The 115,800-nt window shown below is 37.5% G+C and overlaps 2 protein-coding genes across 9 annotated transcripts in view; both read left to right on the forward strand.

Annotated features, from left to right (window-relative positions):
• Positions 1-2,920, forward strand: part of LOC134661338 (medium-chain specific acyl-CoA dehydrogenase, mitochondrial) — a 26,452-nt gene extending 23,532 nt beyond the window's left edge. For all 3 annotated transcript variants that reach the window (XM_063517373.1, XM_063517371.1, XM_063517372.1), the window contains exons 9-10: positions 1,250-1,439; positions 2,468-2,920. In XM_063517373.1, the coding sequence (XP_063373443.1) occupies positions 1,250-1,439; positions 2,468-2,700 (423 nt within the window). In that variant the 3' untranslated portion in view covers positions 2,701-2,920. The remainder of the gene's footprint in view (positions 1-1,249; positions 1,440-2,467) is intronic.
• Positions 2,921-6,731: 3,811 nt separating this feature from the next.
• On the forward strand, positions 6,732-111,205 carry LOC134661331 (nuclear hormone receptor FTZ-F1). 6 transcript variants are annotated; one of them, XM_063517348.1, is made up of 9 exons: positions 6,740-7,237; positions 74,756-75,049; positions 97,602-98,224; positions 102,527-102,785; positions 102,983-103,083; positions 103,576-103,718; positions 103,847-103,906; positions 106,501-106,550; positions 110,783-111,205. In XM_063517348.1, exons 1-8 carry the CDS (start codon positions 7,060-7,062, stop codon positions 106,547-106,549), a joined length of 1,707 nt encoding a protein of 568 aa, XP_063373418.1. In that variant the 5' UTR covers positions 6,740-7,059; the 3' UTR covers position 106,550; positions 110,783-111,205. The 6 variants fall into 6 exon arrangements, with proteins under 6 accessions (XP_063373423.1, XP_063373418.1, XP_063373417.1 ...); XM_063517353.1 differs by lacking the exon at positions 74,756-75,049 and having other exon boundaries at positions 6,732-7,237; XM_063517347.1 differs by lacking the exon at positions 6,740-7,237 and having other exon boundaries at positions 73,794-75,049.
• The last annotated feature ends 4,595 nt before the right edge of the window (positions 111,206-115,800 follow it).

Here is a 115,800-nt window from a genome sequence, read left to right on the forward strand (position 1 = left end):
ATACGTAAGTCACCAGAGACCATAGAGAATATTTAAAATCCTCTGCATTTATTTTATTTATAGAAATTGAGATTCTTATTATCAGATTGTGTATAATGGCCCTAATAAGGTCTATTCGAACACTGCACACGCGAAATACGGACGACATCCGCAAAAAAAAACAATTATGGCGGGATTGGAAGGAAAATTAAAAAACTTTTGTTGTGAAGTTAGATTTTTATTATAAAGATTATAAATTTGTTTTTTTGAGTGGTGTATTTTTTTATTTCATTGCATGTTTGAGAAAAGCACTATACATGCCTAGCCGTGAAAAGGTCTTGCCGGCTTCGTATCACTATCCGGCCTCCCTACGGTCGGCCGGCTATACCTACTCACCCGGCAAGCCCTTCTCTCCCGGCGTCTGCAGTAATGTACTAATTCGAAAATGCACAGAATGAACCAATCATTATCTTTTTTCACTTTAAGCAATTTTTTGTTTAAATAAGAATAGTGTATTCTTGAAATAAGACACACACATTGGTTTAATCTTTGGTTTGGTTTGGATTACTGAATTAAATTAAGTCATAAGCAACTCACTGAGGAACCGTGCTGACATGTAGAAAAAGCGGCCAAGTGCGAGTCGGACTAGCCCATGAAGGGTTCCGTATTTAGGCGATTTATGTCGTATTAAAAAAAAACTACTTACTAGATCTCGTTCAAACCAATTTTCGGTGGATGTTTACATGGTAATGTACATCATATATTTTTTTTAGTTTTATCATTCTGTTATTTTAGAAGTTACAGGGGGGGGGGACACACATTTTACCACTTTGGAAGTGTCTCTCGCGCAAACTATTCAGTTTAGAAAAAAATGATATTAGAAACCTCAATATCATTTTTGAAGACCTATCCAAAGATACCCCACACGTATGGGTTTGATGAAAAAAAAATTTTGAGTTTCGGTTCTTAAGTATGGGGAACCCCAAAAATTTATTGTTTTTTTTCTATTTTTGTGTGAAAATCTTAATGCGGTTCACAGAATACATCTACTTACCAAGTTTCAACAGTATAGTTCTTATAGTTTCGGAGAAAAGTGACTGTGACATACGGACGGACAGACGGACAGACAGACAGACATGACGAATCTATAAGGGTTCCGTTTTTTGCCATTTGGCTACGGAACTCTAAAAAGTATGGAACTGTTTTGTTGACTTGGCTGTCCTATCTAAAAAAAAACACGAAAAGTAAACAATTCATTATAAAATTGCAGGTAGCTTCAGGTGCCACGGGGCTGGCTAACCGCGCGCTGCACGAGGCCACGAAGTACGCGCTGGAGCGGAAGACGTTCGGCGTGCCCATCGCCAAGCACCAGGCCGTGGCGTTCATGCTCGCCGACATGGCCATGGGCGTGGAGACCTCCCGTCTGGCGTGGCAGCGGGCGGCGTGGCTTGTCGACCATGGTATGGGAACCAAACATGTACTCATTGCACTAGCCGCTCTGAACTGTGAACTGTACACATACTTGACGTTTACACTCCTGATCAATGAGCAAGTGCTGCCACCAACATTTCACGCACGCTCCCCCATAAGACTTAACACTTAATGCTCCTGCTGGGGCCGATTTCTCGAACGATATTGGACTATAGTAGTTTGTGTTACAAGGGATCAAAATGATATATTTCCGTCAAGGGCGTACATTGAATCCTGAGCGTAATGAGGGATTCAAGTGTTAACGCCCAAGACGAAATAATTTTGATACCGTGTGACACATACTGCTTTTCACATCAACTATGAGGAAAATAAAAAAATCATAGTGTTGACACAATCTGATGCTTAAACAGATTATTTAAGCTAAAAAAAATTAAAATTGTGTGTTAGAACAGAAAAGATTTACTTTGATCCCTCCTAGCAGGGAGGAAAAGTGCCACTTTGATCCCTCCTAGCAGGGAAGAAAAAGCTCTTTTCCGAATAGGTGGTGTGAAAATATTATTAGTCTACGAACTGTCAAATCGTATAGGTTGCCATGACAACACACTAATAATGTTAGATTAATATCGTCCACAAATAACCTCCGACAAATAGGCCCCTGGTCACATTATTCCTGACTGTATGAGTTTCACATATCGACCCAGCTCGTGCCAGGTAATACGTTGTTCAGTTATACATTCGCGGAACACTTCAGGTGCTTCCTGTGACCTGGGCACAGACAATCCAACCTCTAGACATAGCATAGTCGCGCTACCCCCTCTGCCACACATACGGTAGCGTTACTCCATCTTCGAGTCAATCCCGTGCCGTGATTGGTCCGTGTCTTTGAACGGACCAATCACGGCACGGGATTCGCTCACCTCGTCCCCCCGCACCCCCGTATTTTTGGCAGCGTCGGTTTCATGAAAGAATTGGCCTAAGCTCAGTCTAGAGGTTGGATTGTCAGTGGACCTGGGTTAGGTGGAAATATAAAACACTAATAATTAATACTGTCCAACAGGTTTTAGGAACACGGTAATCGCGTCAGTCGCCAAATGCCACGCATCCGAAGTCGCCAACAAGAACGCCACCGACGCCGTCCAGATATTCGGCGGGAACGGCTTCAACACCGAGTACCCCGTGGAGAAGCTCATGCGGGACGCCAAGATCTACCAGATATACGAGGGAACCTCACAGATCCAAAGGCTAATCATTTCCAGGGAGATCCTGACCGCGGCCAAGGAACAGGCCTGAACATTGCATTGAACAGATAAACACCCACAATCTTATTACTAGAGTCATGTTCAATTTTCCCTTTAGTTAGCCACGATGGATTTAGATGTGGTGTTAATTGTGTACCTATATCATGTATCTTTTTTTCAATGGACTGTATTTATAATGAGCACTGAATATAATTGTTAAACGGTTTCTTGGAAGAGCATTTTTTTTATATAAATTGTTATTTACTGAAGAATCGTTTTTTGTCTTTTTTTTCTAAGGTCGTCCTTTGTGATTTAGCATAAATATAAACACAAAATGCACTACGTGTTTACCGTCCTAAGGGTGGTATTCCACCTGTCCAATTTCTTGGCCAATGTGCATTGCGTCTCACTCTCTCACTAAGCAAAATGTGAGACGCAAATATATATTGGAACAAGAAATTGGACAGATGGAATACCACCCAAGCAGCACCCAAGATCTGTTTCATATCCCAAATACTAAAAGTAAACCCGCAGTTAGATTTATCAATCTACTACCCAATCCGTCTGGTTTCGTACTAAAAATAACAGTTTGATGGCAGAAGCTGGCCATCAAACTATCAATTTAGTTTCTGGAACAGCTTGAAAAAAGTTTATCCATTGTGTAAATAAAAGTTTATAAAAAGTGAACTTTTACTCGATCACGTGGTAATCCAGATATGTATATACACAATGGACTGATTAGATCATTTTCCCAAACTCATAATTTACCTGTAGCATAATTTCTATTCGCATTTTTTCCTATTCTTAATTTACACCAGACGCATTAATTCCTAACATGATTTTTCCATTAGGCCGGTCACACACACTAGGTTTTGCGTGTCGGTTTTGCTTGTGCAAGCAAAGCCAACAGGCACGACCGAGTTTCATAGGGCATACACACGTAACGACAAACCTGCACAAACTCTCAGTTCAAACCATCATGGCACCGGTAGCGGTGGTTGACGTCGACGCAATAGCGCTATTAGGTTTATATTTCGTCAGCCACGCACGCATACAAACCATGAATCCACTCCACACATAAAAAATAATAAAACTGACCAAGTGCGAGTCGGACTCGCGCACGAAAGGTACCGTACCATTATCTATAAAAAGCGTTGCGAAGGGTTCCGTATTTAGGCGATTTATGACGTATAAAAAAAAACTACTTACTAGATCTCGTTCAAACCAATTTTCGGTGGAAGTTTACATGGTAATGTACATCATATATTTTTTTTAGTTTTATCATTCTCTTATTTTAGAAGTTACAGGGGGGGGGGGGGACACACATTTTACCACTTTGGAAGTGTCTCTCGCGCAAACTATTCAGTTTAGAAAAAAATTATATTAGAAACCTCAATATCATTTTTGAAGACCTATCCATAGATATTAGATACCCTACACGTATGGGTTTGATGAAAAAAAAAATTTCGAGTTTCAGTTCAAAGTATGGGGAACCCCAAAAATTTATTGTTTTTTTTCTATTTTTGTGTGAAAATCTTAATGCGGTTCACAGAATACATCTACTTACCAAGTTTCAACAGTATAGTTCTTATAGTTTCGGAGAAAAGTGGCTGTGACATACGGACGGACAGACAGACGGACAGACAGACAGACAGACAGACATGACGAATCTATAAGGGTTCCGTTTTTTGCCATTTGGCTACGGAACCCTAAAAACGGCAAAAAAATCACGTGTTGTATGGGGAGCCCCACTCCGACTCGCACTTGGCCGGTTTTTTAGTATTTGTTGTACTAGCGGCAACAGAAATACATCATTTGTAAACATTTCAACTGTCTAACTAGCATGGTTCATGAGATACAGCCTAGTGACAGACGGACGGACGGATTGTAGTCTTTTAGTAATAGGGTCCCGTTTTACCCTTTGGGTACGGAACCATAAAAATCTACTAATAATCCCTTAAATTCTTCTCATTTCGTTTGCGAGACGATATTGTTGCGCAGTGACATGCGACCTATCCCGTCCGCAATCACTGGATGATTAAAGCCTATCAACCCTGCCAGCCACACACGTTCAGTTATGCCTGCGCAAGCGAAGTGCGCAAGCACAACCGAGCGGCACAAAATATAAATTTTCATATTTTCAATTTTGCTTGCGCAGGGAAGGAGTCATGTCATACACACGTTCAGTTATGCCTGCACAAGTAAACTGTGCAGGCATAACCATCGGTTATGACCTAGTGTGTGTGGCCGGCTTTAGACAATTTAGCCACTCACACATATTTCTTACGGCGTTTATTCTATAATCAATAAATCGATTACCCCACCCCACTTTCTTTTCAAAAAACATTTAGTAGGTACACAACTTAGCAAGACTTCGCGGGGCTCCTATTTCTGGGCGGTTTGCCCTTCGAGCATCTGAAGCTACCGAACGAACCTAACAAACCTAACCTACCTAACCTATTAATTTAGTGTGACGTCCATGAAAACATTACACTTTGGGGAAAAAAGTGTAGGTAGGTTAGGTTCGTTAGGTTCGTTTTTGAAAAGAAACAGTGCGGTGGGACCATGGTAATACGAGTATTATCGCCTAAGAAATAAAAAGAATGCGAATAAAACGACTTGGAAAGTATTAATTATGAGAAAAATTTAACCTAGGAATTAATGCGGCTGGTGTAAATTAAGAATAGGAAAAAATGCGAATAGAAATTATGCTACAGGTAAATTATGATTTTGGGAAAATGATCTAACCAGTCTTGAGACTTACTACACTTACTACGAAATAACTCGCGTTTTGGTAAGAAAACTGATATATGGAGTTACCACTCCTTCTTTGCTTATATTTCTCTATGAGCCAACGTTAACCTTCTAAGGTTATGCTTCTGCCGTCGCAAATATCAGTCTAGTTCACGGTTAATAATATACATATTTTTCATGCCATTTTCCCATGATTAAAACATGTAAACATTCAATACAAAAATGTCAATTTTGCGTTAGTCCCGCAAAACATGACATGTACAGTAAGCAGCAGAAGTTGCTAAGCGGGCGAGGTGTTCAAAATTACCTTAACACGCACTTAGCTATAAAGTCGCGTCAAGATCATTTTAAACTTCTGCTGCTGACTGTAAACAAATTATGAGTGTTTTTTTACCGTGAGCCGTGAGCAACGATTTCTGAATAACTCCATAACTATTAGGGTCGGTTGCACCAAACTGTTCGTATCGTTAAAGAGTTCGCTACATTTTTATGTATGAAAAGTTTCATAGTAAAGGTACCGGGGCGCGCCGGCTAACGTTGATCAGTCTGTCAAATGTGGTTGGTGCAACTGGCCCTAAATCTGCCAATTATTTTTTATCGGCACTTAGTTTAGCACGTTTGCGCTCATTTGTATGGAGAGAACGCTATGCGCGTATTATATTATAGCGACATCCCGCAGGACATCGGAGCGACGTACGAATCGCATCCCGAGTATTATAAGATAATCGCCTATAATCGCTTAGGTGCTTACGCTGAAATTATATTCTCGGTTGAAAATACGAGAATCAATTAATTTTATTAGCCTAGATATGCATTTTTTTATCCACCTCACGGTGAATCAAGTTGGACTAAGAACTAGGTTTAATAAAAGCGCCATCTTGTGGGTTTCGCTCGTACCTTATTGAACAAGACACAGATACGCGAAGATCGCTGACATGGGCCAGATGGCGACACTGAAACCGGATGCTATTGAACAAAATAGTATCTTTAAAATTTATATTCCATTATTTATTTGGCTCAACTACCTTCAGTATATGTTATAAAATATGTTTTTGTAAAAGTAAACTACCTACTATTGTTTTAAGTAATGAAATCATTCGATGCCGGTTTGCTATGCAAGTCATAAAGAATGACCTACATTCGGAGCCCTTGTGAAAGGATTGTGCAATAGAAACGGTCATTTATTACACAACGCAGCGTATTCATAAGCAAACCCAGTAATTTTGTCTGTATTATAAATTGGTTTTAAGTTACAAGGAGTACGATAAAACAAAATTAATTTACACACATTTTTTATTATTTTCGTAATTATAAAAGCAATAAATACATTTTACTGTTAAAACAGATACTTACATTTTTAATTCCTGATTTATAACCTTTTTTTCTTGTAAATAGGTCATGACACACTTTTGCTCAAAATTAGGTTAATTTCCTACTGCCCTTTACCGATTTATTTCAATGTCAGTCATGAGTACGGTAGCTCCATTGAATTGTATCAAGTTATGTCGGAATACTAAAGTATAAGTGAAGTGGCCCAGAGACCTACATTTCGTTTATAAGCGATTTTAAAACATAGAATATACTATTTTATGCTGTGAGTGGAGTAAATAAATTACTTAGATAGAATTCGGTGGCCTCGTTGTGTCGTTCTTTTACGATGCACGAAGACGCTCCGAAAATGAGTGTTACGCAGAGTTTGGCCTCCACGAGCCAGCCGAAAAGCGAGCTCGTGACGGAAGTGCCAGTGGAGTACGATATTATGAGCTCCACAGACGCCAAACCTCCGGAGCATTTAGATATAGACATTCAGGTCGCGTATGTGGACCCTTCTACCGGTAAGTACGTTTTATCTTATAAGTATCTGTTGAGAAAACAATCTCATTCGTTCGAGCCGGATGTAATATGTATTGCCATTTCTGTGTATACAATATCAAGAAACCAAACCAACACTTATCTGATAGTCATGATTCTTTATCTTTAAGTTTATCCCGTATCCCAATTGGAATCTGATCGTAGTGATCAGAATCATTTTTTTCTGTAACTTTGTAGAAGTTCAAAGTGACGCATGTTTGGGGTTCATGAGGCCTGAGAGAAAATTATTTATATATGATAGTCTTTATTCAAAAGAGACAAGTGTTGTATAATAATACATACATCTACATAATGTTGTATGCAATGTGGTGGCTACCTGCTCGTACGCTCGGTTGCACGATGTGGCAACGTCGCGCCGTATTGTTTTTTCGCGCTATCCTGCCATGGAATTGGCCGACTGGTCGTGTGAAATAGTGTTTAACTAAATTGTATGTCGTAGACGTAGATAATGGCAAGCAGAACGTGTTTCGAGAAGTTTACCAGCAGTCCTAAATAGGCTATAATTACGTCGTAATAATGCATCACACTATACTGAAACCGTCGAGCAGTGATGTGATGTGACGTCGTTTGTATTCAGTTGGTGGTCGGCAACGTTTTTGATTTCGTTCGGTGTCAGTAGGGCAGGTTAGCGCGATGTGGAGTGGAGCGCTGCAGTCTGCAGCCGCTGACGCTAACTGCTGCTCTGGTGTGAAGTAACTGCCTGCCTGCCTGCCTGCCTGACGTAAGATCGTAGAGTGAACCGCCGCAGGGCCAAACAGATCGAACTCGTTTGGATTCGTTCTAGATGATATTACGCAGACTCTGTCAATGACGCGTTGTTGCAAGTGTTCATAAGTATTTATGGAAGTAGGGCGAACGCTGATTCTGTTTGGATTCCGACAAGTGGGCTTTTGAATTAGATTTTCACTAGTTAATCTGTTTGATAAAGTTGTTTCTTTCCTTTGTCGTTTCCTAATTAACCCACCTACGTACAGTATACTCGGGTTAAGTACCTACCTACGCATTGAGATTATGAGATATTGATATTCTATTTCTGAGCTCAAACGCGTGTATTATTCTTTTTGTTACGGTTTAGATCAGATACTTAAGATAAAGATAAGATTTGAAAATCACTTTGTGGAATGCCCATCATGCGCATTGCGTTCTTATCAAGTACAGTTAAATAGGTAGGGGCAGTGCCGGCCCGAGCCCTTGATCAGGGTAGAGCGAAATCGGGTTTTGGCGCCCTTCGTTAAGCTTTTTACCCAAAAGCAAAACAAAAGCGTTACCTAGGGCCAGAGATGTACAAAATGGTTTTAAAAAAGCATTTAAATACAAAATGCAAAATAGGTATTTTCAAAATACTTTTTCTAAATAAAATACCTTTTGACCAAATCTCGGATATTTTTATTTATTTTAGGTATTTATCATGAGAAATAGAGACACAATGCCGAGCCGAACAAAAACGTCTAATAACATGGCACCTTATGCATGACATTTTGGTCATAATAACCGGTTTAGACTCTCGCGCGAGCCACGAGACGAGCCGCGAGCCGCGCCACGAGACGCGAGTGTAAGCGGTGGGCTCGCGACTCGTCTCGTGGCTCGCAAGCTCGTCGAGCTAATATAATTTAAACACTAACGGCACGGCATAAGGTTTATAACCAATTGACAAGCCGAAGCCGAGTGTGTCGCGGCGAGCCACGAGACGCGCCGCGAGCCGAGTCGCGAGTCTAAACGGCTATAAGGCGCAGGCGCGCACTCTGACCAAAGAAGAAAAAAAAACCGGCCAAGTGCGAGTCGAACTCGCGCACGGAGGGTTCCGCACCATCAACAAAAAATAGAGCAAAACAAGCAAAAAAACGGTCACCCATCCAAGTACTGTCCCCGCCCGACGTTGCTTAACTTCGGTCAAAAATCACGTTTGTTGTATGGGAGCCCCACTTAAATCTTTATTTTATTCTGTTTTTAGTATTTGTTGTTATAGCGGCAACAGAAATACATCATCTGTGAAAATTTCAACTGTCTAGCTATCACGGTTCGTGAGATACAGCCTGGTGACAGACGGACGGACGGACGGACGGACAGCGGAGTCTTAGTAATAGGGTCCCGTTTTTACCCTTTGGGTACGGAACCCTAAAAAGGGCGCGCATGGCTAGCAGGCGCCTCTATCGGTCAAATTCGGCAATACATGCGTCATTCGTTCATTTCATTTTGTTTGACTGGTAATGTTGGCTAAACTTAATCGCAAAGTATTTTGCATTTTGAAATGAATATTAAAAATGCAAAATACATCTCGAAAAGTATTTCAAATAAAATACAAAATGTTTTTTACTAAAAGGCATTTAAATGCAAAATACAAAATAGGTATTTTGCATTTTGTATTTGCATTTTAAATAGAAGTATTTCAAATAAATCGCATCTCTATTAATATATTATTTAGTAATGAAATTTTTTTTTTATCAAAATCAACGTCTATTTCAAATAATAATCATTAGAGTCACTGGAAGGTCTGGGCCGGTCATTATTAATGATTTATCGTACAAAAGCAGAAAAAAACGCGAACGCGAAATTTTTTGTGAAAGCGTGTTATTAAAAAGGCCTGGCCGGGGCCAAAAATCCGAAGTTCTCCAGTGAGGCGAGGTCAAAGACGTGCTGATATTGAACATTAGGTATAAGTAAGTAGGTACCATAAAAAAAATAACAAATATATATAAATAATACCTATTTTATTAATTCTTTTTTATCGCGCGCGGTGCGGCCGGGGCCGGTGGTTCGAAAAACAGAATCTTGAGCGTTACGAGGATTTCAAAGCACGAGGGTTAAACAAAATTTGCCCCCGAGTGAAGCACAAAAATTTTCACCACACCAACCCGAAGAAAATATTAACTGTATGATATCAAACCAAATCAATTCCAAATGAATGTTATTAAATATTTATCATTCCAAATCATTATTTAAAAGTCAATTCTACCAGCAAACATAAGAAAACAACTCAAAATTTGATTTGTCTCACATGTGAATAAAATGCAACTTTGCTATCCGTTTTTGAACAATCAAGAGAGCCTATATCAGTTGGTGTGGTGAAAAATCACTACTATCCTTGTATTGAACTATCCTGAATAATCCTGATGTCATCAAAGGCTTAGAAAATTAGGAAGAACGTTACGTTTTCGGCGCCTTTATCAGGCTTTGTTTCGCGCCTTTCATGATGAAAACCAACGATTTAAAAGATAAGTACATAATAGGTAAAAGGTAATCTTTTTAAAAACAAATAATAAACAAAATAAAATAACTTATTCGGCGCCTTTATCACTCTTTATTTCGCGCCTTTCAAGATCAAAAGCAGCGATTAAAAATAAATAAACTAAAATGCAATCCTGATAAACCCATCAATCGCTTAGAAAATTATGAATACTTAACGTAACTTTTCGGCACCTTTATCAGGCTTTAGCGAGTCACGCCTGATAAAACAGGTTGAAATAGCAAACATCCCAAAAAAATATATGTACAAAAAGGTAAATAGGTACTTACACCATTCTTTAGTCGATTTAACTCCAAGTGTAATTTGGGCCCGCGCCGAACTCGCGATTTTTTTTTTCCTCAAGCCATTTTGGCGCCCCCCTTGCTATCCAGCGCCTAGAGCGGCCGCTCCACTCGCTCTACCCTAGATCCGACCCTGGGTAGGGGTCTAGGGGTAGGTATTATGAATTACCAATCAATATGAAGATTTATTGCTAGCTAATTTATTTGCTTAGTTTCATAAAAAAAGGTACATAGGTATGTATATTTTTGCCCGTCCGAATTAGCAAGGTTCTAATTTTAATTTTTAACAAGCAGAAACTTCTATTTTAACTACCATGTTGGCAAAAACCACATCGACTACAAGTACAGAGATCTTAAAATAGTTTGCTAGTTAAGTTTTGCTTTAGCTTAAAAAATCGTTTTTCTAAGAACAATGAAAAACTAAAATAGGACACAGACGTGGAAAATACCCACTTGAGAAGTTGCCTCTCCTTTTATTTACCTATTTTTTAGGGTTCCGTACCCAAAGGGTAAAAACGGGACCCTATTACTAAAACTCCGCTGTCCGTCCGTCCGTCCGTCCATCCGTCCGACCGTCCGTCCGTCCGTCTGTCACCAGGCTGTATCTCACGAACCGTGATAGCTAGACAGATGAAATTTTCACAGATGATGTATTTCTGTTGCCGCTATAACAACAAATACTAAAAACAGAATAAAATAAAGATTTAAGTGGGGCTCCCATACAACAAACGTGATTTTTGACCGAAGTTAAGCAACGTCGGGCGGGGTCAGTACTTGGATGGGTGACCGTTTTTTTGCTTGTTTTTTTTTTGTTTTGGCTCTATTTTTTGTTGATGGTGCGGAACCCTCCGTGCGCGAGTCCGACTCGCACTTGGCCGGTTTTTTCTTACCTACACAAGTTGTATGCCCATGCATGCCAAGTTGTATGCCTTCTTCCGGTTGGGGGTGTATGTACTTTGAGCTTAAATACGAGTAGGACTACTAGGCATATTGACGAATGACGACTTTCACGAGACGTTAATTAAACTTAATTACGTAAATCATTGCGGCTTCGTCCCTAATATTACCCTATTTTTAGGCCTAAATATATACATAGGTAGCTTTTTTGCCGGAACATAAGAAAATAATCGCTGGAAGCGCTTGTGGCCTAGCGGTATTAAGAGCGTACTACTTGCAATCCGGAGGTCGTGGGTTCAAACCCTGGTTCGTACCAATGAGTTTTTCGAAACTTATGTACAACATATTATTTGATATTTACCAGTCGCTTTTCGGTGAAGGAAATCCTAATCCCAATAAGGCCTAGTTAACCCTCTGGGTTGGAAGGTCAGATGGCAGTCGCTTTCGTAAAATCTAGTGCCTTCGCCAATTCTTGGGATTAGTTGCCAAGCGGACCCCTAGGCTCCCATGAGCCTTGGCAAAATGCGGGGACAACGCGAGGAAGATGATAAGAAAATAATTAAGTATGGATGCATACTTGCATTTTAATAATAATAATATTCTTTTGGATTGCTTACAACGTTACTATTCGTAGCCACGCAAACATCATCAGTATCATCACGATCAAGTTTATTTAACCTGACATAAACTTGCACCATATACATGTAGGTAGGTGTATGTGTATATCGTGTTAAAAAGCCAGTCCTTATAAATTTGGTTATAAAGTGTTAACATTAAGTCATTATTGTCTACCTAGTTATTCCACAGCAAAGTGAAAACATAATTTAAACGAGGGCAAGAAGGCTGCATTTTGTGTGTACTTTTTTATTTTAATTGTAATCTTGAATGTAGGGCAAGGTTGGTGCGTTCGAGTAACATTAAAATAGAACAAATAACTTGAGGCACGCACACTTAAGTGTTTGTTGAGCGCTCGTAGCCTTACAGATTGCTGTTTTTTTACCTAGCTAGTTAATTAACCAGGCTTTAATGACATGGCAGTAAGGCTTATCACGATGATTTTATGAAGTCTATCATCAATAATTGTACAATAATAGTATTTACCCTTAAACCATTTGACATTCCTTTCTAGTCATACTCATTTTAGAACCGTAATTCTTATTGTAGAGATGCGTTTTAGTTTTATGTATGTATATTGCCGCTATGGACTTAGGGTTAATGTAATTTAACAATGCTTCTACTTAGTTATAAATTTGATTTACCTAACAAAATGTGTATTAAATTATTAATATAAAAAATATATATTATAAACTTAATAGAATACGTGGAGATATTGCAAAAAGTGTCACTTATTTATGAAATAGGGACCAATTATTCACGTAAAATACAGGAGTAGTTCAAGGAAATACGAGTATTACAATGGAAAAATATATGTAGGTAGTTCGAGGAACGACATTAGCAGTCGGTGCTATCAATGGACCTCGCCTCTGACCCACTGACCCAGTTTCGCGGGAGACTTATATCGTCAAGCGCCGCCATTACACGCACGTAACCAACAACTACCATCTACATATAAATCAGCAAAGGAAACCTTTATAGGATGGCTTTATGTATCTTAAAAACTCTTATAATTTACCACTTATTCGTTTCCAGTTATAATTATTTGGTGCTGTGGCATGTTAGTTACGCCCAGAGAGGGGCCAAATATCACTCGATTGTTCGATTAATCATCCACAAAAATTCTTAAGCTATAGAGATAAATCGCACTAGGGGTAGGGGTAGGGTTTTAAGTAGTCACACTATACTGTATATTACCGTACACGGCGGGAAGAAGTTGAAGAAATTTGAACCTTATGTCATTTTATTTTAAGTTCATATTTCTCCAATAAAATATCTCGAGTTATCAACTTCTTCCCGCTGTGTACCTATATATGTATAATATGACATCTATTTCAGTTTGGATCATGCTAGTTCAAGGGAAAATTATAACCGTAGGTGTAAATGATGTAATACTTACCTATGTACAGTCACGCTCCGTGATGGTTACGCCATTTAGGGTTCTAGCTAAATAGGACATTCCATAGCGTAAGTATGGAACAACCAATTTAGCTAGGACCTTAGCGTGGTGACAGTACCTAACCAATATTTATTTTACTGTGTTTTTTATTTACCTACTGTTATGACAAAAGTAAAGCAAAAAAAACCATGTAAAGTCTATTTTTTAATTCGGTAGACTGAAATGACAGTTCTTAGTATGAAATGACATTTTATGTTCATACTAAGAACTGTCATTTCAGTCTACCGAATTAAAAAATAGACTTTAGGTAAGCCTACGAACTAGTAATCTAGTCGAAAAAAAATCCGCACTTATCCCAACATACGAAGAATTAGTGTTTCTAAGCGGTTGTGAAGAAAAGAAACCTCTGGCTTCAAATCTGCGACTTGTTTTAATTAATTGCACCCAAGTATCTAAGTATCTTACCGAATTGGCGCAGACCGGGCAACGTGGTGTTATTAAACATCAATTGTTGATTAGAATTGATTGAAGTTATTGAAACCGACGTAGTTCACCTTTCTGACGTTAGAATGGTTAGCCACTTTCTTCGTGGCATTTATCCGGGTACCTACAATCATTTCATTTCTTCTCTTACTGAGCGTACGCGTGAGCGAGATGGATGTGCGTGCCCGGAATCGGGAATATCACATTTTTGAATTTAAATTTTCTGTACCCAAATTTAAATAAAAAAGCAATTGATGAGTTCGATCAAACATAACATTGTTAATTTTTAGAAGCAAACTTATATTTTTAGCTTATGTGCTGAATTTGTTAAATTTTTTTAAGATACGCATTAGACCTATGTATTATATATTTTTTCTATATAGCTAGTCAAAAATCAGGATTTGAATCGATGAAATTACTTCCAAGAAATTACCTACTAGAGAAAGGCCTCAAGATAGCGCATTGATTTTTCAAAAACTCCGCTCTCTGAACCTCATCATCATCTTCCTCGCGTTGTCCCGGCATTTTGCCACGGCTCATAGGAGCCTGGGGTCCGCTTGGCAACTAATCCCAGTAATTGGCGTGGGCACTAGTTTTACGAAAGCGACTGCCATCTGACCTTCCAACCCAGAGGGTAAACTAGGCCCGTATTAGGATTAGTCCGGTTTCCTCACGATGTTTTCCTTCACCGAAAAGCGACTGGTAAATATCAAATGATATTTCGTACATAAGTTCCGAAAAACTCATTGGTACGAGCCGGGGTTCGAACCCGCGACCTTCGAATTGCAAGTCGCACGCTCTTACCGCTAGGCCACCAGACTCCGCTCTCTGAACCTACGGCGCCTTAATGTTTTGTACCAATTAGTATGCTAGGTACTGTCTTATATTATACTCTATATTTCAGGTAGGTAACTAATGAAAAATACTGCTGAGCTTGCTCGAAAGCTAATGTAGTAATTCAATAAGTATTAAAGTGCAAATGAAAGACCGCACAGAACGGCGTTAAATGGAAATACGAAATAACAATCAGTCCAGTGACCAACACATGTACTTACATCTCGGGATAATTTATTGTATAAAACCCTATTTTAAGGCGAGCTACATTCTGATGTTTCAATAAAATTAATTCGGATGACGACCAGTCGCTGTGACCTGACACAAATCGGTTGGCGTCAACAACTGCGGCATACTTTGACGCTGAAATTACCTAATTTACGCTGAGCATGGAACGTTTAGAAGAGGTACGTTAAATTAACACGCGAAATGTGGCAAGATACCAAAATATTATGCCGCGACATATTCTAAATATTCCGAGACAAAGTATTTAAAAAAAAAAATTTCCTTAAACAACCTTAAAAAGGTTGTTTAAGGAAACATCAGGTTGGGACATCTTTTTTTAATGGTAGGATGGAGAGTGCTGTTGATTCTGAGCTGAGTAGAATGAGCCCAAGAACGTCCAGATTTGAAAGAATCGGGTTTTCGATATTTATTTTAGAAAAAGCCCACCTACTCTTTTGTAAGCCCCAAGATACAGGCTCAGCCTAGTTTGGGGCTTACCGGACACCTTTGTGATTGCGTACCTATTTTATTATAAATAAATTATTCTTATTCTTATATCAAATCCAAAGTCTGTTTATTTGTTTAACATAGGTGAAGCTTATAGTGTTGTATAAAATTAACAATTCGGTATCACACTATTAAATATTTATCATTCTAAATTATAACTTAAAATGTAAATTCTACCAGTCAACGTGGGAAAACTACTCCAAATTTTCGTTTTATTACTTTGCCACTCTAGTGGACAAAATGCAACTACTCGTAAGTTTTTACAGAATAACGAGAGCCATTACAAACTGATACAATATTTCATTTATGTGGTATGCGTATTTTTGTTTCATAATATATTTGTATTACCGGAAAACAATATAAGGGCTTATGAGCCCTTATTCCTTAGAGCGTTCACCGATTTCGCGAAATAACACTCGATAGATGGCGTTGGCGCTCGGTTCGCGAGCGCTGGCAACGTTAAGGGCGTTTCAACGCAGGCAAGAATAATATTGATACTTTTCAATTTAATTGCAAAGTAACATTATTTTTAGCGTTATACTGGCACTCTTTATTTTATTTTATAAGCATGGAACTCATGGAAGTAGTCTTATTATTATTATTCTTATTAGTGGCGGATAATTCCGAAAGCTGACTCTTACTACAACGGAATATGAGTGATTTTACAATGATTTTCGGAACTACCCAATTTTTGGAATTACCCGAATAAACCTTACTACTAATATTCGTCATTGTAGTAGTGTTGTATTTTCAAACTTAGCGGCGCTGTGCACTTTTTGAGGTTGGGAAAAAATATTAAACTCGCGACAGATCACGTGACCGTAAGACGGACACGTGACCTGATCGAAAAACTGTTACAATGTCATTGAGTTTTTCTTTATTGATTTAAATGCCATCTAGTGAGTTTCCCTCTAACTGGTATTAATATAACTCGAATACTAACAGTGATGTGCTTAGGGGTTTCAAGTAATGCGACGAAATAACGCTAAATGGCATTAACATCAATTGTTGTGTGTGATTATACATAGTGATATTAGTGCTGCAGACATTTTGCACTAGTCATTGAGTTTTCACTTCTGCCGGCACTCCCGGAGTGCAACCCGTTGTTTTTTTTATTACAAACCATGACAAACCATGAGTTTTGTTTACATTTTTGCTGCCCACAAATTGTCGTCTTTTTGTAATATTTCTGTTTTTAGGGGATAGTCGGGCCGTCCATACTGCAAATAAACATGTTTCTTTATTTGTGATATGCAACTGGCCCTGTATCTGTTAAAACCAGTCATTGTTTTTATTTAAAACCATGATACCATTGACTACCTTCCACATATTTTTTTTGTTTGATGGCCTCGTCGGGGTCAATACCGAAATCCGATTATTTATATTATGCCATCTTCGCTCCACTCCATCAAGATACCCTGGACAGGCCTATGGAACTCTCTGCGCGAGCTCGGATTTATACCTACGAATCTCTTCCCGTTCACCGTAGAAAATCAAGCTAGTTGGTCGCCGGCGCTCGAATATGCCAAAATGTATGCGAAAGAAATGTCTTCTTCACGAACAAATAACACATGTTGTAGTGTGGATGGATGCAGAAACAAAAAAAAACTAATAAAAAAATCCGTGTTTGCTCTACCGATTGATAGGAAAAGTAACTATTAGACATTCTCAATATAAGTACTTATACCAATTTTTTTTACGATAGTTGCAAGCTACGTAGTACGCCGTTTTGAAAACGGCGTAAACACTACGGTTACTGTAGGGAGATATGACCTTTTAAAATATTTCGCAGTCACTCATAATAAATAATAAAATAAGAAAAAAAACCCTAACTAAGACAAAAGATAAATAAAGAGAATAATAAAATAAATTTATAAGTAATTAATAATGATAAAAGGAATATTATTATTATTATTAATTACTTATTGCAACTTATCTTGCTCATATAGTTATTTTACAATTAATAAAACTTATATTTGTACCTACCTAAGTAGGTAGGTATCTTTCATACAATCTATAGTTTAGGTAAGTAGGTAGGTACTTCTTTGTAAAATCATTTTTAAGCGTCGGCAACCCTAGCTTTGTGCCGGTGCGCGCGGTGCGGGGAGCGGTGCGTTGAAGGTCATTCCATTGTATTTTTGTGTATTAGAGTTTTCTTTGAGAGTTAAGTATCTGTTCGTAAGAAAGAACTATAATATTATCTGTGCCCTGGACCTCATCTAGATCGATGGTGCTCGTCAGGGCAAAGCTATTGAGCCCAAACACGATATAGTTATGATGAGTAGATAAGGAGTTCTGGTGACCAACTCCTGACTCCATCATGAGAACCTGGACCTCATCTAGATAGATGGTACTCGTCAAGGCAAATCTAATGCGCCCAAACACGATGGAGTTATGATAAGTAGATTAGGAGTTCTGGTTAACAACTCCTGACTCCATCATGAGACCCTGGACCTCATCTAGATAGGTGGTGCTCGTCAGAGCAAATCTAATCCTAAATACGATGGAGTTATGATGAGTAGATTAGGAGTTCTGGTGACCGACTCCTGACTCCATCATGAGACCCTGGACCTCCTCAAGATATATAGTGCTCCTCAGGGCAAATCTAATGAGCCCAAACACGATGGAGTGATAATATGTAGATTAGGAGTTCTGGTGACCAACTCCTGACTCCATCATGAGAACCTGGACCTCATCTAGATCGACGGTGCTCGTGAAGGCAAATCTATTGAGCCCAAACACGATGGAGTTATGATGAGTAGATCAGGAGTTCGGTGACCAACTCCTGACTCCATCATGAGAACCTGGACATTATCCAGGTCGTCCGGGTATAATAATAATGCAAAACCTAACCAGTATTCAAGTAACACTGAAAAACTATAACCTAGCGAGAGTCGACTGTTGTTGAAATTAAATATGTTGTAAAAAATGTACTTATTTGTATCAAGATTTTCTAGTCGCAGTATACAGCACTTCTCGGAACTCTCTGGCAGTTTACGAACGCACCATAGTCACCGAACGCCTGACGGTGACGATCGAGCACAGGTCCGTCCCCTAAGCGCGATCGGCCGAGACTGAGGCTCAGGCTCAGGGCAAGGTAGGTCCTATAGTTATGATTTTTTTTTATGGGTTAACTAACGTATAGTTACAGTTTGCTATAATATTATTTTTAGGGCAAAATATAAGTACAATTTGCGATAACAAAATATAATGTAACCCTGTTTTCACCAAAAAAATGAAGAAAACTCGGAAGGTTAAATATCCATTTTTTAGGGTTCCGTACCCAAAGGGTAAAAACGGCACCCTATTACTAAGACTCCGCTGTCCGTCCGTCCGTCCGTCCGTCCGTTCGTCCGTCTGTCACCAGGCTGTATCTCACGAACCGTGATAGCTAGACAGTTGAAATTTTCACAGATGATGTATTTCTGTTGCCGCTATAACAACAAATACTATAATTTTTAAGAAAAAAAAACCGACTTCTATGCGGCCCGGTGAAAGATTATTGTAGATGGTGCGCTATGTAGAAAAGGAAGCATTTCGTTTCTGTAAGGCTCGCAGTTCTAACCTAACCTAACCCACTTTTGTTCGGTTCTGTGAGGATAGCAGTTCAAACCTAACCTAACCCACTTAACGGCGCATGCGGTGCGGTGTACGGGGGTTTGAGCGGGAGGGGTTTGGCCTCATCATACTTTATACCTACATTTTATGGTAGGTAATCAATAATCATAGTGGTTTATTTAGTTTAGGTATCATAGTGGTTTTCCGGGTCAAGGTCCGGGTCTGTGTCCGAGTCCGGGTCCGAGTCCGGGTATAGTCCAGGTCCGAGTCCGAATCCGAGTCCAGGTCCGGGTCCGGGTCCGAACCGGATCCGGGTACGAGTCCGGATCTGGATCCGAGTCCGGGTCCCAGTCCAAGTCAAAGTCGAAATTCGAAATCACCAAACATGTACTATGCGTCGTTGAAGAGTTCTGTTCTGATCATCATCAGCAGTTCCAGTTCATCAAATGCGACAGTTTTTAATGTTAATGCTTTATTTTTTGATGAAAATACAGAAAATTCTATACGTGTGCCTTTAAGATTTGAGGAGTTCCCTCGATTTCTCATGGATCCCATGTTCAGAACTTGAGCGTGACATAAATATGGCTTAAAAACCTAACTTGCTTAAAAAACATAACGAAAAGCAAAAATCGCCAAACGCGAGCTATGCGTCGTTAAAGAGTTTCGTTCTGGTCATCATCAGCAGTTACACTTCCTCAAATGTTACTTTTTAAATGTATATGCTTGATTTGTTGATTAAAACACAACAATCACTATATGTATGCCTTTAAGATTTGAGGAGTTCCCTCGAATCCTTATGGATTTCATCATCAGAACTCGAGCTTGACAGAAATGTGGCTTAAAAACTAAACTTGCTTAACAAACATAACGAAGAGGACAAATCGCCAAACGTGAACTATGGGTCGTTGAAGAGTTCTGTTCTGATATCATCAGCAGTTCCACTTCATCAAATGCGACAGTTTTTAATAAAAATGCTTGATTTTCTGATGAAAATACAAAAATCTCTATACGCACACCTTTAAGATTTGAGGAGTTCCCTCGATTCCTCATGGATCCCATCATCAGAACTCGAGCTTGACAAAAATGTGGCTTAAAAACTTAACTTGCTTAACAAACATAACGAAGAGGACAAATCGCCAAACGTGAACTATGCGTCGATGAAGAGTTCTGTTCTGATCATCATCAGCAGTTCCACTTCATCAAATGTCACGTTTCTGAATGTATATGCTTGATTTGTTGATAAAAACACAAAAATCACTATATGTATGCCTTTAAGATTTGAGGAGTTCCCTCGATTCCTCATGGATCCCATCATCAGAACTGGGTTTTGACAAAAACGGGACCAATCTGTATGCATATACATACAATCAAAAAAAGAATTTTCAAAATCGGTAATGACGGAGATATGGAGTAACAAACATAAAAAAAAAACAAAAAAAAACATACAACCGAATTGATAACCTCCTTTGAGATTTGGAAGTCGGTTAAAAAACAGAATAAAATAAAGATTTAAGTGGGGCTCCCATACAACAAACGTGATTTTTGACCGAAGTTAAGCAACGTCGGGCGGGGTCAGTACTTGGATGAGTGACCGTTTTTTTGCTTGTTTTGCTCTATTTTTTGTTGATGGTGCGGAGCCCTCCGTGCGCGAGTCCGACTCGCACTTGGCCGGTTTTTTTAAATGAATCTTGGATTTTCAATAGTGTTAGCCGCTCGTAAAAGATATGGTGAATTGAATTGTGATCATTTATGTATCAAATGATTCTTGTTTACTGCATAATTGAGAACCGAAACGACAGTTGTCACTGCAAATTTTGAAAAAGCCTCCCAAGAAAACTCATTTATTTTAGGTTTAAAAAGAGAAAATTTCAACTTGAACGGTGTTACTTGCTAGATTAAGAAATGAATATCTGGGTGACCGAGCTTCGCTCGGAAAACATATAATAACTCGGAAATGCGCGTTTTCCCAGAGATAAGACCTACCTAGATCGATTTTTCGCCCCCGAAAACCCCTATATACCAAATTTCATCGAAATCGTTAGAGCCGTTTCCGAGATCCCCGAAATATATATATATATATATTAATAAATAAATCAATAAACAAGAATTGCTCGTTTAAAGGTATTAGATTATTTAAGTACGTTATCAGTTTTTGAATGAATACTAATAGTTACGTCGTAATCTTGAATGAAAAAGGTAGCAGATTGCAAAAAACGCTCGCTTGTAGGAATAAGGAGTCTTATGATTTGTGCAGCCTACTTCTACATATTAACGATGAGGAAACCAAGAGATTACTGAAACCAAAAGAAGAAAAAAATGTTTATATGAGTTTTGGTCAATTCGGGAAAAAAATATTTATTTAGTCAGTTCAGGAATATACTGCTAAAATCTCTCAGGTTCCTCGTGAGCACGTTGTAGGTATACTTATTGTGGGTTGGGTTGGTAGTTGGCGATTCGGTTTTATGGTCTGGTTGAGGGTGACACATAGGATACATTTTACTGATTTCTAAAAAAGACAAGGTACCTAACCTACCTACAGATATTATATACGAAATTAAAAACTACAATTGGGTAAAAGTTTCTAAACATTTTCTTGCTTTATAAAATGCGGTTATATTTCTTCGTGGTTTCAAACTGTATGTGGCTTCATTGTGTTATTTCAGTTATTTGTGTTAATTAACATGCTCTCATGCCCCCACTGACAAAAATAAACAGACGCGTGAACATTTGCATATACAGTAGAACCTCGATAGCACGAATCTGGAAACGCCAAAAACTTCGTCTTAAAGAGGTTTCGAGTTACAGAGGTAAAACGCATAAAAAAATCGTGCTAGAGAGGTAATTATAGAAACGCATAACGCACTTATTGTTTTTTTCGAGTTACATTAGTAAATAACTTCGAGTTATAGAGGTGATAAAACAAAACGATTATTTTTTCGAGTTGTAGAGGTCAAATTTCATTTTTCAAGTTATAGAGCTAAAAAATGTACTGAATAGTCGTGAAGGGAATCATTGGTTACTTCGTCTTAATGAGGTTAAATATTTCGCGTTATGGAGGTTTTGGGCTCTGAAGGGAAGGGAATAGCATTTTATTTCGTGTTAACGAGGATTTCGTCTTATCGAGGTTAGAGTTAGCGAGGTTTCACTGTAATACCTATAATCCATGGGAGAAATCTAGAAGTACAAATGAAAAACATCAAACATTAGTCATTCACATATTTATTGTATAGGTAGGTACACAAGGACAGTATAATATGTCACAATAACAGGTGACCATATTGTTCAATAATTTAATTAGCTTAGCGCCCCTTGCACCATCCCACCAACCCGGGATTAACCGGTTAAACCTGCGGTTACCATGGTTACCACTACAGTTTGACACTGAGTTAACGGTTTAACCGGGTTAGTGGGATGGTGCAAGTGCACACTGCTGAGCAGAGATTAGCCGTCTATTCCTTCATTTGGCCCTACCGGTTTCAATGAGGGCTACCGTTTTTGTGCTCACCAGTTGGCGCCACTGTAGATGGAGGTCCAGAAAACAGATCTCAAAATTCTATGCTTATCTAATATACACAAATTTAGCATATATTATATTTGGCACATTTTTAAACCACTAACATTTATTGAGCTATATCTATTGTTTACCATGCTGTCCATGCTTATATTATAATCAAAGATTGACAAAGATTTACCACCACCATTATGAATAAGGAGTGAAATAAGCGATAAAAAGCTTGAAATCTTCAAAACTTCTATGCATTTGACATTTTGAAAGACCTCCACTAGAGCCCCTAGCGGTGAAATTATACGCGGTAGACCTAATTCCCTGCCATTCTACACAGAAAGCATCCAATCCCGCCATTTGAATCCATCGCTTATTAGACAAACGTAAAAAGCACAGCAACAAAGCTCTATTATAAGTAAACGATTGCAGTGGATGGTAGCGTTACGTAACTCTACTCGTTGACTCGCTTGTACGGGTTGTACGGGCGCCCTTTGTCCAGCCCACACGGTGGTTGCGAGATCTACGGTACGGTACGTATAAAAAATCGAGTTCTAGTTTGCATTGGTATAAGTAAGTCCTAATGTTTGCGTGCGAAATGTCAAAGCGTAAATGGTATTGCGTGATGTGATGGCACTGGCACCGCTGCCTACCTTTCATATTCGTCTACTAGAAGTACGGAAAGGTTATACTTAATATTAGCAGCGTTTATGGGTAGATTAGTTTGTATTTATGGTGGGTAGATTTGTTTGCTCTGTTTGTAGTTAGAACTTATAACGAGCCAAATTTGATCAATTTATTTCCATTTTCACCCTTTCACCCTCTTTAGGGATGACTTTTGACATAAAAACTATACTATGTCCTTTCCGAGACTCAAACTCTCTATGCCAAATTTAAACTAAATCCGTTCAGCGGTTTAAGCGTAAAGAGGTAACAGACAGACAGAAAGACACAGACAGAAGACACTTTCGCGTTTATATTATTAGTATGGACTTATTTTATTTTCAAGGCGCCGATCGAATACTCTGAACTAGCATTTTTTGCAATAGTAAAGATTTTAAATTTACCGGACTTTCATAAACGTGAGATATAAAATTATAGTTGTATAATAGGTAGGTACATCTATTGTCTAAAAATTTTTTGGTAGCTTGGTACTCGTACAAATCAATTTAAAATAGTCGAGATGGCGTCCGGTTTTTGTGTATTCAAAACGACAGCACCGCTATCTGTGTCAAGGTGCGGATCGGCTCTTGCGCAAGCCGTTTTTAATGCTCCGCCCGGTTGCGAGGTAATTAATTCGTTTCGGAGTGTCGTAACAAGCTATACTCGATGTAGTTTTCGTTTATTTTAATTATGAGATTTTTAAACAAGTCAATATTTATACATGTACTTGTAGTAATATTATTTTTAAAGTATTTATAGAATCAAAAATTGCGCACTTTAAGCTCTGTAAATACCTGCACATCGTGTTATGATTCCAACACTCCTTGCATTCTATAGAAACATCGGGTAAATGCAAGGGGTGCATACTTATTAACCGTATTTCAATAAAAAACAATAACTACTGATGTATATTTCATTTAGAATTATACTCAAACTTACAAGTAAGTTCTACTTTCTGATGAAATATAATAAGAAAATGCTATACTACCAAATTATATTTTTATTCAGGCCACGAGACAAAACGTTATTAATAAAAGAAACAGCAACAATGTACCTTAAGAGCCCGGTGGCCATGCTCTCGATAGCTCTCCTTAGATGGCTCAGCAGCAGACTAGGTCGAGGAGAACCACTACGATGTCAGTGTCATAACGTCATGCTCCGCGGCGCGAATGCACTCGCCGTTTATTATACATTACTCCTTTTAACTACACTTCAATTATGTTTAGCGAATGTAAGCTGTATTGGAACTGTTTTTGAACATGTAGTCATTAATATATGAGTAGTTAGCGTATATATGGTACCAGTCATGCTGTGTGGTCACCCGCACTGTTTGCTTGCAGTTAAATGATTATTTAAGGTCAGGTATAAGAGTGTTTTCGAATGCGTTGGGCTATGCTTCGAGTGTCTTTTATAATTAAAAACTCATCATTTGGTAGCCTGACGTCCATTAATTAATAACTTATCTCATAATTTTTAAAAGTTGTTTAACAAAAGTTTTATAGTTTGAGGAGTATAATATATGTTTTAATTAACCCTGTATATACGGTTTTTTACATCAATATTCTTCTTTCTTGGTCTTAATTACTAACTTGTAGCTCGATTCCTTCTACCTTAACTGTTTGTTACAAAATAAATGTGAGCAATATATTTTTGTCTAAAAGTAAGCAATATCCCATCACAAACATAAATGTGAAATGAGAGCCAAGTTCGTGTTTCGATGTTTGGGAACGACTTACTATTGTTTCCAACAAGACGCGCGGAGCTCCATCCCACAATTCCCACATGGCAAACTCAGTTCAAGCGTGTAACAGGCGAATTTAACGGATTTTTAGCCAAAAAAGGAATTGCCCCCAAGTTCTCCGGATTTAAACGTACTGGACTATAAAATCAAAATTTGAACAAAAAGTTAAATAGTAAGGGACGCAATGCTGATGGAAGCAGTGCGTGCCGCGTGTGACGGATTCGAAAAAGTTTGAAGTTGCTGATGAAGGTTAAAGGTAAAGTTATTTATTTGACGACTGGTCTGGCCTAATAGGTAGTGACCCTGCCTATGGTCCTGGGTTCGAATCCCGGTAAGGGCATTTATTTGTGGCAGGGGTGTTTTCTATGTATATTGTATGTATTTATCTATATCGTCGCCTAGCACCCATAGCACAAGCTTTGCTCAGTTTGAGACTATAGACTGATCTGTGTAAGATGTACCCTAATATTGATTTATTTTATTTATAGCATTACTGCTGCATCATACCTGGCTGCCAACCGTGGATGCCGTAGTCTTTTTATTTACTTTGGCTTTCTGAGGGAGCCGTTCGGGTCGAGTCATGGTTCTGACGTTCCAACGTCCTATCCTAGTCCGCTGTTTCATGCCAAAAGTTGTCGTTAAAGGAGTCCGGTTATTTTGCGATTTGGAAGGTTTCCGGCGCTTATGTTAAAAAAATTGCAAAGCCCGTTAGCGGACTATAACATTGCCCCGGAGGGACGATAAGGACGTGTTTGCAGGACTTAATTGGTGTGCGATACTTAAGTCTAACTTTGCATACTTAAACCTACGCAAACTTGTAATCTCAGATTTTGTTCGAAGAGCCGCCTAGTACAGTAAAGTCCACCGACCCGAGGCCTGTCTACCACCAATTCTTTCCTCCCCCAGCGTTTCCCGAACCAAACATAAAACAGTCCTTTCAAGTCTGGTATTAGGTGAAACGTTACGAAATGAATGCGAAGTTAAAATGCTACAAAGAAAATTTCTTAACTAAATTTATAGGTTTCCTTTTGATTGCAAAAACTTTAAAACAATGTCACGTTTTCGACATTTATAGGGGTGCTGCAAAAGTTTCGAAGAAACAATTAAGCAAGCCAGAATCCTAATTTACTTGATTGTGATTTCTACGTAACGCGAACTTTCATATTTGGGCGTTTTCTAAAATAAATATCGAAAACCTGATTCTTTCAAATCTGGACATTCTTGGGCTCATTCTACTCAGAATCGACAGCACTCTCCACCCTTCCATTAAGAAAAGTTGTCCCAAAATGTCTATTCCATTACGTCACGTTTTATTATGAAAAAAAATTTCACTTGTATGGATGGACGTGACGTAGTGGAGTGGAGTGTACAATTTTCATACAAATTTATGGGACATTTTTTTTTATCCTCAGGATTGAATATGCTAGTGAGTTTGAGTTGAAAGAACCCAAAAACACCAGGATCCGTGAGAATCGGGTTTTTAATATTTATTTTAGAAAACGCCCATTTGCAGACGAGAACTTTACAAGGTCTAAGTAAAAATCTATTCGGGGCATGGTATCTCTACGTCAAAGAGAAAAGTAATTGGAACTTAAGAGCACTCTTTCGTATTTAGGACTGCTACCTCTTATGGTGCCGTAGACTCAAGAGATCAGAGAGCAGAGTTTTTGAAAAATCGTACCGCTTTTTTAGATCACAATACGGTTGCCAAAAAATTAATTAGCTATCTTGAGGATTTTTTCTAGTGAGTCCATTGATTCCTGCACTGCATAGACCTGTCCGGTATTCAGCCACAATAGGGTATTTGACAATTTTTTATGAATGGTATCAGTCGATCAGGTTTGTTTTGAGGATCAAATGTCTGTATGGGTCCCATTGTCTTAAAAAAGCAATACAAAAGTCACAAATGATGGTCAGACTGGCACCCGCACTTTACTGACGAAACACTTCATAGAAAATGGCAATACATCGTGACGTCATCATGGAACGTTAGAAGCCGTTTCAATGTATGGAAAACAAGGAAATTGCGATTTTGTCGGTGAAATATTGCGTGTATGTATATGTTTGCCATACAATATTAATTTAAATAAAATGTAAGGAATCGAATGGTATCATATTTTATTTTCCTATTAGGAAGTAAAAAATTTTTTTTAACTTTAAGGCCTTGTATATTTTTATTAATCCCATATATTATTTAAATTTCCAATGTATTGTGAAAAATGCTCATTTTCTATCTATTTAACTAGATTTAGTTATAAAATTCAACATGTGTCAAATACCCTATTGATAATTGTGTATTAAATATTAATAAATATTTAAAAACGGCTATTAAATTAATCAACCAAAACCTCAAACATGGACAATAAAATTATAAACGTCAGTATTTTAAAAGTAAAACTCATTCATAAAAAAAGCTGTAAGTCCCTCAGGTGTTACTCCCGCGTCCATAACTCCCGCGGGAATAATATAGGCCCTTGTTCTTCAGTACCCCTGTATGAAATAAGACTTTTTTCGAGCAAGTGTCACCTAGGTAAAGCTTATTACTGTAGCTATCCTAGAGCCGTTCTATGTCTTTAGGTAATAAAATTGGTGCTAAGTGTCGCCCTCAATTTTTTTTAAATAATTCTTCAAGTGTCAAATGAAATAAAAACTTTACGAATTGTGATCGGTTGATAGCTTTTATTAATTACCCTTGCCAAGTTGTTAAGTTGTACGTGGTTATAAATGAAAATTAAACGAACCAACAAATCAAAACTGTTTCGCAAGAGCTGCCTATGAAAAAAGCTTAATTTTGTAGAGGTAAGACAGCGTTGCTCAGTATGTTCACGCCGCCTACAATGGTCTTTTGACCTTCACCTACTTATTCGCTCACTCGTAGCGAGGTGCTGCCTACCTAGAGAATCTTTTCATTGTACATACAAGAATATATTATTATAATATTATTATTACCCTTGTAAAGTTTCCAATTTACACACATAATATTAAAAGTTTACAGGCTTTCTAGATTTACTTATCTTCAACGACCACTTCTACATGCAAATTGGGGATGTTTTTTTTCGTTTCAACTTTATAGTGTGGGGTGTCGTCAGATAGGTCTTTTAAAACGAATAAGGGTCTTCAGGATCCATTTTTTGGTCAAACTTAATATTTTCGGAAAAAATCGATTTGAAAGAAAGAAACGTTTGTTTTTCCCTATAGTTCCCCTAACTTTTGAACCATGTTTTTTTTAAAGCCACACAAATACCTACTACTAATATGTACTTGAAACTGATCATTTCTTATGTTTAGAACACTCAACAGTATAGAAAGCGGGTAATTTTAAGGGCCACCCCACATCTAGCGTCTTTCGAGCGTCGGCGTCGGTCAGCGCTATGGAAAATGACGTCGCTGCGCAGTTGCGTCGACGTTGCGTCGAGCAGGGCCATTGAGTTGTAGACGCCGACGAGACGCCGACGCTCGAAAGACGCTAGATGTGGGGTGGCCCTTAATGGATATTTCCATGCACATAGATCGTGCCAGTCATGCGAGTGTGGGTAGTTCAATGATTACCTATATACTCGTAGTATAGGAGTTAAGGCTATGAAATAACTGTAAACGATGGCTATCAGAATAAAAAATATTTAAATGCCTTATAAAATTACTGTTTTCATAGTTATATTAAATATTTGACTATAAACATAGGTTATGAATAACCTTACCTTTAAATGATAACCGTAATACTCGTCATTAAATATTGTAAGTTGTTGTGTAACTACATTTAAGTGTGTCACACATATAAAGCAACAACTGCAAATCTGTTATTCTCCGTCCTAGCTGTTCGTAAACTTGACCCAGTTGTCACTGACGATGTATTAGCTGATCTGAGTACCGAGTACATACGTGGCGTAATTTATTAAAATATACATTTGTCACGCCTATTCCTGTCATTTTTTTTTACTACATAAAACCCTGGACATAACATAAGAAACATAATCACATAACATTATAGGGCCTATAAGAACAAAACCATAACATTTGCCCAAAGTCAGAACAAAGTAATTTGTTCTTGAATTAATATCGCCAGGAAAATGTACGAGGGGTGTTCAAAATATTCTCGGTATGAGAATGAAAACAAACAAGTACGAAAAGTTTGATATTTTTATTTTTCAATATACTCCCCCCCTATGTTCATAGACTTAAAAGATCGATCAATTTTTTTTTTAATCCTGCATAAAAATATTTTTTATCTTTGGTGTAAAAATGCTCCTCCACTGCCGCCTTCAATGCTTCATCATCGGAAAATTTATTTCCACGCAGATCCTTTTTAAGATTGGGGAACAAAAAGAAGTCGCTGGGGGCTAAGTCCGGACTATACGGTGGGTGAGTAACAGTTTCAAACCCACATTCAACAATAGCTGCCTGGGCAATATGAGCAGTATGAACGGGGGCGTTGTCATGCAGAAGCATAACACCTTTGGTTAACTTTCCTCGCCTCTTTTCTTTGATTGCATCCTTTAATTGACGTAGAATGTTAGCGTAGTACTGTCCTGTGATATTTACACCTTTTTCTTTTCTAATCGATCAGTAATACTCCTTCACAATCCCAAAATATCGTGGCCATGACCTTGCCAGCTGAAGGGATGACCTTGAACTTCTTGGGATGAGCTGAACCCTTAATGTGCCACTGCATGGACTCTTGTTTACTCTCTGGGTCATAATGATGAACCCAGGTTTCATCTCCAGTAACTATTTGCAGCACCTCATCAGGATTTTCACCGCACAGGTCAATAAAATCGGAACAACAAGCTACACGCATGTCTTTTTGAAGCCGAGTCAGCATTCGCGGAACCCATCTTGCACTTACTTTTGACATATTAAGATGGTCATGGATAATATCATGTACGGTACCAATAGAGAGATTGGTTACTTGTGCTATAGATTTTACCTTCACTCGACCATCTTCCAATATAAGTTTTTCCACTTTATCAATATTTTCTTGTGAAGTAGCTACTACAGGCCGGCCAGGTCTAGGGTCGTCTTCAACACACTCCCTTCCACGTTTAAACTCGCTTGACCACTTTTGAATGGTAGATAAAGAAGGAGCAGACTCACGGTAAACACAATCCATTTCCTCTTTTATGGTTTTTTGATTTTTACCCTGTTTTGTCAAGAATTTTATCACGCATCGATGTTCTAATTTAGTTAACATTGTCAATTCCCACATGATGTTCATGTTTGTTCAGCAATTGCAGAAAAACAAAAGAACATCTCGGTTCGAATTATACTTTTTTTTAATGTCAATGAATAAACCTTAGCGGCCAGTAACGAAAGAAATTTTAGAAGAGGTTGTAAGATATCAATACCGAGAATATTTTGAACGCCCCTCGTATATAAATTTACTTATTCTACAAAATATACATATTATCTATTTTGTTAGATAATTAGGCCCCCATGAAGTCGAATGTAACACGTAAACTATATATATTATAATTGAAACTTTAGGTATCATTTCTAGATTGAATCTAAACATGAACCTGTTACGAGAACCATTTAACTCCCCGATCCAATAATATTTTGATACTTTTTTTTTGGGGTAAGGGTTACACCACGATACACACGACAGATGATTCGGTCATGTTGTGTTTTTCGAAAAACAAGTTATAGCTAGCTTGAATGTGCGTGTGCTAGCTTAAAAAAACTGACAACCAGGACATATTTCATACTAAAAGGTGGGGGGGGGGGTTGCGTTAGGGGGAGGGGAGGGGATGCTAATGTGCGTAAAGCACCATACCCAAAGGTACACGTATCATAGTATATTCATTTCATGCTGGCAATAATTTGTTTGTCTTCCCCCTACATTAGAACATAACTTAAACTCGCAAGTAAAAATGAGAGATGGGTGCGTAACGGTCCATATAACAACTTTGATATATTTTTAGTCGATATAACGATTTAGGGACATAATGCACTTTTGCTATAACAATACATGGTATATTCTTAGAGAGTCTAACTATCGTCAAGTATAATGAACTTGTAATATAACAACTTCTAATCTAACATTAACAGCGTATAACGTATATGTGATATAATTATGTTCGATATAACGCTCAGTTGGCATAATGTAGTACTGGTATAATTTGTAATATTTACTACTATTATAACAACCTACGTATTCGAACTTAAGGCAGGTCTCAGTTAGGTACGACGACGAGCGAAGCGAGGAGGAGTGTTAGGTAGAACTGCGACCCTACAGCGCGCGAGCCGAGCGAGCGAAGCGAGCGTGCCGCGGTAGCGGCCATCGAAGCGCCAGAACCGACTTTTTTATTACTTTACTTTTTTTAGGAATAAGTAATGGAAATCCTCGACAGTACTGACAAACCTCAACTTATTTTTATACATTAGAATACATTATACCATAAATACTTATAACAATTATTTATTATATCCAGTAAACGTTATATCGAATAGCTTTTTTATCGATTAAGCATTATACCCCATGAAAATAGTTATTTGGTTGTTATATCAAAAGTTCATTATACCGCTTAAGTGATTATACACCATGAAATTATATCAAAAGTTGTTATATTTATCTTTTGAAAATATATCAAAAATTGTTATACGGATCATTACACACCCCCGAATGTTGCCTACTATTCGGCCGAATACCGAATATCTGTTGCACCTACTTAAGAAGAAAAATTGCACAATAAAAATAACCAAAAACTATGTAGGTATATTTAGAATGTGTTCTTGGAAAGTTGTTAAATACGAAGACCCTTGTTTGAGCATTTGGTAATTAAAAAACATTTTATTTTTATCATGATATCTGTGTTGTTTGGCTCTATTCATTAATGCTGTTCAACAAAAATACATCTTAGCTAACGTCATCTAACGTTGAGCTTTATTGTTAGCGATCAGTTTTCATAATAATTGTGACTCAAAATGTTCGCGTGTCATGCCGAATATTCCCGAGTCCCGGGCGAGGCAAGCGAGTTTTATAAAATCTTTGAATGCAGTTATGTTTCTTTTTAAACATAAAGGAATGTCTCCTTTAAGTAAAATGAGCCAGCTTAAGGATTTAAGGTAGTTTCCCTCCAGGGCCCGACTTATCTTTCCATACTGTATAAATGCAAGTGTCCTGACTGACTTGACTGATTTATCAACGCAGAGCCGAAACTACAAAAGCTAGAAAGGTGAAATTTGCACACTAGGTTGCATTTATAAAGTGTACAAGAGATAAGAAGCGATTTTGAAAAATTCAACCCCTAAGGGGGTTAAAAAGGGGATGAAAGGTTGTATGGGGTACAAGTTTTATTTTAAGCTAGGAATTTGAAACTTTGTAAAAATGCATTATATTAAAAAACAAGAAAACTAATTTCTGCGTTTTTGAAAATTCATCCCCCAAGGTGGTGAAAAAGGGGTTGAAAGTTTGTATGGAGATCAAATATTTTTGTGAGTGCGGGACTTGAATCTTTGTATAAAGCCATATTATTAGAGCTCAAGAAAAGTACTTTCAGCGTTTTTAAAAATTCATCTCTTAAAAGGGTTACAAAAGGGGTTGAAATATTGTATAGGGTTTAAATTTTATTTTAAGCTACGAATTTGTAATAGGGATGACCCTAACAGGGTTAAAAAGGAGTTGAAAGTTTGAATCCATTACAAATGCTTTGAAACTTATTAGAAAGGCATAATAGTCGATTAAAAAAAAGTGATTGCGACGTTTTAGGAAATTCAACTCCTAAAAGGGGATGAAACTTTGTCTTGGGGTGCAAATTTTATTTTAAGCCAAGACCTTGAAACTTCGCAAAATGGTATTAAATTAAAAAAAGAGAAAACTAATTTCAGCGTTTTTAAAAAATCATCCCCCGAGGTGGTGAAAAAGAGGTTGAAAGTTTGTATGGAGATCAAATATTTTTGAGAGTGCGGGACTTGAATCTTTGTATAAAGCCATATTATTAGAGCTCAAGAAAAGTAATTTCAGCGTTTTTAAAAATTCATCTCTTAAAAGGGTTAAAAAGTTTGTATAATGACATATTATTAGAATACCAGAAAAGTGATTTCAGCGTTTTTAAAAATTCATCCCGTATAAGGGTCCAAAAAATATTCTTAATAAAAGGGGTTGAAAATTTATAGGGTTCAAATTTTATTTAATGCTAGGAACTTGAAACTTCGTAAAAAGGTATTTTATTGAAGAACAAGAAAACCTATTCAGCAAGTTTAAAAATTCATCCCCGAGGAGTTGAAAAATGGGTTGAATGTTTGTATGGAGATCAAATATTTTTGAGAAAGCGGGACTTAAATCTTTGTATAAATCCATATTATTAGAACACAAGAAAAGTAATTTCAGTGTTTTTAAAAATTCATCCCTTAAAAGGGTTAAAAAGGGGTTGAATGTTTGTAAAGGTTTTAAATTTATTTAAAGCTGGGAACTTGAAGCTTCGTAAAAAGGTATTTTATTAAGAGAAAAGAAAACTAATTTCAGAGTCTTTGATAATTCATCCCCCAAGGTAATTCATCCCCCAATAAGGGGGTTGAAAATTTGTATGGAACCCAAATATTTATTTGAGTGCGGGACTTGAATCGTTGTATAAAGGCATATTATTAGAATACGAGAAAAGTAATTTCAGCGTTTTTAAAAATTCATCCCCCAAAGGTTTAAACAGGGGTTGAGAGTTGGTAGAGGGTATAATAATTAACAAATGATTAACCGTCCCTACTGTTATCTTTTGCTGCATAATATTCTAAGCTAATGTAGAGTTTATAACCACCAATATACAAATCCACGCGTACGAAGTCGCGGGCAACAGCTAGTCTAAGTATAATAATTTCGGACTTAAAAAAAAAGAATATACATTTATGGGTTAACATAAACCATTAGGAGTACGCCACCTCTTGCACGTCTTTATTGATTTCTACGAATAGCAGGAAATAGTTATTTGTACAACAAGAGATCAAAGTTTGATATTTCTTCGAGTGCTTATTTTGAGTCCGCGAGTGAATCTAATTTAGAATCTTGAGCGTAGTAAGGGACTCAAAAGCGCACGAGATGTAAATAACTTTGATCTCGTGTAGTTCACAAAACTTTTCACTTCAGCAGTGAGAACATATTAGAGAACCCGAAAAATGTATTCCTTCTTCATCACTTACCTCTATTCACTCATGTTTTCGTAAGATATACCAACAATTAAGTTTTCACCTCAGCAGCTCGAACAAGGGTACTTTGCTACTTAAAAACAGTGAGCAAAATCGCATTTTGCTCATTTTGTCTCACTCAGTGAGCAAAATTCGATTTTGCTTACTGTTTTTAAGTAGCAAAGTACCCTTGTTCGAGCTGCTGAGGTGAAAATAATATTTTCCCTTGCACTGTAGTCACTGTACCTTACTCTACATTTCTTATTCATGAAAACGTATGTAGGTATTTATCGGCGCAACTAGGCCACCACCATAACAGTGCATTGCTGTATTTCAATGCGATCGATTTCAATCAGGCTTATGGCTAAGCTTTAAAATGAAACTGTTGGTTTGAACGAGTACCTGTCGATGCGGTGGGGCAAGGACGTGGCAGTGAATACCACCCCAGCGCCCGCCCCGCGGAGGGTGGCGGCGGATGCGACGCTGACCCATTTCCAAGCGTGATCTTGACCTGACCTGGCCTAGATCACCATTGTGTACTCATAGGGAAGAAAGGCTTTAATGTCAGTGCCAAATAGTTTACAACTGCGACTGATAATCTTCATAGCTGCTGTTCACTGTTGCTCTGACACTATAAAGGTAGACCTCGTAAGGTTTACAACAATCAAATGAATTAAACTTTTGTAGAAATAATGAAAATTGTTTAGTACTTAGGTATTTAATATTACTAATATTTTTAATAGTAAAACTTATCCTTACTGCACCAAAAGAAAGATTTAAACACTAGAAAAGTTTACAACTAATGAAGGTAACTACAGGCGGTCTTTCGCTATAAAGCGATCTCTTCTAGAATACCTTTAAGTGTGGCATGAGAATCAGTAATAAAAGCTCAGAAATTGCTAGTGCATTTTTTAAACATACTAAGATAACACACTTCTTAAATATTGTTTAACGAAATACTTACACCAATCATCATCAAATAATAAAGTATTCAATACATTAAAGCATGGAAAACAGACTGCTTGGTAAACTCCACTAGATACTCCATGTGCGTCTCTGTCAAGGACCGGAAAACCCCTCTTTACGCTTAATCCTATCCATTCGGTAACCCAATCAATTCGGTTACCGTATCATTCGGTAACCCTATCATACTGTTACCTGATTGTAACGGTAAGCTTATTGAAACGGTAACCTTAACCTTTAACCGAGTTAATCTCAAAACCCCATCGCATTAGGGTTTTTGTTAGGGGTTTTTAACCGGTTTTTATTCAGTTATGGTAACCTTTATTATCGGTTGCTTATTGGTTTGCTACATTCGTATTTAGTGATGTGCCGTCAGTCAAATACCTACTAAAAGAAAAATTTAATTTATTAATAGAACATTATTAGTTTATTTTGTTATTTTTGTATTTTTTTTTAAATTTTGCTTATTTTAATGTTTTTGTTTATTTTAATGTTTTTGTTTATTTTACTTACTTTGTCTATTTTTTTATTTTGTTTATTTTACTTATTTCATTTATTTTATTTGTCATTAATTTTGTTAATTTTATTTATATAATTTATTTTGATTATTTTATTTATTTTGTTTATTTTTTTTTATTTTTTATTTTATGTATTTTATGTATTTGATTTACTTTATTTACTATATTTACTTTATTTACTTTATTTACTTTATTTACTTTATTTACTTTATTTACTTTATTTACTTTATTTACTTTATTTACTTTATTTACTTTATTTACTTTATTTACTTTATTTACTTTATTTACTTTATTTACTTTATTTACTTTATTTACTTTATTTACTTTATTTACTTTATTTACTTTATTTACTTTATTTATTTTATGTATTTTATTTATTTTATTTATTTTATTTATTTTATTTATTTTATTTATTTTATTTATTTTATTTATTTTATTTATTTTATTTATTTTATTTATTTTATTTATTTTATTTATTTTATTTATTTTATTTATTTTATTTATTTTATTTATTTTATTTGTTTTATTTGTTTTATTTGTTTTATTTATTTTATTTATTTTATTTATTTTATTTGTTTTATTTGTTTTATTTGTTTTATTTATTTTATTTATTTTATTTATTTTATTTAATTTATTTTATTTATTTAATTTATTTAATTTATTTAATTTATTTAATTTATTTAATTTATTTAATTTATTTAATTTATTTAATTTATTTAATTTATTTAATTTATTTATTTTATTTATTTTATTTATTTTATTTATTTATTTTATTTATTTTATTTATTTTATTTATTTTATTTATTTTATTTATTTTATTTATTTTATTTTATTTATCTTATTTATTTTATTTATTTTATTTATTTTGTTTATTTTATTTATCTTATTTATTTTATTAGGATAAAGTTCATTTATTTAACTTAAAAGGTAATAATAAAAAAAGTTACAACTAACTATGAAATTATGAATTAAAAATTTAAAACCTAAACTAAAATTAAAATAAACCTACTTAAAAACTAAACTAATACTTATAATATTATATAAAAACTAAAATGCAATACTAATAAAATAGATGTAAATAATATAATTTATTTGTTTTTTTTTTATTTATTTCATTTATTTTATTTGTTTTATCTATTTTATTTGTTTTATTTATTTTAGAAACTTACAAAATTAAAAGTAGTAGTATGTAACTACAAAAGTTAAATTAATTCAGAATAACATTCTAATTGAATAAAACGTTATTTAGTATAATCCTACATCTGGAATAAATATTCCGTTTTGTCTTTTTCATTTAAAATAAAAGTGTCATGATTTATTCACTTTCTATTTATTCTAAAATAACGAGTGCAAGAATTATTCTTATTCAAATCGATTGGAATAAGAATGAAATTTCTGTTTTTATTCTTATTCTTATTCAAGTTATTTTTTGCCCAACTCTGCTCTAGATTACTCTCGTGTTGTTGAAGGTGACTATTGAACAAAATCTGCAAAATATCTTTCATGTATGAAGTCAATTATTTGCACTTCCTAGTACCTAATAACATGAAGATAATAAATATACCTACACAGGCGAAGCAACATGCGTATTTAAATCGAAACGCTGCGCTCCGCTGGCACGCGCTACATACAACGCAAGTGCACCGAATGTTTAAAGGTCGTGGTATTTTCTATTGTATTAGGATATTTAGGATTAAGCAGAATGCGGTGAGAGTCATAGTGACAACAATAAAGCCTTATTATTGTACTACACTACAGTATTGTTATCAGTACTCTGCCGTGTCATGACTAATTGATGTAATTGTAGATACATGAGTTAGTGGTAACAAGGTTAAATGGCATTTATTTGGTCATATTATACGTCATATTATATGTAGTACAATGTATATAGATAGTAAAATGAATTTCACCCCTCTTTTCAATGGTTGGATTGATTTGAATTTTTTGAAGCCTTCGAAACGGTGATGATAATTTTATAATGAAGCTACATAGAAAATAAACTGCGAAATTATAATTATGATGGTTCAATGTATATTTCTTTGCGTATTAAGTATGTATTTTGTTTATTATTCCTACCAGCCTTGAGGTCTTACGTATGCTATCTCTTTCACACCTACGGAAAGTGAATGAGATAGTAAATTACTGCAGGTAAGAAAAGAGTCCTACGCTTATCACTATAATTAAATAGATTTGCAGAAAGTTGCAGGCGTGTTTGCACTTGAGACCGTCATTTATTACTCATTGGCAATAACAATAGGATTAAGTCGTGGCGTGGTGAATTCTTTGTCAGCATTTGCTAAACACGTGCGGCAAGCGTTGTGTCAAACGATATACCTGTTAATTTCCGTCTAAATAATAAATGCAAATTTTAAATATCAGAAGAGCTTTTAAAAACACCATAAGTCTTGGTAGTAACTCGGATACTGAAACCACATATTATAGTTCGTTTTTTTTTAGCATTAGAAATAAGGTAAACAATCTTGATGTCTCTTTTAATTGAAAAGCACATTTTAAAAATAAGTTACGGTAAATATGTAACAATTATGAATCTAATACGATCTTTTATAGTCTTCTGCTTTCATAAGTAATAGTTATGGTTTTTAAAAAGTGTTTTTCAATTAAAAGACATGTCAAAATCGCTTACCTTCTTTCAAGTTCTTTCTAATGCTAAAAAAAACGAATTATAAACATAATTCGAAAACAGAAAAAAATCATGAGTATTTTCCCCATTTGTTCCTGCCCAACGTGATCGCCGCGATACATGAGGCGGGGACATATGGGAATGATTTAAATGAAGCGCCTATTCCCATCTGTGCCCGGCGGGGAGAAATAGGAATACACCATATCAAGCCATTCCTTATCCTACCTTTAAAAACATCTTTTTCAGGGTTCCGTACCCAAAGGGTATAAACGGGACCCTATTACTAAGACTCCTCTATCCGTCTGTCTGTCACCAGGCTGTATCTCATGAACCGTGATAGCTAGGCAGTTGAAATTTTCACAAATAATTAATTTCTGTTGCTGCTATTACAACAAATACTAAAAACAGCATATAATAAATATCTAAGTGGGGCTCCCATACAACAAACGTGATTTATTTGCTAATTTTTGCATAATGGTGCGGAACCCTTCCTGCGCGAGTCAGACTCGCACTTGGCCGGTTTTTTATTTTTTACATTAATTTAGGCACAGCCATTGAAGAGTTTCGCTATCCACCATCCGTTCAGAGCAGCTGAATTGTACCTGATGATTTAGTTATCACATTAAAATAAATACGGGTATCGTCCAATGCACTATGCGGCAGTAAATTAAATTTGTAAGATTTTATTGCATAAAATCAGGTATAAATTAGTCAAGAAACATAATAGTTTCTTGTCTAATTTACTTCTATCTATACGTAACGCCTATACGGCACCCATACTACATGTTTAATCCAGGAATATTATTTAGAATATAAAATCATGATTATATTTATTTGATTAAGAATGAGATTATTCTTATTCAATTTTTTCACATACGAATTATTTCCGATCAAAATTATTTGAATAATTTTGACGGGAATAAAATCAACATGATTTTATTCTTAGGAATTCTTATTTAAATAATGATTTTATTCTTGAATGCCCAACACTGCTTACTAAGTATGTATGTAATTATGTATCTATTTAATTTAATCAAAACTATTTCACCTACCAATGTTATAGATACCCAATTAATATGTATAATGAATTCTGCCCTAGTAGCACGGTCGCATTTTTATCGTTTATCACCATGCCTGTCACGGAAGTGACAGTGCGAAAGTGACGGGCATAGTGATAGTCGATAAAAATGGAACCGTGCTGAGCCCCCTGGTATTAATGAAAGATTTGTAGTATTAAAATAAGTTTATAACTGCTATAGATATATATTTTCTGATCGCTGCATTAAGCGGTACAAGGTAAATTACGACTTAGCTCATACAACTCACCGCATCTGAAAACATTTTAAACTAAAGTCTATTTTTTATTCGGTAGACTAAAATGACATTTCGTAGTATGAACATCATGTGTCATTTCATTTCATACTATGAAATGTCATTTTAGTCTACCGAATAAAAAAATAGACTTTAATTGCTTATTATAAAATAAGCTCATAATAACTAGTACATATGTCATTTGTTAACAATGGTAAAATATCTACCACAATCCGCTAGCGCATGTATCTTTATCACAAAGTGTTTTTTTTTTAAATCCCTTTAGATAAATTATACCTAACTAGGTACCAGTAAAATTACTAGTTAGGTGAAAAATTTTCTTTAAATCAGTCTTTAATCTGTAGGTACAGGTCAAGTGTGAACCCAAAAATAAAAATAATAATCTAAGTAGCATAAAATATATCTAAATAATAGCAGATATTACTAGGATAGGATGTTGTTTACTTGCAACCCCTTTTCTAAAAATTTCTAAACTAGAATTGACAAAAACAATAGGAACACACAGGTATAAAGATAAACAAAGGAATGGCCGCGCTGCGCCGCGGCTGTCGCTCTAAAAATAATACTGTAATCGCTCACTTGTTTTCAATTTTAGCTTAAGGACTCAAAGTGCAATATTGTTTGAATTGACAATAAGCGAAGTTACCGGCAAAAAAACTTGTTTGTGCTGGAGGCTTCATAGACCGCCCATGCCAACCACGGTTATTCAATAATAAGTTGAATTTAAGTCTGCGTAAAGTTTACAATCGTTTGAACTGGTTCAAAACCTTATTATGAGGTAACAGCATAGACGGGGTTTTTATTTCGGTTACCGGTAACAGGGGTTAACTCGATCTGATACGGTTACCGAATCAAAGTGTTACCTTATCAGACGGTTACCGTTATGGTAGGGGTTTTTATAACCACTTCTAAAATAACCCTATGAAAAACCCCGGTTAAGGTAACCGGTTCCGGTCCCTGGTCTCTGTCCGTCCGCGGCTTTACGGTTTACCCCGTCGCGTCGTGGCTGTTCTTGCTAGAAAGCTGCAATTTGGCATGGATACCTACATCAATCAATCATGGCGACGAAGTGTTAAATTAAAAATAATTGGGGTACCTTCCCTACAAAGTAAAGTGGGGATGATTTATTTACGTCGAAAGAACGAGGTCGGTCGCGCTGCACCTTGCAAAACTTAACACGCTATTTTATGCTGTATAATAATTAATAATCTAGCTAATATAATTATTAGAGATGAGACGAATATTCAGTAATTATTCCGTATTCAGCATATTCGGATAGTAATTAATTCTGGTACTATCCCAAGCATACAATGGCAAAGTAAATGTTGCGTTTTGTTAAATACTCACCCTATACCAAATAATAATAACGTACGGTTAAAGCTATTATTTCGTAATAAAAAAAGAATATACCTAGTAAGATTGTTTAATTTAGCTCCCAGCAGTTATTCAAATCCCCCTGACCTAGTTTCGTATGAACTTGGCCCATATTCCTGGCGACCCTCGACCGTGCTCGCGACGACGCTCGGCTCGGCGCAACCAACTACCTATGCAATACGAATCTTGTTTACAATCCTATTTATTTTTAGACGCAAGCAAAGGTCTTCTGTACAGCTCATAAAGACTAACGTAACTATTATGAGTTATACAATAATACGTAACAAAAATCAAAACAAAGCATTATTTGATCTTAGGGATGCTTTAAATAAAATAACCTTCCATAAAATTAAACATTTCGCTAGTCTAAACAATAGTAATATTAAATTTAGATCGAGTCTATTGAATTACTTCTTCCACGGTTATTTAATGAGGCATAGATTTCGCCTTGACATAGTCTTAATGAATACAGATTACAGAATGCAAGGGAAGTACGTACCGCTGCAAGGAAATTCTACTTTACCTACAATGGAAAAGTGAGATAACAAACAAACCTTGGTTTGTGCCCATTGTGTACGTAAACCTTGGCTGGAACGACTTGTAAATAAGCTATTAAAATAGGTATTTAATTTTTTTTATTTGTTAGTTGTTACCATAATATTAGTAATTAACTCTCTTTAATGAAGTAGCCGAGGAGACTTTAGCAGAGTAGGTAATAACTATATGGATATATTGACATATTGACCTCATAGACTCGTATACAGATATGCAGTAGGAATGATTTCGAAATTCCACATAAAATAATTTTAGACATTCACATTTTTGTATCGGGATCGAAAATGTCCACTTTCCTAATGATAGTTATACCCTTCTCCCTTAAGTATAGTCGTTTTTTTTTCATTTATTTATTATTTTCTTCAAAAGCTTAAATCGATTCAATTCAATCTGAGACACTATTTGCAGATAAGTAAAATGACCATGAAACCTTCGAGACCAATTTATATATTTATAATTATTAGACCACAGTTTGTGCTCCTTCTAGTGGTGTTCCTAGGCTTCAAGAAACTCCTTGAATTTCACTCTTACAATTCTCATACATTCGAAAACATCACTAATACCGCGAAACTCGTAGTGGAATTTTACTACCTGATTGATTGGTATTAATTGAAAGTAGTACGAAACAAATAAATGCAAAGGTAATTAAACATTGGTACGTTTATTATGCAAACAAAATATAGGTATATATATTGGGTTTAAGATTAAAAAAAAATTTAAAGCAATAGTTCAAAGGATCGCGCGTTAGTGTAAGGCCTGAGTGGACGCTCGAAGCGGAGCGTTCGGCGTGGCGTGCAGCGTGGCGTCGAGCTCCCAAGTGATTTGAGCAGCGTGCACTAAGGCCGCTCCTATAGGCTTGCATTTGTTTAACATGCACGCCGCACGCCCCGCCCCGCTGCACGCCCAACTCGAGCGTCCACTCAGGCCTTACACTTATGCTTATTTCTAAGGCGTTTCCATTAATACTTACCCTGTTGCCAGATGTTAAAACAATAATGTATTCACTAAGAATTCTGATGTCCATAACTTTAACACTAGAAATAAAAATAAGCTTGCTATCAGAAAGTTTCGTGTCCTTAAAGTACAAAAGTCATTCGTTGGGCAATGCATTCATTTTTATAACAAGTTACCTGAGGATGCTTTAAGATTACCCTTTCCAGCTCTTAAGAATTACTTAAAAAAGTCATTGATGTTGAAGGCTTATTACAGAGTCGAGGACTACTTGACAGACAAACATGCATGGTCCAAACCAGAAACTAATAAAAACTAGTAGCAATTAAAAACATTGTATTATGTATAGAGTTATAGGTGACACAGCTCAGTTAAGAAAGCACATCAAATATTTTATGTTGGTACTTAATTCATAAGAATCAATCAGATTTATATAATTATGTTTTCCCATTTTTTTAATAACTATATTTTCTTTTCCTTTTGTAAGAATTTCATATGTTTTCTGAAAGAGCTACGTATTTGTATGATTCCATGTACATATGTATATATTTTTAAATCTAATTTCTATTACACCTTATGTGTATAATTGCATGAATTCTATAGTAATTTAAATTGTATTTCTTTTTCCTTATTTTCTCGTAATGCATGTTAATTATAAGATGTAATTTTTTTTTAAAGATGTGTCCCGCCGAGTTTGTTGCCGGTCCCATATTGGGATACCCTCCTCCAATTGAGGGGGGATTTAAATCTTTTTGGGGCAGAGGTGTAGGGTTGGAGCCGGTCTACCTAGCTTTATTTGACGTTCATAAGCGCATTGTAATTATGCCTACTTGAATAAACTATGTTTTATCTTATCTTATCTTATCTTTATTTAATGCACGTTTAATAAGACAAGCCAGAAAATGATCACTTAGGGCCGGTACCGACGGACTGCAACCCGACTGCGACGTTGCAGTTGGCGTGCAGTTCCCATACAAATTGCAGTCCGTCTGTATCGGCCCTTAGAATGGAAATTACGGTTGCTGTACTAGCTAAAATGGTATACTAGTTCTAATAAAAGTTGAGTCGTGCAAATGCCAAGAAAATTCAGCAATTTTGCCATTTACCAGGTTTTTCTTGGACCACAAAGAAATGCAAAACTCAATTTCAAGCGTCTCTTCAAATGTGTATTTACAATTTTTTCATCTGTCTCACTCGTACAAATAATATTTATTGTAAATACAAAATAAAACATTTATAATGGTAACTAAACGAACTTCAAATGCATACCAATATTAATCAGGTGGTTCAACTGGCTACAAAATGTGCGATTATTTTGACGGCGAATGTATGACAATTGTAAGGGGGAAATTCAAGGGGCTGGTGGGGGTAACGACATCAACATCACTTTTCAACCTGGCAATGTCGGGTTCTTTCTACACTCCACTCCACTATAAAAAGGAATAGACGTCAAACTGCGGTTTATTAATTTTGCAATTTTTGCATACGACACAGTCCTTGAGATCCTAGTCCATTGATGCAATCCTCTGTCATATATAGGTATAGGGTCTAGGTATACTTCGTTTTTTTATCATTAAAAAGGATTAACAATGTGTCTTTTTATTGATATTTTTTCTAATGCTCAAAAACGAAGTATAGCAATTTTTCTGAGTCATACAATAGGTTGAGTAGATATATTGTCAAATCTATGTTTGTATTTTTATTCCATAAAAAAACTGAAAAAATATACAATAAATAGTTTATCTTGTCAGTGTTGTCATCGAGGATGACTCACGCGGTTATCCAATAGGTCTTCTCTCTGAAGCAATCCTTAATATTGACGGTGGCCATTTTTAGGGTTCCGTAGCCAAATGGCAAAAAACGGAACCCTTATAGATTCGTCATGTCTGTCTGTCTGTCTGTCCGTCTGTCTGTCCGTCCGTATGTCACAGCCACTTTTCTCCGAAACTATAAGAACTATACTGTTGAAACTTGGTAAGTAGATGTATTCTGTGAACCGCATTAAGATTTTCACACAAAAATAGAAAAAAAACAATAAATTTTTGGGGTTCCCCATACTTCGAACTGAAACTCAAAATTTTTTTTTTCATCAAACCCATACGTGTGGGGTATCTATGGATAGGTCTTCAAAAATGATATTGAGGTTTCTAATATCATTTTTTTCTAAACTGAATAGTTTGCGCGAGAGACACTTCCAAAGTGGTAAAATGTGTGTCCCCCCCCCCCCTAACTTCTAAAATAAGAGAATGATAAAACTAAAAAAAATATATGATGTACATTACCATGTAAACTTCCACCGAAAATTGGTTTGAACGAGATCTAGCAAGTAGTTTTTTTTTAATACGTTATAAATCGCCTAAATACGGAACCCTTCATGGGCGAGTCCGACTCGCACTTGGCCGCTTTTTATTTATAACCTCTTGCATACTTCCAGCTTCTCCAAAAAGAATATCTTGCTGTCTGGCGTCATAACTGTCATAGGCTACATTATTTTTATAAATTGCTAACAATTTTCCTTTCATGGCCAATTACGGAAGCGGATATACTCGTGGGATTAAAGCGTAGGTCACCATATGATAGCTCCATTATTAGCCCCTCCCCGGAGAACATCGAGATAATGACGAATTACGGCGAAATTGACGACTATGGCTCTGCTAAATCATTTAGTAAGATAATTTATCGAAAATAAGAACAAATCATACGGAATCTTGCTTTATAAATACCTAGGTAAGTACTTACCTACTTTTTTATACTTAGTAATAATAATAAATTACATAGAGGGCAACCGACATCATATTGAAGTTTAGATTTTTCCCTCGATATAAAAGCATTCATATATTCCTATTCCTAGAAATGACTCGTAGTTAGGCCGGTATCGCATTATGCCACTATAAATATAATTAATTCTCACCGGTATTTGATTTCAGGTAGGTAGTCTCTGATGCAAGCTTTATAAAAACATGATCATATATCGTGCTAGTCGGCTTTTAAATCCGGCAGACTTAGAGTATAAGCAAGTCCACAAACACACACTTGGAATAAACAAAGTTTGTTTATGACGAGTGTTCTCCCTGACACCATACTATTTATAGCAATGTCTTGTAGAGCTTATCATATACATATATAAGTACATTATCGTACACGTAGGACGCACCGTGGCGACCTCGTCGAACCAAAAGCAGTACCACTGTCAGTGGGTAAGTGTGTCAGTGTGCCAGTAGGACGCGCGTCATCCACGACCGTGCCCCCCTCCCCCCGGCGGCGACCCTCTCCAGCACCAAGGCTCCGAGACACTGCAGTTGAGTTTATTCTATAATTTATATTTTCCTACCTCCTGATTAGGGTTGCTTTTAATATAAATCGTCAGATGTCGTTTGCACTCGATAATAATTCATTGGTCCTTATCTGGCCTCTTACTCTTAAGATGAAGGTTAAATTGTATCGAGTCCTGTGGTAACTGTCAGACTTTGATTATTAAATTCCTACTGGAAACGTGGAAAGTTTTGACCAAACCAAGGTACTAGTTCTCTCCACGGAGTTTAAACTACTTACGAATTGGGCCAACTTGTAACTAATAACGGTCTTGCTACCCAGGTCATGCCGGTCGTATATCCCATTTCAGTTCAGACGTTATCCTGTCCAAATGACAATAAATGTTACTATTTTAAATTTAGTGAATAATAAAATTAATAAAGAAGCGAAACATAAAATTTCAGGCCCTTAGTCAAAATGACAATCGTTTATCAACAAATGCCAATCGAAACATAGAGAAAAAAATACATAGAGTGCTCACTCCATACATCAGTTTTAGTACCAAAAAGACTATTAGCATCTAGCATCGAGTAGCGGAACTATCAGTACTGCTACATCTATTGTCAAGTAGCAGTACTGATAGTTCCGCTACTCGAAGCTAGATGTAGACACTGAAATTAATAGTCTGAACTGATGTATGGAGTGAGCACTCTTGTCTTACTATATTTCTCTATGATCGAAAGGTAAAAATATATCGGGATGATAGATGTGACGGAAAACCACGACATCATATCCATACACTATTTTAAGTTTCAATTTGTGTTTTCTATAGAGTCTATAGACGATTGTCACTTGGCTAGGCCGCGAATGGATAAAACTAAATTTTAAGAACTACTCTTCAAGTGAATCTGAGTAAACGTTCTCTCTGTGTTGAGGTCACCTTTGCTGTTAATTTGGAGTGTGAATGATGAAGAATGAAAATACCCAACATTGTGGGATCGTTTCACTAATGCATCCATTCTGCATTTTGGGTTCACTTTGTATTCACATTTGTCACTTTTAGTGAAAGATGAAACACGAAACACAAAAATGATCATAAAATGAAACGTCTGATATCACCTTTATCACCAATATAAACCCTTTGTTAATTTTTGGCTAATGATCATGTCTCAATACGCCAGACCAACTAGTTTTACGGATATTTATTTCACTAGTGGCTTGGTTTCTGACGACCACCCAAGGGCTTTTGTCCGCAACTGCCGCATACTCGTAATTATTTAGGTATCAAAAATGCGCACTTGCGACACTTAGCAGTTTGATCGACGTCTGCGGCTACACCTGGCTTTCTAGCACAGCGCTTTACATGGGACGGGGCTACTAGGTAAGGTACCAATACCATCTACTTAGACCAGCCAGTCGGTACATATTCTTTGGAAAATTTCAAACATCAAAATTTTACATGAATACCATTGGTACTATGACACTGGTATGATAAAATTATACATGGTGTCGCCTTCAATGCGGGTCAAGCGTAAGCCAATGATAGAGGACGTTAAGAGCTACCAATTTGATCGAATTATATTTTTTTTGTTTGATACCTAGGTACACGTGAGGAAAGGTGATTTCTGATTTTCACTCGTCTCCAGACTTAGATAAAACCTATTTGGACTAGTGTTTAGTAAAGTTAATGGGTCAGTTATTCAGTACCCGTACTTCTTAATCCAATGAGGCCTGATAAGGCTTCGGTCACACGGGCGCGTATCCGCTGCGTGCGCGAGACAGCGCTATGAACATTATATAGCGATGTCTTGTTTCCACACCGCCACGGCTCGCGTATCCGCGCCCGTATAACCGAACCATAAATAATTAACTTATACATAGGTATATATTTACTTGGTTTCAATTCTAATTGTCAAATACTAGTATAAATAAAGATTGATCTTGTTCCGTCATATCCCTCGCGTGGTCCCGGTTTTTTGCCAAAGCTCATGGGAGCCTGGGGTCCGCTTGACTAGTAATCCACCGAATATTATGATTATACATTTGCTTGTTTGCGTGCTTGATATATTTTCACTGTATGTATCATTTAATAACAGGACTGGCCATTTTCAGAAATTGGTCCGTTTACTTTTTTTGGGTAACTCACAGCTTTTGGGTTAATATCGATAGATCTTGAATGGAAATATAAGGAAACCCTTTTGCTTTATTTTAAATGTATAGCCCATGCAATTCAGAGGCGCAATAACTTAAAAAAAGTTTTTAATTTGTGGAAAAAAGTTAACCATACGTTATTTTCTGAAAATGTATGCAATACTTATATATTTTAATCGTTTACCTTTTGACAAAAAAGGCGCGATCCGCGTAGCTGCTGACACTCGCTTCCAATATGGCCGCCAACGTGGGCCGTGCATGCGTTTCTTTTCCTTTTCGAAGGTTACGTCAGTTGTGCAACAACATTTGACTCAACAACCCGTCCAGAAGAACTTTCAATATGATGGCCAATGATTTAAGTCTGCAGTTGATAATTGTTATAACTAGTTATTGCTGTGAATCAGCAAATAATCTAAGCATTTTGGATGTTAGGCATCGGGCTGGTCTTCGGCGACTTTTAATTTCAATTGGTCTTAGTAAGTGGGACACGACGCGGGTGCACGCGGGTGTTGCAATGTTGCGCACTAATGAATGCATTACATGGAGACAGCACTGTTGACGTGAAATATTGAAATGAATAGCGAGAAAACTCGGGAAATTGAAATTTTAAACTACAGTTTGAAATCTTTTGTTCAAATAAATCTGTTCGGTGACTCCTTAATGCTGTAATGTAATAGTGTTGCGTAATCAGTAACTCATCACGATTTCGATTTTACAAAGTTACAATGTCAACTAAAGGTATTGTTGCAGTCCTTACCTTAGTTAAGGCCCTCAGAGAAACAATACTATAGAGGTGACATGAGGGAGGACGAGTGTAGTGGAGAATGTGTAAACAGGCCCTTAGGGTCTCTTTTGACAATGATTAGTGTTTAGTGCCACTAAACAAACAAAAAACACCTATTTTTGGGTACTTACAACGTTTTTTTGCTACCTTTCGGAATCGGAAATAGGTGTAATTAAAATTGCGTTTAATCCACGTAGGTACTTATACAAAAAATAATAATTTTGAGTAATTTGTAAAAATATCGTACAACTCTCGGGATATTCCCTGTACCTACCTAAGTAAAATACCAGTTTGACCTTCTTTGAACAAGACCCCAAAATCACACAGGCTCGTTAATATTTCAACAATATTCTGAAGCCTATGCTCATTGCTCAACCGCAGAGACCTTGCTTTGCCGAGTTGGGCAACTCTAACAAGAGCGCCGAATTTGACAAGCATTCAGCTCAGAGAGTAGGCATGCTTTTTGTTATTGCATTGCGTGCCTCTCTGTGTTTTGATGCAGAATTTAATAAAAATAAATAAAATTATTGAAATATCAAAATCTTTTATTTTCCAGTCTTAGCGGTCGTCCAGAAATCATGTGTTTAAGGGGGGAAGAGGTTAGAAAAATATCACGAATGGTCACGATTTTGGTGTCAGAGAAGATATCACATGTAAGTAATTTTATTTCAAAGCGGGAAACCTAAAATATTACTCAATATTATCAAAAACGAATGAATACATAATTATAAAAGTATGTATATATTTAGAGTGATAAGCAGATTTTTACAAAGCCTGTTTTGAGAGATAGCATCTTGAAAAATAGGCCAAACATGATCACATGATTTCTGGACGACCCCTTAGATACATTTTAATGCAGTTGTTAGGTAGGCTGCATTTAATGGGGTTATTAAGATCCCTCGACAATCAAACCCCCGTTAGAGTTAGTAGGCTGTAAAAATAGGTACAATCATTTCATTACCTACGTACTTACCAAACTCACAAAGCTTGTATTGTGATTCTTGTGAATCAGCAGTATGGCATTGGTAAAAAAAAAAGAGTAATTAGTACCTATTATTCAAATAATTTCATTACGGGTACTCCAGTTACTCCACGTAAATGATCTCCACTACCTATAACATACAGTACTCATTTCATTTAGTCAGTGGTCAACCTTGTGCCACTTATCTGTTAGGTACCTAGTACCTACGACCTAACTACATATCTCGGCATCAAATAAAAAAACCGGGCCGAGGGTTCCGTACTTTTTAGTATTTGTTGCTATATAGCGGCAACAGTATAATACATCATCTGTGAAAATTTCAACTTGTCTAGCTATCACGGTTCATGAGATACAGCCTGGTGACAGACAGACAGACGGACAGAGGAGTCTTAGTAATAGGGTCCCGTTTTTACCCTTTGGGTACGGAACCCTAAAACAATTATGCCAATATCGGCAATATCCATTGCACTGAAAAGTTTGAAATGAATGGTTTACTCGCTGCGCCAGGCTTCTGCAGTGAACAAGACTAGCGGTGTAGCGTCATGGTACCTACCTACCTAGGTACACGCATTGGCAAGTGGCAACCCACTCCAGCACAGCGCCGCATCGCTCGACTATTTTGTAATACTGCTAAAATCGTGGTAACCAGGCCAAGGCTGCCTTTATTTACATATGCACGTGAGAAATAGCATTCTCACCACATAAATACTGCCTTTAGTTTGATGTTACATTAGGTAGGAGATTTTTTTTATTTATAATGACATACCTATTTATCTCGCTAGCCTTTTTGGTCCGTCCCAGCGGGCTCAGCACGGTTCCATTTTTATCGACTATCAAGAGCACATCGTCGTGCTATCGAGTAGCACGGTCGCATTTTTATCGTTTATCACATAGGGCATAGGCCCGTCACTTTCGCACTTACATACTTGTTAGAACGTGACAGGCATGGTGATAAACGATAAAAATGCGACCGTGCTACTAGGGCAGAAGATGTTAGCCACTTGACCCTATTTAGTTAGTTTAGTTTATTTATCTCAATTATACAATTTTCACACAGGTAAAATATACTTACATACATTTCAGCTTGTACTACTTATCATAAATAAAGATTTTTGTAATAAAAATAAAAATTATATCCGAGCAGAATATAAAATATAATCTTTAATAGAAAAAAACCGACTTCTCTAACTACTAGCCTGGACCCACTTAACGGCGCTTATACTTTATTTGGTAATATGTATACATTTTATGGTAATCATAGTGTTTGTTTAGTTTAGGTATCATAGTGGTTTTCCGGATCAAGGTCCGGGTCCGTGTCCGGATCCGGGTCCGAGTCCGAGTACGGGTCCGAGTCCGGAGTACGGGGCCCAGTCCAAGTCAAAATCGAAATTCAGAATCACAAAACGTGTACTATGCGTCGTTGAAGAGTTCTGTTCTGATCATCATCAGCAGTTCCGCTTCATCAAATGCGACAGTTTTTAATGAAAATGCTTAATTTTTTGATGAAAATACAAAAATCTATATGCATGCCTTTAAGATTTGAGGAGTTCCCTCGATTCCTCATGGATCCCATCATCAGAACTCGAGCTTGACAAAAATGTGGCTTAAAAACTTAACTTGCTTAACAAACATAACGAAGAGGACAAATCGTCAAACGTGTACTATGCGTCGTTGAAGAGTTCCGTTCTGATCATCATCAGCAGTTCCACTTCATCAAATGTCACTTTTTTAAATGTATATGCTTGATTTGTTGATAAAAACACAAAAATCACTATATGTATGCCTTTAAGATTTGAGGAGTTCCCTCGATTACTCATGGATCCCATCATCAGAACTGGGTTTTGACAAAAACGGGACCAATCTGTATGCATATACATACAATCAAAAAAAAATTTCAAAATCGGTCCAGTAATGACGGAGATATGGAGTAACAAACAAAAAAAAATAAAAAAAAAATAAAAAAAAACATACAACGGAATTGATAACCTCCTCCAAGTCAGTTAAAAACTACAATTAAAATTAGTAATTTACAAACCAAAACAATGCAAATAGAACTAAATTGCAAACGCCAAAATGTCACAATAGTAAAAATATGAAAATAAAACAATGTCAATACAAAAATTAAATCAGTTTCAGTACTAGAAAGTACAAATCATAGTAAATGATGTCAATAAAAAAATATGTACAAAAATAATACAACTCTAAAAAAAATTACATAACATATGTATTGCTGAGGGATACATTTCTGTGTTGGGTGTTATACCCGCTACGTAGAACCTACCACTAAGATGGACTTATGCACCCGGTTTGATCCTGCATTCGGAAATGACGCCTTATAGTTCGTTTTTTTTAGCATTAGAATTAGAAATAAGGTAAACAATCTTGATGTGTCTTTTAATTGAAAAACACATTTTAAAATAAGTTACGGTAAATATGTAAAAATTATGAATCTAATACGATCTTTTATAGTCTTCTGCTTTCATAAGTAATAGTTATTGATTTTAAAAAAATGTTTTTAATTTAAAAGACATGTCAAAATCGCTTACCTTACTAACTAGAGCGGTAGAAAATGAAACTAGGTTCATATAGTAAAACAATATATTATTAAAAATATGTACAATAAAATAAAGTAATTTTCGTCAGTACGTAAGCCTAAACAAATAAAATATCGTCACTGGCCTTAACGGTCTTGCATCCCGATCTTTGTCGAACCAAACGATCAATTCTGGCCGCGGGTGCTACCGCATCAGCAAGGTCCACGCAGAGAAAAACTTCAGCAGCAAATATCCATCAAAAGAAACAGCAACAGTAATAAGTACCTCTTCAGTTTTAAGGCAGAAGTAAAGGCTGCAACAATCGTACGTTCTTAGACGTCGGGTCGGAACCTAACCCAAGCCTCATTTCGTTATAGTGTTGAGTCGCTCACTCGTGAGGTACCTCATTTGTACCACTCATTTTGTTAATTTGTCGCAGTACTTCGTACCGCAAAAATGTCTTACTTCACTCCTCTATTCATTTTATAGGTGAACCAGGATCTATTGAGGGTGCGCCATGTTGCGGAATTTCACTGGAACTAATTTTTTCATACTACACTGAATTGTCTAACACAACAATTGAATAACAGCGCCCTCTTGACAATTATCATATATTACTGGTCAGGCTATACTCATTTACTCGCGCGCATCACAAACACCTCTTGCCACACAAATCATTCACACACTTCAAATTTCAAAAAAACTCTTATCCGTTCAAATTCACTCGCGAGTTTCGCGACCCTCAAAACTCATACACTCCTCACAAGTCGCAACAGAGTCCCTGGATCGCGCGAGGCGCTAGGTGCTCGCCTGCTCGCCGACACTCAAAACTCAAATGTCTCAAATGAAGAAACTAGTAATGATCCACACTGTCAACTGCCGAACTACAAACCTTATTGCAACGACAAAAGGTCCACCGAGAAATGCGTTGAGTTTGTACCACTCACCGCCTCTCTGTGACATGAACCCCTCAAAAATCCTTTCAAAATGAAACAATGAATTCGAAATACCCAAAGAGGGAGTGAGACCGACACGCGACGTACTTCAATATCGCTTCGCGTCACCACCAAAAATACGTTAACAATTAAACACGAAAGACAACAAGCGTAAGCACTGCAAGCTTTCATACATCTTAAAAAAATTGTCGCTGTTGGAATTAATGGAATAGTTGACGCTGAAAATATGCTAGTACCTCACCTCATTTGAAGTAAGACATTGTAACTCCTCATTTTAGAAAATGAGGTACTCATACAAACTCATTTTAAATTGATGTCCTACCCATCACTATTTCGTTACAGGAAACCAGTGACGTACAAATAAGACTTGGATTAGGTTTAATTTAAACATAAACAGAAACTTAATACTATATATACAATTATACCAATATTACCTGCATTAGTGGCAGCCTTCGTAGGTATATAGTTTTTAGTACAAATCATAAGCATCGAGTCTCATTTAATAAATAAAATCAAAGTTGTGCAATTTGCAACAGAATTCCAATTGAATATTGATGAGAAAAAACAAAAGACGGGCAAATGGCTTAGTTTTTATTTTACAACCGGCCAGTGCGCGCGGTGGCTGCACTATGCAGGTTTGCCATGTTACAACCTTCTTTCAAGTTCTTTCTAATGCTAAAAAAAACGAACTATAGCTTTTGACCACCACGACTATTTTACGGCACGTATTTAACCGGTCAACTAATTAATCGAATTTGGGTAGTTTAATAAAATAGAAATGGCTACTAAAATTAATAGTTTGGCAACAAAAACGGAGCCTTAAAATATGTCAATATATGAGTTGGATTTTAATGCCGTTACAGCTTTTGATTATTTTTAGGCATGTACCAAGTATTTATTTGGCAACTGAATTAATATATTGGAAACCATTTATGAAGCACATTTTAAAAAGAAAACGGCTATCTATTAATTAAAAAAAAAAGCGGCCAAGTGCGAGTCGGACTCGCCCACGAAGGGTTCCGTATTTAGGCGATTTATGACGTATAAAAAAAAACTACTTACTAGATCTCGCTCAAACCAATTTTTGGTGGAAGTTTACATGGTAATCTACATCATATATTTTTTTTAGTTTTATCATTCTCTTATTTTAGAAGTTACAGGGGGGGGGACACACATTTTACCACTTTGGAAGTGTCTCTCGCGCAAACTATTCAGTTTAGAAAAAAATGATATTAGAAACCTCAATATCATTTTTGAAGACCTATCCATAGATACCCCACACGTATGGGTTTGATGAAAAAAAAATTTTTGAGTTTCAGTTCGAAGTATGGGGAACCCCAAAAATTTATTGTTTTTTTTCTATTTTTGTGTAAAAATCTTAATGCGGTTCACAGAATACATCTACTTACCAAGTTTCAACAGTATAGTTCTTATAGTTTCGGAGAAAAGTGGCTGTGACATACGGACGGACAGACAGACGGACAGACGGACAGACGGACAGACAGACAGACAGACAGACAGACAGACATGACGAATCTATAAGGGTTCCGTTTTTTGCCATTTGGCTACGGAACCCTAAAAATGAAGTCCTTTTAAAATATTTTGTTTGGTCATTACACGGTCAACCTAACATGCTCCTCCTCGCTTCGCTCGTCGTCGCACCTATCTGTTGACTCTAGCAGAACCAGCGAACGCATAGCAGAACACAGTGGTAACTATTGAAATGAGTAATTAAAAATTTAAAGATCTAATGGTATAATGGCCATTAGGCGTTTCATGATTAGAAATTTCGACTATAAATATACTGACCATTGCGTATTGGTAAATTAATTTGAGGTGTTTTGTGTAAAAAGTGACCTATATTCATTAAATTTAACTGCTTTCGTATTAAAATACTACCTAGCTGAAACGATATGCTCAGTTATGATTAGTTGATTACTTAGGTGTGAACAACTAGATGACAACTAAATTTTATGATCGCTTTACAATATTAGTTGCCAATTTATTATTTTAGTCGCCAATCTATCACTTTAAGTTCCCTATAATTTTTTTGGGTGGTTGATTTTGCTGCCAGTTTTTTTAATAATATAATGCTTATATTTGAGGCTAAAATATATTTTTTGGCGCTAAAATATTAATTCACAGCCAAATTATATTATTATATGCCCAATGAAAGCTCCTGTTTAATATTTTAGTTGCCCGGTTAATAATAAGCCCTATATATAATATTAAATATATAATATTAAACCTTATTGGAACGCATGGTCATCGGCGATGGCAGGCTGTGTGCGGTCAAACTCTCTATAAGGGCCACTGGCGCTATCCCATTATAACCCAGGCTTAAGCGGTTAAACAGTTAACCCAGTGTCAAATTGTACCGGGTTAGTGGAATAGTGCAAGTGGCGCTAAAGGGTAAAAAGCCGTATCTTAGCGAAAATCGAAGTTCGTCAATTGCGGGCATTTTTCTCTGTCACTCTAATTACGTCTCAATGAGAGTGAAAGAGAAAGATCCCCGCAATTTGCGAACTTCGATTTTCGCGGTTATACCCCAGGTCCTATCAAAATTCTAATCTAAAGTATGAGTGGTTCCACTTCCAAGGGGCAGAAAGCATGAAACTTGTCATGGAACAAAAAAATGGTTGTTTAATCTTGTGTACTTAGAGATTTATTTTATGTCTAAGTTTATTAGACATTAAACTAGATATAGTTAAAAGTTAAAAAAAAAACTAAATTTCCGATATTAACGAATAAATCAGTTACACTAATTAATAAACAAGGGCGAATATTGTAATGTGTACTACATCCATTGTTTCGTCACTCAATGAAACAGTATTGACGATAAGTAGGTATTATACATACATCTCCAACTAAATCTTCAATCTTATCGTTATTAAAGTGTTGATAACTTGATAAGTTAAATTTGTAACCACAATTGTGTGTAAATGTTTATTTGTAGCGCATAGTTGTGTGTGTGATTGCACAGGTGTATTGTGTGAAGTAGTACTCTAAACCGACATAAATGTACTACGGTACTGTAATACATATGACCTATTGTTTCGCACGACAGTGTTCTCGTAGGTACGCGCTGCGCGTGTGTGCCATGTGTTCGCGTCGTATCAACACCAGCTTTGATAAAAAAGTAGGTCAGCACCTAAATATGCTTAATGTTGTGCAAAGTTATGCGTATCGCATCTGATGGATTTATGCTAATTCATACTACTGTGCAATTGTGTTCGGGCTTAACAGTAGGTATGTTTTTGTTTTCACAACGAACGAATATTGATTGACACTTGACAGTCACATGATTCACGCCGGGCGCACACTGCGACGTGGATATATGCTTTTGTCGTTATAGCTTAAGAGGAAACATTAGTGGTCATTTTTCCATACAAACGTTCTCGACATTTTCCTCTCTGGATTTTGGCTCTTGATGAATATTTTTTCATAAATGAGTTCAATATTACCATTACCTATACATTTTGTCTGTACATTTTGCTTTTTTATAAGAACTAGGTAACTTCAAACAGCGCTAAAAACGGCCAAAAAATGCGCCGTAAACAGACGCCTAGCATACAAAATCGGCCACAATAGGTGCAATAATCAAAACGATCGTACACAGATAATTTCTTCCTCATTTCGTTCCCAAAATTTTGTTACGATTGGTTAGGATTTGGAGGAGGAAAATGTCACGAACGAACCGATTACTGAGATTTTTACGCAGGGATTTTGCCTAAGCTGCAGTTGTTATCGCAATAATTTAAGTTTTGCTTAACTTCTTAAATTAAAACCAATATATCTACGTCAGCTACCACGCTTGGCTAAATAATTAACTTTGCAAAGTTTGTTGCGATTGATACACTGTCGCATAGTTTCACTGTCGTCAGTCGTCAGTCTGTCATATTGTAAATGCAATGGACACACCCAAGAAAACTTGTGTGAATCTCGTATAGTCCGTACAGTCCAGTGAGGCGACCGATGTGACCGATGTCGTATGAGCATGACCTCAATAAATAAAGGTTTTTTAGTTCTCCCCGACTGACTTGATGTATCTTGTAAGATGAACAGCAATAAGAATGTGACTGATAGTAATGATAACAAATAAATATCTTATTTAAATTTGCAGATACACGACGGTACAAAGGTTTTTCATTTCATTTTCTTTATACATACCATGTGGGGTATGAAATTAAAGGGCTTTGTGAGTACCTAGATTACAAATAAATAACATACTATAACAAATTATTATAAAACGTTCATGAAAAGATTTCACAATCCAGAGTTGACTTTGAACTGCTCTAAATTAATAATGAGTAAAATGACTATTATTATTCAAAATTGTATAGCAAAATGACTGTCATTTATATGTTCAATATCAATATCTTCTTTATTATGTAAGTATAAAAATAATTAACCAGATACATATATAAAAAAATAAGAAAAGTACACACATCAAGTTGAATACCAGTATATTTATAATATGTATTTGTGTTCAGGCCATCATAATTCATACTGAATTCACTGATACCAAATATACCCATACCCGATTATGACTTGAGCGAAAATCTATTTCTAGAAGACTATTAGACAAAATGCCGATCTACTAATAGGTCACGTAACTTTTTCAGTTTACAGGGAAAATAACAAGTTTACTGACATGTGGGTACACGTACCGTATCTATCTTGCCTTGAAGGATATCAATACCATATCCAAGTTGGAACGACAACAGCCTCGCGTAGAAACATTGCATTGTGAAACGCAGCTACGCAACTGTGACCTATTTCCAAAGAGAAAACACTGCTGAAACTTCATTTAATATTCTGAATAAGAACAAAGCCTCTGGGCAGTTTCACGTTAAAATATTCAGGACTTTTAAAATACAATGTAGACACATAGAATTTCCATTCATGATTATTTAATAGTTATGTGCGAAATCGGTATCTATAGTTTTTGTTAAGAGTACGTTTTGCTGGCATGCAGTAATGTTTCAGATCAGCACATTTTGATATTTTATTTGTAAGTATACGCAAATATGATTTAAGAACTAGGACTCAACCTTTAGAGTAGTAATAGTACATTACTGCAGACGCCGGGAAAGAAGGGCTTGCCGGGTGAGTAGGTATAGCCGGCCGACCGTAGGGAGGCCGGATAGTGATACGAAGCCGGCAAGACCTTTTCACGGCTAGGCATGTATAGTGCTTTTCTCAAACATGCAATGAAATAAAAAAATACACCACTCAAAAAAACAAATTTATAATCTTTATAATAAAAATCCAACTTCACAACAAAAGTTTTTTAATTTTTCTTCCAATCACGCCATAATTGTTTTTTTTTACGGAAGTCGTCCGTATTTCGCGTGTGTAGTGTTCGAATAGACCTTATTAGGGCCATTATACACAATCTGATAATAAGAATCTCAATTTCTATAAATAAAATAAATGCAGAGGATTTTAAATATTGTCTATGGTCTCTGGTGACTTACGTATAGACAAAATTTTAAATTTATTCATCTACACATTGAATCATACAGATTCGTATTCTTAATATCAGGACGTTCGTGTATAACAGGCGTTAACACGGATATTTTGGTCCGATAACCATTCATTCACCAAAAATATAAAAAAAAAATATAATTCGGCTGTTTAGTCTGTTCATGGACACAGACCCCATGTTTACATTAGAATTTTAAAAAAAATTACTTCCCGGCCTAGGCCTTCAATTTCGTATGAAATTCCTTTACAGTTCTCTGGAGTTGCTCCGCCCTAAACGTGATACTTCGAAGCCTGATATAACGCCCGGAGCGACGACATTTCATTGCATGTTTGAGAAAAATAAATTACCTATTCTCACGTGTATTGTACAATATTTTACAGTACATATGGCCCTTTTAATTTTTTACATACGCACGTATAGTGCTAGTTACCGCACTAGGGCGGTAAATTAGCACCATATGTACTTACTGTAAAAAAAGTTCAAATATAATCAGCAAAACTTAGCTTATGATAATAAATATGTACTTACTACGTAAGCCATATTTATTTAAAGTGATAGTGACACATGGACTGCTTTTACGTCTCTAAAGTAAATATTTACGATTATATTCTGTTGTTAATTAGGTACATTTAAAAATAAAGTATTTAATATTTTTATAATATTTTGTAATATTTATATATCAAGTACCTACATTATATTTTTTTATTTCACGCTAAAGGATAATATTCTGGTCACAGAAAGCGGAGCGGTATTGAGGCTTTAATGTAGGTATGTTATTGTTTTAATATTGATATGATACGATCGCTTGCGCTTATTGGTACACACGAATTGCACTCTACGAGTCAAAACTTTAACAAATAGTAAAAATCACCGCTCTTCAATTCTTTGCAAGAATTTCTAATTATAAATAACGTATACCTCCGATTCGATAGTCGAGCTACGTACGACTCTTCTTTATACCTACTTCTATTTTTTTTTCGGATTATGTTATAGAATAATAGCATTCTATGCAACTGGTGCAGTGAGCTGCGAAATTGCATGGAGAAATTATGAATGAATTCAATGATAAATTTGCCATGCACTTTTACAGCTGATGGCATCAAAAAAAAAGTTAAAATTCGAGGGTTTAATTTTACAAGTCTCATATAGTAGATTATTAACTAAGGGGTGAAAGGCACTAATTTCTGCCGTGGTAGTTTGGTGCTCGAACATAGTGAAAGCGCCAATAGTCCGAGGCTGAAATGATGCCTTTCACCCGAGTTAAACACTCTACTTTTCTTTTCGAATGCGAGGAAAGTAAAATGCATGTCATTTTAAAAAAACATGACCTAGTATAAGTTTTTATACTGTTTCTCGAGGGTACTTTCAATTAACCATTTAGGTAAAAAAATCGTTATTTATGAAATGGGGACACATCCATTTAAAACCAAATTTCAATTGATATCTTTAAAAACTGAAAATAATCGCTCTTGGAAAGTTAAATGCACACCTTTTAGAACAACAATGATCGGGTTCTTTCAGGGCACGAGAAATGAAATAGTACATTACATATCTAGGGAGGTGAATTCGTGAAATCTCTAGATCGCAGGTGTTATAAATATATGCGATCTGGGGCTTTACGAATGACCGCCCGTGGTTTGTCTAAAGTTTTACGTCTTGCCTTGGCCAGGAAGAGCGGGGAGAAAATCCCACTTACGGGCCTAGCTAGGGTGACGTAAAATATTTTCTCAAAAATGGACGGCAAAGTCGACGTTGACGGTTAAAAAATAGGTCGCGAAGTGCGTAGTTTATGGTCATTCAAAAAATTAAAAAGTTAAAAACATTGCAGTCTCGATTTCGGGACTGCAATGTTGCATACAAATTCCATTATTTAACGAATTCTAAACTTTTTAAATTTTTAAATGGCCATATCAAATGAAGGCATAGGTCCATTAAACAGCCAAAAAGATGATCAGCACTTATTATTATAATGTTGGTACCGCGACTATTTAGGTGTCTCAAATACGTTGGCGTATTTTCAGCAGAAAAATACACTTTTTTTAAAGGCGGCAAGCATGGTTTTACTTTTTTCTGTGAAAATTAGAACGTTGCTTGTGTAAAATATTTCTATTTCTTGCACCATTTTAAAGAAAAGCACTATATATGACTCGGCTGGAAGGCTACTTGCTGGCTTCGGATTCAATTAAACGGACTCCCAAGGTCGTCCGTTTAAAACGAATCCTCAGCCTGCAAGTAGCTACTACCGAACCTCGACAATAATGTACTATTAAAATAACAGGCTAAATAATAATTGGCTAAATAAATAAAATTATCTTTACGTCTTGAGGGTTAGACTTGCATGCAAGCCCACTGGTTGCCATGGTTACCATCATATACGTAGAGCTCAAGTTACAGTGGATGTTCTCTTTTCCCTTGTACCGAAACCTATAAATCCGAGCAATAGACGTAGGTACTAAATCTCGATATCTATGTCAATGGTCTAATAGGATTTTGCGCACGAGTTTATAAACTAGAAATAGAAAACGTGGATTGTGGGTTTATGTTCATGTACATATACATACGTTACATACATACTCGTATACATAATATATTTACAGTTTAGTTACAAGGGTAATCTTTCCGCGTTTTCGAGGAGAATTGTCATCATCATCATCAGGCCTTTAACATCTTGACAGATGATTTATGCAGCGTCTGTAAGCGATGAACGTCTCTCGTGGGCATTTGTGGCAGCTGAAGCAGGGAGCCATGTCGGCAGTACCAACAGGTGGATTGTGTCTCTGCGCGTTTTCGGGCAAGGTCTTGGAACCATGCGTTGTCGTGAATTTCGCGACCTTTCGCGATGGCATCCCTCCATCCTCCATCCATCGCGATCGGAGGCGGGCTCTCCGCGATCGGAAGGAAGGGATGCCGAATTGCCGAACTCAGGCAACTGTCAAAAACGTGTAACCTCTGAGGAGAAGAGGATAGGATACCAATTACCAAGATGCTACACAAACCTCAAATATATAGGGAAGCGGTTCTCAATCTTTTTTTTGGACGGAACTGCTTTTGGAAAGCGAAATACTTGATGGAACCCTACAATAAAACAATAGTTTTTAGAAGTGTATTTTTTTAGTAATAAGCATGATTCTAAATTCTTGCCGAACCCCTAGAGGGGTGTCGCGGAACCCTAGGGTTCCGCGGAACACACTTTGAGAATGGCTGATATAGGCCCTATAGTTTATATACCCTATATTATAGGGTATAGAAACTACTTATAGAAAAATACACGATTCCTTAATCGTATAGATTCGCATAGTTAGTTTACTCATTAGTAGAGATGCCACAAATATTCGGCAACTATTCGGCCTCTGCCGAATATTCGGTATTCGGCCGAATGTTGCCTGCTATTCGCTATTCGGCCGAATACCGAATATCTGTTGCCCCTAACTAAAAAGAAAATTAACACAAAAAAAACAAAAATTAGGTATATTTAATACTACATTATTGTCGAGGTTCGGAAGTAGCAGTAGTAGCAAGTATGCAGGCTGAGGATTCGTTTTAAACGGACGACCTTGGGAGTCCGTTTAATTGAATCCGAAGCCAGCAAGTAGCCTTCCAGCCGAGTCATATATAGTGCTTTTCTCAAAAATGGTGCAAGAAATAGAAATATTTTACAGAAGCAACGTTCTAGTTTTCACAGAAAAAAGTAAATCCATTAAAAAGATATGCTTGCCGCCTTTAAAAAAAAGTGTATTTTTTTTCTGCCGAAAATACGCAAACGTATTTGAGACACCTAAATAGTCGCGGTACCAACATTATAATAATAAGTGCTGATCATCTGTTTGGCTGTTTAATGGACCTATGCCTTCATTTGATATGGCCATTTAAAGTTTTAAAAAGTTTGTAACTCGTTAAATAATGGTATTTGTATGCAACATTGCAGTCCCGAAATCGAGACTGCAATGTTTTTAACTTTTTAATTTATTGAGTGACCATAAACTACGCACTTCGTGGCCTATTTTTTAACCGGCAACGTCGACTTTGCCGTCCATTTTTGAGAAAAAAGTATTATTGGAGAGTTGTTATATAGGAAGGGGTACTTTTTAAAACATTTGTTGATTATGAAATATTTTATTTTTATCATGGGTCTGATTTGACTGACTCTAACTACATTCATTAGTTTTGTTTTACAAAAAATATATCTTGGCAAACATTGTGCTTTGTAGGCGAATAGTTTTCATAATAATTGTGACCCCACAATGTTCGCATCTCATGCCGAATATTCGGTATTCGGCCGAGAGAGTGGCCGAATATTCGGTATTCGGCCAAAACCACTATTCGGGGCATCTCTACTCATTAGCGTCACCGCATGTCCGTTTCCTATTATACTGACATATTGTAGTGATTGCTGACTGTAAATAGTCCACTGTGAGAAACTACTCGGTCAATTTAAATTATGTGTTACCACGGCACGGCTAACAGATTTTTAAGTAATACATACGAGGGGCGTTCAAAATATTCTCGGTATTGATATCTTACGACCTCTTCTAAAATTTCTTTCGTTACTGGCCGCTAAGGTTTATTCATTGACATTAAAAAAAAGTATAATTCGAACCGAGATAGTCTTTTGTTTTTCTGCAATTGCTGAACAAACATGAACATCCTGTGCGAATTGACAATGTTAACTAAATTAGAACATCGATGCGTGATAAAATTCTTGACAAAACAGGGTAAAAATCAAAAAACCATAAAAGAGGAAATGGATTGTGTTTACCGTGAGTCTGCTCCTTCTTTATCTACCATTCAAAAGTGGTCAAGCGAGTTTAAACGCGGAAGGGAGAGTATTGAAGATGACCCTAGACCTGGCCGGCCTGTAGTAGCTACTTCACAAGAAAATATTGATAAAGTGGAAAAACTTATATTGGAAGATGGTCGAGTGAAGGTAAAATCTATAGCACAAGTAACCAATCTCTCTATTGGTACCGTACATGATATTATACATGACCATCTTAATATGTCAAAAGTAAGTGCAAGATGGGTTCCGCGAATGCTGACTCGGCTTCAAAAAGACATGCGTGTAGCTTGTTGTTCCGATTTTATTGACCTGTGCGGTGAAAATCCTGATGAGGTGCTGCAAAGAATAGTTACTGGAGATGAAACCTGGGTTCATCATTATGACCCAGAGAGTAAACAAGAGTCCATGCAGTGGCACATTAAGGGTTCAGCTCATCCCAAGAAGTTGAAGGTCATCCCTTCAGCTGGCAAGGTCATGGCCACGATATTTTGGGATTGTGAAGGAGTATTACTAATCGATTATAAAGAAAAAGGTGTAAATATCACAGGACAGTACTACGCTAACATTCTACGTCAATTAAAGGATGTAATGTAATTAAAGAAAAGAGGCGAGGAAAGTTAACCAAAGGTATTCTGCTTCTGCATGACAACGCCCCCGTCCATACTGCTCATATTGCCAAGGCAGCTATTGTTGAACGTGGGTTTAAAACTGTTACTCACCCACCGTATAGTCCGGACTTAGCCCCCAGCGACTTCTTTTTGCTCCCCAATCTTAAAAAGGATCTGCGTGGAAATAAATTTTCTGACGATGAAGCATTGAAGGCGGCAGTGGAGGAGCATTTTTACACGAAAGATAAAAAATATTTTTACGAGGGATTAAAAAAAATAATTGATCGATCTTTTAAGTGTATGAACATAGGGGGGGAGTATATTGAAAAATAAAAATATCAAACTTTTCGTACTTGTTTGTTTTCATTCTCATACCGAGAATATTTTGAATACCCCTCGTATATAAGTATTTTAAATACTAAATAGGTTAGGATGGGGCACGTTAACCAGTCGGAAATAAAGGACAAATAATGAGTTAGTTACCTACGAATCACCGTAGACGCCTAAACGAGTATGGCCTTTTTAACGTTCGCTCGATGAAAGATAATATCGATCCTTCAATTAGGACGAACTGGGTTAACTCTTAACTCGACAAATTCGTACAGGCAAAGATTTTTTTCTTATTATGATTTTATGAAAGTAACAATATTTAGGAATTTTTCAACAAAAAAAAAAAAAAAAAAAAAAAAAAAAATCGTTTATTCAGATGAAATAAACCCTAACATACATATTTTTTTCTTCTGCCAAACTGCAGGACAGTTTGTTGGCAGAGGGAACTCCCTTAAAACATAGATGGGTAAACTTAGCTACTTAGGCAATTGCTTAATTAATTGTTAACAGTAGGTACATCTTATTGCTTATGATGGTATCTTTAATTTAATTTAATTTAATTTAATTTTGTCAAAAACCGGCCAAGTGCGAGTCGGTTCGCGTTCCAAGGGTTCCGTACATTAAGTCCGACTTACGCTTGACTGCACATTTCTAATACGTTTTCCTGTCATCTAATAGGTAAATAACTATTTTGTGTATTTTTTTCTGAATTTTAGACCCGTTCGTTTCGGAGATAAAGGGGGGTCGGACAGACAGACGCACGAGTGATCCTATAGGGAGCGTGCATGAACTGTAGACGGCGGCACAGAAGCCTCCTATTTATTAGCGCGAAGCATTATGTCAAGTTTCTATTTTTAGATTTAAGCTACTGGATGGCAGACACTACTATGTGAAAAAGTGTCAGTGTGATGTGTTGGGGGCAGCACCTGCTTAGAAGCGTGAATTGTTTTCGCTTTCGATTCAGGTCACGAGATGGCAGTCCCTCCAACACGCACGGTCTCAAGGGTATTATAAAAAGTAATCGAGTAGTCCCTTCCCTCTAAAATAATATAACCCATTTTTAGAAGCAATTTTCATATATTGGTTTTGTGCATAAATTGTAAAAAGTCCTTTTTAGTTTAGAACTAAGTTCTTGATTTCTTCTATATTGCGCGAAAGTCAAAAATCTGTATTCCAATCGATGAGGTCACTAGAGAAAATCCTCAAGATTGCTAATTAAAATTTTGGCAACCGTTTAGTGATATTTGTGATCTTTAGATCACGGTACGGTTCAAAAACTCCGCTCTCTGAACCTAAGGCACCTTAATACGACATGGCACCAAATATGAATGACATGCATGGTGCATCATGGCGGTTTGTTTACTGTTTGTGGTATTGGCATCTACAAATTCTACTCACTTAGTGCCACTTGCACCATTCCACTAACCCGGGGTTAAACCTGGAGTTACCATGGTTACCAGTACAATTTTACATTGGGTTAAAGGTTTAACCGCTTAACCCCGGGTTAAGGATGACTCACGTTAGACCGGGCCGGAGCTTCCGGCGCTTACTTTTCTATGACAGATGACGGGTAATCACGTGATGCTTTCTAAAGAAAACGAAGCTCCGGAAGCTCCGGCCCGGACACGGCCTGGTTTAACGTGAGTCATCCTTTAGTGGGATGGTGCAAGTGGCCCTTAAATGCGAAAAAAGTAAGTGAATCAATCAACTATTACAACATGTTATTAGTCCTTAGTTGAAAATATTGGGTACAAAATTAAGTAAATTTGCCTTCATAAACGTATGTGTATTGCATATTTCATAATATTCAAAGCCACGACCATTAAAAATAATGCTATGCGACTTTCAGCACAAAAATATCAAGGGTCAAGATTGTATGAAGCAATCCACTTGCAATTTATTGGCTTACGTATATTATGAAAAGAATACTCTTAATTAATAACAGGTATAGGTTACTCGTCATCTCGTGTTTAGTACAGTCATACCCAACGTTGTTTGTTATTTATTTTTGGCGTTGTTCATAAACGCACTACAAGCCACAATTAACTATAAATCATTTGTTGTAATCTGTCATTTTGATTAGGGTACGTATTTATACCTTAAACATAAATTGACTAATTGAGGCTTATAAAGTTTTATAGGTGAGTACTTGCAGTAAAAAGGCGCATTTTTTACAACACTGAAAAATAACACTTACCTAAATACCTAGTTATTAAAAAACTACCAAGTGCGAGTTAGATTCGTGCTCCGAGGGTTTCGTACGAACTCACCTATGTACTGTAAATAGTTAAATTCTCTACCCTAACCTAACCTAATCCTCATTTTGATCTTGGCGGGATCAAGTTGATAGTATCCCACATAAATCGTACAAAAAACCTTGACCTGTGTATCTATCACGGAAGCGAGGGATTCCTACTGACCCAGTTGCCTACTGCACTTGACCCGAAATCCAAAAACACCCCTCGGACTTCGCTCAACGAGAGGGCTAGGCCGCCCGCCGCCGCCGGTGCCCTGCCCTGCCCCTACAGATGCAGCTGCACTGAATGATTAAACGTTATCGTTCTGATAACTAACAAGATCAGTTGCGGGAGTCGTACCTATCCAAGACGTACTTATTATAGGCTCATTAGGTATGTACCGCTGCCAGGACCGTTTACGTGACATCACAAAAAGTGTATCATAACTAATTGTATATATTTAATGATATGAACGGGTCTACCGCGATATAATTTCATAATTTATTATCTTAAATCCGACTTTTGCACCAGCTGTGGTCAGTGGTCATGGTCACGGATGACTGACGTCCCGTCCCAGCAGAAAGTCAAGGGAGATTTATAGGTATATGGTGACCTACGAGTATAACTATACGTACACAGTTACACACTAAATTACCCGAAATTAATTTAAGAAATGTTCAGGGTAGACAAAGAAATTGAGTCTGCTTGTTTACGAGTATGTTTAATGCTTATTGTAATGTGCACGACACACAACTCTCACAATATCCGTGCACTGGTCCGAAGATAGATTGATTTGATTCCTGGTTTCAACATTTGACGTGGTTGACGATAATTTGTACCCGTCCTCTCTCTTGACATTTTTAGGGTGTTTTTTAGGGTTCCGTACCCAAAGGGTAACGTACGCTCTCGCGTGTTTAGATACAAATACAACGCACATGTTGGATTATTTTTCAAGGCTAGCTGGCAGAACGCTGATTTTAAATGTAATACGTAAATAATGTTATTAATTTTAATCCGTTAAAACTTGCAACGCTATGATTTTCAGTTTAAGACTTTATGATAAATAATTAGTGATTAAATAAGTTAGAAATGAGCACCGATAAAAATATACGAAAATCTTTTTAATATTCGGCGAATAGAGTTAGACCAAGAAAAGTGTGCAGCGATTTTGATATCCTACGCAGTGCAAGTGTTATTTACACGTCATAAATTCATAGAAGTTTGACGTTTAAAATGACACTTGCACTGCGTGGGCTATCAAAATCGCTGCAGACTTCTCGGTCTGACTCTACGAATATTGGTATTTGATGCATCACTAATCATTTAATAAATACACATATTCAAAAAACAACACAATTACAAAATGTTTTTGACGTGCCAGTGAACACTTACTGTTTGTTTAGTCCTGAATGTCCTGATAACTCGCAAGTTTCTCTGCTTAGCTCGAGTGTAATCTGCTCGCATGAGTGGGCACACCTATTACTGTTCTATTACGAGTATTACGACCCATTACATCAAGGCGCGTCACCGGGCGTGGCGAAAGTGTGACGTCGTAGCCGTGCAAAGAAAGCTGCGCGTGCGGCTCCGAGTACTCTTACTTTCGATGGAGGCCGAGGCGTCTGGGTGATAGCGAAAATGACATACTTTGTGCATATCGCTTTTTCACTCCATATTCAAGTCACGGTTATGAAATCGAAACTCATTGAGTCATTAACCATAACCGCCACAAGTAAGAATGTGGTTTTCTTCTTCACTCTTTTCGTGGGCGACCTCAATTTTTTTATCTCCAAATCTGTTAGGTATTTCAACTTTAACTCTTTAAAGTCTTTAACTGCATTAAACACATGTTTGTGTGTCTGTGTTTTACAAGGCTATCGTAGACAGTCACTTCGTTCGTTCATGGCCCGTTGACTAAATTTTGGTCTGAACCGGGTCAAGATCGTAATTTCGTTTAAAAATTGAATGACGGCATCGTGGCTTTGTTTTCTAGATACTAACGCGGTCATTCAGTTTTTCAATTTTAAAATTTTGATAACATACGTAGCCTACATCAATAACATGAGTTTCACTTAGACCTGACCATCATTGAGAGTAACGAATCGTTTCCGAATAGTCTTGACTTTAAGCTACTTGCATCAAATCGTATGCAGTATGCACCATTATAACATTCGATAGGTAATTTTTATTGTAAGTGAACTATGAAGTTCACTGCTGAATGACGATCGATGAAGAGTTCGTTAATTGTGATGGGTGAAACTGGCCCTTATACTTTGATGAGTTGTTTAACGGTAGGGTACCTAAGCTTTGTCGGTGATCACCAGCCAGCAGCGGCAGCAGCCTTAATGTAACTAAACAAGTACCTACTAAAGCTTAAAATGTCAACCATGCAAGTTGCAGCACATAAAAAAACCAGGCATATTTTTTTCTATTCACGTGTAAGGTTTAGTATTTCTTCCGACCTTTCTTCCCCAAACAAGGTGTATAACGGAACTGGCCCAGAAGGGCGGTTCCTTTACTACGGTTTTATGACTTCTAGATAAAGTCGTACGAACCAACCATATTCCAAAACACTAAATATGGGTCAAACGTTCCGAGTACTGATGATGTGATGAAACTGATGAACCTCCTCTACGTAAGTGTACCTACTCTTGAACATTTGTAGGTCCTATCCATGGTCTAATAAAACATGGTCTTCTCTTCCCAGAGTGTCACTTGCCTACGTCACAATAACATTGCCACTTTATGTCAACATAACATGTTACATGGGTACATTATATCTATGGTTAATAAGTTAAAATATTTCTTTATAATTTTATAATTTTCATTTATATGTATTTTATCTTAAATTTTACAATAACACGTCATTTTTAATTATTCGTTAGCAATATCTTCCGATTCACTAAAGAAATTTCAGACGTTCGGGTAATTCTGTTTACACTACTGGCAACACAGGATAGCGCTGTCACATTTGACAATCCGCCATTTTGTCCCTGACCGTCATCCTTGTCGAACGCGTGTTAATTGTTATTTCCTTCTCGCTCAGTGTCAGCAGTCGCAGTGTTTTCCAAACTTTTCACGTCCTAAGCTTGGTAATTAATGTTTTGTTACGAAAATGGTTGGCTGCTCTATTCGGAACTGTAAGAGTAGGAGTGAAAAGTGCAGTATAGATTTGTTTTATTTTACTATGTTTCTACATGAATAACTTAAAATTAATGCCGTTAAAATAATTTTCATCGTTGATTAAAATTCTCCCACATTTTAAAGTTTGAGAACCTGTAAACAGGATGATTACGTAGGCAAGTGACAGTTAGGTCATTCGCGAATCTCGGAAGAGAGTACCAGGCGGAGTATATTATTATACCATGGTCCTATCCCATTAAAATATTGGAAGGACGTCAGTTTTCCAAAGCTCTGGGATACCTAAATTTGAACTAAAGTAAGGTACGTAGGTAGAAATTTGCAGGATGTTCATACTCGTACTTGTAGCATGTGGAAAATGTAGTCCAATTTATTTTCATTCGATGGAACCGTTCCCGGCTTCTAGATTATTAAGGTCTTTCGTTAATGTTGTCTTACTTTAAAGGTCGTACGGGTAGTAGAGTCGGTTGCACCAAACCGCCTGTATCATTTATTGAAGTCTGTTAAAATGAGTAGGACAGTGTAGGTACGTAGTGCCTACCTGCCTACCTACACAAAGGTCTTGAACCAAGTAGTATTATAAGTTTTAAGATCTTTTTCGAATTTTGTATATAGGGAAACACGAAAATGTCGTTTTCCAAGAAATAAAATGTCTTGTATTTCTGAACGATCTTGGGCCAAGATACTTCTCTTGTATCAAATAACACATTATTTAAAAAAAAGTTTTGACCCAAGTAGGTAATAAAATTCTTGTCACAAGTCTTACTTGAATCTTGAATTTCGAGAATTTAATATTCTTTAACCGTTAGTGAGATTATCTTAGTCCAAGGTATACTTTGGAGCAAGATACATATATGAGATGATACATTGGTACTAGTGATGTACCGACTATGGTTTTGGCCGACTAGCCGACTTGCCGACTAATCGGCGCTCGGATGGCCGATTAGTCGGCCAAGTTCATAATCGTTACTTCCCGATAAAGATTATATTCGTATGGCAACTGTAGTAGTTTTATACAAGTTCGGATGCATTAGAAAAACATTTTTTTTGCTCCTTGCGTCGTCGCGCTTTCAATATCAACTGAAAGATGTTCCGTGCTACTGCGACGATACACCCACATAATTACCTATGCATGAATTTAATATGAACAAAAGCTCATTTTGTACCCTAAATACGTATTAGAGTAAAATTGGGCATGTAACATTTGATTAATATTGGCATTTTATTTTATTTATGTCATGCTTTCTGTAATTAACAATAGGCCGACTAATCGGCCTTTTTTGCCGACTAGTCGCCGACTAATCGCCGACTACAAATGTGGCCGGATAGTCGGCTTTCCCGACTAGTCGGCGACTAGTCGGTACATCCCTAATTGGTACCTATCAGAGATGTACAAAATGGTTTTAAAAAAGCATTTAAATACAAAATGCAAAATACTTTTCAGATTTACTATTTCAAATGCAAAATACCAAATAGTTTTGAGTTTTGTATTTCAAATGCTAAATGCAAAATAGGTATTTTCAAAATACTTTTTCAAAATAAAATACCTTTTGACCAAATCTCAGATATTTTTATTTATGTTAGGTATTTATAATGAGAAATAGAGACACAATGCCGAGCCGAACAAAAACGTCTAATAACATGGCACCTTATGCATGACATTTTGGTCATATTTATCATTACGCGTATCAATAAATTCTGTTATGTTATTAATAATAGTCCGTCGGATCCTCTCTCTGCGGCCCTGACCACCGGCAGCTTGGGCCTTGCCCCGCTGCTGGCGGCACCCTAGGTTAGATTTTTAGGGTTCCGTAGTCAAATGGCAAAAAACGGAACCCTTATAGATTCGTCATGTCTGTCTGTCTGTCTGTCTGTCTGTCCGTCTGTCCGTCTGTCTGTCCGTCCGTATGTCACAGCCACTTTTCTCCGAAACTATAAGAACTATACTGTTGAAACTTGGTAAGTAGTGTATTCTGTGAACCGCATTAAGATTTTCACACAAAAATAGAAAAAAAAACAATAAATTTTTGGGGTTCCCCATACTTCGAACTGAAACTCAAAAATTTTTTTTTCATCAAACCCATACGTGTGGGGTATCTATGGATAGGTCTTCAAAAATGATATTGAGGTTTCTAATATCATTTTTTTCTAAACTGAATAGTTTGCGCGAGAGACACTTCCAAAGTGGTAAAATGTGTGTCCCCCCCCCCTGTAACTTCTAAAATAAGAGAATGATAAAACTAAAAAAAATATATGATGTACATTACCATGTAAACTTCCACCGAAAATTGGTTTGAACGAGATCTAGTAAGTAGTTTTTTTTTATATGTCTTAAATCGCCTAAATACGGAACCCTTCATGGGCGAGTCCGACTCGCACTTGGCTGCTTTTTTTTATAATGTGTTTATAATATTTTTTATATTGTTTTTGTAAGTGATTTTATATTTTAATTTTATATACATATTGTAAAAAACCAACCTAAGAAGAGAAATAAATAAAGGAAATAATACTCATTTAAAATAATGTAAAAAAACCGGCCAAGTGCGAGTCGGACTCGCGCACGGAGGGTTCCGCACCATCAACAAAAAATAGAGCAAAACAAGCAAAAAAACGGTCACCCATCCAAGTACTGACCCCGGGCGTTGCTTAACTTCGGTTAAAAATCACGTTTGTTGTATGGGAGCCCCACTTAAATCTTTATTTTATTCTGTTTTTAGTATTTGTTGTTATAGCGGCAACAGAAATACATCATCTGTGAAAATTTCAACTGTCTAATATAGCTATCACGGTTCGTGAGATACAGTCAGGTGACAGACGGACGGACGGACGGACGGACGGACGGACGGACGGATAGCGGAGTCTTAGTAATAGGGTCCCGTTTTTACCCTTTGGGTACGGAACCCTAAAAACTATACTAACGAAAAGAGAGCCATGGCTCCATTTTGTGACTTGTGTGGCCATTTATTTCGGTTGATTGTGCATCTAGTTCTTATTTTATTATTATTACACTTTTCTTTTATTAATAACAACTGGACTGGTATTGTTAAAAAGTGAAAAAAAAAACATCTGTCTTTATTTATTACTTATTACGCTTTTTAACAATACCAGGGGCCGATTTTTGAATTTCGATCGCTCGATTTCGTCACTCGAAAATCGGTGGAAAACAGCGAGATGCTGATTTTTGAAATACGAGCGATATAAATTGTGAATTTAGTGGTATTGACCACTCGTTTTTGATTCTATTAGTAGAATTTACATGCCTAGTAGTGGAGATATTGCTGAACGAAATACACGAAATCGAGCGGCCGACTTTCAAAAATCGGCCCCCTGGCGCTGGCGCCAGGCGCTAGCAGGCGCCTCTATCGGTCAAATTCGGCAATACAAGCGTCATTCGTTCATTTCATTTTGTTTGACTGGTAATGTTGGCTAACGGCTAAACTTAATCACAAAGTATTTTGCATTTTGAAATGAATATTAAAAATGCAAAATACATCTCGAAAAGTATTTCAAATAAAATACAAAATGTTTTTTACTAAAAGGCATTTAAATGCAAAATACAAAATAGGTATTTTGCATTTTGTATTTGCATTTTAAATAGAAGTATTTCAAATAAATCGCATCTCTGGTACCTATATGGTTCTTGTTTAAAAAAATGGCATGCATAACTATTGTGTAAAATATTCAGACGTTTTTAAACATCTACTTACAACGTATTAGACAGACGTACTAACAGCGTAAACTTTAAGTGTGACGCTGTCGTCATTGGACGACAAACAGAGAAATAGAACCTTATACCTAAAGCAACATTTAAGTTTTCTCGTGTCGTAAGCATAGTTCTTTAAATGTTAGTTACATACTTTAAATACTTATATTAAGGTTTTTTTTTCGGAGTTGAGGTAGTATAGTTATGCAGGTTTCCCATAAATCGGATCCTCTCAAGACCCTTATGGCATGTGATGTTTGGGCAGATTGCGCCGGCGCTGATACTTTTCAGTAGACATGCTGCAAGCGAGAGCGATTACGATGCGAACATAAACACAAGCTCGCTCACAGCAACCCTGCCCTGCTGCGGCACCGCGCGCAACTGGGTCAGTGGGCCGCCCCCCGCGCCCCTCCCCGCCCGCCTGGTGGCGCAACCGCGCGAACGCGCACTAACATAGACCTGGATCGCGGGAAAGTGGGTCACCGACTCACTTTCACTTATTACATGGGCTCCTAATCGTTTTCCATTGTGCGAGCGGGCGGGGGCTCGCGGGTAGCGGCGGGGCGCGCATGCGGGAGGCGCCGGCACGCGCGACGTTGTCGCCGGCTGCCAGTCGATCGCGGGACGTCCACGGCGTGGCACGCGTGTCGCCGTCTGTACTTACACTTGCGACGATCGTAATTGAGCGCGCGCCTTCAAACTTGCGAACGGTTACCACACACACCGGCGCCCGGCGCCAAAAGGACTTTTGACCAGACTCGCGTACGACAACATGTGCTGGATTAACGTGCCTCTACCTATAGTGTTCGAACAGGTGCAGCCCGCAAACGGCAGATAGTGTTGCGGCTAGACCGCTAGTGAACTCGGTGACTGTGTAAACGTTGTTGCGGTTGAACGCCGGTAGGATTTGCAATAAACAGCCGCTACGTGCGGCCGAGTATGACGATGGACCAGCAGACAGGCCTCATGTCCCTCAACATGTCCCCGTTCGATCTGAGCCCGGGACCCGAAGGCTCGGGTTCGGGCGGCGGGCCCTCGGGAACTTCCCAACAGTATGTTCCACAAGGCGCCGCCTACCAGTGCGGGCCGGAGCAGCAATCTTTCGGATACGCCAATTTGGATCCTTCTTATCTATTTCCCACAGGCGCCGGCGGCGAGGCTGGGGCCTACCTCCCGGCCACCGGCGCGGTGTGCGACCAGACCGACACCAAGGATGTCATCGAAGAACTGTGTCCCGTGTGCGGAGACAAAGTCAGTGGATACCACTACGGCCTGCTCACATGCGAGTCATGTAAAGGATTTTTCAAGCGGACCGTACAAAATAAGAAGGTGTACACATGCGTCGCAGAACGAGCTTGTCATATAGACAAGACACAGAGGAAGCGCTGTCCCTTTTGCCGATTTCAGAAGTGTCTGGATGTCGGCATGAAACTTGAAGGTGAGTGATAGATTACTTCTAAAATTGTAGCTGTAGCATTTAACTTTATACCTACTCTGTCCTTTCCTAACACCATTGACAGACTAAAGCTTCAGAAAATCCATACGCCTGCCTACGTAATGTAGTAGGTATATATCCAAGTATAGTATGTAATGTACGTACGGCTGCAGCGTATTCAGCCACAATACTTGCATTTCCGCCGCTTGCGAGGTGTAGGTATACCTTTTTATTTATGTAGCTGTAATACAACTAGTCCTTCCAATTGGAGATATTCATAGCTATCAAACTTCAATTATTATTTAGTCGGGTACCTGTTGCCAAAATTTTACATTCTTCAACGTTCCAGTTAAGCATAGGAATTCGTTGTAGTAATCAACCTTATAACTTATAATCTTAAAGATTGGTCGGTATAATTGTAGGTACAGTGTACAGTCGACGTCAAAAATTACTGTTTACATTTTTCGCCTTATTACAAAGGAGCAAGGTGCAAAAGTGCAACTGTACTAAATACAATTTTCTCAAATTCCTTTTGAAATGTGTTCCTTATGACTATCGATATCCATAGGTACGTAGGTAAGACAAAGTCAATGATTGTGGGTCCCTTTGTAAAAGTGATTAGACATCGCAGATCGCGCCATGTCAGTGCCAGACGAGACGCCCCGCTATAGCTAGACACGTAGAGCCGTAACATCGGCATCCTGGTCGACCTTCACCCATTTACGCTTAACTGGTTGCTAATTTACATCGCAACTGGTTATCCCGGCGTTAACTTTTATACGAATAAGGAAATGGTGTACATTTGCATCATACGAGTATAACATTACTTAGCTATTCAATATTTTAAAGTTTATTAGGTATAATAGTATAGTAGTTAAAGTAAACCTGCTTAACATACTTATCTACTATTACCTACCTACTCTAACTGGATTTTTTTCTCTCCCAAACGTTCACTTAAGACGAAAGTGGAGGACCCTCGCGGAATCGCCTTTTCATACAATCGTAGTCCTCATTTTCCTCTCTAGATATTAACATGATTGAAAATATTTTGACCCAATTTGTTCTATATTAATTATCAACCACAGGCACCACAGCTATGCCCCTACATTTAATTATAAAATTAAATTTTATTTTCCATAATGTTTCGTTCCGTTTGTATGGAGAACCTGTCGTCCCCTTTCCTCTTAATTGTAAGTAATTCAGAAAGCGCTGGTGGCCTAGTGGTAAGAGCGTGCGACTTTCAATCCGGAGGTCGCGGGTTCAAACCCTGGCTTGTACCAATGAGTTCTTCGGAACTTATGTACGAAATATCATTAGATATTTGCTAGTTAGTCGCTTTTCGATGAAGAAAACATCGTGAGGAAACCGAACTAATCCCAATAAGGCCTAGTTTACTCTTTGGGTTGGAAGGTCAGATGGTTGTCGCTTTCGTAAAAAACTAGCGTCTGCGCCAATTCTTGGGACTAGTTGCCAAGCTTGGCAACTGGCAAAAAGCCGGGATAACGCAAGGAAGATGAGTATATGTAGTTCCAAATTACATTGGTAGGTACAGGTAGTCAGATACCTTACCTGACGATCTACTCGATCTACTAGTAAATTGGTACGATCCTACGAACTCTTGAAAGAAATAAGGATCTTAATCTGTGTATGATAGAATACGACTAGATACTACATACCTAACTTCAACTCACTACTGAGAAATGTAGGTATGGTCAGGTATGGTACACACCGTACACAGGTATCGCTCCGTTAGTGTTAGCTGTCCTTTATCCTAACTAACTAGCGACCCGCCCCGGCTTCGCGCGGGTAAATCTTAAATTATACACCTAAACCTTTTTCAAGAATCACTCTATTGATAAATGAAAACCGCATGAAAATCCGTTCAGTAGTTTTTGAGCTTATCGCGAACATGCAGACAGACAGACGCGGCGAGAGTTTTATTTTATGAGGTGTAGTGAATTAGTGATGTATACGCGTTCTTATAGTAAAGTTGGAGCAAATCCGACATAGACATCTCTAACAATTAGTACGTACGTATGTTCGTACGTTTGTCATCATCCTCAACCTTGGCCATTATGCACTATTAGGTCAGTTGGTTGAAAATACCTAATCGTACGAGTGCAGTCGTCTTTGCAGCCACTTTTTTAGGGTTCAAACTCAAACTCAGCCTATTTGCTCCGAAACTACTGGACCAATTAAGTTGAAATTTGGTACACACATATAAGTCTATAACCCAAAGACATACAGTCAGCAGCAGAGGTTGCTAAGCGGGCCACGTGTTCAAAATGATCTTGACGCGACCTTATTGAGAATAAGAGCAGGTCCAGGTAATTTTGAACACCTCGCCCGCTTAGCAACTTCTGCTGCTAACTGTACATGTAAAGTAAATAATAGAAATTTAATTAAATAAAAGGGTCACTTTTGGGGGGGTAAATGAGAAATAGAATAAAAGGTTTAGAAAACTATATCTTGTTATATCTCAAATGAAAGGGCTCATTGTGAGAATCTCAGATATTTTATTCATAATTTTATAATAAATAGTTTAGAAGTTATTTAAGAAAATAGGCAAAAAATAAGTTTTTGGCAAAAATTTATTTTTGGGTACAAGCTTTTACGCTGACTGTACTTTTCTTACGACAGACAACTAATACTCATCGAGAAAATTCTAAAAACCCCTAACACAATTAGGTTGCGTTGTTTCATCAGAGAGTTCCTATGGCCACCTCCTGTCTCCATCATCAGATCAGTTCGACAGTACCATATTATTGTATTGTCATCAGAACTACATACAGCTGCCAATTTTCATGACGCTACGATCCTTGGAAGATGGTTAAATTAGTTACCTTAGATTCCATTACATAGTTTACATACAGGTCGACCTAATAAAAGCTTGTTAATGACCATTCCCCCCTCCTTATCTCCGAAACTACTGGGTCTAAAATTATTATGAAAAAAATGCAGATAATAGCTCTTTACCTATTAGACAGGAAAACTTATTAGAAATGTGCAGTCAAGCGTGAGTCGGGCTTTATTACTTAGTTCTTGATCCGACCCCTACAGGTTTTTAATAGATATTTCACTCGCGTTTCACATAAAAAATACATTGTAAAAAATTGTGTAATGACTGTAATGTACGGAACCCTTGGAACGCGAGTCCGTCTTGCACTTGGCCGGCTTTTTTATAATTAAAGATTTATTTACTTACCTACCTAGTTATCATTTAATTTTGAACTTTAAAAGGTGTTATACTAATAAATAATTAAGGACGTAAACTCGGAGTAATAAACCAATATTATTTCTCCGAGGACGTAAAGGTACACTTTTGACACAGGCCGTACTGTAGGTAGGTAATTGCAATATCAATGCATGTGCGATCGAAGCTTGATAACAGCTGCTTTATTTATTTCTAGGACTCCGTAGTCTTGACTACGGAGTCCTAGAAATGAATACTAGTACTACTACTACTTGTAGTAGTCAACAAGGAAAGTTAACAAGCTGTAGATTTGGCATGCATTTATATTAACACGCAAAGTGATAAACAAAATTAGAGTTACGTACTACCTACCTTAGAGGTGTCGTTGAATAGGGATCCATGTCATTTAGGTGTATATGTCGCAGTCGGATCGTATAATCCGCCGTATTACATTACGGCTAGCCGTCTTACAAAACAGGGGTGTTTTGAAATGCGGCGGTTCGACGATTAGCCGGATTGAATGCGGCTGAATGAAAATCCGCCGGAATGTATTCGGCGCCATACGTTCTTCAACACGGCTAGCCGTAATGTAATACAGCGAGTCATTAGCCGCCGCTTTGACAGTTTTAGTTCCCATTTTTAACACTCGTGGCGCTGCCTGACATAACAACAACAAACTATGAAAAACACTGGGGTGTCCATCAAATCTGGAGTTCGTCGGACTGTTTCTTTTCAAAAAATATTTCCTTCGCAACTTAACTAGACGGAGCCCCGCTTCGCGGGGCTCCTATTTCTGTGCGGTTTGCCCTTCGAGCATTTGAAGCAACCTAACGAACCTAACCTACCTACCTATTGATTTAGTGAGACGTCCGTGAAAACATTACACTTTGGGGAAAAAAGCGTAGGTAGGTAAGTCGGTTAGGTTCGTTAGGTAGCTTCAGATGCCCGAAGGGCAAACCGCCCAGAAATAGGAGCCCCGCTTGCGGGGCTCCGTCTATTTAAGTTGTGAAGGAAGTGTTTTGGAAAAGAAACACATGTAGTGCGGTGGAACCATGGTAAAAATAAATTAAATTGCAAACATTGTCAAACTCCGGTTACGTAGGCGACCGAAAGACCTGGTCACTACAATCTAAATAGTAGATACGATGCGGCTAAACGTAGGCCGCCTTATTGAAGAACGTATCGCAATGACAATCCGGCTAAAACGCCCCTGTTTTGTAAAACGGCTAGCCGTAATGTACGGCGGATTATACAATCTGACTACGACATATAGATAGAGAGATTTTGCTAGAGCCAAGTTCCACACTCCTACTCGTATATATGAAAAATTACTATAGGCAATTAATTTAAAAGGAATATTATGATAGGTAGGCGAGTTAGGAGTTCACTCGTTAATGATTAACGAGATTAACAAGCGATTATAAAATAAATATTTATATTGGACAATCTTACACAACAAATGGACATACTTAGTCCCCCAATAAGCTCAATAAAGTTCGTGTGTACTCACTCGGCTATGATATATGCAATAGAGACTTAGATATAAATACTTATTTCACTACTGCTCACATAACAATTTAAACATTACGAAAAATTGGCATAGAGCTGAAATAAAACATGCACAATTTTTTTTCTAGGCATGAGAAGGTAGCAAATTATACAACATATTTGCCATTTTAATTTGGCAAACGATGTATCAAACAACCTGTACCTAAGTATATTCATATAAAACATCCATAACTCAAGAAAAAATATTCTTGATAAACACAAATAAATAAATACCGGGATTCGAACTCGGGACCTCCATCTTCGTAGGCATAGTCCCTAAAGTGAAGAGTCTGTCCGGAAAGAGAAGTCGTAGAATGTGTTGGTTCCCATATAATCCACGACTCTTCTCTTTCCGCGCAGACTCTATCGTCTTTCTAAAGGCTTCGTCACACAGGCGCGTTTTCCGGGCGGGGCGTGAACGGGGCGCGCCGCTTTTACATATAAACAGCTCACGCCCGCCCGCAAAACGCGCCTGTGTGACGGAACCTTAGCTAGGAGGAAGTAAAATATGGCCTCCTATCCCAGTCGGTAGTGACAGTGACCCTGTCTACGAACTTCGTAGTACGAAGCAGGTCTCGGGTTCCAATTCTGGTAAAGGGATTTAATTGTGTGTTTATTATCACAAACATTTGTTTCTGTTTTATGGAAGTTTTCTATGTACATATTATGTAAGTACATATTTACATATGTATAATTGTATATGTATATACCTAAATAATTAATAAAATTATACCTATATAGCCTTACTGTGGGACAAGGTCGACTTGTGTAAAATTGTACTATAATATTTATTTATTTATATACATACATATTTATATATATGTGTAAAACTATCTACAAAAAAATCACATACATATGATATGAATTGACGGGTAACGACTATGATAGTCACGCTTGCGACGGCCATGTGTAACTACATAATTTAGTATATAAGTAAGTAATTATTTAGTTATACAAAATATGTAACATAATTTAGTTTTCGGAGTTTAGTTTTTTCTTTGTAATTTCCGCTGTGGAACCCTACACCCAGCATGAATAGACATGGTCTTTACATGTTGCACCCTTGTTGCACCTACATATTACGTAGTTGTTGTTAAAATCGAATAATATTTATTGGTAACACGAAGTATTTTATAATTGTTGACTCTTTTAAAAATAGCATTAAAAATATGTTTTGAACAATCTAATAACATTAGGCATGTCAATACCTAACTTAATATTATCATGCCTTTTGCTTGCACCTCAATCCCTATTAGTACTGTACTGTACAGGCACCAGATACAATAATATCCTGCACAACGAACCGCGCAAAAATACCTATCTGTCGCAATCTTATAGTCATAAGAGAGACGAGTTACATATTTTTGCGCCCTTCGTTGTAGGTACATGATTTTTTGGCAGGTACATATATATTAGGTATACATTTACTTCAATTCTGTTGTTAAGCTGAAACTAGAAACTAGTAGACCATACATCGTGTACAAAGGTAGGAAGAAGATTGTTCAAGTCCATAGCTTGCTTGCATTCCTAAACGCTGAACGCGACTGAAATCTGCCGCCGCCACTTATGTTACGTTATTACGTATCGTCAGCGTCATAACTCATCAATATACTCTGAACGCGCGGTCAATTAGGCTAGGGTTGGCTACATAACAATACTTACCTATGAAAACATGTATAATAATAGGCTCCATCATTTTAAACTGAGTTTGACATTTAGGTAGACACTAGGCATTGGCGTTCCATCTTAATTATCATAGATACGGATGACGTATGAGTATGAAACAAGGTCAGCTAATTAAACTTTAATAAATATTTTCGTAGGTCATAGTTTTACCGGCACACGTGGGATAGTGGGAAGTGAAGGTGTCACTACTCGTATAAACGTCATAAGTTTTGACGATTATGGTGACACTTCCAGGCTATCACTGCAAAAACTGCAGAGTTACTGTTGTCCAGGTCTGCCTACCTATCTACTATCTTTTTTGTTAAGAGGATAAGACGATTGTTCATTGCATGAAGCACCCCAATGACCATAATGGTTCATCAAAAAGCGACCCTGTGAGATGCTACTTATTGCAATGTAGAGCTTGTATAAATTGCATGTTACGTAGGTAACCTTGCAGTCCGCGCCATGTCAAGGGTTATAACTATAACAAGACAAGAAGTCCATGATAACCTAAGAGGAAATAATTACAAACAAAAAGTTGATAGAGTTGAATAATTGAAATAATGTTGTGGGGCGGGGTTTGCTTGCGCGCGGATCGTTCTAAATTTAAAACGCGCGCGGCCGCAGAGCGCCCTGACCTACATGCGGCGGGGCCGCGATGCGGCGCGCGCGCTGCTCGCCCTGCGTACGTATTTGTGCGTGCATGTACACATAGCTTCTCTGTGTTAGTAATATACCTATTCGCCATTCCGCGTTTCGCCAGATGCCGGACGGTGTTTGCAACATCTACTTACGACTCGAATAAACAAACTCACGATTAATTCCATTAGTTACGAGTCATACAACATTTAGATACGTGGTTAAATTAAGGCGACTCCAATTTTAATAGCAAAACCGTACTAAAAATGTTTTTATTCAAAATGTAACCAATGCTTTGCTAAATGGCGCCAATACCTTGGGACGCAGCTCTTTTCTTAAATTGTAAACTACCGGGTTTATTGTCAACTCAGTTGAAGTTAAATAATCGCAAACGTCGTGTAACGCAAGCATGTATCAGATGACACAATTCACACAAATCGTTGGCTGACCCGAATAGCGCGGTTGCGAGAGCCCCGCACCGCCTGCTCGACCTGCGCCGCCGAGCCTTGTGCAATGCCACCGAGACACCGCACTGGCTCGACACACCACTGCTCGAGCCCGTCGTCGGTTCACTCGCCCGCCACCTCCACCACCAGCAAAGCCTACATTTCAACGCAAGAAACTGAAACTGATCCTTCACCTGTCCGTTGTAACTGATCCAGAGGTCGTCATCCTTCTGATTCATCCTTGAAGCCGGAACTCGGACAGACAAACCCCAGACAAAGAAAATAAACTGAAGTACGACCTGGATCCTGGATTATATTTTTTATAGATTATCTAGTTACCGATAGAACGGTTCTGACTCGTGCTCTTTAAAAATGTATAGCGAAAAGTTTGTAAGTAGGTATAAATGTACCTATATAACGATTGCAAATATGCATAGAGAAGTGTACTTACTAATTGCAATGAAATCAATATATAACGAGGCGAGGTACACTTCAGATTAAATTGTCTGTGTTGATTTAACATTACAGCTGAACTGAATTCTGGTTTTTAGATCAATCAATGTGTAATTAGATTATTGAAATCGACATTATTATGGGTCGTGCGCCCAAAATACCAAAGAATATGGTATGACGTGAACGGAAACATGACAAGTCAGGCGGGGTGGTGTACCGGGCGCGCGTCGGCGAATGTATCGTGCGTTTCGACACAATCGGCCGCCGTTCGGTGTCGGTGGGGTGCGCTCGCGCTGCTGCGCAAGCGCTTGTTTCACAAGACACGGTCGGCCTGTCGCAACTCTACCCAAATGTGACCTGAACACGTATCACATTTACACACATCCACGGGCAACCGACTCGAATTTGCTATGGTGCCTGTCGAAATCTTAGCTACAGACTCGTCGCAACGTAATCGCCTGCTAAGAGGATTACCTACGTCCAAATGTAACACGACGCGCCGTGAGCGCACACCACATTTGCAAAATGGTTTTGACAACATATCTTATACGTTTTACGTAAGAAATATTTTACACATCCGCAGCCTTACTCATTCTATAACTGACGGAAACCATGTAAAAGTCTACCAGATCAAGAGCCATAGGAAATTATCAAAAACCCAAATAATTATCATACAACCTACCTACCAGTTTAAAAAACAAGCAACAACGGTTGCACTCCGGGAGTGCCGATAGAAGTGAAAACTCACCTCACTATGTTACCGACGCCCGGTAACACGATACATACGTTTAGCGGAGGTATTCTATTTATTTATTAAATATTACATATTATCATTCTCAAATAAGATCACACTTTTTCATTGACATGTTTATTTACATACTGCCATGACAACGTCAAATTATTAGAACATAGGTAAAGAGTCTTGAAAAGGAGTCCGCAACATAAATGTCGAATAACATTAAGTTTTTCTTTATTGATTTAAATGCCACTTAAATTATGAGTGGCCACCTTACGGGGCTTACGGTCACGTGATCGCCTTACGCTGTCTCGAGTTTATCATTTTTTCCCCACCTCAAAAAGTGTCCAGCGCCGCTAAAGAAGTTTTCACTTCAAAAACTAGACACTGTCTACCTAGTTGGTATAAATAGTTGGGATGGTTTAATTACAAAAGAGTCGTACTAATTAGACATAAACTAATTGGATCTCATTTCTTACTTATTTCTTATTAACTCCAGTAAAAATAGGAATTCTGGGCTTATTAGTACTTAGTACCTTCAAAACACTCAGGCTTTACTCATTAATATAACCTTGGTAAAATCTTTGATGCTTTATATGGAATTTTAATTCTTGCCACGGGTAGTGTTTATTGGAATGGTTTTTAACAGGTAGGTACTTACTTATAAGTGTTATAAACTTCTGAACTGGACGCCGCCTGCCCGGTCGTCGGCGCGCAAGCGACGAATAATTGTTAAAATTGTTACATGGATGGCTGCACATAGAATGCACGCCATTTTACGTAACTTACCTCGTGCTATGCAAAACTGAACTTTAGTCTTGGGCTGGGCACGCCATAATTATGACGAAATGCCCCATCTTACTAGGAATAAGAAACTTGCAAACACCTGTTTTGAATAAGAAAATTACAACTACAAATAATGCATCTATTACAACTGTTATTAAAATTGATAAATAATTCATCAAAATTTTGTTTCGGCAGTTTCGGTATAAGATAAGACGACCGGTCCTTAGCCAAGACGACAGATGTTAAATAACAAAAAATGCGCGGCACTCGACTATTTCGGCGCGCTGCCTTGACCCGAATCGGGTGTTTCGACAGAGCGGCCTCGCAAACCACCGGTCCTTTCTATTTTTTAGGCATTACCTGTCCTGTCATTATTACTATGGCTGCACGAGAGCCGCCATCTTGGATAGATTTTTGGTGTGGACGCGTCAGAACAGAGCGGCGCGAAAACCGGTTCCAATGCGTAAAATATACCTAGTTAAGTATATACCTACATGATCCACTTGGCGTTGCACAGCGTGCGTGGCCGTGGCAGGGTGCTCAAGCCAAGGCGTGCACTGAAACCTTACGAATGTCTAATTGTAGGATATGTTATAAAGCATTCGTGTTGTGTTAGTATAAACGTCTTATCGGAATCCAGTCAGTCTCCGTCGTACTCTACATACTATGAATAGAAGAGCATCGAGATCTTGACACAGTTTGGTAGATGATCGCGGGTGATGATTTATCTTGGTTGTGTAACGATCCGGCTGCCGCTATCTGGGCGTACGATCGAGTGCGTGCGGGCGGCCGGCGGTCGGCGGCGCTCGGCTGCCTCCGCCGCCACTCGGACCACGGCGGGGGACAGCGAGCGGGGTGCTGCCAGCCTTGACCAAGTTTCACCGACTCGTCGGTATAAGGAGTGATCCCCACCTCTTCCCGTCCTTTCGGTGCAAATGTGCACTACAATTATTTATTTCATTATGATTTTGATTGCAAAGCGAATCTATTGGCAGTTTTGGTATATCACCATGCGTAGAGCTAAAAACAGCTCAATTTTGGATGTGTAAATTCTTTAAGAATCTGCTATTATTCTTGTATATGATAATTGATAATTTTGACATGGAATAAACAGGAGATGGGCATAACGTTGTTCTCGTAACCTCGTTGTCAAGGTCGACCTTGACCCATCTGAGAAAAGTGGGACATAGCCACAAATAGCATCAGAATGCGAGGTGAACTTCTTACGTACGTGTCTATTTCTGCACATCGTTCGCTGTCACCAACACGCGGATTTTGATTTGTAAAAATGACCTTGACCCTGATCTAGTTTATTCGTTTAATAAACAGAGCTGACCTCGTTTACTGTATTATCGGCAAGTATCGCGCACTCATTACGTCACTATTAGATGCACAGCAAACGCATTGTGTTCTAATTAGAAAAGCCAGCTAATTTAGATAAAGGTCGTAGCTGTGATGCGGCGCAGCGCTCTGTAGCCAAATACTTACAACATTTTACTTACAAGACTAACTGCCTAACATGGCATTACTTTGTAGAAAAAAAACGTTTTGGTTAACGTAGGTAAGACTTAGCTGCAAACAACGCTGGATTCCAAAACAATAAATCCATCTAAGAAAGGGACCTATTTGCCACACTTTGATCTCGCTTCTTACTAAAATCCCTTCATGAAGTACAATCCAGTTTGCAATATGAAACTGCACTCTGCAATGCTTAAATCCGTTACGCTCGCCGTCCTGCTCCAGTGAGTACCGACTTTGCATAACCCTGTCCTTTTCGTGCAGAAGCGCGTTGACTACAATAAAAACTGGTTGTTATTTTTAACTCGTGGGTTGGGCGAGCCGGCAACTCACTGAAAACCCCCTTCCGTTCCAGCTTCAGTGTTATTTATTTGCCATCCATTTAGCATACTGCTATTCCAAGCAATGAACTTCCACTAGGTATGCTGTTAGTCATTGCGAAAACCCGCCTAAATAAACTCTCAACGCCGCTATGAATTCTTAATTTAAATTGCGTAATAGCGTATTGTTCATGTACGTCACACGGGTGGAGAGTGGCTTCTTCTCATTGATTAGATGCAAACCCACAAACATAGTTTGCCCCGCGTGTGAACGCCTTCGTCACCTTTATTAACTTAACATACGTGTACCTACTCAAGCGATAGACTATCACGACCTAGTTCTGCTTAAATGTGTGCTGTTGACGACCAGAACGTGCGCAATGATTTATTAATGTTAGAACCGAAGAAAAATTAAGTAATACTAACTTGTAAAAGTAAAAGTAACTTGTTCTGACGAAGTTTGGAAGTTACGAAGAGTCTTGAATTGATGTTAATTAAGACGAACTAGCTGCCCAGGCTGCAATTGAGAACCGTCCAACACAACACACCGGTTAAAATGTCGACATGTCGGCATCGTTCTCACTGAACTGCAAGAAACCTTATGGAAGCAAACTTTAATATCTCGGACAAGTGGAATGACGAAAGTCTAGAAAGGCTTGGGATGGGATGAACTACAGTAAAACCACCTGGCTTCTCATTGCCTAGAAAAGATTGCGGTGCAGGCGGTGCAAATGGTGGATAGATTATAGATAGTCTCTAAAGTGCGATTGCGGGGTTCCTGTACAGGACATCGAGCAAGTCATTCAGGAATGTCCACTTAGCAAATACGACGGAAACCCTGCAGACTATCGACAGTGACGTAATCCAATAGATACCTACAGAACCTTACAATATTTTTATAAACTACTGAACGATACCTTGTAATATATCATAGTAAGTGTATGATACACTTAATTACTATGATATATTACAAGGTATCGTCAAGTGTGTCATAGTCGACGGAAAGCATATTTTTTTATTTTAACGAAATTTGGTAATACCTATTATACCCACCAAGGTTACAAGTGGGACGAGACGATGTAATAGAGAACTCATAAATCCGTGATACCTTCAATAGCACAGCCTTTAAAATGACCTAAGGGCAAGGACAGCAAGTTTTGTCAAGTAAAAAATGTTAAAGCCGCGCAGCAGCTTAAGCAATAATTTATTTATCTGTATTATTTTCGAATCCTCTAATTAACAGATTTTATATGTCGGTACAATTTAGACTGCCTACTTTTATCCTATGTTGCCAAAAACATACAAGTTAAATAGTTACTTACCTTTTACTTTACCTATCAATATAGTGATTCTTGAGGAAGCTAAGGTTTAGGTGTATAATTTGTTAAGGTTTATCCGTGCGAAGCCGGGGCGGGTCGCTTAGTTAATTATAAGAACCGGTTTGAGTTAAGTGGTGCACAAAAATGTAAAATATTAGGTAGCCGATAAAATATATTAAATACGTTAAATTTAATTCAACAGTCTATTCCAAGCATATACTACCACGTCACAGTGACACCGGAGGTAGGTCAACTCAAGAGGAACCTAACCAGCCTAACATGACCTCAGTAAAAATTGCACGGAAAGAGAATTTTCCCCTTTAGTTGAAATTCATGTTGACCTACATCCGGTGTCACTGTGACGTGGTAGTTCTGGGACACCCTGTATATGCCGCCTGGAACCTACCCTACAAATACTACACCTGAAAACAGCCACAATAACTGCTTACCTAGGTTATGTTCCATAGGCGGTTCACACTGGGTTTATCTGGGGGCACGGTAGTGCCCCCGCCAAGACGAGCAAAGCGAAGCGCAAGGGCACTACCTACCTTTTCTCGAAGCGCTTCGTCGTTTTTTTGAACCTTCTTAACTTGGGTTTGGATTATACCAGATAAACAAAACTCTCGGGATATGATGTCAATAGTGGACTTATTAAGCATAAAAAGTTTCAATTGCATAGCTCTTATACTTTGGATTTTATTAATGTCTAAAAAACCCCGATTTCGTCACTGACTCATTCACTCACTGTTGATCATCAAAACCTCTCGGGTACTTCCTGAAGTCCTATGAAGCTGAAATTTGGTATGTGAGATAGTATTAGTCCACAAACAACAAAACAATTCAAAAACTTGAAATTATTAGCCCCTAAGGGGGTGGAACTTTGTATTGGAAATCGATAACCGCGGAACCGATTTCGTTGAAATTTGGTATGTAGATAGTTATTGTTATGGGGAAGGATATAAAATAGTTTCAACCCCAAAATCACCCCGTAAGGGTGAAAAGGGGTGGAAAAAGGGGGTTGAAGTTTGTATGGGGAATCACTAAAAAGCAGATTGTATAGAAAAGATGCCCCCCAAGTATGTATTTCAGGATTTTTAATAGTTTAAATCAGAAGATTGTCATAAGCAACTTACAAAAAGATGTGAAATCCCGCCAAAAACATTTTCATGTAAAATGTTGCCAAGACGAAACCATAAGGCTCGCACTGACAAAAAGTTATCAGATATCTTGTAGAGCCAAGATTCTAACTCTACAGGCCCTACCTTCACAGACTCTACACCTTAGTCAAAATATGTGGCTTGGCCGATTCATTATTACAAGAACTATTTTATAATAAAAAATAATGAATAGTGAATACATATTTCACCTTACGCCCTTGTGACGAAGCGGTCAAGCCACATATTTTGACTAAGGTGTAGAGTCTGTGAAGGTAGGGCCTGTAGAGTTAGAATCTTGGCTCTACAAGATATCTGATAACTTTTTGTCAGTGCGAGCCTTATGGTTTCGTCTTGGCAACATTTTACATGAAAATGTTTTTGGCGGGATTTTATTATTCCTGAAAATTTTCATTCCCCTGGCCATAATTACCTATTCGAAAATTCACAGGAGATTCCGCTTTATGAACGTGTCATTTTTGATGGCTGTGTAACCGGTGCCAAGTTCTATCTACAACCAAAACTGCTTAACATAATCTCCTTAGAATTGTCGAATATGTACAGCCAGGGGAATGATATCGATGAGGAATGACCCCTCTGCATTGCACTACAAGATACAAGAAATTTATTGGTAAAAGTGTTGATTGTGAGGGGCCACGCGTAGAGACGCGTTTATGACTGCTATAGAGTGGCAACCTGCAGTGGCCGCTTTTTAGCCACGTTCTTGGTATTAAAAATACAAACAAAACTCCGTAAATAAGACAGTCATATTATATTAGGTACCGCTCGGCCGCTAAATGCTATCGATTTGTAGGTGATAATTTTCAAGTTGGCAGGTACATAGTACATATAAAATGAACACGTTACTCGCCTGGAAGTCGAGAACGAAAGCAAGCGGTCTGTTAATTTCCTAAATTTCCTACTACACCAGTTGGAACCTAACGTCTTTTTAATATTGTTAAATGTATAGGTACTAAGTACTTACCTTCAATCATGGTATTCATGATGGCTGTACGGCGAACAGGATTTCTCGCGTAAAAAATGATGGTAGTCATTCCATATGAAAACGTCTGAAGGTGTGCGCTGACTGATTTTAGATTCTGTTGAAAAAAATCAGGAGTGTACTTTGAGGTATGAAATCACTAAACCCACGGGAATTTTTTTTTTCGATCTGCACTCATTGAAAGTTTGAAATGGTGTCATTTTCTTACTCCCATAATCTTAGAGATGGGTGGGGGTGAGTAAGTACTGAGTATTTACTCGGTATTTACTCAAAGCACCCGATAAATACCCGTATTTACTCATTTAGGTGGGTAAAAACGATTGCTTATAAAATATTCAAAAAGTGAGATTTAAGAACAAAATTGTCTTTTATGGAAGAATGCTAACGTGTGTTAGTTAACAATATCTTTAAAATAAAAAGCATATAGGACGCTTAATTTTGGAAAAAATGGTAATTATCAGTGAGAGGCAAATTGTGATAATGCATAGTTAACAATTTTGTTTTAAATAAGAATATATTTACTTTAAAAATATGGTACTTAAATTCTATCGCTGATCTAGATAACTGCATGTCGCGCAAAAGTGCATGTTTACGCGGCACTTACGACCTTTTATTAAGGGTTTTTTAAAGAAAACTCGACCGATGATGTTCAAAATATAGTTTTTTGTACTCTATTATACGGCTAATCTCCCGATATGTTTTTATATTTTTTCTGAACTTAGGTTTGAAAGTTATAGAGAGATTGAACATTATGTTGGCCTTTCGAAACGGTTTTTTCCAAAAATATTCAATTTATCCAAAAAAGTTCTTAGAAACATTCCAGTTATTTTGAAAGACCCATTTAATGATGTGCAACACGTTGGTGGTTTCTGAATATATTTTTTTGTGACGATTAGTTACATGTATGGAGTTCCCCCCTTAAAATACATTTCTTACAATTTTGAGTACATAGCGGCGTAGCGTAGTAGCAGCTTACAAAATACACCTATATTTCAAATTTATATGCCCCTTTCAGCACTCTAAATATTTTACAAACGAGTAAATACGGGTATATTGAGTAAATACTGAGTATTTACTAGGTATTTACCCGTGAGTATTTACTCACTACCCATCTCTACATTATCTAGGTTCAAACTCTGCTTAGAAGATTTTGCCGAAAATGATGTTTGTTTTTTATTGTGGCTTATTAACCATCGTTTCCATAATGACTAATAATATGTAATCAATACGCTTCGAAATTGGGTATTTAGGTATTGAAGTTTCGTAGAGTCTGTGCGGAAAGAGAAGAGTCCTGGAATGTTTTGGGCCCCATACATTCCACGACTCTTCTCTTTCCGCACAAACTCTATAAATATGCCAATTTTCTTAGTTTTTAGACTAGAATTCTGACTTTCCTATTAGACCGAAAACTATGTTTTTTTCTGACTTCTAGAAGATTACAATTTAAACAAATGACGTCAATTTCAAAATGTCATAATGCATTTTTGGTATAGAAAAGACATATCGAAATTTCAAAAATAACGAAAGGGGCCCACTTTGGCCGCTGAAAAATCCATGTTTAAGTGAAAATAAAAATGAATTTACTATTACATAATAGACTATACGCTCAAATTTACATTGCAACTAGATTTTATAGTGTTATTTTTGCTAGGTAAGGAGATATGATTTTTTGAAAGTGGTAAAAATTGCACAACACTGTTAGTAATAAGATAAAATTGTTTTCATTTCTCATGCTCAAAAAGTGCACCTTTATGTCGTACGTAGACGACATAAAATCGCATTTTATGCTCTAGAGCATAAAAGTAAAATTTTCTTCTAAGACTAAGGTAATCGGTCTCAACAGCCAAACAGTTAAAACATATTGCACAATTTTACTGAGCAATAAAATTGTGTACATGACAAAACTTGTTATATTACTTTATTTTTGCTACAATTTATTAGAAATCCGTATTTTCTGTCATTAAATTTAGTAAATCACATAAAATAGGAGTCGATTATCGTTCAAAAATGCTCTGAAATGTTTGACTTGGCAGAAAACCAAGCGTCTGAAACTCTGATCACATGTTGAAAATTAAAAAATAATAATTAAGACGAAACAGGAGCTGAGATTTAAATATTTTAGGTAAATATACCCGTCCCGCTAATGTGCGATAAGGACAAGGCGAAAAATCCTGGGTAAAAATCTCAAAAATCGAGGTTTCGTACTCGACTGTTTCCTCCTCCAAAACTTAACCAATCATAACCAAATTTGGAAATCTAAATGATTATGAAATTATCTGTGTCGGACCGTTTTGCTTTTTTGGCTAATTGATATCAGTTTTGAATACCACGCATGTCATTGCGGCATAGTCAATTAGGCCATTTTGGCCATTTTTGAAGGGTTCTAGCGCCTTAAAAAACAAAAATATCAAAAAAAGCTAAACGCTCCGACACAGATATTGACAATATTAATCTGTGTTGAAAAAATCATTGCCCTAGCTTCAAAACTCACAGAGGAAACAGTCGAGTACGTTTGTATGGAGAAATGACCACTCCTGTTGGCTCTTAAAAAGTTAGTTGGCGGGAAATTGCCTCCGGTAAAAATGGGTCACTTTATGCCCTTGTTGTACAATCTACTATTGTTGTATGGGAGCCCCACTTAAATCTTTATTTTATTCTGTTTTTAGTATTTGTTGTTATAGCGGCAACAGAAATACACCATCTGTGAAAATTTCAACTGTCTAGCTATCACGGTTCGTGAGATACAGCCTGCTGACAGACGGACGGACGGACGGACGGACGGACGGACGGACGGACGGACGGACAGCGGAGTCTTAGTAATAGGGCCCCGTTTTTACCCTTTGGGTATACGGAACCCTAAAAACGGAACACTAATAGAATCACTCGTCTGTCCGTCCGTCCGTCAGTCACAGCCTATTTTCTCCGAAACTACTGGACCAATTAAGTTGAAATTTGGCACACATGTAAGTTTGTATTTATGTCAAATTTTGAAAAAAATACACAATAGTTAAATTACCTATAGATGACAGAAAAACGTATTAGGAATGTGCAGTCAAGCGTGAGTCGGACTTAATGTACGGAACCCTTGAAACGCGAGTCCGATTCGCACTTGGCCGGTTTTTATTAATTAATGGTTGTGTCGTTAAATGTCACTTTAAAAACGAAATACCCACAATTTGTCAAAATGAATAAGAAGTAATTGTCCCGGATCTGCTTTCTCGTGTGTTGTTCTTGTTGACTTTAATGGTTTATTTAATACTGTGATAACTACAATATGCAGTGTTCGGATAGGCTTAGGTGTGGGAAAAAACGGGTTCTACGGATTTAAACTGTGAACTTTTTATATAAATAAGTATATTTCTTTCTTATAGTGATGTTTTTCATTTCATTATGAAACAATTCTTATTTACGTGCAGTTTTATGGGTTTAAGACACTTTTACTAAGTAATCTGAATTTGCATATTTCACGAATTTAAAAAAATCGTATATCATAACGTAGCAAAAATAACACTATAAAATTAAATTGAGTTGTATAAATGAGAATATAGTCTATCATTTGAACATATTTTTTTTTTCACTTAAACATTATTTTTTGGGTTCAAAGTTGACCTGTTTCGAGATTTTCAAAATTTCAGTGCGTGTTTTCTAATATGATATAATACATTTTGATACCTGATATAATACAGTCGATGATAATAGTTTGATTTTTCGTGTTTTTGAAGATATCCTCGTGCCGCCCAAGAAAAAAAAACGCGAGGTCAGCTAAACGCCCAGTGTGCAATACATGAGACATAATATTTTGAAGTCGTAACTGCCCACACACTTCAAACATTTTTTTTTTCATGAAAGACTCAAGCAGGATTTTTTTAATTTTTTTCTGGGTATATGTGAATAAAAATGAATACATTAAACTGAATTCCACCGTCGTATCTTTTGTTCATTTAAATGTATATATATTATATATATATATATATATATATATATATATTTTTTTTTAATTAAACTTTAAGGCACTTAATCAAACATTGCTATAACGCAGCCTCTGACTATTATAAATAGTTACATAAAAAGCAAAGAAAGTAAAAAATAGGTATGTAATTTTTTTTTTGTAAAAGACTACTTTTTAGGGTTCCGTAGCCAAATGGCAAAAAACGGAACCCTTATAGATTCGTCATGTCTGTCTGTCTGTCTGTCCGTCTGTCCGTCTGTCTGTCCGTCCGTATGTCACAGCCACTTTTCTCCGAAACTATAAGAACTATACTGTTGAAACTTGGTAAGTAGATGTATTCTGTGAACCGCATTAAGATTTTCACACAAAAATAGAAAACAAACAATACATTTTTGGGGTTCCCCATACTTCGAACTGAAACTCAAAAATTTTTTTTTCATCAAACCCATACGTGTGGGGTATCTATGGAAAGGTCTTCAAAAATGATATTGAGGTTTCTAATATCATTTTTTTCTAAACTGGATAGTTTGCGCGAGAGACACTTCCAAAGTGGTAAAATGTGTGTCCCCCCCCCTGTAACTTCTAAAATAAGAGAATGATAAAACTAAAAAAAATATATGATGTACATTACCATGTAAACTTCCACCGAAAATTGGTTTGAACGAGATCTAGTAAGTAGTTTTTTTTTATACGTCATAAATCGCCTAAATACGGAACCCTTCATGGGCGAGTCCGACTCGCACTTGGCCGCTTTTTTATGTATGTTAACCTTCATATCTGACACTAAAATGCTTTATAAAAGCCTCTGAAAAATAGTCAAACAGCTTGCTTAACATAAAACTTAATATCCTTTTTATTTATATAAGTTATTGTATGTTTGCTGTATTTCAGTATCACTTTCTTCGAAACACTTTTTTCACTAAGACTGTAAATATTTGGTTCATCACCAGGAAGTTGATATTCAGGATTTTAAATTGTATTATGTGTTGGCAAAAAGTCTTCCAGCTTGTATTCAACGAGTAAATCATCATGCAGACCTAAAAATAAATTGTCAAAGAAGAACCTTTGAGTTGTAGGTTATAATACTTATAATATGTATTTTTATAACAGTAACGCCCAGTGTGCAATATGATGTACATAATGTTACGATTAAGGAATAAAAATATTGATTAGTGCCTTTGTAAAAAAAATAACAGTATATTTAAATAAAACAAACATTAAGGATAATTTTTATGTCACTCTCAAAACCGAAAAGTAATGATTCATTCAAGATTATTATACCCATGTGTCGTGCGCGATGGCGGCATATTTGAATAATTGCTGAATTAAAACACTTTTCTATGAATATCTGTCAAACGTCAGCTGTCAAAATAGTCGCCAAAAAACTGACCATTCACGACCTCTAGGTGAATTCCAATTTAACGCGAAGATTTAAAACTGACATCTGTTAAACTTTTATGTACAACGTATTGTACACTGGGCGTTTAGCTCTGAATTTAATTTCTAAAGTCTGGGCAGTTATGCTGAGTGTCACTTTGTACAATGTATTGCACATTGGGCGGTACGAGGATATATTAAAATTATATTCCTAGGTCCAATACAAGAATTTAAATCCGAAAATGTCGAAAATGAGCAAATTTTAACGAAACTTTAGTGACTTGGGAATTTATCCCGAGGTATTTGGAGTAAATGATATAATGCACAACGAATACTATAATTATACGTCACTTTTATACATTACTTCTAAAATAGTAGTTTATGCAACAGTGATATAATAAGGGTTCTTAAAATTCAAGGGTCGAAGTTACAAAACGAGACGTAGTCGAGTTTTGTAAAAAAAGACCCGAGAATTTTAAGAACCAATTATGAGCTGTTGCATACATTACTTTTTCTATGACAGCTGCAGCAAAAAAAAAAAAAAAATATATTATTAAAAAAAAGAGTTATTAGTAAAAAAAAAGAGTTATTATTTAAAAAAAATTGAGTTATTATTTAAAAAAAAAAGAGTTATTATTTAAAAAAAAAAAGAGTTATTATTGTAAATGAAAACATACCTCTTTCAATCAAGATGATCGGAACTTGTATCTTTAAAAAAAATAAAGCAGTTGTATTATACTCATAAGATGACTGCTAGCAGTCATCTTATGAGCCTATAGACAAAGCATTCAAATGACATTGCTTTAGATATCACTGTCAGTCATTTAATTGACACATTTAAGTGCTGGAGTAGAAAAAAAAAAAGAGTTATTATTGTAAATGAAAACATACCTCTTTCAATCAAGATGATCGGAACTTGTATCTTTAAAAAAAATAAAGCAGTTGTATTATACTCATAAGATGACTGCTAGCAGTCATCTTATGAGCCTATAGACAAATCATTCAAATGACATTGCTTTAGATATCACTGTCAGTCATTTAATTGACACATTTAAGTGCTGGAGTAGAAAAAAAGTTTTACCATAGTTTGCGGGAGTAGGAAAATGACACCATTTCAAACTTCCAATGGGTGCTGATGGAAAACAAAGTATTAAATTTTTTTATCGACAACGGTTTTTGTTATTAAATGTCTAATACTATACCCTCAATTTTTTTTTTCATAAAAGTCCGTGACCATGCGGCAACACAAAATAATTCATTTCGGACGTTTTCATATGGAATGAGTCGGTAGGGATCGCGGGAGATATTAAAATATTTATCTTAAATCATAAGAACAGCTGAATAAAAAAGCATGTCATATATAAACAAGATAGTTTATATCATGTCATGACCGTTGGATTGGGCAGATCAAATTGAACTGTTATTTTAGTAACAGGAATATAAAACATATTACAGAGCCGGAAAATAACGTGGAATTATAAGGAATAGGGAACAGCATGATTCGCGAACTTCAGCTGTCAATCGTTAGGTAGGTACAGGTAGTAGGTAGTTCGGCGTTTTCACTTAACTACATACATATGAAAACGATACTTTTGTGTTGATTCTTAAGGGGCCCACTGATTAACAGTCCACCGGACGATATCGGCCTGTCAGTTAGAACAAAAAGTTGACGGCTCCGAACAACTGACAGGCCAATATCGTCCGGCGGACTGTTACTGTTACAGTGGGCCCCTTTAACGGCTGGTTAGCAATCGACACAAAACTGACGGTCAATGTCAACCCCCTTACATTTTGTCAGGAAAGTGACTGTTAGACGTGACTTAAACACAACTTAAGTAGCGTTTTAAAGTACAAGTTAAAATGAAAATGCAGAGTTAAAGAGTGTAGGTATTTTTAGTACGAGGTGGTAAAGTTATATTATAAAGATACAGACGTAAAAGATCTGTATCGATTGATGGTAGTCATACGTAGGTATAGGTACCACGTCAACCACGTGCTATATCACGCCGCATTGCAGCTCGTCGATAAAAACCGTTCAACCGCTCGTGGGAATGGAGTAGGCCAATTAAAATCCATGTGGCTGTTCTAACTATGATTATCACTTATCCTTTACCCTATTTATAGTTCGTTTTTTTTAGAATTAGAAAGAACTTGAAACAAGGTAAGCGATTTTGACGTCTTTTAATTGAAAAACACTTTTTAAAAATTAGTAACTATCACTTATGAAAGCAGAAGACTATAAAACATCGTATTAGATTCATAATTGTTACATATTTACCATAACTTATTTTTAAAATGTGTTTTTCAATTAAAATACACATCAAGATTGTTTACATTATTTCTAATGCTAAAAAAAACGAAGTATAATACATTCTGTAAAATATTATATTATCAACTGTTTGTTGTTTAACCATATATCTATACATAACATTTTTAATTGTTACAGCTGTTCGAGCAGACCGTATGCGGGGAGGGCGAAATAAATTTGGCCCTATGTACAAACGAGACCGCGCCCGGAAGCTTCAAATGATGCGACAGAGGCAGATAGCAGTGCAAACACTGCGAGGATCGATAGGAGACGGTAGCCTCGTACTAGGCTTCGGCTCTCCCTACGCGTCGGTGCCAGTGAAGCAGGAGATTCAGATACCGCAGGTGTCATCGCTGACGTCGTCGCCAGAGTCGTCGCCGGGCCCGGCGCTGCTGGCCGCGCAGCCGCAGCCGCAGCAGCCGCCACCGCCTCCCGCGCACGACAAGTGGGAGGCGCACTCACCACACTCGGCGTCGCCCGACGCCTTCGCGTTCGACGCTCCCGCCACCAACGCCGCCACGCCCTCCAGCACCGCCGAGCCCACGAGCACGGAAACCCTGCGAGTCTCACCCATGATCCGCGAATTCGTCCAGACCATTGACGACCGCGAGTGGCAGAACTCACTCTTCGGACTCTTGCAGAGCCAAACTTATAACCAGTGCGAAGTTGATCTCTTCGAGTTAATGTGTAAAGTGCTGGACCAAAACTTGTTCTCTCAAGTGGACTGGGCGCGAAACACCGTGTTCTTTAAGTATTTAAAGGTGAATTTCCAGATAAGTATGAGAATCCTTCCCTAATCCCCATTCCGCTCCCCGGTGTACACCAATTTTGCTGGCGAAAGTGTAGCATCGCACTGCTTAGCGAATTTTATATGTGGTTTTGTTATAGAAAAGCTATGCGAACGATTCTATTCCAGAAGTAGTTATATGTTAACGGAGCGCTAGTCGATAGTGTGAGTCGAGGTTCATGTGAAGCAGCAACGTGGAGGTGCCGGTCGCAATCGATACTTACGCCGCGCCGCGTACGTCCAACTAGGTCAAGATCCCACAAGCGTGCCGCTTGCCGCCTGCCACTGACTGTACGGGGACGGCCAGCCTTTACAAACAAACACATCCGTACCTGCTCCATCATTGTTACCTATGTACTTCCTATTCCTACAAGGTACAAGTTCCATGATGTAAACCCGCCGGCGCCGGGCGGTTTACATTTTAAATCAAGTCATCAAAAATTGGAAATACCAAAAACGTTGGAGACGTTATCGCATCTTTGGATTTTTTACTGGTGAAAAAGTTAAACAAATTACGAAGAAAGTAAATAAAATGTCTACCTGTCCTGTCTCTATGTACTTACCTAAACTCGGTTGCCTATACGCGGTACTAAAATGACGGTTCTAATTTTTTTTGGGGACAATCTTACATTACACTAGATCGACCTAGCCCCAAACTAAGCAAAGCTTGTACTATGGGTACTAGGCGATAGGCGACGATATACATAAGTACGTATATATAGTACTAGACCAGACCTCTCTGAATTGACCAATTTACTACTCAATCTATGAGGTTTTATGCTAAAATGACAGTTGGATTGCGCAATTGAACTATTTAGTACCTAATAGTACCATTTTAATTTCTGAGATAAAAAAAACCAAGAGTTTAGAGATCAATCAGCGAGAGGCAATCGACAGAAGCGGGAACATCGTTGGACCCACGCCGTGGTCGTCGTACGCTTACGCAAGAACCGCAGCCGGTCACGTGGGCGTGCGGCGTTGCCATCCCGCACGACGACAGTTGTCCCTCTCTCGCAGACGGCGTCCATTTTACAAATAGCGATTTTTGTTTCGGCTTAGCGGCGGGCTTGTTTACGACTCGTTCTTAGAAATTAGGACGTCGTCGAATCTCTATACCTACTTTAAGATATAATATAAATACCTTTACACTCCCCCGTGCGTGTTAATTCAGCCCGTTCGGTAACTCCTGATTGTTCCCAAACTTGTCGCATTGCATGCGTCATAGAAAATACCTACGATGATTTCATAATTTTCATGAGGTAATAAGGGTACTTACCTTACGGGTGTTGTTTAGCTAAAAAATAATAACCAACAAAAAGCTAACGTTGTCCAACTAAAGTGACGTAAAATAGGCATGTAGCGCTGAAAACGCTGAGCAATGCGGACTCTTCCCTCCAGCCGCCGTGACGTAACGCGAGGCGGCAACGCTGCACTTTCCCGGCGCACTTGACACACTGGCCGTGGCCGCGTTGCCCGAGAAAGCACTTTTTACCGCGGGCGCGTAACCACACCGGTCGTAACGGAACGCAACCTTTCTTCGCTTTCTCTTACGTAATGTTACCAGTTACGATTAGTCGCTCGCATAACAGCACGATGAACTTGGGCCGCTTCAACGGCCGGTCGATGACGTTGTTTTTATTTAATCATGCACCACACAAGTCGATACCAAATTTAAATTTTGTTGAGTTACTTTTTATAATATTCAGTTCAACGGTTTATGTACAATGCGATGATTGATTGAGCAGGTTTGAAATAAATCGCTACATAATTTAAAAGTTTTGTACACCTATTTGATCGCGTTGTTTTCAATCTTATTAAAGTTGGTTTTACAGGCAATCGGAAATGCAAAAATAGGAATTAACTATCGATACCCTAGTTCACACTCGTACTAATTACGCGGAGAATTTGGTTCAACCGAAATTTTGCGATACAGAGATATTATACATAGATACATATTTCGTACGAACACCGTTCAATATTAAATAAATTATGGAAACTGGAAACCTATGACTTAGCTTAGGGTGGCTTGATTTGATCCGGTGGTGCAGTAATTGTTTGCATGAAATATTTGTTTAGCTACATAGAAATTTTACATAATATGTATCTTTCGAAACCATCCAAAGAATATAGGTATATCTTTTGCGTGCATATTGAGGTCAGCACCACCGCGTATCGTCACCGCTAATAAGTCTCCACAAGTCCACATATCAAATACAACAAAATGTCCGGTACCCTTTTACTGAGACAGCGCAAGATACTGTTTGACTTGACATGACGTTGGTAAAGCTTCGGTACGTGCACTTGAGTGTAGTAACTTCGATTTTTTTGACCAAGTTTTGTATTGTTAATGTTTTCTTGCCATATAAAATATTAGATTTTTCGTGAAGAAGAAAAAAGATTACGTGTTTTTTCTTCCGTAGGTATTCGATGTTTCTTCTGTATGTTCTAAACTTCTTTGTCCCCTTAGTTCCCCTTTCAAAAATCTTAAGAAACTTAAAATGTCTCATTGCAATTTATTTCCAGCTACAAAATTGCAACATTAGCGTTACAACATTTCAATAAAGTCATAATGGCAGTTGCTTAAATGTAACGCTCTACATAACTTAATACAGCCAGACACACATCGACATTTCGTTTGACTGATGTTACTCCTGCCGCGGTACCGTTCGCCCTACATTTGCAGTTATTATATAACTTATACATATTCGTCAACTCTATATCATTCAGTATATTCTGAACGTGTTGTAAATAGTGTCGACCGAAACCGGGGTTTTTGCTGCAACCGAAACTGCTGAAGGTCCGGTTTTGCTCTAGTTTCGGCCGAAACATGAATTTTATGCCAAACCAAAACTTCAGCAGGATACTACCGAAAATATAGTTCCAGCACGGCCGGGTGATTCGACAGTTTTTGGCCGATTCCGAACCTTCGGCTGAATAATGATTTTTATACCGAAACCGAAACTTGGGTGGACACTATATGTAAACCTATTTGAAATGATTTACATTTAATATAAATTGTTATACGAACAGAGAGCTTTCTAGACGAGTGTTCAGTCCCGATGTTAAGTTTCGTCACGTAATCAGGCACGCCGCAATCCATTCCGACTTTGACCTACTTCGCGCCGGCTCTTGTAAAATGTCCGCTGTGAGTGTCGTTGCCGCATTACGCTACATTACACTGGTCTTACTTGTCCCGAATGTCTACATGTTTACAGCGTTTGCTAATCGAGGTCGCGATTAAGGATAATCCTCTGTTTGTTGATGGCCCAATGACCACTACTAAGGCCTTACAAGTTATTCTCCTCTCTTGAATATATAATATAGTATAGCAACCGTGAGTATGTATAGCTCATACTTGCTCATAATACTATACAAAAGTACTGTCAGTCTCGATGTCTGTGTATTTTTGTTATTCTTAATTTAAGTTGCTACATACCCGTCCATAACTTTATTATGTTGTTAAGGGTGATTATTTATTACAGAAATATTTCCGTAAAATCTCAACGGTTTCGTCTGATTTTAAAATGGTACTTACCGTATTCAAGATTGGTGAAATAGTTGTACAAAAATATACACATTAAAAGAATTAAAAATGTAAATAATATAAAATAGGAACACATGTTAAAGAATAAGTTTTAAATTTACAAAATGCATAATTTTTGCACGGGAATAGTGTTGAAAGATCGATTCGAAAGATAAAATATTCTGATTTCGTCGGGCCGATCTCAATTCATCGCGTTGAGCAAGATACCGGTGTGGCAATCGCGCTGAGCTCTAAAATTCAGTTGTAACATTTCGTAAACTGCAAATTTAACGCGCTCGCGCACCGCCCTGTGTTTTCTAATGCAATTCAATAAAATGTGGGTCACGGAATGACGCCGTGTACGCCGGTCGCTGTCAGATACGACCGCAGATCGTAGATAACGTGTATTACAAATTGATTTTAGCAGATCACATTACTTACTTACATTTTGCATCACACGAACCTCAATACTCACAGACCTAGGTCCCATTTTTTTTGCCGTTCATTTAAGCCGGAGTTGCTTATATTTAATAACCGTATAAAAAATAAAGTAACGAGGCAGCTTACATATATTACAGTGTTTTTTCTTGTAAACTGCTAGCGTTAACTTACTAACATTAACCAATAATGAAACTGCTTCTTTACTTTTTTTATGTCTTGTAAATGACGGCAAACTGTCCTCTCTTTTGCGGTAACATTGCAACGAGATCGTGTGCAATGTTAATATTGCAACGCGGCGATGGTTTGTTGCAGGTTGACGATCAAATGAAGCTGCTACAGAACTCTTGGTCGGACATGCTGGTGCTGGACCACCTGCACCAGCGCATGCACAACGGGCTGCCGGACGAGACGACGCTGCACAACGGCCAGAAGTTCGACCTCATCTGCCTGGGGCTGCTGGGCGTGCCCGCGCTGGCCGACCACTTCAACGAGCTGCAGAACAAACTGGCCGAACTCAAATTCGACGTTCCAGACTACATCTGTGTTAAATTTTTACTTCTTCTTAATCCCGGTCAGTACTTTTCGATGTTACTACTTTTTAGTTATTGCCTGATCTATATCGATGTCTGTACAGCCCCCGAGTATTGTTTTTACGCTATCCAGCGAATGAGTTTTTTTATTTTTGTTTTTTATTGTTATTTTATTCTCGGCATTAATCACACTCAAAGGATTAGTTGTCTGTTTTGAAGGAATTTCCTGGCATTTCAGACGTGAGGGGCATCGTGAACGTCAAGTGCGTTCGTGACGGCTACCAAACGGTGCAAGCTGCGCTTCTAGACTACACGCTCACCTGCTATCCAAATATTCAGGTTATTATTATTTTTTATTATTTTTATGTAGCTACCTAAATAAGAAGAAATTAAAGTACCTAGAGTCAGATGGACTCTTCGTGGCACGTGCCGATTCATTTACAATAGACAAAGGATAAGCCATTCGTGGCCAGCTACAAATCGAAAGACTGGAAGAGATTTTCATCTTTGTACTTCTTACTAATTTTATGTTATTTTTAATATGTCTTTTTGTACAACAAAGAGTTTACTACTACTAACATGAAAATTAGTGACCGATAAAGCGAAAACAATGTCACGGTAAGTCTGAAGTATAGTTTAGATGACGTTTGTGTGCGATCACTTCAGCAGTACGAGACACCGATCTTAAAAAAGAATACAATAGCTGAACCACACATTGACCGGTTCCAACTATCGATTACAAACGTGCAAAGTGAAGGTAATTAAGATAGGTAGGCGCGCTTTTGGTGTTATAATAGCGTGAGGTCTGACGAGCACGTCGATTGATTGCAGGACAAGTTCGGCAAGCTGGTGACCGTGGTGCCGGAGATCCACGCGCTGGCGTCGCGCGGCGAGGAGCACCTCTACCAGCGGCACTGCGCGGGCCAGGCGCCCACGCAGACGCTACTCATGGAGATGCTCCACGCGAAACGCAAGTGAGTACCCACCCACCCCCGCCGCCCCTCCCCGCTACCCTGACACAGACACTACCTTTTATGATGTACATGTATACATTTAAGTAGTACCTATTCACATGGAAATGCAACGTTATGTCTCGTTCTAGGCCGAACGGAGGCGAAATGGTTAACCGGAGTGCCGAGCACACGTCGACCCTAGACCGATTGTACGTTACCCTATATCATATGAAATTACCATAATTTTATAAACATCACAATTAGTTACTTTGAACGAGTTGCCAGCATTATTCACCACGGCACCGCTTTTTGGAAACCTCCATTTATAGTTCCTCTTATTTTAATTTCTTAACACAATTATCCCGACTTGGGACATATGTATGTATTATCAATATCATTCATTTGCCTGGCAACTTTATAACAATGCAGTGCTTTGGCAGCAAGTCATTTATTACGCGTGATAACTGATTAGTATAGCTTTTTTTTTATTAATAACATTGGATATGGGGATGGAGCCTAAACATGTTCACATTACGCTGGTATAGTCGGCCCAAGCTACTTCGACGTGACAGTGTGAATGTCATATCATATTTATATAGAAATTAGACGTTTATGATGACAGTCCCACACTTTCTCAATTCAAAGTCAATGCAATGTTACCTTGGTCCGACTCTAGTGATAAATTCCACATTATTTATGTCTGATATATTTTTAGTTTTACCACCTATTTGTATTTAAAATATAAATAAGTAAGTTTATTACTTGTATTTAAATAATACGGTGAAATTTAATCGGTGATCAGGATTTTTCAATTCGGTAATGGATGGCGTCCACATTTATGTAGCACTAACGCAACTAAGTTCTTTTTTTATCATACCTAATTTATAAGTTAAAATTATTATTATTTGAAATTCATTGTCACCCTACCAATGGTTTAGTCTAAACTCTAAAAGAGTTTAAAACCTCTTTCCAAAGTACAACAGCCATAAAAAATTAAAGACTTATGACAAAAAGTAAAGTATAATAACATATGAGATGTCAATTTGTCATTGTCATATTCCCCGCCAAAGCTATGACACTTGTCGTACACCTACTTCCCTTCAATAAAAGTAGGGTGATATCATTAACTGTAATTAGATGGTGAAGTAAATTGCACGTGATCTCGCGCATTGAATTCTATTTAGGTTGGTAATTAATATTTTTCAACTCCTGATCACCGATTAAATTTCACCGTATACAAGTAATTATTATATGTGACACCTAAATAGGTGTGTTTAGTTGTATTTTCGGTTAATTATGATGTCCGATCTTGATATTTATGTTTGATCCGTATCCGTAATAGCAAGTACATATTATTATTACATTATTTCATATGTTAATATTACATCACACACTCATGCTAAATACCAAATACATGTAGATATTTACGGTACATATTTAAGTCACGATTCATGTTTGGTTTTTAGTTTTAACTTGCTGATTTACTTAAAATTGTTATGTTGTATTTAAATTATTATTTAACAAAAAATGGCCTACAGTTCGTAGTTAAATTAGTGACTCTGTGTAGGTTTAATTGAGTTTCTTCACTAATTTCGGGTACCTACCTATATGTGATTTCGTTAAGCTTTCAGTACTACATTTCACATGGAAATTTAAATAATGTTAATTGGGGCTATTGTAGCTATGGGGTTATTATATCATAATAATAATTATCGTCATCCATTTATCTTTTCTATTTTAGAAATAATAACAATCTTCCTTTTTACACTTCCTAATTAAATACTAAAGAATATTAGTCAATTATCATTCACTGAACAAATTAAAATTAAGTAGACAGGCTGCGGAACTGATGTAAATATAATCTGTAATAGAAAAAAACGGACTTATCTTTTATTTAGTTTAGGTATCGTAGTGATTTTCAGGATCAGGGTCCGGGTCCGATTCCGGGTGTCCCAGTCCAAGTCAAAATCGAAATCACCAAATGTGTACTATGCGTTGTTGAAGAGTTCCATTCTAATCATCATCAGCATTTCCACTTTATCAAATACGACAGTTTATAATGTAAAATGCTTGATTTTCTGATGAAAATACAAAAAGTTCTACACGTACCTATGCTATGCCTTTATGATTTGAGGAGTTCCCTCGATTCCTCATTGATCTCATCTTCAGAACTCGAGCTAGTCGAGCTTGACATAAATGTGGTTTAAAAACCTAACTAATTTAACAAATTTTATATAAGAAAGAGGACTAATCGCCAAACGTGAGCTATGTGTCGTTGAAGAGTTCCGTTCTGATCATCATCAGCAGTTCCACTCCATCAAATGTCACTTTTTTGAATGTATGCTTGATTTGTTGTTAAAAACACAACAACTGGGTTTTGACAAAAACGGGACCAATCCGTATGCATATTACATACAATGAAAAAAATAATTTTCAAAATCGGTCCAGTAATGACGGAGATATGAAGTAACAAACGTTAAAAAAAACATACAACCGAATTGATAACCCTTTAGAGATTTAGAAGTCTGTTAAAAATGAGTAAAATTGGCAGGGGCGGGTGGCACCCGTGATACTGAGTGAGATCCAGCGATGCTTGTTGGTACGTTCATCTGGGCGTGTCCCCCGTTTCAATGTGAAGGAGCCCGGAATCCGCTCGGCTACCTAATCACAAGAATAAGCATTTACTATATACACCGACCCTATGTTCCTTCAACTCAAACGGATCCTTATTGTGATTTCGGTTTGTAAGTGAGTAGCCTGCTAGGTTAGATGGTACCTTAATAGATGTGTTGCTCTGTGTCAGGTGCGGTTTCCTGCCAAGCGACGCCATTGACCCGCATTCGCCCATTTAGAGTAAGCATTCCCTTTGCGTTGTTTCGCACCCGCACGGTGTTTGCACGTTCATTGCTCAGTTCGGCTGGAGTCGAGTAGGTTGCTTTCATTCACAACAGTTACAATATAACAATACAATTTATTTTGTATTTTTGTATGACTGAAATCTGTTTTATGACATGGCTAGGTATAATGTCTTACCCCTTTTTCAATTGGTTTACTTTCTGACGGTGGTCTGTGTAAGCAAAGTGTACTCAGGGAACCTTACGCGGATGCCCATGCTCTACTAACTGTAAACCAATTGCAGAAACATATATTTCTATACGGACCTTCTGACAAGAAAAACCTTCAAAGAAACTATGTAGGTATAATAAAAACGCATTTTTCCCATCATTAATGATTAATATATATATCAACTTTAAGTTCCACTTTTCCACCAAGTTCACTTGAAGTGAATGTTATTATCATTAATTTTAGTTTCTAACTTTTTTTAGAACTAAATAAAATAAAATAATCATTTATTTCACATCTTAACAATCCATAGATTTTCTTAGTTTATCTTGAGCTAAGTACTCAACAAATAGTGTAAGTATTTACTTACTTAGTTATTTAACTTACCAATAAAAAGGAACTAAACAACATACAGGTCGCCCGGTCAAAACCACCAGGTGCCTCCATATTCGATAGTCGTATCTATCGGATAATACTTTCAGAAAGCTGTTGGGACTGCTTCTCGCTCGTACCATTAAGGACGCTGAGCGCTTACGCAAGATAGCATGGAACCTGTCAGTGCGCGACTCTGCAAACATCGTCAAGGCTCTGCAGAACCGAGACAGCCCCATCAGTATTCTGAAAGCATTATTATACTGAACTCGGAAAGCGTTTGCGGAACGTCTGACTGTAAACTTTAAAAAGCGTTATTTTAACGTTGTCTGTATAGCGAGCGAACCTGCGTGCAAGCATATTCCCACGAACCGCCAACGCTCTCCGCTCTCTCTCCATGTCCATGCATGTCATCTCTTTAAGTCACCGGTGACAATGTGACTGGGATACGTAAAATGTTACACACTGATTTCTTTACCATTTAGCCTGACAGAAGGAAGGAATATGCTCAGGATTTTTTATGGCCGCTTTAAAAATCATTAGCTCGCTCTTGGAGGGGATATACTTACCATGACCCATGAGCTTTCGTATAGGTACCTCTCACATATCCCAATTAGTTATCTTAATGCACTAATCGATGGCGCCAGTAGAACCTTATCATCTGCGTAGCTTCTATTGTTTACGAACACACACTTTAATGGAGCAACCGACACGGGCACCGCTTAGCTCACCAATCAAAGCGTTAACATATACATTAAATAGCAAGGGAGACGTTAAACCGCCTTGTTGTACTCCACCCAGACTCCAGTTTATTCGACCCAGACAGTTAATCGGGCCATCGTACACAGTTCGTCTCACTTCCGTACCAAAACTTCAACAACTGCACCAGCTGACTCGACACGCCCATTGCCCCTAACTTTTTCCATAACAGATTGTATGAAACTAAGTCAAAAGCTTTGGACAGGTCGAGGAAGCATGCATAAACTATAGTGTTTCCGACAGTTTGCTTGATGCACAGAGTGGCACTCTCAGTTGATAAGCCCTTGCGAAAACCAAATTAAGCGTCTTGCAATTTGACTTGTTCTTCTAAGTGTCTGTTAAGCAAACTGTCGAGTACCTTAGCCACAACCGTTGCAAGAGAGATCGGCCTGTAATTGCCTACCTGTCTTGCTTTTTATAATGGGTACGACAAGTGTTTGCGTTAATTTCGGTGGCAGAAACGTATGCACAATACTTACAGAGTTTAAAAAACATACACAGTACCCGAGCTCGAGACAGTTGCGGCCTCGCATGTTGTACGTAAGGGTTCGATGCTTAGCCCATCATGCCCCGGCGATTTACCTCTCTTCATCGACTTAATCACGCAAGCTGCGTCCTCTGCGCTAAGTGTAAGAGAGTGGCCAGTAACACGACGGGGCTTCACAGCTAACTTTTCATTAGGCAGAGTCTAGTCTGAAATGCTTAGGCTGATTTTAGTGTCACGCGGACCGTCCGTGCGGATCGCTCCGCACCGGACCAATATGTATTCAGTCCAGGGAGCGTTTTAGAGTGGTCCGCGCGGACAGCTTTCTCATACAATTTGGCGGTGCGGAGTGATCCGCACGGACGGTCCGCGTGACACTAAAACCAGCCTTAAGGCCAAGCCACACCGGATGCGTGTGCGTAGACGTGCACGTGCACGTACGCGTCCCGCTGCGTTGTAGAATACGAAAACTCATAAGAGAGGACACACCGCTTGCGTGACGTGTGCGTGACGTGCGCGTACGCGTGACTTGCACGTAACGCAGCTCCGACGAGACAAACCGGCTGCGTACTGCGTGCACGCGTCCACGCAGCGGAGCGGCAACGTCGCTTCGTTGCGTGCAGTGATGACGTTGTGTTTAACTGCGTTCCCTATGAGAGGGCGAACCGAGCAGGTTCGGAGTCGGACACGCACAGCTCGGTGCTGCATAGGTGCTGTGCGTGTACACGCGCAGCTCGCTTGTATTTATTTACAACTCGGTCGGTGCGCGTGCTGGTTTTTAATATGGATTCAGTGATAAAAGAAAAACTAATTAAAATCGTTCGTCAATACGAATGTATATTACAACATAGCACAAAGATTACAAAAAAATACGTCTTATATAAATTTAATTTGGCCTGTGGGAACAAATCGATGTTAGGTATTAACCAGGCATGTTATATGTGTAATAATTGCAATGGCGGCATTAGGTGAGCTGCTTCCATTTGCAACGGGAGTTATAATAACATGATGTAGGTACTGTCGCAGGAGTATTTTATTTTACTGCACGCATGACTGAGCTGCAGCGTGTACCTGCGTGGCGTGTGCAGCACACTGCGTGGCGTGCGCTGCGTGACGTGCGCGTCACCCGGTGTGACAGGGGTGCTACGCACGTCACGCAGCGCACGCCACGCAGTGTGCTGCACACGCAGCCGGTGTGGCTCGGCCTTTACTGAACAAATTGGCAATCTTTAGGGGATCACTTTCACGGTTCACACTTTGAAGACTAGGTTTAGGGTTGCATTTTTTTGTGTGCTTTCAAAACTCACGGAAAATAACCATTGGAGTGATGTAAAAAATAAAAAATAAAAAAATAAAATGTAACAAAAAAAAAAAACAAAAATACTTAAACAACTATATTAGTACCTAAACCTAAGTGAAGCGAGGACCAGTGCCTGATTAGGCCACTGTCCCACCTCCCCGCTACTACGCTCAGGAGGCTGTGGCGGCTGTCACGGACTCTGCGGAGCGTCGCGGCGCAGCGCTTGCGCAGCGTCGCATAAAAACTGTCAACGTGAGCGTCCGCGAACATGCCAGACGCGCTGCAATGCCGCGGCAGCCGCAACAGCACCCTGAACGCGTCAAAGCGGTGATGTCCATTTTTAACAAAATTAGTAACGATTCATGTAAATATAAATACTGTAAAATAGTTTTGTTGCACAAGATTAGATTGAAGATCATTAAATTGATCAATCATTTGCTCGAACATTATTCAACGAATGCACATTATTATTACTAAAACAGGTTAAGTAGGGTAGGGGTAGGGTATGGGGTAATTATGGGTAAAAGATATATGAAAAAACCGGAAAGGTCTAAACTTGAGATATGTACTTATATCTATAAATGTAGTGTAAAAATATAAAATAATACTTACCCAAAAAACCGCTTGATTCACGTACATACATACATACCTACTAAATATCATCAATAAGAATAAGAATAATATTTATTTAAAAGAAAAAACCTTATTATCAATGATTGGCTTTTGCAAACAACAACCGCATGATACATCTGCCTATTAGTTCAAACGCGTACTTAATTGCGAGTCGACAAACCTACAGAAATGAATGAGCTTTCTAATGTTACAGAACTTATAGTATTCGTCGTGAGGCAGATACTAGTACATATATGGTCATACTTCTCATTTATAGGTTTTATTGGGTCTGAATCGCAAAACCGCCGTCATTTCACTATAATACCGGGTGTGAACTGTAGGCAGTACTCCTCAAACTGACCAGAATTATTAAAGAGTTACAGATGTGACAACACAGATAATGTTAACGACATGTTGGCCATATTTTGTTTTCTTGTTTTTTTTTAAAGAGGTGTTATGACATGTATTTACACTGTTGGCGATTTCTGTTTCCAGATCTTGAAGTCCCAGTGAAGGGTAAGGTTAGGACCGAAGAAGCGCCAAGCGCCCCGACACCACATCAGATAAAACGTTGTTCGACAAACTTTACTTATTAACTTAGCTTTAGTTTGTAATTTGGTGTGTGATTAAATAAGTTATTGCGCTGAGCGCCGGCCGAGCGGTGCGGCGCGTGCCTAGTCCGAATACATAAAACAAATATTTATCTACCTAATATCTACATAACATGAATACAGAAATATTTATTTAACAGTATGTCGTCTTAATTCAAATGTGAATCAAAATTATAATAAGCAAATTGTACGCTCGACCGTTCAGAGAAACAATAGGCAAATGAATTCTTAAGTCAAGTCAAATAATACAAATATTGTTCTTGCTTCTTGCGTTTCCTTGGTTGTTTGTTTTCATTTAATGTTTTTAATGGCACTCGGTCGAGCATCAAGCCGGCCTGATCCAGTAAAAACAAGACAAGTCTGTAATTATGAAGACACTTAAATATCGGCTCTAGACTAGACTAACTATAATCTCGCTGGAGGCGTGCTCACCCGCAGCGGGTGTGCGGTTTACTACCGAAATAGGCTAAAGTCAGCCACCTGAAGGCTCATGATTCTCGTAATCCTTTAGAGCATTATCTTTAATCAGATTCCACGATCAACCGTACATGCGATACAAGTAAACGCAACGTGTGAGTAACAGTAATGAAGAGATTTGTGTAACTTTTGGGTCAAATACGGAACAACTATGGTGTATCGATGGCTTGGCTTCTTTAGCATATTCAATGAAAATATTTTATATTGTAAATACATGTCTTAACTGTAGATTCTTTGGACTTTGTTGCTTAGTGAAGAGAAATATTACATACATATTTTAGGAAAGCGTCTGTGATTATAAACGAAGAAATTTGATGAAAAACCGTTTTTAATGTTAGTTGAAAAGTATGTATAATAATAGTTAGTTTTATTACGGTAACTATAGTACGAGTATGTTTGGTTTTGCGCGCTATTCCTGGCGCCGCCTTTTCTTATATATTGTTCAAAATTATAAATACACAAATGAATAATTATTTTAGTAATTTTGAGGCACTTAACAAGTAGTGAAGTGTGTGTTCTATGGTGATATATTGTATAGGTCACTCGGTCAGCACGACGTAGCACGTCGGCGGACTGCGCGTGCGCGGACAAACCCGCGCGCGCGCGCCGGCTTATAGCTAGGATTCACTATTGCAGATTTTATTGAGAGTTGGCATGTAACATTTTAAAAGTTTTATTCTATCTATAAGACCAATTGTGCAAAGTTAAATTCTTGTTTAAAATTAACCCTCAAATATTTATATTTGTTGTATTATAATGTCAAATTATGTTTATCGGCCATACCAGTACAAATTATAATCCTTGTTAAAACTAACTAGCACATTTACAGTGATTAAATATACTTATACTATTATAAATTATGTAAATTAACCTTCATCGTACCTACTGAAAGAAGCCTTAAAAATCATAGATTTTTAAAAGATAATATGGGTACTAGTTTCTACTGGCCAACGGCCAAGGAAAATGATGTATTTTTATAAAAAATATTGTTCTTTATTAACATATAAAATATGTTAAAATGAAAGTACATTATTTCGTATTTTTCTATCATATAGTAGTGTACGTAAAGAAATTAAATGATCAATCTGTAAGTGAAAGTGGTTATATATAATATTGTTATCACTGTGTATTATGTAGGTACCTGCGCTGCAATTTGTTTTGGGATCTTTTATTTTTGTAACATAGATAAGGTTAGTAGAGCGAGGGGCGGGCGCCGCGCCCCGCGCGATACCCCGCGGCGGGCCGCGGCGGCCGCCGCAGCGCGCGCCTCCGAGCGTCGTGTCTACTTCGGATGGTTTTAATACTTTTAATTATTATTAATCGAACATGTGATTGACGGTTTGTGTAAGTAAATGTTAATATTATATACCTATATTATAGTGTCATTGCACCAAGTGCGACGGTACCGTAAGCCGCATCAACGAGTAGTAGATTAGTACATGTTGGGTAATGTTATTTTCATATTTGACTTCGCGGCTCTTGTATAAAATTATTGCACCGTGTTTTATATTTAATACCGTCCAGTGAACACTGTAAATTTATTCTCATGACATATTGTAGAGATTTATTTGAGTTTAGTAATAGCGAAATTTTAAGTAATGATCCAGTGGTAATATACAGACCGAAAGGAACATATTCGAGAGTCTATTAATTAGGTACAGTTTTTTGGCACATGTTTTATTCACAAGCATGGAATACTTCCGTCTTTAAATAAACGTTCGTTATCCAAGTCCTTAATAGTACGAGTATCGGATATAGTAAACACGATAGCACATATAATGGTTTAACGAACACTTGGGGTTTTTGTAATGTTTGTGACACAATACGAAAAGTTCCTCTCGATCTGTCGTACGTCCTGGCCGCCCGAGACACGGCACTAACTTATAATTAGTGATGCTGGTCCGAGTCCCCTTACTAATAAGTTAGTTTGCAACAGAACAATAGTTACCACCTATTGTTGATATATGTTAAACATATATACACATAGCAACCCGACACGTACTGTATGAAGGGTAGTACCTGCTTTAAAATAACTGTAAAGAAAGAGTTCCTTTTAATGTTGTTGTGGTAATTTTATTACAAAAACATTAACTCCTGTATCATTGAACAACCGAATAATATTTTATTGTATATAGGTATATCGCATAAAATGCTTGCAAGTTACGTCGCACGTTTGTTGAACGTCCATCCCCACTTTTGTAACCACGTACGATCAGTTTCAGTTATCGTGTAGCTCTTTCGTTACTAACTAACACACTGCTAGCGGTTACTCGTGTTTTGTATAGATGCTTTATCATTTTATATTCCGTATTCTTTTTATATTTCTAATTATCACTTTAATTTTCATGTAATTATGATCAGGGAGGTTTTGATTAGTGAAGGGATTCTTACGAGTACCTATATCCAGTTTTGGATCTGCAACAAGCAGGGGCTGAGCGGGTGTAATGGTTATATTTATATCATAGTGCAATAGACGTTGCGACTCTTGCGTAGCCAGATGAATGGGGTGCTCCTAGGCTGTGCTAAGCCTGTCCGGGCCGGGTACTCGGTAAGGACACCCGTCTGGCTCCATGGTTCACTAGCTCTCCTACCTTCTTGAATAAAATATCACTTTTAAAACCATTTATACCACAATTTTTGATTCCTTTGTTGTTTATTTAATTTTACCGAATATGTTACCATTTATACAGTATTTATTTGTACGTGATTTTGCAGTTTAATATTTAACGTAACAGTATTATTGTTTTGTACCAGATATATTCCGTGTACCGCGCTAATACGGGAATCAAGTATTGTTGTATCGTGAGTAATAACTGCCATATAGACTACAATGCAAGAGAAATCTAATTACCAGAGTATACCTAACTAGTTGATCGTACCTATGTTAGAATGAATACAATATCATTTAAATATATAAAGGTATATTTATATCTAGGTACCTTATATTTTGAAAGGAGTGAGACAGTTAGTTTGATATAAGTTATGTTCCGGTGTAAAGTGATAGGATATGACACAAGCAGCAGACGGGGTAGCGCGGAGCTGTTGAAGCCTCGGAGCCACATACGCTTTTTATGGGGTCTCTACAAGAAGTATAACTTCTTTTATACCTAATTGTATTTTAATTTTATTGCCACGTTTACTTAGGTCGATCCGAAAACTGCGTTAACCATATGGTACGATACTCGGTCGTCAAATCTACACGACGATCTTGCGTTGGCTCCGAGACGCACGAGTTTTAGGTACAAACATGTATGTTTATGTGATATTATAAATCGCGCGTAGGTTGTTACTTTAAACGTGAAATACAAAACGATGATGGTCCAAGGTGAAGTGCATGGTTACAGAGTGGCGTGCCATTAGTTAGGTAATTGTGTACAGGGTTTGCGACAGTGTTGGTCGGGTCGGGAGACGCCCTTCCATTCTCCACAAGTACAATATTTCCGTTTTCTCGGTGGAACTATTAATTTAGACAATAAACGGTTCAACAATAAGGTGCCAGTGTTCATAAGTTAATTTTAGCTTCAGTTAGTCAGTTTAATCGCTATTTCACTTTTTGTTATCTGCTTATTTTTATCGACAACAATTTCATTATTGAGTAAGAGTTATTCTATACATATAAACATTAAACCTACTATTTACTTTTTAAAGTTAGGTTGTAATATATAGATTAAAGTTGTATTTTAATGTCTGTGTAAGGAATATCTATATTTATAAATTACAAAGTAAGTACATATTTGAAAATATACACTTGGTGTGTTATAAATGTACATTTGAGTTGAGCTGTAAGCGATGAGTGGTCAGGCGGAGTCGCTTCGCTCAGATTCGGCGACGACACGTGCGCGTGCGCGTCGCACACATTCCAAAATAACGCTAATGGTAACGCAACATGAGGCGATCCAATTTGTAAGTTAACCACTTTGTTGTTCATTAACGATAAGTTAGATTTAATCTCAGTCGATGTGTTGTTTAACTTTAATCTGTGTATAGTATTCTCTCGGTTAAGTTTTTGTGAGGACGTGAATTTGAGCGAATTGACATGCCGTTGCCTGGAGGGTTCATATTAGCTAATAAGTCTTTTAAGGCCCTAAACATTAATTTCTGTTGCACCTAACTTTATTTTGCGAGCCTCGAAGTTCTGATTCATGAATATTGTAAATATAGTTAGGTCAACGTAAACAGTTTTACTCGATCTATTAAAAGGTTATTTTATTTTTGATTCTGAATAATGGGCTAAAGGATACCAATGCAATTCGCATTTGCTGTTAGTATGTATATTAAAATTGTTCTATTTGATGCGATACAGTATACGGCTGTTCACGTGTCACTGAGGTCTGAGGGCGAGGTACGCACCTCGCAACTCGTATCATAATATACATAAGTACACCTCTAAGTTACGCCATACTGGCTTCTTGTAAGGCTGACGCA

This window comes from Cydia amplana, chromosome Z, assembly GCF_948474715.1.
Source record: "Cydia amplana chromosome Z, ilCydAmpl1.1, whole genome shotgun sequence".
NCBI lineage: Eukaryota > Metazoa > Arthropoda > Insecta > Lepidoptera > Tortricidae > Cydia > Cydia amplana.

Excerpts from the sequence above, each read along its gene's own strand:
- LOC134661331 (XM_063517347.1), top strand. The coding sequence starts at position 74,551 with ATGACGATGGACCAGCAGACAGGCCTCATGTCCCTCAACATGTCCCCG. Across the intron at positions 98,225-102,526 it reads TGTTCTTTAAGTATTTAAAG|GTTGACGATCAAATGAAGCT; the intron begins GTGAATTTCCAG and ends GGTTTGTTGCAG. Across the intron at positions 103,719-103,846 it reads ATGCTCCACGCGAAACGCAA|GCCGAACGGAGGCGAAATGG; the intron begins GTGAGTACCCAC and ends GTCTCGTTCTAG.